Source organism: Ciconia boyciana, chromosome 2 (assembly GCF_034638445.1).
Source record: "Ciconia boyciana chromosome 2, ASM3463844v1, whole genome shotgun sequence".
NCBI classification, from domain to species: domain Eukaryota; kingdom Metazoa; phylum Chordata; class Aves; order Ciconiiformes; family Ciconiidae; genus Ciconia; species Ciconia boyciana.
In genome coordinates, this window is record NC_132935.1 from 26,902,763 (window position 1) to 27,046,941 (window position 144,179).

Here is a 144,179-nt window from a genome sequence, read left to right on the forward strand (position 1 = left end):
ATATGTCATGTTTTACAAGTCTGCTATATGCAAAACTCTGCCCTGCAATGAGGAAGTGAGTGGATAGGGAAAATAATTAAGTTCTGTACTCACTGAGTCATGCACACAGAAGGCAAATGGAGAATACAGAAGTTATGACAACAGCAGTTGTAAAATACTGTCAAAAGCAAATATAATGTGCATACCATTTTGAACACAAGGGAACAGAGTTAAGAGCCTTAAGTTGGAAGACTAAGACCATCTCCCACTCCTCTCTTACCTAGTATTACTGTTAAACAGTTCTGTTGACACATTCATCTATAACAGTTTTAAAGATTTAAAGGTGAACTTGAAGGCTTGTGTTGACTGTCAAGATTCAGCCATCCTTCTGGGTTGAGCCATATAGTTGCAGCTGTGAAATCCTTATTTGGAAAAGTAATCACAGCATCCCCCTTACATATAAACTAGCCCTACTTTCTGCAATGCAAGAAGTTTGGTAGACAATGCAAACAGAACATGTCCTCTGCCTAAGGCAGAAGAGCCGATTCTATTTAGTTTATCATCAATTCATTCTTATGCCATTTTAATCTGCACATAAGTATTTTAGATTGTTTATGAAACATTGTATTACTCTATATAGGGTACAGTCCACAACTTAATGATCTCAAATTACACCACTTTATCTGCAGCACTGCCCCCCAAGGTAGTCATGAGATGATGGGAACCAAGACATGCAGAGCAAGACTGACAAAGATCTGAGCTTTGCTGCCAGGGGGCGGCAGCACCAGCATGCCTGATGCAGGGGTTCAGGCCTCACAGTGGCATTTAAAAGCTCTGAAGTCCAGTTCTCAGTCTGTTTCCATTTATACTTTGCTTTGTTTGGCCATCTGGTCTATTCATAACAGGGACTAGACAACAGAACACATTCTTGAAATACAAGTAATTCATAAGCTTCAGCCCTAGCAGAATAGCTATCACATTCTGTATCAGTCCAATACACATGGATTTCTGCATAATTGATCATTTTATTGGAATCTGTTAAGATGTTTGTTCAGATCACCTGTTCAGCAGGCAGTTATGCTGCTTCTGTTCACTGCATACATACTGAGCAATTCTCCAAGCCATACATAAATATTATTTTGTCTGACCCCATACATGTGCATCTTTACTACAAAAAGCAGCTTTTCCTCAATAAATGTTGTATCCATGGGACCAATGTTCATTTCTTCTAGCTATGACTTGTACCAAATCCATATCAATAATCATAGGTTAAATACATCAATACATGTAATAGAGCTTTAACAGTAAAAAAAGTAAGAAAGTTAAATACTGCAACAGCTTAGATACATACTGCATTTGAATGATAGAACATAAAGTCTATTGACCTAGCTAGTGACACAATCACCAAAACACAACATACAGAAGCAATGTCAACAGCCAGTACTTGTCTAAGCATTTTAAGAGTTCCCTTTTTCCCTTCAAATAAAGAAGGGTTGTGCACATCTTGAATGTGAACTTCGATATCATTAACCTTACTGCAACATTGATCCTGATATTTAAGGTTGGGTAAAGAAACAGACATATTAAAGCTGCAGGCCACTAAGTACACATAGCATTTCTGAGTTTGAGGAGCCAATGCTTACTATAGCACAGGTTCATTGCTCAAACTAACTGTACCCTATGTAACAGTAGCATTAATTGGCAATATTTGTATTTAGTAGAAAATGCCACATTATTCAATTAACCAAAATAAGCTAGGTTTTTAAAGTGTTGATTTAATTAGCTATGATGAAGGCTAGGGAGGTATTTTAACTGAAACATCTTGGTAAAGTGAAATAAGCTGACCTATCGTTGTTCTCTAGAACACAGGAATCAAGTTACATGCATTCTCTCAGTCATCAAGGGCTGGTATTTCAGCCAGTATTTGAGGTTTTTAACCTAAGGGCAGGTTAAAATAAATCAGTATACAATGCAACATACCTAAAATAGATGCAATGATGACCAATAAATTAGTTGTCAGTCCCTACTTTTTACAGTTACAAGCCCAACAGCTTTAGGCACACAAGTTATAGCCAATCTTTTAAGTTCAAATTCAATCATTTGGGCCAGAAAGACCTGTATCAGACTGCTCTGTGACAGCGTTCTGGACTGTAAGGACATGCATACACCAGCTGTCCAGAAATACATACAGAGCTGCTAATAAAGAAGTTGCCAGAAAAAGCCATTAAACATACACATGCATGCCAGTTAGTTTCCCAACTAAAACACTATTTAAGCCATATTTCAATTTTTTGTAATTTGCAGTTTTTAATCCGACTTACAAGTTCAAGTGCAAGACATCCAATATGAGATCATTTGAAACAGCCAAAGTGAAAATGAGTGCAAATTACAAAGCCACAAAGAGGTTAGCAATGATTTCCTGATCTTTTCAGGTGAAAATTTATTTACCAGATAAGCAACACCGAACAGGGTTGGAGTCCATGAAGGACATGACCTTTAGGAAAGCCAACACAGTCTTGACCAACACTGACTTTTTGAAAAGTCTGAAAGTTTCTTCATACTGCAAACTGAAGTCCTCCACAAAGTTATGTGGTATCTTACTGCATGTTGTAATGTATTATTGCCCTACAAGTTGTGCTCCACAGCCAAGAAACTATTAATGCACAAGAAGTTTAGAAGTCACGGTGCATAAGATATGATTAAGCTGTAACAGAATCTCAGGTATTGATTATGGCTTAGACCTGCATTGAAAGTCAACACTTAGACAAATATCCTTAAGTGAATGACATTGTCTATATGAAAGTGAGACAACTTTGTTACACTGAAGACTTACTCGGTTAAAGTGACCATCTGCTTGGGAGAAACAGTAGACAATATATTCACAAATAACCATATCTACTTTGCAAGTATTAGCCCTGTAAGGATTCAACGATACTCCTTGTTACTCATCTTTTAAGATAATGTGCAGATATTTACAGATATTTATAAACAGGCTTTGTTTCTCAAACAGCCAGATCTTAAATAGTTAATTCTTTATGCTCCTTCCCTCCCTCATCCATGTCTGCCAAACTCAAGCCATTGTTCTAGCAGCATTCATGAAATCAATAGTGCAAAGTTGTTACAAAAACCTCTTTTCCCAAGCTGTGACATCCTCTTCAAGTTTGTATTAGGTCAATAGCACTTCCCATGTATTTAGAGCTCTGGGGGAAGGCAGGAACAATAGATATGCTGAATCTAGCAAGCAACCAATTTGTTTGCCAAGGGGTTTTTTGGGTTTTATTGTTGGGTGGTTATTTTTTATTTGCTGCTCATACTGGCCATTGTTACAACTTTGGTAACTAGTTCACTACATTAAATTCACAGTTCCTCATTCTGACATGCACCTATAACATGTGAGTTGAACTGCACCACGATAATTGTAATGTCATCTCTATACATTCGAGCCAGCTCTTCTGGAAGACTAAGCATCTTGGACAGTCGCTCATGATCCACAGTGCCAAACTCATTGTTACCCACTGCATGACGTATCAGGTGAGTCGCTGCATTCTGATCTTCAAATACTGAAGAAATTCTTGCTCTCCTTTCTGTTAAAAGACCATGCATCTGTCCCAAAGTTACCTTATAGCCACCAACAGCTATTGGCTGTTGATGGTGAACACCAGTGAGGTACTCCCCTACAATTCTAGCCACATCTTGCCTGTGCATCGTCTCCCACAGCCCATCTGTGGCCAAAACCAGGAACTTATCCTGCGGCCGTAATTTGTGATGTATGACTTCTGGCTCAGCTGTGAGGTATGGGGGAGTGTGATAGTTTGGAGGAATAAACTTTGTATATTCATTGTCATTCAGCTGATCTGGGCCTGATTCTACTACTCTCTTCTGTAGTTCAATACTCCATTTAAACTTTACATCACCAAAAGCTCTGAAAGGCATCAGGAGACCTAAGAGACGATCTTGTTTCACCAGACTTTTCTCTTCAGACTTTGGATGCTCCATTTTCACACGTTCCACTTCATGTTCATTTTGTGCATTGTGGTCATAGGACAGATTAACTGCAGACCAAGATCCATCTTCTTCCTGAACCCCAAGCATTGCCCTACTATCACCTGTGTTTGCAATGTGCAAATTAACACCATCCACATGGGCCACACAGGCAGTTGCACCAGAAAATGCTACTCGCAGTACCAGGTAGTTGAGAAATGAATTCGGATCGCCTACTTGAGCTTCCAAAGAAATATCATTATCAAGCCTCTTAAAAGCATTAATTAAAGCCTCTTTCACATCAGTAGTCTCTCCACTGTTGAGATCAATGAGCTCCTGCCAGTAAGTTCTTAGACTGTTGAAGTAAAGCTTGGAAGCTTCTTTGCTAAAATAATCGTTGGGATGCTTGTGCCACTGTAAAATGGGCAACAGAGCTCGACCACTTTCCACAGCATTTTCTATTTCAAGTAAAGTCTCATGAGGTAACAAAGAGACAGCAATGTAGTAAAACAGTCTTTCACTGACAGCTTGAGCACAAGCACAACCTGCATGGCCATCAAACACACCCAGAAGCATTCCTCTTGTCTGTAAGCAAGTGGCAGCACTCCTTCGGTCTTCTATCGGAGCATTAGCAGGCAACTGGTTGCTATCAAAGCCAAGGACAGAACTTACATTTTTACCATCAAATTCTGGGACTTTGAAACTGTATTCGTTTGCCTTCAGAATGCTGTTGACCTGTGGAGGAGTGAGGTAAAATCTCTGTGGTGTAGAAGCATAATCCCTCACATGAATAAAGTGATTAAAGTTCTCCTTTGGCCTACAAAGTGCCGCAAATTTCTTCTGAGGTGCATATCTGAAGTGACTGTGAGCAAAATGAGATGATAAACAACACAGATGTTTATGGTGGCAGTAACACACAGTACTGCATATTCTGCTAATCTCACAGTTACGAATCAATGGAAACAGATGAGCTGGCGCTGGCATGGCATCAGACAACAATGGTAGCCTGGAGCTTCGGACTGGAATTGCTGAAAGACAAGAGAACAACTATGCTTAGGGGGACAGCTAACATTTTTTCCCCAGAACTCTGTGTTAAAACATTTACAGCCCCTAACAAAGTTTCTTATTATATGGAGTTCATAGCTTCACAGGTCTTGAGAAAAGGCATTAAGAGGTTCTTGTTTATAGACACTACATTGGGCTGTAACAAAAAAGCTTATACCATACTTAAGACATTTCAGCTCTTATACCCGCTCAGATAGCAGGCAGGAAGTGACCACATCATCCAGACAGACAACGCAGCTTTGAACAGAACTTAAGACAACAGTTAGCATGGAGCACTCTACAGTAATGCCACCTTCTACAAGACTTTTATGGAGATTTGTTTTCCTGCTGGTTTCCCAGCTGACGGAGCCAGATGTGGCACACAGGGAGGAAAACTGTCTTTCTATAAAGCTGAAGAAATAAAGCATCTAACAGTAAGATTCAAGAAACAACTTTGAGATGATGTACAACTGGGTTTAAGATTAAGATGGTTTAGACAATAAAAGCAAGCAGTAGGTCATAGACAGCAGATATTCTTTAGACAATCACAAGCCAGTAGCAGGTTTTGTTTCTTCTCCCCCCTTTCACATGCAAAGCTTCAAACTTGTGTGACACTGTGGTGTATGTATACAAAATAGCCACAGCAGTTTTCTAGCTTATATAAAAATGCAAGAGGTAGAAAGTAGATGCATCTCTCCTATCTACCCCAGTAAATTTTAGGTTTATAATGGCTTTAAAAGCTAGTCAATTGAAAGACTACATGCAAGCTGTGTTTACTTCCATGCCTAGAACAGAGCCCTGCACAAGTCTCAAGCTAGTTCAGTGTTAAGATAACCTATTTAGTATCCAAGAAAAGTATTCTACTACTATTTGCCATATCTAAAAAACTTTCCTTATTTTTCATTCCTCTGAAGAAAGGTTATTCTAACATACTCTTCCTTGTCCCCATTTACATACCAAATCACAAGATTAGTGTGAGTGCCTCTTAAACCCTTATTCACACTATGCCTCATTACCAGGAAGTCTTTTACAATGTTGTATTTGAAAAACATTTCCATAGTGGGGAAAAAAAACTTGAACTGTGGCCTTGTGTGAAGTGCACACAGTTAAGGGGAATTCAATTTTCTCTCTCTCCATCTTTTACGATCAAGTTTCATCATAAAAGCTTCTTCCTAGAAAAGGCCATTACAAATTATCTTATACAAAGCTTACTGCAGTCATAAGCACTAGACTGTCAGCACCACTGTATCTCAGATTTAATTGTTCTACTGAAAAACTGGGTACTGCTGTGTTGTGCAAGGTGCTTCAGTTACTAAACTGATTAATTTTTTTAGCAAAGCAGGCATAACAGTATTTCAGATGAAACACAGCCTAAAATATGCAGTAACCCCCAATATTCAATCCAAAGGATCAGGCAACACAGGAGGAATTGTGTTCTGCAAGCTTTCCATAGATTCTGCCACAGGATTCTGATCACCTAGATTAGCTGAGATGTGTCTGGAAATATATGAAGCTTCACCTCATTCTCTGTGTTGCAACAGAAGGAAGCAAGTCACATTCTTCCCTCCAAGCTTGCTTGTTCTCCTTAAGTAACCAGGAATGGAGCCTGTTTCTCTATTACAAAATACAAAGTGCTGAAAGCAAAGTAGAATTCATGTTTCTACCAGTCCACTGGCTTCCTAGCATCACATCTTCATTCCCCATGAATGAATGACTGTCAGTCTTGACTTACACTGACAAAAATTCTTGTCCATTCACCTCTCTCAGGTCTCTCACTGACAGCTATGAAGACTGAACTAGCCAGTTTTCTGTTGTACAGCTACCAGGAAGAGCTCTGGTTGTAGCCCTGTGGACCACAGCCAGCTCTACAGACACTCAGCAGCAGTGTATTGGCTTGAACTTCCAGATGCATACTAAACCTGTTAGCCATTTGCTTCCCAGAAAGTCTATTTCTCCATCCCAGGCTTCACATGCATACAGCATGACAGAAGTAAACCAACTCCAAATACAGATTTTAAAAATCTCTTTACTGCCTTTAATTATAAGGGAGCTATTTTGGTAACAGTTATGTATATTTCTTCACATGAAATTAAAAGCAAAAATTTTGCTTACAGAATGGGAATCTCAAGGTTCTACAGATGTGCCTGGTCTACAGCAGCACCTCAGATTCAGTACTGGTCTCCCACTCAACTCCAACTGAATCAGGTTCTCCTGACTGCTAAGCATTTGTGTTCAGTGCTGACCCATACGTAGTGCCACAACAACTGTTCTGACAGTTTTGTTGTTGATCCATGATGAAGCAAAAATACAAACATACTGCTGTTATAGTGGCTCTGCAGTGCCACCAGAGGCTATTTTGCTGATTTTTAATCATTAGTTTATCAAATATTACATGAAATCCAAGAAGTAGTAGTAAGAAGTTGGCCCCATTTTCCACAGCCTGTATCATGTACAGTAGATCCACGTCAGCTTAAGATATCAGTGTTTCACATACCAGATTTAATAAGTCCTAGTTGATTAAGTAAAAGAGAAATTCCAAGTTTGCCAACCTGAAGTGAAATTATCCTAAGTCTCTCCCATTTATCCCCACAACATGGATGCCCAAATATTACCGAACACTCCAGCTAGCCCTTAAATAATTAGTTTAAGATCCCAAGTTCATTATGGTTGACCAAGAGATGGCAGAGAAGGAAAAGAAGCTAAGTAGAAACTTTCCAGTCCAGATTTGTCAAGAGATTAGAATCAAGCCAGTATTAAATACCTCTCCAAGCCCAGAACAGGGTACACATGCTACTTTTCAGGCTACAAATAGAATATGGCCAATAACTAGTCAGATGGTCAATAACTAGTCAGATGGTCAATTTATGGGTTTTATAGTACTACACTGATAAAAAGGAAAAAATATTAGCCCTTCCTTTAATAAAGGCTTGTTATAACTGTACTATTAAGGCCCATTGATGCTGCACTGACAGGTTCCCCCAAAACACCTGCCTTAACTGTGCCAAAGACACCCATGGCTTCAGGTAAAAACACTTACCCCAGGTGCCTTTCAGACACTTGACAGACCCGAATGAATTGGCCTGCTGGAGAGGACGGGGAGGAGGGGAGAAGGAACAAGAAACATTCAACACAAGCAGAACCATTAATCCTTTCCTCCGGCCAGGTCGCAGCCCTCGGACGCAGCCCAGCCTGGCAGTCCCTTCCCCGGGTCCCATCCGACCCCCGAGCCCGGCGCTCCAGAGAGTACCGGTGCGAGATACATACCGATCCGCCTGGGCCCAGGACACACACACATTCTCCTGTCACAACAAGAAGCCGCCAACATCCACAAAGCAGAAGCCCGGGGGCGGGGGAGAAGCAAGGCAGAGAGTTTGTTAGAGAAGACTTGAGAGCTCCGACACGGAGGGGGGGACGACAGAGAGGAGACACGCACACACGCAGGCAGTCCGCCTGCGGGCGCCCGGAGCCGCCGCCCGCATTGGGAGCCAGCCAGCCCCGCAGCGGCGCGCCCGGAGCAGCCCGCGGAGAGCTCGGCAACCAGCGCCCACACCCGCCACCCCGCCGAGCACCGACCCCCCGCCGGACCGCTCTCCCTTCCGGCAGAGGCGAGGCTCCGTTCCCGCTCGCCGCGGGCAGGGCCCGCCCGCCAGCGCTGGGCGTCGCCGCCGCGGAGACCGCTACCCCCTCAGGCGCCGTGGGGCCCCGACATGGCCGCCCCTCCCCAGCCAGCCGCCCGCCCTCCTGCACGACCCTCGCCTCCCTCCACCCCGAGCCGCACGGGTACAGACCTAGCCCCCTCCCGGACGGCTCAGCCCGGGCCCCCGGGCGGAACAGGGAAGCAGCTCGAGGGACGGAGCGGCCCGAGACGCAAAAGCGCACCCACCACTCCCCTCACCGCTACCGCAGCCGCCTCGCGGCCGCCGCGCTGCGCGCCGCCTTATAAAGGCACTGCGGCCCGCCCATTGGCTGCCGGGGAGGGCAAGGAGGGCACGTGACTCGGAGGCTCGGCGGCGGCTGAGGGAGCGCGGGGGGGCAGAGGAGGAGGGGGCGCTGCGTGCGTGCGTGCGTATTGCGCAGGGGCGGGAAGGCGCGAACGCGGCGGCGGCACCGGCACCGGCACCGGCACCGGCACCGGCACCGTTCCCTGTTGGCCCAGTGTGTGTGAGAGGAGAGCCCGCCGCCCGTCAGGCCTCGCTGCCCCTCGGTCCAACCTCCGCCGCATCGCCGCGGGAGCGGGCCGAAGCTGCCTCTCCGTGAGGGATCCGCCGGTGGGAGGGCGAGCCCCGCCGCACTCCTGAGGGAGGGCGGGCGGGCGAGGCGCGGCGAGAGCGGGCTGCCCTGCGGCACCCCGCGCTGGGCCGCCCGCCCGGCCCTCGCCGCCTCCTCCTCCTCCTCCTCCTCCTCCTCCTCCTCTTCTTCCTCACCCAGGGGACTGAGGCAAAGTTGAGGGCTGCCGTGCCTGCGGCTGGCAGCTCCTCCCGGAACGCTACGCGGATGTTACAGGTGATTACGGGTGGTTTGCAGATAAAAACCAGACAAGTGCTGTCCCCGGCCTCCTGCTGGCGCCTGGCACGAAGTCGAGGAACTGAAGGGAAAGCCGTGGTCCCTCGTCCCGTTGTCCTGCAAGTGTGGCCGTGCTACATAATCACCGTTGCAGCAACCTGCCCCCCATGCTCCTTTGATCAGGAGTCAGAGTCATTTAACTTCTGCCTGTTAAGGAGACTGAAAATGGGAAAACGTCTAAAAACTTCTGTAGGGCATATTGACTTCTACTCTGAATTGAAGAGTGGGATTTTTTTTTTTCTCTCGCAATGTTCATGAAGTGCCTTTAACAGTCACAAAGCACGGTAACGCTTCACCAGAATGACTCCAAGCGAAGCAGGCTGCCATGGAGTGCAAACAAGCAGGGACCTCTCTGCTCTGTGCTTCTGAGAAAGCCACGTTTGCTGCTGCCGCTGCCAGCAAGGAATGGTTTGAGGGCAATGGCTACCAAGAAGGAACAGTTCTTCCTGAGAAGAGCAGCACCTGTCATCCCTACCAGTGCAGCAGGAGTGGCAGCCTCCCCTCCTTCCTTTCTCTCCACTCTGTTAGATACAATGCTGTCCCCATTCCATATCTCTAGGGCAACGTTCAATTTTGCATATGCTTTTGAGATACTTTGATCCAGCCTTATTCTTCATATAAATTTTTGAACACGGAAAGTATATAAATTTGACAACATTTTGATTTCCTTCATCATCTCTTTCTCTGTTTATAGATGCTCATGCTTTCATGCCTTTCTATTTTCAGGGTGGCTGGGATGCCCACTTTGCTGTGTGTTGTTGGCAGCAGATGTTCGGCTAGCCTGTGGGAGTGTTGCAATTAGCATTCCTTTAGCAGCTGTAACAAAACATAGATTTTGACTATACTTGCATCTTTATCATGTTTACAGCTGTATATTGAAACCAGTAGAGGAAACAAAGGAAAATCTGCACTTAGTGCCCAGAAGACTCAAGAGGTCTACTTGGGATATAAGAGAGTGGAAAGTACTACCCCATGACCCTCCACGTGAAAACCAGCTAGAAAGATAAAAGGATGCCATCCTTAAAAGTGCAAGTCTTCCACAGTAGTAGTTGAAAGCACAAAATATTAAAATGTTCATTTATTGGTGTTCTGGGTGACTTTTGTGACATTTATTTGTTTATCCAGAACAGTACACCATCATCTTCTCTTTGAGGCTTATTTTAGAATAAAATTTTTTAAAAGCATCTGAGACAAACCATTGTACATTAAAGACTTCATTAAATGGCATGGAAGATGAATAATTTACATTCCTTTTTAACGGTAGCACATGGTTAGAAATAGATTGGCAGAGTGTGCTGTAACAACAACCATTTACATAATTTTCTACTTGCAGCAAGAATGACTGTAAAGCACCCAAGTTTAGAAATGTTCTTAAAGACTACGTAAGATGGCACAATTAAGGTGTCCTCTTACCCCATCAGAAGGTAAAAGGCTGTGGGAAGACAGACCTCTGCCTGGGTGTATTTGAGTGATAGCTCTGTGAGCAGATACACAGAAGTGGATTGGGATGAAGTCACCACTGTTCACCTCCTATTTCTGATTGGAAGTACAGGGTTTGTAGAGTGGATTCATATTTGACTTCTGAAGAGAATGTTGCTGTCTAGAGTGGTCTATTGAGAAAAAAAAATCCAGAAAATAATTAGCATTTAGCACTTTTGGTCTTCAGAACATCTTGTGACCATTAGTTCAATTCCCCATAACATGCTGTGAAATTGAAAGGTTAGTGTTACAGCGCCCTGTTTATTTATTTTATTCATCCCTTTTTCTTCCTGATCTAAGGCCAAGAGAGGGGCTACTTTTAGAGCTGGTATTGGAAGCTGTGGCTCCCTGTCTCACGGTATCCTGTTGATACCACATATGTCTTTGAACAAAAGACAGAATTTGAATTTTAAAGTATTGAGTGAGAAGAGAATTTGGCCCTAGCAGCTGCATATAAATCCCACAAATGAAGTGGGAAAGACGAAATACTAAAGCTTGGCTGACATTTTGGTCCTCAGGCTGATGTGAGTTTCCTGGTGTGCCAGAAGGTGGATGTTGCAATCTGACTGGAAATTTAGGTTCTCCTTTTTTTCATCTTGCTGCCGCCAAGACCTTTTTGTGCACTTTGAGCAATGGTCCATTTTTGCTGATTTAAAAGAATAAAAATTATTTCAAAGAATGAAAACATGTTGTTCCATGTTTAACATTTTACATCAAGAATTGATGGAAAAGCAATTATTTGTCTTACTGTTACCCTGGATGGAAGGATTATCATCTGAGTGTAACAAAAGACATCAACTCTTGTCTACTGTGCCTCTTGCCGACAGTGGGTAATTCTGCACTGCAGAACCGATAGGCAGCTATGCATTATCACTGCAGCTAAGGTGCTGCAGTAGTTACCGTGAAGCTTTCTACACACACTTCCAGAGAACCTCCATTACAGATCATCAAAATCCATCTTCATTTTAAATCAGGTGTTTGTAATAACCTAGTTTCAATAAGTTCTTGTGCCTAACGTATAAATATTTTATTGATTCAGTTTTACTGAAAACCGGTTCAGGAACACAGGGTAATACTTCAGTTGATTGTATATCCCCTGACTGCTTAACATTTTTACAATATCTTTGCACACAGTGTTTCAGAAATGCCATTTTGCTCCTGTGCCTGCTGAAAAGAGCAGTCACTCATAAAAGCTGTCTCAAAATTGTGTGCACAGATCAAACACTTCCACCTGGCATGTGGCCATACCAACCTGGAGCAGAAAAAAAAATAGAAGAGTCATACAAGTTTTGAAAGTGGAAACAAAAGCCTGCCAAAGGGGAAAATAAGGGAGAAAAACATGCCATGTACTGGACAAACAGGAAGAATAGGACAAGACTAAACTATCTTCTTTCCTTTCCTGAAAGCGTTATAGAAGCAATGGCAGCAATGTAAGTCTGCTGTTCCACAGAGCAGTAATTTATTTTTAGCAGAAATCGGGAGCATTACACGGCAAAAATAAATGTGTCAGTAGAGCTCAAAGCAGACGGGGTACCTGCAAACAGCGATGGCCTATGATCTTCAGTCTGCTTCAAGGGAAGGTTTTGGCTGTACATTCATGCATTCTGCTGCCCTCTCAGGGAGTGTTTGCTGTGGGTGGTGCATTCGTCCTCCTTTAACACAGCTGGGTTCCCAGGTACGGTGAATGTTTCTGAATTTTAACAATAAGCTGTGATTTTTTAAAAACATCTGTTAAGAGTATCAACCTGAGAGTAAACTGTCAGCGCTAAGCCACATGACTCATCTCTCCCTTGCCCTTTTTAAAGGGGATGCCAATGGGGAATTGCAGAGACAATTGCTTTCAGTGGGTATTTTGCCGTCACTGTGGGACCCAGGGACAGTTTGATTTATTTAGTCCCCCCCGGAGGTCCTTTGTATCTTCACTCTCAGTTCCTTTCTGAAATGAAGCATGGGCTCTGGCTTCATTCAGCAGTTGGCATCCAGCTTCCTAGAATCGCTGAGGTCGGACGGGACCTCTGGAGGTCATATAGCCCAACTCCCTGCTCAAAGCAGGGCCAACTTCAAAGCTAGGTCAGGTTGTTCAGGGACTTGGCCAGTCTCGTTTTGGACGTCTCTGAGGACTGAGGTGCCCTAGCCTGCCTGGGCCCCAGTTTCAGTGCTTCACCACTTTCATTGTGAAGATTTTTTCCTTGTAGTTAATCAGAATTTTCCTTGCTCGGCTTGTATCTGTTGCCTCTTGCCCCTCAGGACTTCTTTGCACCATCCTATGATATTCCTCAAATCTCATTTGCAGAGAACTAAATGCATTTTTTGCATTTGGTAGGAGTTGTGCACTAGCTTGCACTCTTCACCTGGGCTGGGTCTTTCAGAGTGTGGTATCCAGTTTGAGGAATGCAGCATTCTGACAGCTCGATGAAGTAAAGGAAATTCTGTAGTAAAATGTTATTGGAAAAAGACATTTTGGCAAGCTTCAAGAATGATCCTTATGACATTATCAGTGTCTGTGCTATGAGCAAGTAGTTTCAGGATATCAGGAGACTTGCTCCAACAATTATCTTGGCTCTGAAGGGGCTGATCCCATTTCCAGCTGTAGTTCATCGTGTGCATTTTTCAAATGTATTTGTTACAGTCATTTTAGAAAGTAACTACATTTGCAGTTATGGTGGCTGCCGTGCAAAAGATTCGGTAGGCTCCAGGGGAAGCAGTGGAGATTAAAGTTGGGAGGGGAGAGGAATCTGCCTGCATTTTTCCAGAAAGAGAATTGTTTCCACTTTGCAACAGACAAACTATTATTTACCTAATACTGCTGGAAAAAATGATATCCCGGTTTCATTTTATCATATATGATACTTCTGAAATTAAAGATTGTTTAGAGATTGGTAGTTGGATACAGGCTTTTGTCTTTACTTGAGATCACTGCAGTCAAGAGGTGGAAAGCCAACAGATATTCTGTAGAAACAGCTGTCTGATTTGAGATCTTGCTAGGCAAATGTGAATGTTAAAGAATAATAATTTCTCCAGCAATGAGGAAGAGCAACCGGTGCCAATGACTAGAAGTACTGGTGTTATCTTCTTAGCATGAGGGTGTACTTTGAAGTGGAAAGTAGTTACGGAAGATAAAATTAGAAATTTAGATTTAGAACCAAGAGCAGACTCTGAATCAGTCTCTTAGATGTCTTGGGGCCCGGGGTTAGATCAGGTCCCATTTCTGCTTGTAACAAGGAAGTTTAGAAAGAATACCAGACAAAAGTGACCTCCTTCTCACTCCTGTTTACTTTCCTACAGTTTACCCTTGCCTAAATGCTGGGAAAATAAGACCCAGCTGTATCCTTTGGGGTTTGAAATTTGTATTTGATTAAAAAATATAAGCATTTGTTATTTTTTTCTGTAGAAGAAAGATGAGTTAGGTTACTGTTTTCCTTGGTCAACAGAGTTATCTCAAGTGAACTCGCCTACATAAATATTTACTGTTTGCTTTATACTGTATTTTTAGTTTATATTTTTAAACAACAAACCAAAAATGTATTTGTTCTATCCTCTTACCTTCAGTCTGGTTTGTCTGCCCGTCCCTAGACAGTGTGCTTCTCAAAACAAGGAAAATACTTTCCCAGTGGCTTGGGAAGGAGTTAGCTTGGGTCTAGCCACAGACAAATAACTGAGAATGTAGTCTAACTGTATATAACTAATAGAATCATTTAAAAAGATCTGAAGTCTTAGGGACAGATCCAGTGAATTATTCTGTTCTTCCAGGTAGGTGCCCTAAGCAGAAGGTTACAGAGTCCCGGTTGCTGCCCCTGAGCCAAGGAGTGGTGGCTGCTGTGTGAGTCAGGGACCAGTCTTCACTGCAGGGCAAAGGATTGCCATCGCCTCAGCTGACCTACAGCTGGACAGTAACAGTACTCGCCTGGAAAAACAGGCAGTGTGGACTGAAGGTGAAAATTATACCAGTGTTTTCCAGTTACAGGGACTAAGCTTTAGCCACTAGGCTATTACACGGTAAGATAGGAACCAGCAGAAGGATCAACGCTGTCTTACAAGAGAAGCTGGAGCTTTGTTTATGGTGTTCAGGAACTGGGGGTAGACACCTCCCTCTGAGAGATCCTGTCGACCTCAGCAGAACAAATCTGTGCACCTGTGCCAGGCTTTTAATCAAATGAGAAGGCTTGACTGTGACCATTTCCAGCAGGGCTGCTTTAGGGGTGCCCTTCTTGTCCTGGGGAATTTTTTAGAAGGTCATGTAGGGATCCCAACTCTAGTTTTGCCCTGGATTGGCACCTGCGTGCATTCCTTGGCTCTGGATTCCAGCCCAGGGCTGGATCTAGCTTGCAAGTCCAAATAACCTGCATATTCAGTTGCACAGATCAATGACGCCCTGGTGGCACAGGCCAGGGAGGTGGTGCAGGATCACAGGTTTCCTCACAGATGGGCTGTGCCTCTGAGGAACCTCCAGAAAGATCTGGGAGCATCAGGAAGACATTCAGTAAGTGTAAGGTGACTGTGCTTGTCAGGAGCTCACAGTGTACGTTTCCTGTGGATGATTTTGGGCTTGCAAGTTAGCAGTCCAGGCACCTTACTCTTTCCCCAGGGTCATGTTACTCAATGTGTTTCAAATGTCCTGGATCACATCCAGATTACAAGCTAAGTGTTTTAGGGTAGTATTTTGAGAAGAAGGATTATTTCTTCTACCAGCATTGATACTAAACACTGGGGCTAAACACCAGCCACATCAAGCTGTTTCTTTAAAACTTCTTTGAACTTCGGATGCATCTCTGCAGCCCACAGCTTTGTATAACTGCAGAGGTTTGTTCAATTTGGCTGGATGTTATATAATCAGTCTTTTATTTTCCTTTTGCCTGTGATCATGTTATGTAGGCTGCCTTCTTAAATTTCAGCAACCCTAAGGCAGCCTGCGTCAAGTGTATGAGGCTCTTTTTTGCACTGTTGTGTAAGGTAGTGAGTTGCAAAGGTCATGGGAATGAGTTATTTAAAAACTGAAACATGCTGGGCTCTATCCAGCTTAGAATAGATGAGCTCAGAAAGGCATTTACGTATTATATTACAGCTTTGGTTATCAAGGACTGGTTGACTTCAAGTCAGTATTTCTGTTTCCCTAGCAAACTGCACTAGCACACAATATTCCTGCTTCTTTTATATGTGTTGCTGATATAATCATGCATTCACACATGAGACAATGAATAAAATATTTACTTTCAGTCCTCAGAAAACAAATGCATTCATAAATATTGCCATCATAGGCACAGCCTTCCTACTCGTTCGTTTTCAGTGCTCACAGCAATTAATCTCCCTTACCGTTTGTTCTCAATAGAAAACATTGGATTCACGGTCGAAGTGCGTACTTGAGTGCTTTGTTCCACCCAGTGGACAACCGGGCTGCGATGTGTCACTACGCTCTTGTGTAATCTGGCTCAGTCATACCCGTGCCATTCAGGTAAAAGGCACAAGAACAGATAACTGTGGAGGTCCTTAGGGCAGGTCCGTATGCCTCTATTCACGCTGTTGCCTGTCTGGTTTAAGCCATCCAGCTGTACCCTCGTTTATAGGGAGCTCTTTCTTGCTTCCTCCTTCATGTCCCCTCCCAGGCCCTCCAAGTCACCACCCATGCAAGAGTGTGTCCAGCCATACTTTAAAGTGGAAGTGCTCTGAACTACCCCAAAAGCACTTTTAAACTCGGATCATTTCACAGAGCGGTTCAGGGCACTCAGCAGGCAGAGCAGGGCAGGCAGCAGTCTCTGGCAGAACGGAAGGGCATTGCAGCGGGGCTGGGGGAGCAGGAGGAAATACAGAGTCACACCCTCGGAGTGATTTTTGTTCTCTCCATCAGCCTATGCAGCTATCCCAACATCATTTTGGCCATTTGCAAAATCCCACATGTGCAATCGTAATTTACTTCCATTTTCATGCAGCAAAATGTAATCAGCCTGTGATCACATCAACTCTTGTTGAAAATAGCAAGAGAAAGTTATGGGATGAGAAAAAAATACATTGAATTGGTTTGGCATGAGGAAGCAGTTAAATGACTCTGATTACTGAAAACCAAAACAGTACAATCCACCTCCGAAAATATTGCACCAGTATCACAAAATTAAGTAATAGCATGGCCCCTACAGACTGGTAATACAGTGTACTGGTAAATGATACAGACAGAAAGTGGTGAAGCCATGAGTTGTGGAGTCACATATGTACATGTAAGAGAGGAAAAAAACCCCATAAAAAATGAAGGGTAGAAATGAAAAGGGTACAGTTAAAATGAGTTCAAGGACATGACACTGAAAGGAAAGAGAACACTTGGGCAAAGGGCTTCCTGGAAAAGGCTTGAATGTGAGCACAGATGGGCTCTTGCTGTTTGCCTGCCTGCTTTTTGCTGTGTTCAGAAAAACAAGAACTTTGTACATGTCTTTTTTAAAAAAGGAATTGTATAAAGAATAACGCTTGGGTCTATTGCGGTATACCCAGTACCAGCATCATGACTTGAGGTGATTGTCAAACAGGAATGGCTATAAAAGGAGAGCTGGTATAAGGGAGAGCAGGGGCTATGAAGCTGTAAGGGTTTAAAGATGTTAGCAAAAAAAAAGTCCCAGTGATTTTCCTAAATTCAAGCCTTTCTGTTTTGCATTTGCATGTATGAGTGGGTAAAATATGTGAGATTCGAAGGTTTGTGTGTTTCTTGCATGTTAATAGTGTCTTACCCAGAGTCAAAAAGCAATGCCTTAGGTTAATCTGGAAACCACTGCTTGAATCTGCCATCACCTGGAAACTGGCAACAAGCTTGCTATCCTCCACAGGAGAGCTATAAAACCAAGCAAGAGAAATCTGCAAAGAGCAAGTCTGTTCGCTGCTCTAACACTGCTCTTATCCTCTTGAACTATCTCAGGTCGAGCAACTGGAAGACGGCATGTTCTGTAGGCAGACAGCTCCTGGCAGGCAGTCAGTACAGCTGCGAATATGACACTCCATGCCAAACATGAGTCTGTAATTTCTACTACTCTCCAATTGTCCACTTTTTGAGGATACCATTTAGTCATTTCCTGGGAAGACAAAGGGTGCCCATCAGAGCTAATGATACTTTACTTGCACACGCGTTGCCGTGTGGGAGGTTGTTATAACACGCACTTGGAAAATGAGCACGACTGATGCAAAATGATAGCAATGATGTTGATGCAGGAATGTGCTGCCAGGCAGTTCTCAGAGTCCCTGCACCCTCTGTCGAACAAGGAGGAGTTTTCTTCTGACTTACTTTTCTCAGCCATCTAAATAAGAGAGCAAACGCACCTCTGGAGAAATGAGAAGTGTGTTAGTTTTCATTAACTTTTAATTTGAAGCCTGCATAACTGAATGAAACCACTGTAGTAATCTGGAAGGGGTATCTGAAAGCCCTGTTGAATCAGAGATAATTCCTCCCCTCTCTCTGAAAAGTACATATAAAAAAGGTGCTTTGTTCAGAGGCACAGTATCCCCACCAGTGCCAGCAAAGAGTCTGCTCCGACTCGAGCAGTGGGAGCAGCTCTAGAAAGTCATTGCAGGCCGCTGCAACGTTCCCAGGGCTGTAGTAAAGGTCAGTGTGTGGTGTCCTTCAGCTGTGTGGAGTTTTGATTAGCAAATCTGCATCGTTGACAGCTCTGAACTGCTTCCAGACAGTGATATATTAGGCCTCCCGTGTGCAGAAGAAGTGCCCTCCCTGTGCCCAGCTTGTGCTCAAAGGCACGGGACTTGCTGTACAGCGTTTAGACTGTAATGCTTACTGCAGCAAGGCTCACACCCAAACATTCCAGTCATGTCAGGAAAGAAAAGTTTAGAAATGTTGGTTTGCTGCCAGGTCTTCCTCAAAAAAAAAGGAGGCTAGTTTCAAATACTTAAGGATGGCCTATGAGAATAGACAAACCTCTGGGTCTCAAATGCCTCCCTGCATGCTCGTAACCAGTAATGCCAACCCTCTTGTGAACAGGGATTTTGTATATGAAACAAGGAAAATTTGACTAAGGGGAAAGGGACTATAGCGTGACTGAGTCTCTCCCCACGCCGTACCATTTTCCAGGGTCATTCCTTAAGGCCATCTTTACAGCACTCACCGTGCCAGACCCTCGTGTTTTCAGGATTTTAGCATGCCTGCAACAATTGTAATTCTGCCAGGCGCCTTGCCACCTCTACCTTGTGTTTTGTGACTGTGTCCAAGCCTGTTTGGCCTTGCTACCAAGGCCAAATCATCAGGTGTAGTGTGGTGTTGGGAAGCCACATGCCCCTGACCCCGTTAGAGCTTCAGTGATAAGAGTCCTGCCAGAAATCTGCCCATCCCTGTGAACTAGAAATTCGTTCTGTCTTGTGTCCAAGCGCCACTACCCAATCTTGTGTGGCTGAGGATTAGGTTAAGGGTTTGTCAATTATAGCTATGGCGTGGTTGCTTGCATATGGTGCATTGGTATAGTGAATGTCGAAGTAAATACAGGATCTGGGCATTCTTCCACTTCTTTTGGTCCACCAATAAATATCAATTGAAAGCTCATTCACTAGCTGCCTCAGACCAGGCAGCTACATCAAATATATAAAGAGGAAGCACTTGGTTTTGGTGTTTGAAAATTATTTTTGTTTTCCTTTTGCTTTATCCTCGGTCAGCTACAGCCACTTTCTGCACCAGAAAAAAAGTAGAGGAAAATGCTGTTTGAAGCAGAGCTGAATGACAGGCCTGCGCCACGTGCCCAGGGAGCAGCCAGCGCGTGAAGCACCTCTCTGGCAGCCCAGAACGTCAGAGGAGCTGGATGCAGAGAGGAAATGTCACTATATTTGATCCATTACTTCTGTTTTGTTTTGTTTTGTTTTGTTTTCTGTTAATACCACACTATTCCCTTATTGGAGCTCATGTATGGGGAGCACTGGGGACTGTGACAACACAACAAGCCAAGGCTGCTGACACCAACAAAGATGGGAGAGAAAAACATACATTTAAGTGAGAGAAGAATTTGGCTCAGTGTCATCTTTTGCTTTTGTACAATCAAGGAAAACTAAAATACTGTTTCTGATAGTGCCAGCTTTTACCACTAACTGCACAATTACAGAACATTGTATTAGAATGTATGTTAACACTTAATTTTGGATTTCATCTCTTTTTTTTTTCCTTTGTCTGTCATCTTGAAATGTATCTCCCTTAATGGCTGGCTGCTCTGGAAAGACGTGTCCCTGTAGTCAAGAACAGGGAATGCAGAGGTAATGTCAAATGATTTCTGCAAATAGGAACTTCTTAGAAAGTTTAATTTTTGTGAAAGTTCATGACTTTGCAACATTTGTAAGCCAATGATGTAGGTAATTTATTCAGGCTTCCTGAGTGCATTACTTTTCTATACTCTCAGTTAAATGCTGTGAATGAAGGTTTCCATAGTTACAGCTGAGTTCAGAAATTAGCTCTCTTGTATTGTAATTCTAGTTTCTTATCTCACTCCTCTTGCTCTGATACAATGAAAGACACATTTCCATCTCTGTAATTAACCATGATGCGAAAGATCTTGCTCATTCATTTAAAAATGCTTCAGCAAATGTGGGAGGAGGGACATTTTCCATTCTTTTGTTTTCACTAAAGCCAGTGAGCGACATGGTACTTCCTACACCCAGTCTGCATACCTTCTGTGCATAACCTCAGCTTAGTCCTTGAAATTTAGTTTGGCATTTTAATTCATTGCAAAATATACGCCATAAAGTAAACAGCTACGCCCATGACTTCCTTTTATAAAGGATATATTGCATGTAAAGACCTGCATTGCACTGGCATTTATTTTGACCAAAAAAAAGGTCCCAGTGTGACTTGAGTCAGCAGGTCTTAACATTGACTTCTGTGTGGTTTGGATTGGGTCTTAAGATGGTGGCTGGTAAGCAGGAATCGTCAAGGACTTAATGTAGTATCTACTGAAAAGTGAATGCCTTCTCCTCTAGATGAGGAATGACAAGGTGTCTGTCTTACTGTCAGAACGACTTGTCTCCACGAGCTGTTTGCTAACACATCAAAAATGACACATGAATAATTAGTAATGATTCGGGAGTTTTTTCAGGCTCCTGCTTCATTACAAAGCAGACTGGGAGCCGGGTCGTACTGTCCTGCAGGCGAGGAATCGGCACATCTGGGTCTGCCCCGTGCTTACCGGTGAGAGCAACGCCTGCTCCGGGCTGCTGCTGCCCACGGGCCTGAGCAGGGAACGGGGCAGCGGCTTAGCAATACAGCTGCAATAATACATCCTCACCACGCTCCTCCCTTCTGCTACCCGCATTTCTCACCCACAGCCCAGCCCCCTTCCCTGTGCTGGCCGTCATGCTCTGCGGACCCTTTGCCAGGACAACACGGCTCCAGAGCTGGGAATAGAGAACTATTCAGTTTTTCTCATTGCATTAGATACTGCTGGTTCACTGAGTTGAATCCTGCCCAGAGAGGAGCCGAGGGCTGCTGGGCTGGGGTGAGGGGAGCCATTGACTCCTGGGGAGAAGCAAGAGGGAGTGAGGGAAGCAGGTCTGCCTCTCCTCTTGGCTCCGCTCTATCATCAAGCTGTGCCTTTTGAGCTTAAAGGTGTGTGTTACCGTGTGATTTGTTAAAGAATCAGCATCTCTTCCTTAATACAGTAGTGAGAATAAATGTGCTTTATTCTCCTGAGATAGTGGGTGGGAGGGCACGTCTGCAGCGCAAGAGAGGGCAGGGCCAGCCTTCGTTCTGTGAACACTTTCCTGGGATGTTTTTTCCCAGACAGGAATAAGGCATGTGTGTACCTTACAGAAGGGATCCACTGGCCATTTGGGACAAACCACCATAAACTGACAGGAACAGGGCTTTGTTTTGAACACAATGTTCCTTGCAACACCGGTTGAACATTAAGGAAAACCAGCATTTACCGTGCTTTAATATTAAAATCAAGCTCTCGGAGATTATATGCGCATCATATCTACATAGCGGACATAATGAAATATGCATTTCCTACCCGTATTGAAATGAATCTTCAGTTTACTTGCAGCCTGTGAACTGCGATGGCACATGCTTGACTGAGCATTACTGCTGACGGATTGCTGTGCAAGGATGCCTTACGCTGGGGGCTGAGCCGCTTGGTGAGTCACTGGAGTAGAATGCACAGTAGAAAAGCTCATTTCCCCAGTTACTCAGAGGTAAAATATTTTTGGATCCATGCCTGGTTTGTGCTAGGAATATTAAGGATGTTTCTGTTTTTCTGATAAAGTTCAGTTAAGAGAAAGAGAGAGATATCATTGCTGCAGCTAGCACTGAATTCTCTCAGCCTACAGCTGAGTTGTCCTTTCCAAATCAGTTTGCATGGCTCTGTCTGAAACATGCCTTTAAACAGTACCATCGGCTTCTCTGTGGAACACAGAGGACTGCATTTACTCTTTCATCTTTGCTTTATATTTAATCCCCGGTAGCAAACTAGCATTGAGCCCTCATCTGAAACATGGACTGTAGGAAATCTGTAATTCTTCAAGCCTTGATGGAGTAATTAGAAGATGAAAAGTCATATGATAAAAAGAAGATTTTGAAGGAATAAATGCATGTTTAGCTCAGTTAAAGCTATCCAAGTTCTTAAAAATAATGAGTGGAATTAAAATCATGTTTTTAATTAAAACCAAAGCAGTGGAAGGAGTGCCCAAATTTTCCTGCAGTGAAAATCTGAGGAGGCTAAGAGTGAAATAATGCTGGAGCTGAGGCAGTAAAGTGGGACACATTCTGCGCTCAGGTGTCTGTGCATGGTGCTGATCGGCTCTCACAACATCTGGATGTGAGCAGCTGAGCACAGACCTTGCTCTGCCAGCAGCAAACACACCAAAAGCAGACAACCAAAGAGAAAGAGGTGAAGGACTGGTCAGTTGTGTGTCTCCGAGTTCAGTAAGTCCATGTCCGTCAGGGTGGGAAAAGGATGGGCCATTCCCCAAATCAAAGTGTTTGTCTCTCCATTTATTGAATCCTAACCTCTTCTAAACATGTTATTTCTTGTGCCCATTCTGCTTCTGAGGCGGTGGCTACCTGGTTACAGAGGGCAGCAGGTTCATCTGAGCTGCGTATGGTTCTGATGGACCAAAAAAAGGCACCACACTGAACATGATGAGGATTTCTGGCTGTTTCTGCTGGAGGCACAATACTACAACCTTGTTATCAGATGCTTTTAATGCACTAAAGCAACAAGGTCTGGTAATCAAGTAGTGGTAGGGAAGATGGGGTGGTACATCAAGCCAGGATATATTTGGCATAGGAAGGCATCTCATACCCCCTGCTGTAGGCACCAAACCTCAGAGGTGACAAGGAGAAAACTTCTCTCCCCCTCAAGCCCCTCATCTTTCCTCATGTTCTCTTGTCTGTTGTTCCCCATGTCACTTACTCCTTTTACTTTCCGCAAGCAAAAGAAATGAGATGTATTTAGTGCCTTTCCTCAAATCCTGCCAGGGCTATGGGGCACCTTCTCTGCTCTCAGCTTGGGGTCTGCCACCCTTTGCAGCTGGTGCTCCTTTGCTCACGCCTGCATCAGACGATGCTAAACCAGACCTTTGGAGGAACGTGTAGGTGTCTAATATGGTTGTTAATGAGGAATTCAAGCTGGTTCTTATAACTAAGCGGACTTCTAACCACAGGTAGTCAACCAGAAACAGCAACAGAATCACTTTAGAGGAAGGTTGTAAGTGTGTGCCGTGTCCCTTTGGGGGCTGGGAAGTGTGTCTGTCAGAGCAAGGTATCTGCAGTTCTGCAAAATGCCCCTGAATGTCACGTTTAGCATGAGTCCTGCAGACCAGGATTCTCCGAGCTCCGGGTGCTCAGTGCTGGTAAGGCATCTGAACAGCTTGCTGAGGGTAAGGGAATGAGGGCTATGAGCTTGTCACCTTGTACGAAAAGCCCTTGGACCATGCAGAGTAGCCTTTGCTCCCTCCAGCAGTTTTAAAAGACCTGCCCAATTGGACATCTAGTCTTGCCCTGGGTGATGGAAGGAAAGGTCTGCCCAGAAAAAGAGACTATCATAGCCACAGCCGAAGCAGTACGTCTCTTATTCCGCCCTATCTCTGGATCTCATACAGGCAATTTCACTCGGGCATACATAAGAGAAGCAACACCTATTATTACGAGACCTTGGAAGTCATCGGCAAATAGCTCTTATAAACATCAAACACAGGAGAGATAAGCACCTGGATAAAAGGAATAATTGTGTGCCCTCAATACACTGAAGCCAGCACTGAGGGAAATTTATTTTCCCATAAGAAATCCACAGGAAAACCTGTGGTTCCTGCAACTGAGAGGAAGGGATAGAGAGTTACAAACACTGAGCACTCTCCTTTCCCAGCGGTGCGGGGACGAGTGGTGGGTTTGTTCCTCACAGACTACAAAGCATATGTCTGATTTCAAAATGAAGTTTGGATAAACATGTAGACATCTATGAAGCCTGAATGGAAATGATGGGGTTTAGGTTGGTTGTTTAGGGTTTGGTGTTCCTGTAAACCTCCTTTTTTTCCAGGAATTTTCTTTTGTGTTATCCAACTCCTCTTAAATGTGTCTAGGCTCCTTGTTCCCTGAGCATGGGAACCCTAATGTCCTTGGTGTGAGATGGTATCGTCTGGGATGCCAGGCTCTGTCCTGTGCTGCAAGGAGCCAAGCCCTGTTCCTCCTAGGTGTTTCCAGGCTTCCCAGCCCTGGAAAATAAAAAGCCTGAAATGTTAGGAGCCCCCTGGAGCTGCAGATGCAGGAGTCCTGGGAGACTGGGCAGCTCAAGAAACCAGCAAGGAATAAGGCAGGTCCTGAAAAAATCTATTTCTTTTTTCTCAGAAGTTCATTAAAAGCTGCTCTGCTGGTTCAAAGCATGCTGATTTTGATCAACTGGCATTTTCTGATGAAAACCTGTTGTTTTGATGGAAAAACTCCCGCCAGCTGCAGGATGTATGTTACAGCCTGGTGGAGCTGCAATGGCCAGCGTCAGCCAGGCAAGTGAGCCCTAGGCTCCCATGCCTGGGGAGCACGGTCAGGGTCCATGAGCTGCCTTCAAACGAGGCCAGGACAGGAGAGGAGCAGGGTTACAGGCAGGCAGCTCCTCCACATCGCCCGCAGCCGGCTGCTGGAAGGGCCTGGCCCTCCCCTTCTTTGCCTGTTGACGCAGTGGGGCTACTGGGGCTCGTGTATCTCCAGAGCAGTTTCTAATTTGTTTATTGACAATGACAAAAGCCCATTTTTACTTCTGTCAGCAGAGTTGATGTGGCTGTAAACGAGCAGGCTGCTCTGCCTCCTGCATCATCAGCAAAATTGCCAGCTAAGCACTAACTCCTGGACCCTTTTGTGGCTGATGCTCGGCACTGATGTATGGAGCAGAGCAGCAAAACAAGTTGCCTATTTACATTTTGCTGCGCAGGGGGTGGGAAAAATGTGATTTTTAACCACTGAATTCACTGAGTGCATAAACAGGGAATGTATGTGTATGCAGGTGGGTATACGGCCCCAGCATACGATTTCATGGAAGTATATTTCTGATCATAATTGTTCTGAAATAACTGGAGTTTTGATAACGTCTAGCTATTTTGCCTCAATTCATACTTTCTGAGTAAATCTCATAAGATGTAGACGTCAGTGATAAGCTGATGGCCCTGGAGTGATTTGCATGTTGTTCCATATAACAATACTTATATATAACATATACATATAACAGTACGATATAACAGCTTTAACTCAGACTATTGTAGGCATAACATTACAAAACCAACATTAACTTGAGATCATTACAGGAAGATTGTTTTTAATTAGCTCCAGGACCATACTTTCTCCATTGGAAACACCAGTTCTGCTGTTTTGTCCCTTTAACCTCCTCACTTGGCACGGAAAGCAGGGACAGAACGGGGTGGAGTTACAGGCAGCGCAGGAGGACAGAAGAGTAAGACAGAGACAAGAATAAGACACGCCAAAGACACAGCATGGAGCAGGCTGAAGCAAATATACATAAGCGAATTCATGATAACAAATAAAATAGCAAGTATTTAAGGTCACTTCCTGGCAGGAAGAAGCTTTGTAACATAGTATTTTGGAGCATTTAATATATTTTTTTATCTGCCATTCTCTGGCCACACAGATAAATATCTATGTAATCTTTCATGTTTACCTCTCTTCCTTTATGAGATCCTGTTCCATGCATGTTGTTTTGAAGTCCCTTTAAGACACATTTTGTGCTTTTGCAGGACACTTAAAAACCCAACTGGAGTTCAACACAGAGGTTGTCACAAGCAGAAGTGGAAGGCTCTTCCTTTGGCTTCTGCCTCAAAATCATCCCCTCGGCAGCCAGCAGTGGCAGAGTCTGATACGCGGTCGATGGACAGGGTGATTGGAGGAGATCACAGTTTTGTGCACTTTGAAGAAGCCTCAGCACTGAAGCCCAGCTGGCAGCGCTGGGGTTGCCGCTGGAAAGGCAGCGTTTGGGCCAGAGCTTGTCCCTGTGCAAGAGCAGGCTGCAGAGCAGCCTTGGACCAGGGGTCTCCAAGTGCTCGGCGGAGATTTGGTGGCAAAGAGGTAATATAATATTTTGCAAAGTATTTGGGGAGCTTGGAGTGTTTCAGCCGTCATTCTCAGCAGGCACCCCCAACTCGCTATGCTGTGGTGGCATCAAGCGAATTAAATTGCCACACCAGTGCTTTCAGCCTTCAGCCCAGGTATTTTCTTTCGGAAAACAACAGCAAACTTCATCAAGAGGCATTTCTCCTGTGTTCCCACGTGTTTTTACCCTCCTCCCCCCCAGCCCCCTCTATCCCAGGAAACAAAACGAAATCCTGTATCAGTCCTGGATGCAGAATTTCCCTGGGCCAAAGGTGGTCCTGTAGTCGCTTTCTGTCTGAGAAAAAGCCTGGCTTTGTCCGACCTGAATTCTGTCAGCAGCTGCGTGTGGGAGTAACCTCACAGGACGGTGGCAGCCGGAGCTGCCTGGCAGCACCCGTTCCCGGTGGCAGCCCGGTCCCTGTGGAGAGACTGCAGGGCTGGCATCTGTCCTGCTGCGGGATGTGCGGGCAGGGGGACACTTGGTGTTTTGCGGTAGGGTGACAGGCAGGGATGTAATGTTTGGGATAGGCAGGTGCGTAAGGTGGGGAAATGTGCAGGTGCGTAAGGAGAAGATGAAGGAGTGGACTTGTGGGCTTAGGAGGGAAGAGGGGCTTGGGGCGACAGTCAAGCAACCCCCAGCGACATGTCCAAGGGCGGTGTGACAGCTCCTTACCCCTCGGGCGCCAGGCTGGCATGGCAGAGCCTCCCCGGCTCCTCTTCCTGTGGCGGCAAGGAGTTTCCTGCTGAGCAGAGCTCAGCCTGACAGCAGAGCTGCTGCTGCGCAATGGGTTTGATCATAACGTGCTGCTTTGATGCCAGAAGGGCCGTCAGAGGCGGGTGGGCGGCGCAGGGGGGTGGGAGTGCTGCTGCGGCTGCGCTGGGAGCAGCAGCTGGAGAGAGGAAGGGGTGCCAGAAAACACCCTTCCTCCCTCAGCCCCCATAGCTTATAGAAGTGTGTCTTTTGTCCCGCTTTTTTACACGCTCCCGAAGGTGCCGGCCACAGTGAAATCGCCCCTGCCAGCTCTCTGCCGCTTTTTGGGAGTGCTCCCTGACCCAGGAGCCAGCCCAACCCTATAGCAGCGCTCCGGCACTGGCTCAGCCCAGGCAAGGGCCTTCCAAAATCACTTCTCTGAAGCTGTATCTCGTTTAAACCTGCATGCTCAGGCATAGGCAAAAGAGGAATTATCAGCTGCGTTGCTTCATGCTTTTCCAGAGCCCTCCCGTTTTGCCTGCGATGGGCCGGTGCAGCCTTCCAGCAGAATTAATGGGCACAGCTGGCTGCCTGGGGAGCGGGGCTGTGGCGAGCCCAGCACAAACTCCTGCTACTGCTGGGAAAGGGCTTCCCTGAGAGGCCCCCTTTTCTCTCCAGGTTATGAAAGAAATTTAAACTTTTCTAACGGGTCACCAGCAAGACAATATTCTTAAGTCAATACTGCTCGGGGACTGAGCAAACAAGGGGGAGGTTGTTTAAAGCATTTCTGTTCCAGGTTTGGCTCGAGTACAGCCTTCATTACGTGTGTGTAAACCTAGAGAAAAATTACATTTGATTAACAGCGTAATTCATAGGGAGCACGCATACCTTCCTCTGCTCTGAAATTAACCCTGAAAATAAATATTTTGGGAGCAAACCATGCAAGAGCCTGTGCTATGAGGCAGCAAGGGGGAACAGGCCACCGGTGGGGTTTCAGCATGTGCCTGATGGCTTTTTTTGAGAAAAGCATTTACAGGCACCAGCGTCACTAGCCAAAGCAAACAGGGCGATTTCCCCTTTCCTTTAGCTAAAATCAGCCCTTGGCAACAGGGGAGAGAGAGCTGCAGCTTCACAAGACTTTGGACAGGGATGTGAGCTTTGGGGCATTTTTATGATTGCTTACAACCTTCATTTACACTCTTAAGCAATGCCTTGGGGCCAGGAGGGTAACCGGACCCTACTGGCTCTTGGGCTAATGGTTACAAGCACACCGGGGCCCAGGGGAGATGACTTTTAGGCCGCCAGCGTGGCCACCCTGCTGGGAACCGTCAGGTTTGTTTGCAGAGGTGGGTCGGGGGAGGAAAGTGCACTTTGGGGATACCCAGACCTGCTGTCAGGAGCCCTGCGGGAAGGTGCTCTCTGCTCCCCGCCTTGCTACCGGCGTAGGTGCTCCTGCAGAGTTTAATTTGTGTGTTCCAGTGACTCCCAGTGCCCTTACTGGTCCCGGCTGCCTCCCAGCAGGAACTGGCAGGGAAGCAAGGGAGGGGGCTGCTCCCAGGGAGTCTCCGGGAGGGAAAAGGAGCTTTTTTCTCGCAACGGGCAGCCTGTCTTGAGGGATCACGCTCTGTCCCCGGCCATCCCCAGAGTTTCTGACACTTCTGGGAAAATCCCGCAACAGCCGGCCATGCGGAGCGAGGACTTGGCTTGGCCTGAGGCTATGAGGGCACAGGCTGGGGGCTGCCCCCAGCCCCGAGGGGTGACCTGGGCTGAAGCCGTGAAGCTGGGGGGAAGAGACAAGTCCTCGGGATGTCTCAGGGTTGGGTTTTAGGCTCGTCAGTAACAAACCTACCCAGCAGGCTGGGCAGCATTGTGTTATTTAGAAGCACATACCCTCTACTGGCTTCTGTTCTTAAATTAAAATGACATCTTCTCCCAATAAATACGTGTTTCCTTAAACTCTGCTTCAGAGTGCTTGTAACTAAGGAGATTTGGCCTGTTAAGATGTCCCGTGGAGAGGTGGCCGAGTTTCCCTGTTTCTTAGCAGAGCTCCAGATGGTTTTGCTGTTTATCAGGAGAGACCACAGATACACCGTCTTCCCCTCAACCCGACACACGCACACGCTTTCTCTTGCTGTTCACCACATCACGGGAGGCTTTTCACTCTGTCTGTGCAATTCCTGCTGGTTTCAGCCCGAGTGAAAAATTCAGCCTAAATTGCTCGTGAAGCAGATGCTCTCCAGTGTAACCGGCATTCAGCAGAGCAGCTTGGCAGGAGCAACTTGTTCAGAAAAGCGTTATTCCTCATGCAGGAGTAAAACCAGGTGCAGAGTCACAAGTCAGAGTGGTGAGGCACTGGCACAGGTTGCCCAGGGAAGATGTGGATGCTCCATCCCTGGAAGTGTTCACGGTCAGGCTGGACGGGGCTTTGAGCAACCTGCTCTAGTGGAAGTTCTTCCTGCCCATGGGAGGGGGGTTGGACATGTTGATCTTTGAAGGTCCCTTCCAACCCAAACCATTCTATGGTTCTATGATTGCTTGTGAAATGGGAGGGGTGGTGGTTCACCATGGGTCCCTCATTCACTCTGGGGGTGACTGCAGAGACCCCAGGGCTCCCTGGGGAAGCACATCAGGCTGCCTTGGCTGGGCACACACAGGTGCCAAGCACACGGCCGCACACCCAGGAGGGAGCCCAGGGATCAAACAGGAGTATCAGCGGGTCTAGTCTCCAGAAACCAGACCTGCAGGTCCCAGTCACGTATGCACCGTGGGTCTCCTGAGCCTTTGTCACACAGGGAAAAGCCTGAAGATGGCAACATCCAGGACTGTAGGCACCGTTCTCAAGAAATGCCATATTTGCTGGGATAAGGGAATCTGTCTGGTGATTCTTGGGTGAGGTCTGAATACAAAACCATGTGAGAAGGTGCCACCACAGGGCGAGTGTCCCTGCTGCATCGGCTTTGGGTCCCTCACTCTCGTCCCGGCTCAGTGCGCATCAGGCGGGCAGATTGCAGACAGCCAGGGATCGCAGCGGTACCGCGCATTCAGCATTCACATTTACTGCACGCTCTTCTCGCGGCAGAGGGGCTGCAGAGAAGGAGCACATGAGAACAGCCTGCCGTGTATTCCCTGCGCGATGCAAGGAAACAGCCCGAAGAGCTGGTGGGCCTGAGCTGATGCCGTGCTTGCCTCTGGTGCCTCTGGGCCAGGCTGGGCCCCGCTGCCCCGGGTGCCTCTTCCCAGGCCTGGCTCCTCCGCTTGTTCCTCTCCTCACCTGGTGCCACCAGCATTGTCCTGGCCCTGCGGGGCAGCAAACCCTGCCAGGGCTCCTTGCTTACCAACAACCCTCCGAGCCGCTTGCCCATTTAGATCCATTTCAGCGCCGCTGCACAGACGGTGTTAGGGGCCAGGGCTCGTTCCCAGCTGTGAGCTGATTTCTAGGGGTGTTTATTACAGAGCACGTGCACCCGCAGAGCTGGCTCGCTCTCCTTGCAGACTCCTATCATACAGTCCTTGAGCTAAGAGACTGACAAGGGGTGTGAAAAGCAGCTAGGATTTTGCACTCCAGCACAGACACAGGCACAGAATGTGGAAACATCCACCTCCTCTAATTATACACCGTTGTTTCCAGTACAGCTTTTATAACTACCGGTTGCATGACAATGACTTCCCAAATCTCTAACTGCTGCTTTCACCTGCAGCACCCATTTCAAGCTCTCCCAGTTAAAGCAGCTGCAACTGAGCAGTGCTGGAGAGAAAGGGGAAGCTGAGAAAACTAAAAGCCTCAGGAAACAAAAGCTATTCCCCAGAGGGGATCAACTCCTTTCTGTTCCTCTGTCTAGAGACATTTAAATGTGTCTGCTACTTAATTGCATCTTCAAGAGTCCCTGCCCTTCCCCGGTTATGGTTGCTGAGGCTGCAGCCCTTGCCCTCGATGACAAACGATGGGGAATCGGGAGGGCTGGGTCGGAGGAGCCGAGAGCAGCGGGTGGCACCTGCAAGAGAGGCTCCATTACCTCATGGTCTCTTCTGGCTTGACATCTGGTGAGTATGGGCAATGACTGTTATTATTTCCAAGAAGTGTGTCATCGAAGCATTGCTCTGCATTTATTCATTCTGTCAGAAAGAAGCCACTGGGGAGCAGTGCTAGCTCTAAACAGCAAAAGAGGTTGAGGAAATTGCGGTTTGCTCGCAGTATGTGGGGTGAGGAAGCAAAACTTCCCCACTGAGAGCAGCCAACCCTCCATTACACCAACCTGTATAACAGGGGTGTTGCAGCTGCACATCTGTGGCTGCAAACCAGACAGCATGGCTGTGGGCTCCTGCTGTTTCTGTTGCCAGACCAGACGGTCCTGATCCACAGGTCTCAGATCCAGCTCTTCCCCTTCACCATGCTCACAAATCCCTGGGACCCATCACAGCATCTCCAGCCTTCACAGAAATTCAGTATTTTGCCTTCCAAACAGCATATTGCTGGGTGCTCTGCAAATGCAAAGGCAGATGCCATCTAAGAGAAATAACATGCAATAAGATCGGTGTTAGTCAGGAATGAGAGCTGCAGCTGCCTGTGCAAACTGTGCAACCATATTCTCTCTCTTTCCTGTTTTTTGGGGGGAACTGTCATCATGTCCACACGCAGGAATTTGTCAGCCTTTGTCTCCATCCCTATGGAGAGGGATGTCTCCCTATCCCTGCAGGTTTGGGACGCTGCGGGGGGAACCTGGAGTCTCAGCAAGTTCTGCACTGAGTTTGGGTGTCCCATGACACAACTCACCTCTGCATAGCAAGCTCGACAGAAGATTGACCATGCGGTAATATTTTTCAGTGTTTGTAAAGAGAACTACTGCATACCAGGCACAGATGAGTGACTCTGGTGTTTCCAATGGTGAGGCTCAGATCCTTACATCCATTGAAAAAAAAGAAAAAAGAAAATGCTGAAAATGGGAAATGCAGGCTTTTCCTTTCCAGGAAAAAGTGCACTTTTTCTCAAACTGTGAAACAAACAGAAATGGATTTCTGACTGCATGCTTTTAGGAGTAATGAACACTTGAAAAGTCCCTCTCCTGGCATCATCTCGGCTCTGACCTTCCAGTATAATGTAATAAATACTGAGCTCTCAGCACAGCTGTTATTAAACATAAAGATATCAGCATAACTCTGGCATCCCCTTGCCAAGATTTCCATGGGCTTGGCTCTCTGTAGGCCCAGGTGAACCTGGAAACGCAGAGGTGAGAAGGGCCGGTGCAGGCAGGGCAGCAGCCGGGGGCTGTGCCCCAAAGCCAGCTCCTGGATCTGTCCTCTGAGAAGCCAAGGAGGGAGGTGCTGGCCCCCACGGTACGTGCAAAGGATTCCGGGGAAACCATGGGCACGTGAAAGAGCAAAATCCGTTCGTCCCAGCTCAGCTGCCTCCAGTGGGGCACGGATGGGAAAGGGGATGAGGTCAGGCTCCGGGAGATACCGAGCTGTTTGCTTGGGAGGGAGGTTGGTGCAACTCTTCTTGTCCCAGGGATCAGGCAAAGCCAAAAGCAAATATCTCTGTTCAGCATTTGCAGGAAGAACTGGAGACTTGTTTTTTGCCTGGTTTGAAGGGGATTATTTTCCCGCAGTTGTAAACCACAGTGAAAAGGTCATGGAGACCGTGGGGTTACAGGTTGTTTTTTTAATTTCTGTTTCTTCCATACTGCGTGAGCTTTTCTGACACCCTGATGCACAGAGCTGTAAAATGGAGATTCGATAACTGCTGTAATAGCAGGCACTTGTGCAAAGAAAAAAAAAAAGAAACCATCTAGATCTGTCTCTTAATTGTTGTGTGTTTTCTAGGCATAACTGCTTTTGTGCTATGACAAATATGTTTCCTTCTCTCTGCATAGATATAGCCTTTGCTTTTCATACCATAAACACCACAGGTTGTGAGGAGATTGTCTGGTGTGGGCTCAGCTTTCACAGATTAAAAAAGAACAATTCTCAACATTTAAAGGAAAATTCTCAACACCAGCCAATGCGGTGCTGCCTCCTGACTTCTGCAGACCCTCCAAGCCTCAGAGCTGTTCCACAGGTGAGCTTTGAACATCAATTATTTCCTAATTAACCCCAGGGGCTGCCCCACCTCTCCCCAGCTGCCAGGCTTACATCTACTCCTGCTGCGAGCACCAGTAGGTTGGGAAAGCAGCCTGGGGCAGAGAGGGATACAGGTAGGCAGGGCTCTGGACCATCAAGGCTTACTGAAGCGCTACCAGGATAAGATGGAAACGTCCATCTTACAGAGGTGCAAATCCATTGCCCACGGGGTTTCTGGGGAATGTCCCTCAGGCTCTGTGATCCCCAGCCTGAGCTGTGAATCCATGTCGTCCCCATGGGCGCCGGAGCACGGGACCGCCTGCCCGCTCCTGCCCACGGAGGCTGGCAGCAGCCGGGCCGTCCTGCCTGTGGGCTGACACCCACAGCCCCGCTCCCTTGGGCAGCGGGCCAGCGAGGACGGTGGTTTTTCCAAGCCAGCTGGGGCAGGTGTCGGCTGTCTGCTGTGGCATGGCAAGAGTCACACGAGGAAGCTGGGAGTGCTGGGGTGGAGATGGTACGTAGACGACAAAGGAGGCAAAGCGGGAGGACGCCACTGCTCAAAGAGCAGTTTGTTTGGAGGTGTCTTGGTTTCATTTATTCTTCCTTTTAGTTGGGGCTTCACGCTTTTAAAGTGATTTCTAATGCTACGTTTGGATTTTCATTATTCTCACCAAAGAACCTGTGCTGCTACCCTGAGGCACACCTCGGCACGCCATTCATTGCTACCCAGCTTGGCAGCGTTCTCCTGCAAAGGCCACCTCCCCTCCGCCTCTGGCCGGCCGGCTGCGGTCCCCTCCTTTGCCGGGGAAGCGGGGACAGGCAGCGCGCAGCCCTGCTGCCAGACCCGCAGGCAGGATGGCAGGGGCAGGATCTGCCGGTGCGGGGCAAAGTAGGAGGCTGTGGCAGGCACCACCGGGAGGCACCGGCTTGAGGCACAGGAGAGAGGGACAGGGGATCAGTGCTTGTGTGAAAGGTACAGAAGAAAAGCGTGTGATACGGGGAGCCTGGCTAGAGAAAAGGAGACGTAGGGGAAAGCAGAAGTTGTTGAGGGAGACCAGTTTTGAGATGTTTGATAGTTACCTCCTTCCACCATCCCAGTTTACTCGTGATTTTCATGGGAGTATATCACAGCATTGCACTCCCCTGGTCACCGACTGCTCACACGCTCCCTTTCAGACTGACAGCAAACAGAAAACCCCATGAGCTCGGCTTGGATGGCATCGCCGTGCTGCTTACGCTGCAGCAATCTGCTGGGCGGGATGAAATTTTGAGCCTCGTGCCAGTTGCACTTCTCACCTCTGGTACGACTTACCTCAATCACGCACCTGCCCCTACCATTAAAATGAATGCTGCAGTAAAGTACAAATCAATCAAGTCCTCAACAGTAAATGAAACCTGTCAATTTTAAACATATTCTTGAAATGATTGTACCTTGTCTGTATGTGTGAATTATAATTATTTGCAGAATTTACTGTTTTGGCATCTAGTCCCTAAGATACTCGGCCCCTAAGATACTCCTAAGATACTAATGGATCTCATTCCCTTAGTTGTGATTACCCAAAACCGAATCCCTCCATTGCCACACCAACTGCAAAATCCCTTTCTTAGTCCTGACAGAGCTTCTGTGGACTGCAGAGCCACTAGCAGCCTCCTGCCCTTATCTGAAACCTCTCACGTTCACGGAAGGAACAGCGTGTTGTAGGCTTGGGTCAACTGATTTCACAAGTGCAAAAAACCCTCCAGTCCTTGAAAATTTTTTTATTGCTCAGAGACAGATAGGGGAGTTTGAAATGCCATGGGATTAAATAAAACATTTAGAAACTTGAAAGAAACTCATCACATGAACAACACATTGTAGCTGCATATTCATTTCAAAAAAGGAGAAACATTAAGTTGGAAATACAATCACAAGAGCAATTTCTTGAACAAATATCAAGCAATAAGAGAACAAAGCGCAGTCAACCCGTTTCAAGTGTTCACTGGACAGCAAGAATGAAGAAAAACTTCTATGAATTCCTGGAGCTTTTGACTCCTGTAATTATTTCCTAAATCATGTAGAGTGCCTATGTTAGCTATATTAACACTTTAGAGAAATGACCTGGAAAAATAAAACACAACAGAGTAGTGTGTGCACTGAGGAGAAAGAGGGGGCCAAGTGACTGAACTGTTTTGACAGAACATTTTTAGATTACTTTATCATTTATCTGTAACAAGAGTTGCTGTTAGCAGTAGCTCTTGCAAACTGCAAGGTCATTAAAGCTTTCACATGCCCTTCTGAGCAGCAGATAATTAAAGGCATATCTAAAGCAAACTCAAAGCACAATTTTTGCACGGAAAGGTGTACCTGGTTAGCAAAAGCATTGAGAATAGGGTACAGAGTGAGAGCCCACATGCTGAAATGTCTCCATTTCTGCTGGTACCGGACTAACTACATTAAAACTACACGGCTGTGTCTACAGATGGCACAACCACATCTTCATTTTGCTTGCAGACATTCCCTGGTTTACCCAGGTCTCGTTACTACTTTTTAGTTATTCTGACTGAAGTCGGTCATAAATCAGACCATTCTGGAGGAGGTATGTTTGAAGCGTGGTTCTGTTCCCTAGAGTAACTTCATGACTATGGACACATCATCAGAATCTGCACAGAGAAAAAGCTTGTGCCTGTTACCATTGACAATGATGCACACTTACATTGCTGGAAAGGGACAGTAAGGAAAGACCTGTATTAGGGCAATTCATTAGGGTCATACTTGCTCACTTATGGATCACAGCAACTATCTACACCCCTTTAGTCACATTAGTCCTCTTGAATAAATATGGTCACGTGGGAAAGATTATATTTCCTCTTGTACCTTGATATTTCAGTAGGACTTGCAAGACCTGGAAAGTTTAGTTGTTTAGTTAAGCTGTGCTTGCATCATGCAAGCCTAACTTTGCCTTGCAAATGTCCTACTGCAGACCATTTTTCAGATGGCTCCTTAGCCTAGTTGACAGGTTTGGCACTTGGTACATCACTGACAGGCAATACGACAGAAACCTCACAACTAGTGAAGTCATACAGCCATGGTACTCAGTGGAAATAAGATTTTTGGCTGTTTTAATGGATACAGAACCTAATGGGCACTTTAATTACTACATTCACTATAAAGGTAACAACCTTAATTTTATTTATAGTGGACGTTTCACTCTGTGGGAAGTTTTGTATTCAAACCTTTTTTGAGGCATAGTGTGCACCAACAAACTAAGAATTGTGCACTGAAGTAGACTGAAGTAAGGAAAGCATGACATGGAAATACCCATGCTAAACTGCATATTAATAAATGGATGTCTCGCTGAAAATCAACTCTTCAGTTATCTACCTTGTTATCGCCTTACTGGCAGACACACATTCTATCAGTTAATAGCAACTATATTGGACTAGCAAGCTACAGAGGTTTTGCAACACCAAATGCAAATGCATTAGAGCAACAGGACACTGAGATTTATGTCCATGTTACCCTAAGTTTAATATCATGATATGATATGATATGGTATGAACATGAGAACATGTTCCTCTTTATGAAGCCAAGAAACAGCTGAAATACAATGCTGCTTCAACTCAGATAAGCATGTCTGCATTGAAAATCTGCTAGGTCCAATGAATCATGTCCTCAGTCTCTGTTTTGGAATAAAGATACTAAGCTTCACTCAGATTTTTATGGTGTTTTTGCTGGTGAAAATCCCCTGTTGAATCATCTAAAGACAAGTAACAGCTATAAAACCAGAAAACATTATTCATGTTTAATCATTTACTGAAAAATATAATTTGAAAAAAGTAGGGTGACTTTTCAGAGATACAAATGGGAGGTAGACACCTCACTTTAAGGTGTTTTGAAGGCCGTTCATAATCTCCCTTAACACTTAATAAGTGGCACTTGAATAATTATTAACTTGTCTAAATTCCAAAAATACGATGTCAGTAAAATTATTATGGTCTCTGTGTTATATCTGAAGATAATAAAGCCATAAAATTAGAGAGAGAGAGGTACATAAGCATATACAGGCACCTGTGAAAACACTTCTAAAAAGATAAGAACAATTGATTCTATTTCACTTGTGTGGAAACAGCACAGAAGAATTACTGTATTTCCCTGAGCATCTCACATCAGATGACAGAAGATGAGGAACAAACGCCGAATACCTATAAACCTCTCCTCTGCCTGTTCTTCTGCATTGCTGTAACACTACTGTGTCTCAAACACAAGGACACTTTGTCATGTCTAGTCCACACCCAAGAAAAACAATGATAAACTTCAAGAGACAAAAGCATACAATACTATGACACAATAAAGAAAAGTTAAAATTTCAAGTTGGAGTTGCTGTAAATAAGTGATCTTTAAACAGTCCTCTTGAAATATTAATTTAATTCAGAACAAGTCCTGTGCTGCATAAAACTGGAAATATGTTTGCTAAACATTATACCTCAAAATAAATTACCAAAACAAAGAGAATAAGATTTAAGGGATTTTCAGAAAACTTAAGAGTTTACAACCTCTCCTGCCAACTGGAATGCTCAAATTTTTGCCTCAAAGTGAGTGGTCCTAGCAAAAGCCATTAAATACTTTTTATATTATTCTAATAATAACAATAGTAAGTTTACTTCTGTCTTATTCTCATGCATGTTTCCTTTTAACGGCCTATGGCTTAGTGTTCACAAATTAAAAAATATTTGTAAATACACAAAAATAAAGCTTAATAGCACACAATATAAAAAATGATAAATTTCAAAACCATTACATTATTATTATTATTGAAAAGTGCACTACAATTAATCTGTAGGTCAGAGATGCTTTGATCGTGGACATAATTTCCATGACTAACTCCTCAAACAAGTTTTTAATCTTCTTAATTAAATGAGAAATCTTTCATCCACCAAGGTTTTGGATGCCAAATTCTTCTGCCCAAGTGTATTACGAATAAACCTAAATATCTAAGAACATTTCAGAAAAAATGTGTTAACAAAGAAATACTTAAACCAGTATGTTTCAGTACCTAACATAAAATAATAACTTCATATTGTCTTTAAATCATAAATAACATGACTGAATTAGGTGCTTAACTCCCTTTAGCATTTTTGAAATATTTTCCAATATCTTTCCACCCTGAAATATAATAGCGTGATTCATTTCAACAGATATTTGTGTTTTGTATTGGAAGTTATTTGTAGCCTCTTTATTCATGACAGGCATGTGAATAAAATTAATTTCTCACAAGCCTATTTGGCAAAAAAATTAAAGAACTATTTTATAAGCTCTCAGTATAATCTTCTGTCACCGCAAACTGCTAACTTACTGCTTTAATTATCTAGTTAACCATATAAACTTCCATACTAACTCACATTTTTTAAATATTACTTTGTTCTTAAATTAAAATTTACCTCTTGTTGCAAATACGTTAGAATAGCGGCTAAAACAAAACTTTGGGAAGCCAGATCCACAATGGAGAAAAACAGGATATCAAAGATGAGCAGTGTTGTCTCATTGCCGTAATAGAGGACATCACTGAAAGAGTGTCCTTCATCTACAGAAAGAAAATATTTTTTGAAAAATGATTGTTTCTGTGGAGTGCAAGTTTGTGGAGTTCGTCAGTCCACACTGAGAAAGCTGATAAAAAAAATGAAAGTCAGAGCAAGAGCTAGTTTAGGCATTCTATGGCATCATAAGAGCTAGTTATGTCATTCTATTTAAGCAAAGTAATACAAACCTTTTCACTTATAAAATGGCTTAATACTGGCAGAACACAACAGGAAAAGCTGACGTGCCACACGCAACTTTGTTCACTCCTGAAACCTCAATCAGACTATTTAAAAAAGGCTGCTTTGAACAAGAAGCACATGTAAATTCCTTGTCACTGAAATTTTAAGCAAGTGTTAACTCTGGCCCCAGCTCAACAAAATAATAAAACCTAGGCTTAAAGCCTTACTTAGGAGGAGGTTCAGAGCTTAACATTATCTTTGTTCATTGGCTAACAGTTTCCCAGAAAATGGGTCTTTTAAGCTTTATACCTCTTTTATACCTTTTTCATAGCCAAAATAGTCTAGACCACTTATCCACTTCTTTATTTTATCAAAAAGCACCACTTTCAAAAGAGAAAAGAACACTTAAAATAAACAATTACAGAAAATAAGATTCTTTTCCCTCTTTCTACTTTTTCAGAAAAATGTCTAATGCAAGTTTTATTGGAAACAGTGTATTTTCATTACAAATTGTATATGTCCTACTGTCATGAAATCCTGATTTGTATCTAAACTTCTGGGAACCATGGCAGTCTAAACCATCAAACAATATATTTATATCACTGCTTATGATTGTGAACTTTGAAACAATGGCAGTCAAAAGACCAAACCTTTGTTGAATACTGCACAATTTGGAGACATCACATCATGCTTATATGCTTAATTCTAACTCAGACATTGCATACCTGACAATATTTATGGCTGAGTAGACCTGCGGTTTAGAATAGGCTTTTGGAATGACTGATACTGCAAGGTGTGGAATCACAGACTGAGGCTGAAGAAAGTCCTAGTTTATAGTTTTAAGGCAGATACTGGCTATCTGGCAACATTTATTACTAAAGATAGTGCTTCACCATGACAGGGGAGAAGAGCCCAAGCCTTTAATGAATTAGGTGCAGCTCAGATATCTAGACTGAGGAAAAATATCAGACTACAACCACGGCTAGTTTGAAAGCATGTGCTGCGTTCCTGATTATATAGCAAGATTTGAGATTCAAATTAGGCTTCAGCTTTTGCAGCCCCAGTGTCACAGAGCAGGAAAAGTTCTGCACAGCTCAGTGATGTAATCTGCGGATTGCTATTATATAAGAATAATGACATATTTAGGATGTATAATGGTCATCTGGTAATATCTATGGATTGGGTTACGGTTCTGATAAGGTTTAGAGTTTCTAAACAGTGAGGCCGGAGAGCCAAGTACTTGAGGGACTCAAAACGAGGGCTTGCATCATCTTGAATCACTAGTTAATGTTTAGTTTTCATGCAGACGATGGCCATACTTATGGTTAGGGATAGAATCAGGGTCTGAACTAAGGTTTTCAAAGATAATTTTTGATGGATTCTGTACAGCTCAGGGACTGAGGAAGCAGACTGATATCAGGCCTAAGTTCACAGCTCGTATTTCATTGCAGTGTGGATACTGGTCCCCAGACCACATCTGTTAATAGGAGGAGACCAGGACTCAGGGTTTCAGAACCTGGGAAGTGGAGGAAGTGGAGGACCTAACACTGGATGAGGATTCCAGTGATGCAGGTATTGGTCACCTGGCAGTAATTATGAATAGGTTAAGGTTTTTAGAAACTTGGTGTTTCACAGCATCAGTCTTCCAGGGATTCAGTTTTAGGAAACCAGGTTGAAGGTTGAGATATGGTCAAGAACTTTCACTAAATCTATTTTTAACACATGTACTGGTCACTTGGAAATACTTATGGCTAGGTTTAGCACGGGCTTGGGAATCAGGATAATGCTCCAGACTTGGAGAACCCAAGTCTGACTGATTTTGCATAGCTCCAGGGACCAGAATCAGAACTGGTGTCAACCCTGTTTCTGCTGGAATACTCACTTTTGCTATAGGTATTGGCAACGCTTAAAAAGCTTCAAAATAAAACATTCAAGAAACCAAATTACTTAGTGGATTCTGCAAAGATGAGTGGTGTATTAACATCAAGTATTCCACTAAAACATCCTCACTGTGATCAATATCCTCTTTAAAGAAATTGCCTATCTGCACTTTTAGTTGTTTCATAAGAAATTTGGTTCTGTATAAAAAAAATAGCATGGAGCTATTTAAATATTGTGGGTCTTCTTTGCATTTACAAAGTGGATTTGGATCTAGATAGCAAGTCAAAGGAGCACTTCGTAAACATGTGCAAATCTCTACACAGTATCCTTTCAGTTTCCTAAAAGAAAAAACATTGCAGTTGAATGACAAATTATAAATAGGATTTCTGTAACCTGAAGAACATCTCTTAAATACCTCCCTCACAAGCAGTCATTTAATGACCTCTCCTGCTGTGAAGTCCACTTGAGATTGTAAATCCTGGGAAAGAAATCTACACAGGAACCTACATACTTATAATAGTACAAATACCAAGTCACAAATCTTTTTACCATTGTAAAAAATACTTTTCTCTATTGGTTCCATGAACTCCATGCCAAGAATCCGTTCAAGCAGCAACTTATCTTTAACAATATAATCCATTTCTTTATGAACCTACAGGAAAAGGAAAAACAATACTTCTTGTTTTATGATTTCAAACACAAAGTACTTGTTACAAAGTAAAGTACAGCTACTTAGATCTTTATGAATGAAAAAAAGCACTGGTCTATTCCAAGACAAAAATAAGTACATAACAAAAAAGGATTTGTCATTTTTAAGAGCAGGCTGCATTGTTGGACAGTACTCCAATATTTTTTTTTGAATGAAGCACTATTCCAGTTGTCATAAAGTCTTTAACAAGTCCTTAAGTACATATGCTTAAAGAGAAATTACAGGCTTTCAGATTTACAATTTTTAGTTTCTATTTACTATAATTATATTTTCCTTAATATAGTAATGTTGGTATACATACGTGATCAATAAAAGAACTGAGAAATTTGTTCATGGTGTTGTATGCCCTTGTGCTTTGTTCGAAAGTATTTGCAGATGAGTCCAAAAGCCTAGCAGGACCACGTTTCTGAAATATAACATGACCATGATTTCAGCAGAAAAATTACATATTTTAAATAACATTTACAGAATACAAATATCTCACTTACTCTTGTTAGGGTTTCATGAATCCTGTCATAGTGCAGTCGCATTTTTCTTGAAATGGAAATCTGAAATGTCTGGCCATCTGTGTTCGGTAACAAACCTCTCTGACTACACAGATTTTCCTATACAATTAAAGCAATTGTAAATTAACATTATTAATGTCATTCATATACCCAAAAAAGTCAAAAGCTTTTCATTTACTTTCTTTCATGTACATATAGTGTACATGTACATATAGTACTTAATATCTCTAAATATTTGAACCCACTGCACTCTTGGTTCTATTATAGCAAGATTTTCTTAGGACATGAAATCCTGACCCCTGCTGTCACAAAGACATATTCCTCTTTTCACCTGCGTTCAGTTCATTACCTTCTCATACATCTTTTGACATTCATTCTGAAGCCCTTTCTTTTATGTTTATCATTTATTCTATACTTGTCCTGCTTTTTTTGTGCCTTGGATTCCTGACTTTTTCCATACATTTTTCAGGTCACATTTAATACATCTCAAAAACCCCAAGAAAATAGAAAATTTGACATCTCCATAGGGAAAAAACTGCTTTTTCCAAAATTATATTAAAATAAGAAATTAGGAAAAAATTATAGGAACACACAAGTCAAAAGTATTATTAAAAAGATTCCTCTACATTTCAATGTTTGAGATTTAATTTTCACATGGTTATGTTTTTTCTGTCCACTTATCATTGAAATAGCAATATCCTTTGTCTATGGTAGTTTCTTCCTACTTGTCCCTACAAAGATGCAAGATGTCATGAAATTTAGTGCAAAGTGCTCCAATCTTGTATTAAACATTTTACATTTGCCTGATCTTGCAGCAAAGATACAACATATGACAAACTAGAAAAAATACTCATTCAAATTAGTTGCTGTAAAGAATAGGTTATATCACCAGAGGAGAAGAGATGGAATAAAAGAATTTATTGGAAAAGCAGATGTCTCCTTATTAGGAGTTTTTCAGATTTGTCTCTTTATGAAAGCTTCTTGGTACGCATCTTTTTGAATGTGGCCATGAGCTCACCAAACAGCTGGTATCTTTTAAGTATCATAACTTGGTGCAATGTAATGCACAAGTGCAGATCCATAATGCAAAGGTGTGTGGGGTTCTTATAAAATAAATAATTAGAGCAGGTGTAAACTTCACTATTTTTACTTACTGCTTCTCTCTTTAGGTTCATATTCATTTCTTCCATATTGGTATCTGCATGTCCATGCACAGAGCGACCGTGGATGTAATAACCAAAGCAGCTGTGTGACAAGAGAAACACTGAAATCTAAAAGAGATGGGGGAAGAGAAGAATACTTTAATTAAACATTATAATTTTATTTTTGAACGTTTGAATTCACAGTGGAGATCAGCAAGACCAGCCCTTCTACAAACACAAAATAGGCAAGTACCAAAATAAATATGGCAGAAAAATATTTAATAACTCTTTTACTGATTATTTTTATCTATGTTTAACGAGATACACACACCAGCTTCAAGTTTATTTTATCAACAGCAAGAATCACTACTTAATTCCACCGAGCCAAAAATTTAAAGCAAAGTTATTAGCTTTTATTTTGATTCAAAAGTTATTTCTGTGACACATAATATATATGCATGATTCCAGTTGAGCTCCTAGGAGACTGTATTTAATACAATTTCATTCAGTATGATATAATGCTTATATATCACATAAAAACCAAAATTAACTCTCTCTACAACCTGCACACTACACGGGTTTTTCATGGAAGAGGAATAACCAAGGCTGGAAAGGTTGATAAAAGGGGTTAATTTCTACATTTTTAAAAAGTTCTGGCCAAATGAGCTAATCCAACCTGTTCTGACTGCACTCTTCTTCGGTTAAAAAGGAATTCCTGCAGTACAAAGCTTCAAGATGCATATTTAAACTAAAGAAAGGGAAGTAGTTCAGATGTGAGTAAGTGAAAATGCATGAAAAAGGTGATAATTGTCCAGGAGGAACAACCATGAAGTTCAGCGGTTAAGGGACAACCACAAGATAGGAGCAGAAACTGAACATAAACATGTTAAATAAAACCAGGGCAGCTGTGTCTCCAAGACAAAAGTACTAAAATACAAACCAGTAGAAAGAATGGGAGCAAATGGTTCCACACCTAATTTCTGTCATAATTTGTTACTTTTTAATTCTGTATGAGCATATGTAACCAATTTAACTTCAAAAAACAACCTAAAAATCACACGTCTAGGAGAACATATTGATACCTATGATTCCAGAATCTTTTTCCAATTAAAGTTTAACTGAAATCTTCTTGTAGATTGAACCAATAAAGTGAGCTGAAAGAAACATTGACTTTGGCTGTTAGCTAGTAATCTCTGATTAAATTAAATGAATAAATATTATTTAATATTCTTAAAACTATCGTATATATTATTCTATTAAGAATGCCACTGTACAAATGAGACAAAGAAATACTTACATTGCTCATGCAACACAAATCAACAAATTGGCTTATCTTATCTTCAACAAATCTTTCATAAAACACAGAAAAAAATATAATCTGAAATAAATTAACAAAATATTCTTTTATTAGCTCATCAGATTTGACTTTATTAAGCAATTATCTTCACAGTTTAACACCCACAAATTACAGACTTCTGTAGTGGCCACCATTGCATTGGACTCTATGAAATGGGATTGACATCCTTCCTCTAAGAAGTAAATTGTAGCAATAACCCACTTTTCATTTTGAACTTGGAGATGCTTCAAAGTTGTTTAAAACAAAACAAAGTAGTTGCATAAATTCACATCTTTGAGAGGATTAAAATTCTGACTACAAAGTAAAATGTCTCATAGCTCAGAAGATTAATTTTGAGTTCTAAAGGTGTACCATGCTAAAGCAGCTAAAAGTCTAAATCAAGCAAAACAGTTAAGAATGTACCCAATGCTATGATACGTAGTATGGGTGGCCTAGTGATGTATTCCAGCTTCCAAGAACCATCCTGAAAATGATAGTTCAGCACGACATGTATTACACATACCTGTAAGAAGGCAATGGCTAGCCAGAGTGCAGAAGACACACCAAATCTTAAAATGCGGCTCCAAGGAGCTATGTAACTCTCACTGCTTCTTGTAAGACTGGAAGAAGAATCCATTAAAGCCAGGTTTGAAAATCCCACTGCCTGAAGAGATAAGAAGGTCAATATAACAACATGAGGCAATGAATAGTGTTAATTATGACCCTGTTGTTTCCATCATAACAGGAACTAAGAAGAAAAAATTATGAAAAATGGTCCTGGGAATAGTACCATGCTCACTATGATAGAGCCCAATTGTGTGATCCAGTGTTTTTACAGAGAAACATAATTAAAAACATAAACTGTATGTATATGTGTTGATACATAAATTCAAAAATATATGCACCTAAATCTCATGACAAGTCAACATGGACTTTTACTGAAAAACTCCAAAAGATTCTACTGTCAGACTGCATAGGGATATTATTTCTGCCAAATTTCAGTGTTTTGGTCCTATATATTCCAGTGTTAAAGCAATTTTTTTATCTCTTTTTATTGAACAGAAATATATTTCCCTCCACTGTCTTTATGGCTGAATCTATTTTAAACAATCTAGGAAAAGTTCCCGAATAAAAAAGATGAGAGAAACACTATGTCTTGAAACACTTAAGAGGTGAAAATTTTGTGAAAATCATTCAGAACTGAAGCTGCACCAGAAACATTTTTGGGGTGGGTTGACCCCCACCACAGCGGGACGGGGAACAGGAAAAACAAAAGCAATAAGACTTGTGGGTCAAGATAATGACAGTTTAATAAGCAAAGAAAAGGGAAAAAGAAGGTGAAAAAAAAAACCATGACAAGTGATGAAAAGGCAATCACTAACTACCTCCCACAAGTAGACCAATGCCCAGCCAGTCCCCAGAAAATCCCATCCCTTCCCTCCATTTTTATTGCTGAGCATGATGGTATATGGTATGGAATATCCCTTTGGTCAGTTGGGGTCAGCTGTCCTGGTTGTGTTCTCCTCCCAGCTTCTTGCGCAGCCCCAGCCTACTCGCTGGGGGCCTTGACGTTGTGCAAATGCTGTTCAGCAATAGCCAAAACACTGGTGTGTTATCAGCCCTGTTTTAGCCACAAATCCAAAACACAGCACCCTATAGGCTGCTATGAAGAAGATTAACTCCATCCCAGCCAGACCCAGTACAATATTGAAAAGCTCACTTTTGCTGCCAGAGTGCTATCTGCACTAGCCACGTAGTCAACACTGCCACGGTGACCAGTGCCAACCAAGCGACTGCTTTGGTGCCATACGTGAGGCCTGAGGGGAGGGAGACGCTTTCCAACTCCTCCAACTATTAATTTCCTGCCTTGTTTTCTACTACTGTACAGGCTGGCACCATGATTAATGAGAACTGAACAGTCACTTTATCAAAATTGGTAACCCAAGAAAACAGGTTTTGAGCAATACAGAAGTTCCCCCTTGTAGTAAGCAGCTGATTGCCATATCTACCCCGTGCGTTATACTTCTAGGGAAACTACATTCCAAACTCCAGCATGACAATGAAAGTTATAAAGATTAGCTGAGGTTTTCACAAACACCAATTTTATCCTATTTAGGTATCTTTCACGACTTCCTCCACCATCAGTGGCAAGAAAGGGATTCTCCAGAGAGAAACTCATAGCAGGAATTATAGAGCAAGATGTTAATCACTCTCTACTAAGAGTAGCCTCTCCCTTCTAGTAATACCAGGAGCTAGCCTATGAAGAGTAACCTGAGGGGACCAGGTAGTTTTGGGAATACGTGCTCTCTTTTCTGCCATTCCTTCCTCGAAACATGGCACCGAAGTTGTTCCTGGCCAGTATTTACCAACAGCAAAAATACCGATGTAGTGAATGAGGAAAGTTTGGTGGTTTTTACTGTATACAATTTAAAAGAAAAATAGGAAATTTAAAAACAGAAATATAAAAATGAATAAAAGTATTAAAATATGTAAAAGAACCTCACATAAACAACTATATGGTACATGCTTTAAGAATACTTCTCAAAATAAAAGTACTTACCAAACTACAGAAGAAACAACCCAAATGTTTTTGAAAAGCTAAAGCACAATTTCTCACATATCCTTAAGCTGTAACTAAAGGCATACTGCCTTGTGTTATGCCATCAGGAGAAAAACCGCCACATTTCATTTCCTGCTTTATAAAAGGTCACTGTAGCAAATTAGCAGGAAGGAAGCTCAGTTCAGATAAATATGAAACCAGAAATAAAGCTGTAGACTGTGGCAGGAGGGAGCCAGTAGGCAAATAAATAACTGAGTGTGTACACAGATTTATCAGTCTCTTAAGCCATTTAGGGTAACTCACCACCTTAAAAAAAACCAAACAAAACTAACAAAGGTCTCTGAGGCAACTAAAGCTTGGGTTTTGTTTTTTTTTTAAGTCTTCCTTAATGAAATATTGCAATGACCTATACATACATACAAACATATAAATTAAAAAATGTATTAAAATAATTATTTTACTAAGTTACATGTTTTCAAGTGAACTTAAAGGTCATCCACTATTATCACAGAGAATGCAAGAATTAAAAAACCAGACCCTTATGTTACACTCTGATTGTGAATCATAAAAAATTATTAATAATAACAATAATAATTGTAGTAATAATACCTCCAGGAAAAAAAGAACTGCAAGCACTTGAAAGAGGGGATTTATCTTCCTCACTGTCTGAATTTCATTCCATTCATTTGCTATAAAATATGTCCTCCATATGCTCACAGGTGCAGCAGCACTTTTAATAACACCTTCACCTAAAAAGAATACATACCATAAAGCTCTGAAATTTAATACTTGAGAGTAATATCTGAATTTAACTAAAGCTGTTTATAGAAACAAGCATAGTTTGAGTTACCTTCAACTGCTTTAAGAACTTTGCCCTTAGGTCTTTCCCAGTCAATAAAGAAAATATCTATAGTAAGTTGTGAAACCAACAATTGTAAGACTTGCAGAGCCTAAGAAAGAAAAAGGAGAAATACAACAAGTAAGGACAGCAACAGCATATAGACAAATATGCAGTCATTGCACATGTAATTCATTAAACATAACAAATAATATACTTGACTATACTTGAGACTGCAACTTTGTTACCAACTCTTGATACATTTTTTTTTAAATTTAAAAGATTGGCGTAATAATAATGGTAAGAAATAATAATAATTAAGAAATAATTAATAATTAATAATAATAATTAAGAAAATACAGCAAAGTAACAAATTCCGAAAAAATCGACTATTTTCCCATAACGTATTAACCTGTATTATGAATTCCAATTCAATATAATACCCATAATTAGTAAAATACTTGTATGTCCCATGAAGACAGAATACCGATCTCTGAATTCTACAAGTATGTTTGAACATAATTATTTTAGCCTGTCTTCTTTTTATCAGGAACTGACAGCGCTTATATTCTGCTTTAAAAGAAAGCACTTGCTTTCTTGATATGGTGTTATTTTATTTGGGTTTCCTTACACCTTTATCCTTGAAAGAATAATTTTCCATAAATCACCTTCCTTAGACATTTGTTTCCCTATAAAGGCTCCACAAAATAAATGTCTATGGAAAAATGACTTAATTCTTAGAATAAAATAATTGTCTACATCTATACATTAATAAAATGAACTGTACAAGATGTTTAAAAATAAGCCTACTGAAAATATACAGAAGCATATGTTGAAATGTCTTTAATGCCTGAGGAAAAAAATGTTTACCTTTAAACTAAACGCACATGCTATGTATGTAACAAAATCTTCTTCTTGAGATGGAAGTGGTAAAAAGACAGAGACAAACTGCTGAGCCTATAATTGAGAAGTTACATTGAAACAGGGTCGAGGGCATATGTAACAACATATTAAGTACTCAAGAGCGAATAACATTTTCCAGAAAAAGATCAATATTGAATTGCAATCATTTTGAATTTGTAAAATATTTTAAGTGACTATTGAGCAGACTGCAAGTACAACAAATCCTAAGGAAAAGAAACAGATGAACACAAAAATTTAAGCACACAAAACAGAATATGATATAGAACTTGCCTCAATAGTCTGGCCAGAAAGGCAAAAAAAAAAAAAAAAAAAAAGAAAGAAAAAAGAAATAAAGAAAATGAATTTTTGTGTAAAAATATATGGAATATTAATAGGTTTTCATAACACCCAAATCTGGAAAAACACTTACTTTGAAGAACACAAGCCAATAAATCCCTGTGCCCACTGTGATGACAAAGAAAACGTTGGCAAGGTCTCCAGCATAGAACAGTAAGAACTTCAAAACTGTCTGCAATTATAAAAACACAGTGTAGAGATCTGTAAAACTAATTAAGTAATGCATATGTACATTTATATAAAATGTTATGCAGCTCACCCTACAGGAAACTCTGAAAAGTAGCCTCAAACAAATTTTTCTACTATGGTCATATACTTATGGTATATTCAGTATCTGAAACTCCTACATGCTAGTCTTTGTTCAAAGAAGAAATGATCTGAAAACTACGGCCACTCAATTGACCAGAACAGCTCTGTAAATAGCTTTATTTTAGCAAAAATATTTCCTAAATGACAACATCAGAATCCAAAAAAAAATGCAAAAAACCTACTTCCTCAAGTGAGCCTAACTCCAGGTCATAGTTCTATGCAGCTAGGCTAGAAATTATTTCAGTTACCTTAAGAAACATTATAGTTATATCACAGGGAATGATAGCAAAGGTCTCCTTAAAGAGAGGAAGATGTGTCCCTTTTTAGGTTACCAGCTGTTTATACCTGCAAGTCAATTACAGAGCTTCCTGTACGCCTCTTCCAGCCTGCAGTCTTGAGAAGGGACCATAACACTGCAAGCCCACCCAACACGCCCAACGTGATCTGAAGAGAATTAAAAATTATTTGCAGATATTTTTAAAAAACACAAAATAGAAGTAAATCATTATATTGACAAATTAAAGGGCAATACAACTTACATCAGTCTGAATCTGAGCCTCTGACTGATTCATCTCATAATTGACTGAGAAGGACACCTGAATATTAAGATACAGAAAGTAAATATGCATAGAAATTCTGAAATGCTACAACCATTATAGACAGTGGTAGTTACGCATTTTTAATTGGTGGGAATTCCCATCTAGGGCTACTATACAAGTACAAAATATATCTTCTTTTACTGTATACATCTGACCTGGTGTGCTACAGTGCTAGGCTTGGTACTAGCATGTGCTCTGCTACACTTAGTGCAGATTTTACCGACAGTAGTGCTGGGGAAGGATGCCTGCTATCTGCAAGCTGTACCTAATTATAATCCTTTCAAATGTGCATAATTTTTTTCCTTCTGAAAGGAGTCACCAAGGTTTGATGCTTTCCCTTTTATCAGTGTTGATTAAAAGTAACTTTAATGCAATTACAGCAAAGTGAGCTCTTACATAGCTCAGACACCAATTTTTTTTCCAGCTTGAATGAAATAAAAATTGTCATGCAGCATCAAAATTGCTCCCTCTAGCTTAAATATCTATGTAACCTAAGACCTATTTTGGCTTTGGTCTAAAAGATTTGTACAAGGAAGAGAAAACGTTGGTCCTGGTTTTATAACATTCTGGCCTGAAACTTTGTCACTGCAAAGTTAACACAAGTATGATAATGAACAGTATTTTAAATTCAGTTTAAAAAAAAAAGGACAAACCTCCTCAAAACCAATCCCTCCTTCCTCCCACCTTGGCTTCCCAAAACATTTGTTCATGTCAGAGCTCATTCTATCACCTCACTTGGATTTAAGTCTAAATAAGCTCAGTTACTAGAAGCACAGTGTTTATAGGACTTGGAATGAAATTCAATGTATCTCTTTACTTGCATAAAATTTGTTAAATGCAACAAGATATCCAATGGACAACACCTAAGTAGATCAGACATAGATGTAAGGGTGAAATAGTATAACATAAAATACAGAAACTGAAAACAATTGTTCCTGCCATCATCATTTGAATTAATTATTTTCTAAAAACAGTGCTGTTTCTGTGGTTAAATAAAGACATCATTTAGGCAGGGAAGAAGTGTCTGACTCATTTTTCTGTCTTTCTAATTCCCTGTCTCTTCTTTCCTTTCATGCAGCTAATATGGAACACAAGGAATGGTTCTAGCACCAGAAATTTCTAGCTAGATGTATATCTGTACTGGAAGCCTGAACTGTTGAAGGTTAATAAGCAGAAAATGTTAATATTATAATTTTTTTAATAGTGGAATGGTTATTCTACTATATTAAGCTCAACATTTTCACTTTTTAAAGCAGTGTGATCTAACAAGCAAACAAGGCACAGGAATGGGACATCTGAGCTGCTGCCCATAGTGGCAGGCAAAAGGGCAAGTAGGAAATGCCCCTTCTGCATCTGCTACAGCAGAACATGGCGGCTTTCAGTAGAGGAAGATTCCCCAAACTGGTCTCCAACCCCTCTGGCTACAGACTTTTTAATTATTTTACTTTAATTCTTAGAGATGTGCTGTAAAAGAATACACAGCAGACAAAACACTAAAGGGTGTTTTAGATATATTACCAATATTTTAACTTAAACTACAGGTGACCTGATATGTCTGTGTCATAACAACCTCCTCTCAATGCATTGCTTTAAACAAAAATATTCAATCTCTTGCATAAACTGCTGCTTTCAGTGCACTGCATAAAGAGTACTTTTCCTGTTATTTTCTGTGCGTATAATTTTATTTGAACTGTAGCCTAATTTAGCATTATACAACCAATTGTAAAATTCTAAGTATTTTAAGTTTAAAAAGACTCAAGATAAATTAAAAAGAAAACTTTTTACGTTTTAAAAGTTTTAGTGGAAGTTTAGTTGAAGTGAAAGTTAAGTTTTAGTGAAAACTTGCAACTTCAAAACTGAGCAGAAATAGAAACTGCTTATTAGATTTTTACACCCCGCCCCAAATGTTCACTCAACTGGAATTCCAACAGGACTAAAAGTACAATTAACAAATATGTTCAATTAAGATAGCACAAAGATCTCACCATCACACTCTGGGTTTCAGGGTTTTGGACAAGCACATCTGTGTAAGCAATAGTAAGTAGAGGAGGGTAGATAGTTCCTCTCTGAGTATGGGATACCAGACGAATACTGCAGAAATATAAACAGAGTATTATTTTTAATACAGAAGATGGATGAGTTGCTTGGAAAGCATTGATTGAAACTTGTACTAATAAGAAAATACTAAATGAACAGAACAACCTGATCAATAAAATGTGAGTTTCAAACCCAATGACATGGCAATTCACATTTTAAAAGCAACCAGTGTACAAAGGCATGTACACAAATATATAAAAAGAAAAAGCTGGGAAGGATCGCTTATTTGTAAGAGAATACCTGAATCAATCTTTACCTACTGCTCACATTATGATAGCTGCAATTGAAGTAAATTCCAGAAGGTAGCTTTTCTCAAAACATTACAGAATGACCTTTTCTATATTTATTTTGAATTTCTGGCATTATCCTTTTTTCCAAGGGGGGTGGGAGGGGGTTCTCCTAACATACATAAGCTAATCCTTATTTTTTTAAATAATGTAATATGTAATTCTCAGCAAATGGAGTTAGTACATTAAATTAATCTTCAAGATGATTACTTGTATGGCTCAGTACTTAATGCTACTCAGGAATCTTTTTAACTAATAAGTTATGAAGAAGAGCTGAAGGAAAAGGGAGATCTCAAATTTCAGACAGTCATCTCAGAGGAAGACATTACATAAAGAAGGAGAAAAAAAGGTTCTTCCAAAACATATTTCAGTTGAGATGAACTATCAGTAATGACCCTAACAGGTAGTCTCACAATTTCAGTTAAATGACTACAAGCCTATTCTGGATTGTACAACAGAATAGGCAACACTTTGTAAAAATATTGCAAAAAAGAATATGGAGTATGAAGCAGCATCCTTGCATAGTCAGTAACATACACATTGAAAAAGAATTAACAGAGGAGTTTTTAGGTCTTTCCAGATGACACCTGCTTCTAAGAGGTGACTGAATGCCTGCTAACTTGCATTATGCATACTTAGTCTGATCCATCTTACCTAGAAGTAATCACAGTAATTTCAACCCCCACAAGTCAATGTTATGTTTTCTCACTCACTCATCAGAACACCCTATGGAAACACTTGCTATTTCCAAGTATGCAATGGAAAAAGCAGCACAGGACATATTAGAAACAACATAATAAAACAACTTTCTTTTAAGACAATAAAATGCAGACTGCACAACATTGGCTTTATTTTCTATGGACTATATATTATATGTAATTAATCACCTTATTGTTATTTTGCTAGCAATTCGAATTACTCTCGGTAGTTTTCCCAAGTCATTCTCTTTTCCACTTAGTGTATCCACCAAAAAAAATCGACGAGTCAAAAGCCAGTTGTTCATATTACTGCCTTTGAAAAAACATGACAGTCGCATAATATTTAAAAAACTAATTAAACACAAAAAGAATGAAATCTACTAGAAATGATACATAAACTGTATGATACATAGAACTGTATTCAGGATGTAAAATTATTTATTTTCAACTTAAACAAATACATAATGAAATTAGATTCCTTTATTTGTGCATATTATTGATTGGGCCAGTGTATGCAACTAAAGCTTGCGTTTTACACTATCAGAACTTGCCCACAGAATATTAAATACTTAAAACAGAAACAAGTTATGGTGGGTTGTGGTATCTTTAAAGACAACTCAGTAATAGTAATTAATACACATTCTTTCTATTTGAAGTTATTCAGATTATTTAAATTCACAGGAATGTTACTATGACAGTCTTACCTTGATTAACAAACATTTCACTGTATTGAAGATTCAAGTTTAAAACTGGCACAGCCCAAAGATATTGTTGTCCACTGTCACCATTATATTCAAGGAATAGGTCATAAAAAATTGGATTAGCAAAATCCAATAAAATCTTGGAAACTGAAATTTTGCACTACAAGAAAAAAATGTTAAAATAAAAAGATCATTTTAGTCATTTAATGATTTTATCAAGTTGTGGATTCTTCCCCTACAAAATTATTGTGGAATCTGTCCCATTTCTTCGCAAAAGACAAGGCATTCCAGCTATTTGCAAGTAATTACAAAGTACTAATGATTTCATACAAACCTCTTGGAAATGACTGCCATTGACTAGAATGACTAATGTGGAGAATGAAGCTCTGCTAACATTTTTTAACAGATTAGGAAAAAATATCCTAGCAAATTTCACAGACATAAAATTTAAAACAGCATAAACACTAAAGTCAAGAAACGTAAATGCTGAAGTCATGGAGTACTATGCCTGGTTCTGGGCTCACCAGTATAAGAGAGAAGTGGAGCTACTTGATATAGTCCAGTGCAGGCCACCAAGATGACAAAGGGACTAGAGCATCTCTCCTGTGAGGAAAGGCTGAGAGAACTAGGCCTGTTTTGCCTGGAGATGAGAAGGCTCAGGGATGATCTTATCAATGTGTACAAATATCTGAAGGGAGGTGTACAAGAGAGAGCCAGGCTCTTTTCAGTGGTGCCCAGTGACAGGACCAGAGGCAATGCGCACAAGCTGAAATAGGAGGTTCCCTTTGAGCATCAGGAAACACTTTTTCACTGTGAGGGTGACCAAGCACTGGCACAAGTTGCCCAGGGAGGTTGTGGAGTCTCGCTCCTTGGAGATATTCAAAAGCCTCCTGGACATGGTCCTGGGCAACCTGCTCTAGGTGGCCCAGCTTGAGTAGGGGGTTGGACAAGATGACCTGCAGAGGACCCTGCCTACCTCAACCATTCTGTGATTGTGTGAAGAAATGAAATATGAAAGTAGGTAGTTTTTTGCACATCTGAACAACCGTGCAGTCTTTAAATACTCATTTAACATGTCCACCATGTTTTCTCCAAAGCTGTAGGGAAAAAAAAAGTGATGCATATAATCCATGAAAATAATTACATTAAAAATACTCAGTAAGGTAATATTTATTGATATTTGTATTTAAACCCAGCAATATTAACTGTTGTTAAAACTTAACAACAGGTTCTACAGACTCAATATATCAAATACATGAGATTTTAAAAAGTACAAAAAAAAGAATAACCATAGTCAACCAGTTCAATGATCCTAAATAGGAAATAAATTTCCATTCTACTGAAATATGGATTAAACAACAGTAAACAGTATGGAAGAGTAAAAATATTTAACAAAGATTTGTCAAAATTATTTGGTAAACACTTTAGTTTTCAAGGACTAAAGCTTTGACAGCTATGACACTACAAGACTTTCACACCACCCAAATAGCAGCCAGAGTTTATATATTTTTACACTGCAACACATAACGTGGGGAATGGTTTTGAATGTAGACGAGTTAATAAATAATATTAATGGATATATAGGTATTAGATACTGCACACACATATGGAGTTTTATAAAAATAAATATGATATTTCTCCACCCCCCTGCCAAAGAGACTACCACCTCCCCATTTAACATGTAAGTGACAAAAATTAATAAAGCTTTCTTGCTGGCAGAACAGTGTCTGTGGCTGACTGAATTTAGCATCTAAGTATACGCAAGCTCAAGTGCTCTATCCCCTCTCCCTTTCCTAGTGTTTAGTAAGGTGTGAAAACTCCAATAGTTTTTCCCAATAGTTAAGACAGCTAAAGAATCTCTTTCCTCTGAGGAGTCATCTGTTCAATTAAAACTTGCCTTCAATCTCTTTATTGAATTCACTGAAATCAGGGAATACATTAAAGAGTAATGGGGACAACATACAGGCATGGCATGATTGCATATGCCTTCTTTCCATATGAAACCTGGCCAAAGGTGGAGGCAGGAAAATTAGAAGTTACAACGCAAAGTATATGACTGTCAGAATTCAGGCATTGTATTCTTCCACTGATAAGTCAGCAGCCTCACTAATACAAGTGCCAGTTCAATTTATTTTGGTTATCCTATGTAGTAAACAAGTTTTGTGACGTATAGTTAAATAATATTTTAAAAATACATTTATTTCACTCAATAATACAGAAACTAAAATAAGCAGTTTCACAAGAAATAAGTCCATGTTGCAGCTTATGGCTAAACTCCAGACGTCCTTCAATATGCACTGAATAACTGATGACATATAAAGCAACTTAATTCAAAATTCAGAATAGCATTTTATCTCTTACTTACACTTTGTTGGTAAGTTGTTCCAAATGCATAAGCTGCATTCAATTTAGTTTGGGTATCAGGACAAAGCTGAACAAAACATAATTATAATTAGGTTAATTCAAAGGTATAATTTTCTCACATGAAATATTCACAGGTACCCCAAGCAGTTTATGTATTCACAGTTCTCACAAAAGATATTTTGTACTATTTTTTAAGAAGAAAGGGATTGATTTTGAAGAGTAAACATGATTATTTATTGTACTAATATTGGTGTTCTTAAAACACTGTTTTAGCTTATTCATATTTGCATAGTATTTTTCAGTTCCATCACTGAAGTTGAAATCTGAGGACAGCAGCATCCAACCAGACAAGAATAAGCTTTCTGGGGACTGAATGTTCAACGCACTGTGCTGCCTCAAGCTTTATTAGTGGCTTCTGTTAAATCCAAGAATCCCATGAGAAAAGAACTCCATGTTCATATTGCCCCCTTTCTCTTAAGCTAGCATTCTCAGAGGATCAAAGTTATAATGGCAAGTAACAGATTTTTTTTTCCTTTTTCAATGTAACTTTTACATTTTCTGCAAAGAACAAGTCATTCTAAGCAGAACCCAGAAAAACGGGCCAAATTCTAACTAAATGAGCATGGCAGTTAGTGGAGGGCATAGCCATTTTCCCAAAATGAAAATCAAGTCTAAATTCACATAAAACACAATTCTATTAGTGTGCAACTGAAATTCTGGGAATTGCTAAAATTATGCATTGAGGTTGCTTTAGAACTGCGATGTCTTATCATCACACACAATCTATTACATTAAAAGAGGCTCTGAATGGAAAAGCTATTCCTTTCCCATTGATCTTTGATAGCTACTAAAAGCTCTGCATTTAGGAAATTAATGTGTCCCAATAAACTTTAAAATCTATGTCAGAATATCTCATTTTCTGTGCACAGTAATTGGTTTAGTAACCTGTTTTCTCAGACACCAGTTTTCCTTAAAATTTGAGAGGCAGATGCAAGACAGTTCATCCTGAGACAATAACAAAAGAAATAGCAGTCACTATCTAAATTCTGAATGTCAGCTGCTCTTCTGTAGATACTGGAGCATTTGAAGTGATGTGCTCCAAGAGTGACATGAAGAGCCTAGAAAAGGGGATAGACAATTCACAATTGTTCTTGCTATTGTTGCCAGCCTAGGGAATTGCTGAGAGTGCCTAGATCACCACTGAACTGCTAAACAAATTCTACTCTGTAACATGTTTCGCAGCTGCCAATTTCTGCTAACTGCTAGGCTAATTACTATTGCGCTTTCTAGTTGCTTCTTCCTTGTGTTTTTCACAGCCTGTATAACATGGTACTGCTGAAGTAGAATGTGGACATGCCACTGAAATCTAAGGGGAGAGTGTCCAAGGGTGCTGTGAATCCTCTAGCCAGTGTTCCCCAATTCTATATAAAGTTCCAGCAAGTTTTTATAACTTTCTGTTATGAAAAAGCCAGGCAGATGCTGGCCAAAGTGTATATTTTATATTAAAACCAAAAGAAATAAACAAACAAAAAATCCCAAGAGAACTGAATGAAAATGAGGTGGTAGATAGTTTTTCTACCTCTCTTGATAGTGACATAATCACTGATTTGTTTGGCATCCCCATAATGTGTGAAAACAGGTAGCAACATCCAACAGGGACATAACTCCCAGAATTTTCTATATATGTATGTGGACTGAGAACTAAAGAATATACTTTTCTCACCAAGAAAAAGAGGGCTAATAATAAATTACATACATAGTAACTGTATGCTGAATGGAAGAAAGAGATTGTTGGTTCTAAATGACTACTGCTGTTTCTCAGAGCTTTCCGACATTCCACCTTTGTATTGGTCCAAAGGATGAGGGCAATATTGCTGAATTTATACTTTTGCTTTTGTAGAGATCATCGTGAGCAAGAATCAAGGGCTATTTTCCCTAATCTAGCTCTATGGTTATCTTATGAACTGTCAGTACTGTAGTAACCAAACTCTTGGCTTTTGTCTTAATTTGGCTAAAGGCAATCAGAACGTTATGATATCAACAAAAGATAATTAAAATCAAACATACCTGTAAGATGCCTCCTTCCAAATTTTGCCACTTAAGAAAGTTTCCTGCTGCATCAAATGAGGCTGCAATAAATTGCAGCTTTACATCCTGATGATGAAAAAAGATAAAGAAACAATGAAACTGCCATAATGTGGACATACACATTTTAGGGACTGCTGTCTCATAATTTGATGCTTCCCTAAAACTTTCAGCATAATGCTTCATTTTTTCCTTTTGACTTTATGTTTTTAATCTTGGTTTTGTTAATTTACTTTTTTAAAAAAACATACTTTACAATTCTACAGCTTTATTGGTGATGTGGAAAAAGTTCCAAAGGAACTTCTATCCAGGTAGAAATGCCCTAAATTGCTCAGAAACCTAAGCAGATTTCTGCTGTATACCAGACTGGGATCTTGAGGGCTTCCAGGACCTTCAGCGTTAGGAAGAATAATGAGTATTTTAGTTGTTAAAACAGAAGCTGCATTGCAACATTGTGTAATTTAAAACACAACCTTTTAGAATATGGCTGAAACAACCTATTATTTTATTTCTGAGTCAATAAGAAAACTTAAGATAAATTTGGCAGTATAACCGACAAACAGGTTATCACTAGCACTACTTACTTACTTTCTGTGATTAGCTTAACCTGAATAAACTATTCCAGTTATTCCAATTTTACAATGAATCCGCAAAATAAAATGCTTTACTGTTTGATTTACTGCTTGATTCCTTCTTAGAACTGTGGCAGTTAACAAGCTACTTAACAAGTCCATCCCTCCCAGGGATGGATACTTGGCTTTGTTAACATTGAAATGATTGTTTTTCCTCACCTCTTTTTTTTTTTTTCCTAATTCACTGTAAGAACAGGAAAAGGCTGGAGTAATAAACTGAATCCATCGCTCAGGATACAACTCAACTTGTAGAGATTTGTAACAGAGATATTAAGGTTAGTATAAATGAAGTATGGATAGAAATGTGTGTGTAAGCACCAGAAGCAACAGAAGGAAAGGGTTAAACACCAGGTAGCAATAATGAAGAACACTATTCCCGGCAATAAAGCTGAGAAAGGGGTTCTGATAAAACCATGGCACAGACAACTTGTCAGCAAAAGATCATGTACCTTGGCACCAGGAGAATAGCAGCAAAGTTACAGTACATCACGTATACCCCTCTTTTTCCAATTAGCTCACCAGGAAAACTGACAAAAGGATGTATATATATTCAAACAAGGGAAAAAGACAAAGACCAACTTTGCTTCAGATTTATGGAGACTGAAGGAAACAAGACTCTGAAGCAAAGGACAATGCCAAAACAACTATTAACTCCTAAGGGGTATAAAAGATTTGTCTAATTACTAGTTCATCACTGCCAATTCAGAAGAACCTTGAGGATATAATGAGAACTTAATAGCTGGCATCCCTTGTTCCTTGTGTCACACACAATTTATGTGTGGTCAGACCACTCAGGCAAGCACATCCTGGCCTTATGAGAATGTGGGTATGAGAGCGTGAGCAACATAAATGTGTAAGCAAGTGAGTGTAAGTCAGTAAAATCATCTTACCTAGAGATTTTTTACATAAATATCACCTTCCTCTTCCGTAAGATCTCACACTGAGTTTTGTTACACTAACTGCCTAAAAATTATCTTTAGAGGAGCCACATCTGCAATTAATCTAAACCTCTTTATGTGATTATGTCCTCTTCAAAATGTCTGTTTTCCCGTGTCTCCTACTCAACACCTACCTTATCTGTTCCTTTAAAACTGAAGACTGTAGGGAAATTATTTGCCTCAAGCACTTGGGATGCTAATCCTGGTTGATCACCGTAATATAGCCATGGAAGATTATGCCTCCTGAAAACAATTACAATGTTTTCTTTAAAGAAACATAACGTTTTGCATCAAAGAACATTTAGAATAATAATTTCCATAAAACACTATTAAAGACCGAAGTTCTGGAAAAGGCAACTTACCAGAAGGCTATTGAATGAACAATGCCTAGCCTTGCTGTATTGACATAAATATACTGAAATAAACCACAGGCATCAGTACTTGAAGAACTCAATGAGTTCATATTCATCACACACATATTCCCAAGGGCTTGGCATGCTGTTAGATTGGAGTACAACTGCAGTGGAGAAACACAAGAACACAGAAAAGTATTTATTTACCCTTTCTTTTGGTGAGGCAGTCATAAAATTAATGTTATCTTTAATAAGCCACTACTAAACCCTCATTTTTACTTGAAAGTGATTTCATTTTGTCAACACCTAATATTTTCTTCCAGCTATTCAGGTTCCTTATTTTTATAGGTCTGCAGATGGCAGCATGAAATCATTGCTCTCACTTTTTCAGTTTATTTTAGTTGCATCAGCTAGATGGTATGATGTGACAGAAATGTCAAAATCTGCATTTAGAAAATGAAGTAAGAATCAAAATGTTTAACATCACTTAGGCTGTATGACAAAGATGACTCCATCAAAGACCTAAGACTGACAACTATAGTTGCATGTATCGTAAATATCTTATTTTCAGTTTTAGTACTTTTTCTGTTCTGCTGTTCCTAAACTATGTTGTATTTATACCATTGTTCAATTTGGTAAACAAACCACTGCCCTGTGATAGGCAGAAGTGATGCCTGGCATCTGTGTGCAGTGATCACTGCACTAGTATTAACTTGCCAACATCTATTGCCTTTGCGTGGGTCAGATCGGCAGTTGCACGTTACACTCAGGCAGCACCTCTGAAGAGCTGAGCAGGCTGAGGTAGACAAACAGGATAAACTTATGTAAGTGATGAGGATAGTCTCAGTTTGTAAAAAAGAATGGTAAGTAGGAGAATGCATCCCAGAGCTGTGTGTATGAGATGGTGATGGGAGCAGCCACAAAGGTCATCTGGGAAAATACTGAACAGAAGTCTGCTGAAATACTGACAGAGAGAATTGCCTGCCAGCCTGGGAACTGCTAGCCTGGGAACTAGGCTTGGGAATCAGAAACATCCTTGAGAAGTACAGCTGGGTACCTAAACGCCAGAGACCTCCTGAGATACCATGGATAAGCACAAAACCAAGGAGCTGTAACAGCAACTTATCATCTAGAAAGGTGAAAAACAGTCTGGAAAAGAGGGAAAACATTCTAAGAAAGTAGGAATTGGCAACTGCTATTGGCTATTCTAGCTCAAAGAGCAGAAAAACAGTCTGGAAAAATAAAAACTGGTCTGAGAGAATATAAAACATCATCATCTATTGGCTGTTGCAGGTGGTGCTGTCCTACACCCCTTATGCCTCTGTGATATAAAAATGACTGATTTTTTACCCAAAATTGAGAGTGAATCTGTCCCTGTCTGTCTGTCTGTCTCTCTCTCACACACACAGAACTCCCTCTGCACAAACTTTTCTATGAGCTCTCCTAGGCAAGTTATCGGACCATCACTGGGGACGCCTGGCTGACTCCAGACGCCATGATGTGGATCATCTTTGAAGTGAGACTTTGTTGTTGATTTCGAGGCCCCACTCCTGGGAGACGTTTGGTGAGCACAGTACTGGTACTATTTTGAATAATATATATGCATAGGCATGCATATAGATAATTGATCATAACTGTATTTGCTGCTTTACTAGTGATAATTTTGTAGTAACTTGTAATGTTCAAATATATGCTTGCTGCTACCATGGATTGCCATTGTAGTACATATATACTTGCTTTATTAATCATAAGTATACTCACTTTACTAGTAGTAATTTGTAGTAATCTGTAATAAAGAAATGTAAAAAATAAAGACTCCATGTGCTTGTGTGTTATGGAATTCTGCAAACCCACTGTTGTGATCTTTATATACCTGTATGCCCGGTGACCCCTTGGGTCGTGACAGACTGGGATAAAAGGTAGGGCCTGAGAAGTTAAAATCTGATTTTGAGGAGAGGAATATGGAAGGGAAATGAGGATGTGTGATAACAGAGTTAGTTAAAAGGAGGCAGAGGCATATCCCCTTCACAAGTGTGCATGATTCTGCTGCCGCAGCCACTCTTCCACCCATGGTTACTGCTACCCAGACCAATATAATGGTAAATAACACTTGCATACATAAAGCAAAGCAAAGCTAAAAATGATGGTTCTGTGGTTATCCTTCTCCATCACAAAACAGAATGATTAACTGAAAGCCAAATAAGAGGTAAAGCCCAGCTGCCAATCAATACTGAATATGTAAGAAGTTAATTTTCTGAGTGATCCCTTACTGGATATACTCAATAACAGTTCACATACTTACTGACTATTGCAAGATTTTTTGTTTACCACCATTCACCCTGTGAAGATTCCAACCCTGGAGACTTGCATTAACATATCCTTTCTAAACATTCTGTATATATATTTATTTCTTAGCTGCTGTTACCTCAAAATAAGATTCTTTAAAAATAAGCAAGCTAACTCCCAAAACCTAAACTGCCATGCTTTTATAAAGAGTATCACTTCTGCACAAGAAAGCAAACTGCAAACATTAATGAAACTCACCCAACAGGCAGAGGCTGAGGATTGCAGGTTTTTCAGAAACCATGCTGATGTCAGTGTTATACCCTGTAAACAAGGAACTGCTTCACTGTCTTTGTTCAGAACAATTTATCCATAACGTAACAGTCTGCTAAAAGATGCTGCTTATTTTTTGCTAAGAGCTTTCTGTCCTTTGTAAACCTCTAAATCAAACCAGCTCAGTTCAAAACACAACCATAACGCAATAATTTGTTTCACTTCACTAAATGAGACAAAATATACAGAACAAGAGCAGAATTGTTTAACTTTTGGATATGGATTCTGTGACAAAGGAGTTTTCTTTACTGCACAAGGGAAGTACTAATGATTTCAAGGGTAAGGTGTTGACTGGGTGGTAAATTTAGCTCAGGACCAAATTTGCCAAATTAATTATTTCACAACCTGCTTTTTATAACTACTCATATTTGAAACAAACATAGCTTTTGTACATACTGTAAGCAACTGAAAAGACATATTTTCATTAAAATATTATTTTGAAGACTGCATTTTCAGAAAGCAAGACCAATATTTATTTGCTGTCAGGAAACCTGAAGACTGCTTTTTGCTTTCTTTCAAGCAGTAGCCTTCAATTTTAATTCATTTAAGAACACACTACATTTATGGGCCACATAGCATTTCCTGAATTCAGAGCTACATTGAAAATGGTCCTAACTTTGAGCAGATTCCACAACTAATACAAGTTCATTAGCTGAAACAATGAAAACACCTTCATTCTTCTCAGTAGAACATATTATCAGTCATTAGCCAATTCAAGGAGTTCAACAATTTCATACACAATCTCAAATTGTATAGGTGTCCATTTTCTTCTATCAGCTCTAACTGTCTGACAACTAAAAATGTCCTTTCGATCTTTATATCTTCTTTCAAATATTTTATATGAATACCAATTTTACAAACTGAAAAGAAAAAGAAATTTAAAAAGCCCAGAGGCTCTCATGGACTCTTCAGGATGTTTTTGTGATATACGATGCACGTGTGTTTTAAACACATACAATTAACACAATAGACCACATACTATTTGTTTTGATACTAAATTCATGTAAATTACTTCCTTTTTTAGGTTTCCAAGAGGACATGAATTTTGTTAAACATGTTCCATTAGAACAATGCTTGCCTGGTCTACATGTCTACGCTCTATCTTAATGCAAATTACCTTGCAATCACCATGATCAGACAACAAACCACCACCTTTGTTTTTCAGGAATGGAATTTAAAAGACTTACTGAAAGTAAATAATGAGATAGCTTGAAAATGTTTTTGAATAAACACACTTACTAGCTGTCCAAAACGAACAGTTGCAGCTCCCTTTGGGGGTAAGCTGTCACTAGCACTGAAACACAATCCTCCAGTCTGAAAAAAAAAACAAAGCAGAAATAAAAAAAATGGACATCTATACATTTGTCAACATAGCTTTTCTTTTTCTGAGCTTCAATACAATAAGCATTCTCCTACTTACTAAAATGTTTGGGCTGCTGCAGTCACAAGACTTGCTTACGTTGATGAATGTTTGTTCACATCTTACACACCTATGGATCACAAACATGAAGAATGCACTTAAAATGTAGTTAAGTATGAGATTTAGTACTTAGTGAAAGCTGATTACATAGTATGCCTGATAACACTGTCAGCATCTTCACTAGTTTGAACTGAAATCCAAAAGACATTACTGATTTGTTTCTACTGTCAGTGAAGTAGAAAATAAATGAAATAGTTTGTTATCAAAAATAAGAATTCTGTTTCTGCTTCCAATCCAAATCCAGCTTGTAGTCGCACTAAAGCAAAACAAACAAAGCAAGCCGCTGGTCATATAAGGACTTCAGCGAACACAAAACATATTGAGTTTGATATGGAGTTGAGGATTTACAATTCACTGCTTTTAAAACGGTCATCCCAAAGATACAGACTGTTCCTCAAGAATATTCCATTTAAAAACAACATGACACATTCAAATTTATCATCACAAAAGGAAAAGAATACTCACCTATTGCCTGATGCATCTGAAGCAGAGAACGATTGCTCACTTCCATTACAATGTATGCACAATGCTTCATTAAACAAAATGCCATGGATACTTCTTTCCACTAAGTGGAAAAGAAAAGCAACTGTGATTAAATTGCATGATGCACAGTATGTCCCGCAGGTTAAGAAAAGTGTAAAAAAAGAAAGTGTATATGCAGATCTAAAATAAATGCAAATATTTTATTTAAAAAAAATTCAAGAGCACAACTTGCAAATAACATCCAGTATAAATGCACATTTATATATGTACATATGCATTGTTTATAGCTATGCACATGCAGTCTAGTTTTAATGAGAAATACAATATTTCATGTCCAGTTTTGCTGTTCCTTTGTTATTTATTCCGAATCAAATTTCAAACCAAGGCTTCACTGCAAAGCTAGAACTCAAAATATCAAGTTTACAAATTAATGGGAAAAAAAATCTTTAATTTTAATCTGAAATGATTCATGCAAATGTCACAAATTCGAAATTTCAAAACCATGTCTTCCAGCAATTAAATCATTTGGCAAGAGATTTCAAGTCTAATTATTTAAAAAAAAAAAAGAGATACAAAGAGAATCAAAAGAACTATGATACTAATGTTCTTTCTGCACGTTAAGTTACAGAATCAGCTTTGCTCTCAATATTTTACCATAAAGGCTCGGAATGTATTTTGTAACTCTCATAAAGTTTAAGGGAGATGATTTGGTATTCACTCTTTCACAGATTCCTTTTAAATTAGTGATCTGGAAAATGGTGATTCTCCAGTATACTCTGTAAGAAATGTAACCAAAGTGGACATTAGTAATACTTATTCAAAGAATTATAGGCACACGGAAAGTCTTTCCCATCCTGTGTCTTTGAAAATAAGGAAAACTAGATCTCCCAAGAGCTTTTTTGTTTTACATCCTTGATGAAATTTATACTTTGTTCCTAGTTTTTTACTAGGCAAGATAAGCAAAAATATAGTTAACACAGACACTAAAGTTAATATTAAAATTAATTTTTGGTGTCTACTGAAATTCATCTGCAACTATTAGAGAGCATCAAGTAAGAGGCACAAATACAGGGAAGCATGTCACAGGAGACCACAGATACAGGCATGTGTCTCAGAGAGGCATGAAATCTGCTGATATTAATGCGTAGTAGTTTGCTTGGCTTGCTCAGGCTATTCTGTTCCACCTACTCATACATGTATAATTCCTGTACTGTGAAGCACCTACACATTATATCCTTCAAAACATTTGAATGCTTTTTCTAAGTCTATATTGACATTGTTTTTATGCAAATTTTAATGCCTCCACCCAGTGCCAGCCAGCTTAAAGGAAGTGATACACCAGTATTCATTCGTTGAATGTTTGCATAAGACTTTTTGTTGCAATGAACAACGGTACAGATTTATCTGCTGTCTTTCAGGAATGACGTTTAAGATCAAGAGGAATGTTGAAGTTTTACATTAGACATGTAAACATATGTTAAATTTCCTGTCTTATTTAACAGAAGAGTATGTCTTAATAAACTCAAATATCCAAAATAAGCCCTAATATCTCATAATTTGCATATATTGCTTACCTAATATTTCATTATTGAGGCATTTACATTTTCCTTCTGAAGTCAGGCCTTTAGGGCAAGTAATACAATTCCACCCATCTTGAGTAACTCCGCTCTAAAATAAAATGTAAAACTATTATAATTTTCAAAAATATAGACTTCACCAAATATCTGTGAAGAATGCCTGATCCAGATGTTATTTACTAGAAAATGTGGTCAAATATAACAATATCAATAACATTCATGAAGCTTTTAAAGATAAAAAAAGGCTAAACAATCTGGCAAAAGTAACTCCTATGCATACATAGACTAAAAAAAGTGTTCTTAAGTTTTTCTGAACCCATTAGCTAACACCCTTTAGTGAAGATAAGAGTTGATTAAAAGTGGAAGGTTTAAAAAAGATATAGAGGTTCTACACGAAAAAAAAAATGGATAAACATAACTGCATAAATAGACACATGTGCATATAAATATACAGAAGCAATGGAAATAGAGGAGTCTTAAGTCAAGCAGCTTATATAACTGCATGGAATTTTGCACGTACCCAAACAGTTCACATCCACACTTATGTTATACCACGAAGTAGCTGCACTACTAATCAAAACCAATGAGGAAAATGAAGATAACCGCTCATCCTCAGGTGATACAGATGCTATTCCCTTCTCCACTATCATAATTTTATCTTTGCATAAACCTTGCCATAGGATCAAAGATGAATGCCACCATTACAGGAAAGAGAAAGAAACAGCAGAATGATCAAAACACCAATGGATATTTGTCAATGTCTTTGTCTAACGCAGTAAGAAGACGGAAAGAAGAGGGAAATTACTTGCATTACCCATTAGCCATTAAACACCTAACTTACGCAACTAAATTGGTCTCTTGAGAGTTCTTCTACAATTATTGGAGAGAAAGAAGTATTCAGGAAGGCTCACACACTGAAAAGTTGTTTTTTCTGGAGAAAAATTATTTCTCTGTTTACTATAACGGGGAAAAAGCTGGTTAAGCCTGGTGCCTCTGGCTCAATGCTGTGAATATGACTCAAAATTATAGCTTAATTCATCAAGAAAGGTAGAAAGAACTGACCAAACTACAAAGTTATATATAATTAAAGTAACATAATAGCAGCAGCTCAGTTTGAAGTAAAAAGATAAAGTATCAGGGACTACAAAGACACAGCCTAAATAGTACAATAATAGGATTTATATAAATAGTCAAATAAGATACCTCAGAGCTGAAAAGCATCTTTGGCATTCTACAAAACAGTGGTCTCTGGGCAAGGATAACACAATATGAAGCAGAAAAGCAAAGCAGTGGAAGGAAATTAAACATTCAAAATACTCTTACTTTGCCTGTGGGGTCAAATTTATAATGAAAAAATGCCTGCAAAATAACAGTAAAAAACACTTTTAAAGAGAAAAAAATTACTACTTATAAGCATGGTCTTAAAAATTCCCAAGCAAAGACTATTATGCAAAACAATTTTAAATTAATGAAAAATAACTTGCATTCAGGAGGAAATTTAAAATTCAAAAAAGCATTATTATTATGGCAAAGTATGAAAAGTTCAATACTTACCATATTTTCTGGGCATTTTTCACAAATAACAGAGGACCCACCATTACTAGAAACCATCCTGTATCCTGGTTGACATACACATGAACTACCTGAAAAAAAACCAAAACCAAATGCACTTCTAGTCTATAGAAAACTGGTTTTTTTTCCACAGAACACTAAGAACAACTGCTATTGTTCTCAAGAGATCAATATAGATTATTAGACAAATAAAACATCTGAGATGTGCATGAAAATCACCTTGGTTTTTGAAAAATGTTCATGTTACAGTTTGTACAAAGATGTTCTAGGAAAATGTTACTAGGCTGACTGATATACCGGGGGGAACAGGAACCCAGACCTTGTGTTTTTGCGGGATTTTTTAAACTGTATCAGTTGGTCTAATAACAGATATAATCTTTCCCTCTAAATCTTGCAAAACTGCCATTCTTAGCCCATCCTCTTTACACCACCAGCATTATATGTCTGTATACAGTTTGTATCCTTTGAATAGGAAGTCAGTCCTAAAACCAAAACTTGTTTATATGCAAAGGTTTTTCAAAATATAACTGTTGTTTGTAAAGCTATTTAAAACTCAAAGCTTTTAAAATTGTGCATAGGGATCAAGCTTTATATTGAATGGTTTTCAGTGAATAACAGAACATACTTAACATTTAGCATGAAATTAAAGTAAGGACTACTTTCATGGCACATCATAGTGCACATTTGCTAGTGCTCAACAACTTTTTTTTCAGAAACTTTTCCAGTCTCACTATCATGGACCTCTCTCTGTACTTTTAAACACATACTACAAAACAAAATTGATTGTATGTACTAATCAAGTGTATTTATTATTATTTAAGCTTATTGAGCTGTGCATGTAAAAATAATGTAAAATTCTGTGAAAAGTTTTATAACCTTAAAGTACATCCTCATGAGACCAGTTTTACAGAAACAACATTAGTCAAAATGATCAACCATTCATACTCAACTATAAAGAAGAAAAAGCCCAATAGGATTAGATCAATGAAGAGACTTAAGTTGTGACATTCACTGTGATGATACTTAAATTTTTAGACATGCTGCTTGAAAGCAGAACCCACAGTGATGAGCTACCCATGGAGTGCATGGGCAGACTTGTGCAATCCCAAGTGGAATTCAGACAAGATGCAAACAGCAGACTGAGTGGCAGCTACCTACACTGCTCCAGTCAGATACTGCGAAAAAAATTAAATCCTTGACCTCCCCCTAGAATTTATCCCTCCTTGAAGCCCTTGAGTTAGAAGAAGAAGGTTCAAGCCTAAAAGGGAGTTATCGATCTAGACATCCACATTATCAGGGGGTCTGAAAACTTTTACAGTGCATTTTTCTGCAAGTAAAGTATGGGGTTACTTTTTTAAGATACCAGGATGGTGGAGGAAGAGGTGACCAGATTTTACGCAGCAGTTGTGAACACAGCCATCATACCATCACTGCATCTGGCTGAGGTACCAGTTCTGAAGAGAGATGCTGCTGGGTCTTAGTCTCGAATCTGTTTCTGTACACACAACACTGAACCACGTCTCTTGGACTGTATTTATAAGAGATGGACACTACCATAGCATCTTATCTCCTAAAGAAAGTGAACTACCATCTGTATTTTTAATTTAGTACTGTCAAAGTGTGTTGTGTATGCTCCAAGTTCCCGCGTGGGACTTGGATTGGACTTGGATTAGTACGTGCACAGCCTGCAGATCTCAGATACTTAACATCTCAGACATTCAAGTTTTGACAAGGAGTTTCGAGTTATGGAAGTGTTTGAGAAGAGAAATTCAAGGCCCTATGGAATTTTACTGATGAAAATGTGAATACCTATAACCATACAAATGCTCGAGAAAAGAACGATTATAAAAAAAGGTCTAGAGACGCTTCCCTGGGATATATCTCTGAGCACATGTATCAAAGTTGTGCTGTGGCCACTTAATGTCTTTGCGGGATCCTAGCCCTTTCCGCTACCTTTTCAGACTTGCCCCTGAGGACAGCTGCTTTACCGCCAAACGCTGAGCCCAGATTTTGCATCTCCCGATGCTGGGGGCGGATTTCAGCGCGGAGCTGCCTGAGCTCCGCCGGCCCCGCACGGCCCCCGGGCCCGGGCAGCCCCGCCTCCCCCCGCGCGGCAGGGCCGGGTCGCTCACCGCCCGCGCTCTGTCGCTGGTGGGGCCCGCAGGGCCCGCAGGCCAGGCGGGAGATGTCGAAGTAGCGGGCGTGGCCGCAGTCGGCGGGCCGCTGCAGCGGGAGGGAGAAGCCGCGGGCGGGCGGCGGCACCGCCGCCGCCGCCACCGCCAGGAGCAGCGCGACGGCGGCCCAGCGGCCCCGCGTCGCCATGGCTACCCGCGGCCTCCTACGGCACGCCCTCATTGGTCAGTCGCCTCTCGTACGGCAAGCGCGAGGGGCCCGTCGCGGGAGGGAAAGCGCTCGCGGAGCGGGAGGCGGGCGAGGGAGTGGGTGGAGCAGGTGGAGACAGAGAAGTGAGGTTAGGAGGGTGCTCTGTGGCTTGTTCTAGAACATGGGGCTGGATGAAGTCAGCGGGGAAAACAGTCACGAGAAGACAGAGGTCTAGTTTGCACTTCCTGGTACCTCATCTCTAAAAACTGTTCCGCAGTGTGTAACACACACGTGGTAAGTGTGTGTCATTTCCCCCCGAGAGGAAACCGGTAACGGGGCAAACACACAAAATGCCTGGAGGAATGAATGGATGCACAGCCGGAGTTACCCCTTTTGGCTTTTTCGCCTGCCGGGATGACCTTGCTCACATCCCCTCAAAGGTTAGCAAAACTTTGCAGGGCACTTCATGTCCTGGGTTTTAATTATTCCTCCCTGCCCCTTTCCTGTGTGCTAATTGCTTAACTATTACGACTATTTGTATTAGCATTGCTTGCAAGTCTATATGCTTATCGCACCAAATGCTTTATTACTGATCGGATTTCTTCTGCTGGGTTCAACAAGTTTTTAAAGGCTGAGTTACTAGGTGAATCTGCCGTAAATAATACAGATTTTTGTCTATCAAAATGAAGAAGTACAGAATAGGCCTAGAAATAGAGGGGAGACTATGTAAAAGACAGGGAAAGGCAGGTGGGATAAACAGTAGGATAAAATAACAACCTCACCTGCACAAAGTAGTCTGCCTCTCCCCTTCCCTGTACACGGCCTTACACCTTTCCTCCTCCTCTTCCCCCTCCCTCTCTGCCTGCCTTTCCTCCCCAAACCCAGACCTGAGCCAGCCCCGAGTTAGGTGAGAAACCGTGTCCGTAGCCATCGGAAGAGAAGCAGTGGGTGCAAACCCCCTCCTCGGTGCCCGAGGCACCCACAGGCTCAGGCCAGTCAACCCCACTGGACCTGCCTTCCTCCCTGCCCCTCTTCCTCGGCTGGGCAAGCGCTGGGATTAATGGAAATGAGAGACGGAAGACAACGCTTAACATGCCAAAGCAACGGTGATCTAAGTGACGCTGTCCCCTATATAAACCTTTGTTTTACATGGATGCCATAGGGAGCCGCCACAGGGCCCAAGGCGCATGCGCACTAGCGGCAGAGCGGCTCCCCTCACCCCGCTAGCACCGAGCTCGTCTGCGCGCCAAAGGGGCGCGCATGCGTACTGAGATGCACTGGGCGTGAGACTGCGCATGCGCAGGTGCAGAAACGAGGGTTACGGAAGCAGCGTTCCCTCCCCCCGCTCCCGCCGGCGTTCTGGGGAGCCGCGCGCTCGGAGCACGCGCGCGCAGGGTCGCGCTCGGCGCCTGGCCGCGGGGCGCGCGAGGGCCGGAAGGACTCGTGCGGGTTCAACCGTAGGGGCGAAGGGGAGGGGGTCGCGCAGGCGCAGTTCAGCCCCTCCTCAGGGTGTTGTGGGGGGAGCGGCGGAGGACGCCATCTTGGTGGTGCTGTGCCGGGAACTGCGGCGAGCGCGGCTCGGCGCCGAGCCTGTCCTAGTGGCGTCTCCGGTGGGTGGATGGCGTGAGGGAGAGCGCCCAGCTTCCCGGGGCGCTGCGTGTAGCCAAGGGCGCGGGGTTCGCGCCGTGAGCCGGTTATCGGCAGCCCAACCCTTGCGGAACCGCTGCGCGGCGGTTCCCCGGGCCGCGGCCTCTCCATGCCGCCTGGCTGCTCGTCACCCTTCTCTCCCCGGTGCCTCCCTTCAGCCCTGTCCCGGTGCCGTGGGGAGGCCGGGCTTCTCCGCGGGGTCGGATCACAAGCAGTCTCTGGCGGGCCGGAGCGCGTTTGGCGCGGGGCGGCCTCCCCCTCACCGCGTTCCCCTCACTCCCTGTTCCCCATCCCGCCGCCGGCGGCCCTGGGCTTCGGCCCGCTCGCCCCTTCCGGGCTTGTGCTGCGCCGTGTGTGGTCGGAGCGGTGGAAGGGCCGGCGCTGCTGGCGGCGGGGCCCCTCACGGCCCTTCTCCAGCTCGCAGCGCTCGGAAGCGGCCCCGTGCTGAAGCCGGCCGTGCAGCGGGCCCAGCTGCAGAGCTCACCCGCATCTTCCTTCGGCGATGTGAAAACTGTCATTAGCAACAGCTTACTTCGACTGATAGGGCTTATTTTGAAGGAGATTAGAATAAGAAATCGTTCTCTGATCCACCAGTTATTCTCATATTGGTCCAGTTTTATAGGTGGGGTATTTCTGCGGGTCTGCTTTCTAGCATGTGTGCTCACTGCACGCAGGCTGTAACCTCTCAGCGTTGTGGTAAAAATACTAGTCTAGTGCAGGCTTAGTTTCCTACAATGTTTGCAAGTTGGGGGGTTTTTTTAGTGACGTTTTAATGGTATTTGGAATTTGCTGAGGCTGTGGAAGTATAGATATAGTACTGTTTTCTAGTTAAATCAGTTCAAATATAAAATTTCTTAAAACGGTGTGCACGCTTCTGTGCTTTTAAACTGGTGGCATGAAGTTGTCAAACTATTTATTATCTAAATCCTTGTTCTCTAAAGTCCTTGCTCAGTTAATGAATTGGTCTTAGTTTTGTGTGGCACTTTCATCCCAAAGTCACTTTTTGGTCATTCACTTTAAATTGTTGGATGGCTTGTCTACACTTTCTACCAATGATCGATTGTCAGTAAAAGCTTACGATTCGAACTTGCATTTCTGTTTGTGGACTTCTTAAATATCACATTATGATCTGGAATCACTGTGTCTAGTTTTCACCACTGAAAGTTGTATGTTGTATCCATGGTACATCGTGGAGAACTTGCCGTTTATCACCGAAGAAATACTGAGGAGATCTGTTCTGAATGCTGTTTAAAAATTGGGATAAGAATGCAGAGTTGTGAAATTCAGAAATACTACAGATTAAATACATCATGAAGTAGCAGGGCAGCGGATTTGATTTTTCAAGACACGAAGGTCCTATAAGAAAATTCAGCCCTTGAATTCTCCTTGCTTTTTGGCATTGCCGTCACATCTGTTGAGAAGATACATTAAAAAGTGTACTGGGTCTGGCTGGGATGGAGTTAACGTTCTTCATAGCAGCCCATACGGGTCTGTGTTTTGGATTTGTGGCTAAAAGAGTGTTGACAGCACATCAGTGTTTTGGCTATGGCTGAACAGCACTTGCGCAGTGTCAAGCCTTTCTCTTTTCCCCCCACTCTGCCACCCTGGCAAGTATACTGGGAGTAGGCAAGAAGCTGGGAGGGGACACAGCCGGGACAGCTGACCCCCAACTGACCAAAGGGATATTCCATGCCATGTAACATCATGCTCAGCAACAAAATCTGAGGCAGAGGAAGAAGGTTTTTGTTTGATCGTTTTGTTTTTTAGGGAGGATTTTTTTATTGGCTTCCAAGGTGGTGGTTGTTCGGAGGCAGGCTGGGCATCAGTCAGCCTGTGGGAGGTAGTGAGTGATTTCCTTTGTTTCACTTTTTTTCTCTTTTTCTTCACCGATTGAACTGTCTTTATCTTGAACCACAAGTTTTCTTGACTTTGTTCTTCCTATTTTCTTCCCCATCCCGCTGGTGGGAATGAGGAGTGAACAATCAGCTGTGTGGGTGCTTGGCTGCTGGCCGGGGTCAACCCACCACAAAAATAGAGAGAGCAGATGATCTTCAGTGCAGTTATTAAATAGGCAGTTGGTTTTGGTTTGCTGTGTTTACAAAGTGCTGGTATAGAAGTGACGTAGGATCTGTTAGTTACAGAATTCGGGCTTTGCTCTTGTTTGGCTAAGCTCAGGTGGAGTGATAGTTACTGTGATCGATAGAAAACTTGGCATCAGGTTCCTAGTGCTTTATGTTTGTTATTGAGCAAGGGATTTGTACAAAGGATATTCTCAAACACTTGTCATTGGAGCATTGGGCTCTTGTTTTTTAAGGGATGTAGTAATTTGCTACAGAAGCTTGTGTTTGTTCTGAGAGTACTGTGTAATGTATTGTGTGATGTTAGATAATGTTGAAAATCAGGGTGTGTTCAAGTCAGCGTGTTAAAGTGATTCTTGTTCTTATGTTTGAAAGGCAGTAAACATATAGGGAAAATACTGAAGTTTGCTTTGTAAATTGAAGTAGTCCCTGAAGTTTCTCCTTGTTGGATATTTTTGCTCTTTCATTTGATTGTCTTCACTGTGCACACTAAGTGCAGTGCTGGACTGGTGAGTAGCATACTCTTGTGAACTTTGAAAGCAGGTGGATTTCAGAAGAATGGACACGTGCTGTAATCTTGGGATGGACTTGCGCATCTTTCAAGGACTCAATTGAATTGAGAGTTTTTCCCCTTGATTTACTGTCAGTCTGTTTCATTTCAACAGTTCAGTGTGGCACAACTGATGACCAACTAATCTCATCGTGTTTTGATCACTTGCAGAAGTCAACTTAAATTTTGAATTTCTTTTGCTTCTATAATGGAAACACAAAGATGCAGTGCATAGCATCTTGGAACATGGAAGGACTTCTTCATAGTATCCCAAATTGTGGGTTCATTACATGCTTGGCTTTAATATTAGCCACTGCTATGGATGAGCTGCAGCAGTGTAGCACAGAATGTAAAGCGAAGTACAGATGTCAGCCATTAATTATGTTTCGTTTTCTTTCCACAGTTAAGTTGATTTTACAGAATTTATCAGGTCTTCAAAGCAGAAACAGGTAAGCTGCCAAAAGCTTAACACTTCTCACTAAGTATTGTCACAAGATCATACACGGCCTTTTTTTCTCACAGACTTGTGGCTGGGAACTAGGATATGCTCTCCTGAGTGCATGTGGCTGCTGCAGTCATACTCTGACTACATGAAAGAGACAACATTTTTGAACGCTGAGAAAGCATATGTTATTGAACAGAACTGATCACTGGGTAGAGCAACTTGTCAAAGCAGTAAAGTCATCACTGTTGGTGAATTACTTCATTTTCCAGTGACGTAGTTATCCTTTTTCCTTTCTCCTTTTATCATCTAGTATTTCCTGTGTTACGATGACAAGTGTCAAAAGTAAACAGGATTTTTTTTTTTTTGTTCCTTAGAACTGGGCAGAGATCTCTGGCATAGAGTAACTATGCCATGAAAGACTTTAGGTGTTCTTTAGGTATTGTGGATGGTGAGGAGTGACTTAGGTGGATTTTGTTGCCCTTAGGATAGGGAATATTGATAGACTTGTGCACATGTGCTGGTGGAGTAGCTAACTGTTCTGACTAATCAACTTTCAGTGAATCTTGTTTTAATCTTGTTCTTGTGAACTTGTGGGTTTTTTGATACCTTCTCTCTTGATTGAGACAAGGACATTGATTAAAAAGGCTCTAGCTTCTTAAGTGTTAAGATACTGTAATAGCTGAGTACTAAAGACGTGCTATCATGTGTACCTTTTTGTCTGCAGGTGATTTTTGCTGTGGGTTGAGCTCAGCATGGCTGTAGTCATCCGTTTACAGGGGCTTCCTGTTGTTGCGGGTCCTGCAGATATTCGTCGTTTCTTCTTGGGATTGAATATTCCTGATGGAGGTGTGCATATTATTGGAGGAGAGATTGGGGAGGCTTTTATTATATTTGCCACAGATGAAGATGCACGGCGTGCCATGAGCTGTTCAGGAGGGTTTATCAAGGACTCGCGCATAGAGCTCTTTCTCAGCAGCAAGGCAGAAATGCAGAATACCATAGAAATGAGCCGGAAACGATTTGACCGTGGGGGACGAGAAACTATGTCTGGCTCTAGAAGAACAGGTACTAATGGTTCTGGTGCATCAGGTGTTGGAGACATGCCACATTTAGTCACGGCTTTTCCAAAAGGAATAAATAAACCTGGTTACGGTCCACCAAATCATCCGGAGGCTGGTTTCCATACCAATGGCACAAGACGTGGTGATATAGGTATGCCTAAATCAAGCTATCAGTCAAGAAAGGATTCTCATCCATTTAACCCAGATGATCTTTACTTATTTCTACGTGGTATACCTTACTCTGCAACAGAAGATGAAGTACGTGCTTTCCTTTCTGGGATACATGTGGATGGAGTGATTCTGATAAAGCATCGCAATGGTTTAAACAATGGTGATTGCTTGGTAAAATTTGCTACGCCTGGTGATGCCTTAGAAGGACTTAAACGTCATAGACAATACATGGGTCAGAGGTTTATAGAAATAAGCCCGTCTACAGAGGAACGGTGGATTGAATATGGTGGGAGGGTAGACATGCCAAATGAAATGGATCACTTTTTGTGTGAAGACCGTTCTCCAAGAAGTTCAGGCTACATGCATCCAAGGAAGCATTCTCATTCAAGGTCACCAAGGAGACAAAGAACACGTTCTCGTTCACCTCCCAACCAGGAATATTACATACACTTAAGAAATCTATCTACTAATCTGGAGAAGAGAGATCTGAGAGCTTTTTTCCCTGATCTGGATATATGCAGCAAACAAATCAAGCTTCTAACAGATAAGCATCAGAGGAGGACTAGAGATGCCTTTGTGATGTTAAGGAGTGAGAGAGATTATCAGGCTGCTTTGGAATGTCATAGAAAGGTTCTTCTCAATCGTCCCGTTTACATTTTTCCAATTTCAAGAAAGTCAATGTTGAAAATAATTGATTCTTGTGAGAGGAAAAGGTCACAGGATAGAGATCATCCTGGACAGGCCATACCGGAAAAAAGTTATTGGGAAGGTCATTCCGGCCCTAAGATGTGTGTTTATGTAAGGAATTTTCCATTTGATGTGTCAAAAATTGAAGTGCAAAAGTTCTTTGCGAGATTTGATATTGATGAAGATGATATTTACTTGCTCTATGATGACAAAGGAGTTGGGCTGGGCGAAGCATTAGTGAAGTTTAAATCTGAAGAACAAGCCATGAAAGCAGAAAATTTAAATCGTCGAAGATTCTTGGGAACGGAGGTGTTAATAAGACTTATATCTGAAGAGCAGATGCAGAAGTTTGGTGTAACTGTGCCATTGTCTGCACCAAATGAAATGCAGAGTCATTCACATCCATATGACAGAGGTGAGCTTTCCCGTCCAGTTGGTTCACCATCTGGGCCACCACAAGGGCCAGCCATGCATTCATTTGGTCCCCCTGGGAACTTTAGGCATCCTTCTGAATTTAGGCACCCCCCTGAGGACTTCATGTGCCCTCCTAAGGATTTTAGAGGTCCGCCACCCCTCATGGATTTTGGTGGTGACAGTGAACCTTTTGGCAGAATGGAGTTTGGGAATAATAAAATGGGAAGTTTTCCTGAAGGAAGATTTATGCCGGATCCAAATTTCAGTGGTGGTTCTGAACGTGTTGTTCCTATTAGATTGAAAAATTTACCTTTTAAAGCTACTCCTAATGAGATTCTGGATTTTTTCTATGGCTACAGAGTCATACCAGAGTCAGTTTCTGTACAGTATAACGAACAAGGATTACCTTCGGGTGATGCCATCGTTGCAATGACAAACTATGAGGAAGCTATGGCTGCTATTAATGAACTGAATGATAGGCCAATTGGTCCACGGAAAGTTAAGTTGAGCTTACTGTAAAGGAGGAAAAGATGCTCTAGAATAAAACATTCTAGATTTGACAGTATTGACAGTTATTTTCACTTTTCTAATTACTGGAAGATGCAGAAGAAACTGTTTCCATCAACGGTTGTAAATAATACCTAGTTCAGTTGTTTAGCTCTTGGTTGAAAGATCTGTATGGTTAAGATATGAGGACTGTATTGTGCTTACTTCTTGTGGCAGAGAAGAGCCCAGAAATTCTGGAGGACATTGAATGCCTTACATCAAGGTATAAAGGCATGGAGTTGTAATGCTTTGGGTTTTTTTTCAGTTTGCTTTAATTCCATGTCTCATGACTTTGCATCGAATAGAAATGTAAGTGCTGGCTGACTGACCACACAGACGGTTCAAAAAGAACTTCAGTGCTACTGTATTAGTAGATAACGCTTCTTACTGAGGTTAGCTTAATAAAATTTTAAAATTACTGATTTTTTTTTTTTTGTGTAAACTGTTCAGGTTTTGTTCAGTTTCATGTGGTTGCAGGCATTCCTATTAAAAGAAGAAAAAAGAGCTTCCTGTTCACATTAGCTGGCTTTGCAACTTTTTTTTTTAAATAAAAAGAAATTGCCATTGAATGTGTGTCTTATATTTAAAACTTGTATAGTTAATGATCTCAACTATTGCGCGTAGCATACATGAGTCTTGGTGAGAATGATGCTGGCTGCTTCCTCTGGAAAGAGTGAACTTACTACAGTTTGTCAACACAGTAATGAATACATAGTTTACAAAGACTGCAAAATCTGTATTAATCAGTTGGATAGGCTTTCTGGTTCTCATGCGCTGTAGTACCTTGAGGCAGAAAATGAACCTTGGAATTAGATCAAGAATTCTGACTTCAGCCTGAGCTTTCGGAGTGGTCTTTGTTTTATCTCCACATGCCTGTAATATGAATATTAACTTGCTAATGATGTCTGGATGCATTCCAGGTCAATCTCTGATTAGTTTTAACTGACATCTGTCACTGGCAACCAAGCTGACAAGCAACTATGTTATTTTCTTATGTAAGAAAGAAATGTCACTATTTAGAATGCTTTGATTGGTTTAGGAAGAAAGTTTTAGGAAGAAATAAAAGCTAGCCTGTTTGAGGAAAAACTGCATCTTCAACATTCAGGCTTAGTGGGATACTTTGTGTGGATAAGGACTTTGTACCATTGTTGACATTGCAACTGTACAAGATAGTACTTGGAGTACTAAAGAATTCTATGAAGTTTTAGTCCCCTCTCAAACTAAGACAACAAAGTTGAAACTTGGTGATGAAAACTTGTTTTAACCTTTGCTTGGGCAGTACAAAAAAATCATAGATTCATAGAGTAGTTAAGGCTGGAAGGGACCTGGAGGTCTCTGGTCCAACCCCCTTCTCAGAGCAGTTTCAACTAGAACAGGTTATTCAAGGCCTTGTCCGTTGGATTTGGAATATCTCTAAGGATAGAGACTCCACAGCCTCTCTGGGCAGCCTGTTCAGTGACTCATCACCCTCACCGGTGGTCAAACCTTAATTACTTTGTTTATGTAAAGTCATCATCATTATTAAACTTCCATGTAAACTCTTCTAAGTAGAAGCAAACCAAATCAAGATAAAAATTTTTTTTTGTTCTATAATTTTTAAAAGGCCAGTGTAGCTTCATTTCTTCTGCATATTATTTGTCCTCTGTTTTAAGTGCTAGGAAAAAAGCTTTTTGAATGAGAAGGATAATGCCAAGTCTGTATATGTAGATTCCTCTGAGCAAAGAAACTTAAATGTGGCCAAATTTTCAAATTCTGAATGCTTACATACGTTTTTTTGCTGTCTGGTAGGAATTAGTTTCAGAAGCGTACTGTTCTGAATCCCCCTCTGAATTTAAATGGAATTAAAATTTAAAAAATCCACAACAAATTAATTGGTGCTTTTATTTCATAGTTGCTATAAAAGAGATCAAGGAGCCAGCAGACTTGCAGGGAAAATAAAGGTGTGTTACAAGAATCCTCAAAATAACTTGTCTGACCTAATCATGCTGTTGAAAACTTCATCGTGATTATTTTTGTAAGCTGACATCATCTTTACTACTAATTCTTGCCTCGTTATTATCAGTTGTTTTGTAAATGTGAATGCAAGTAACTTTTCCAGTTAATCAGCTTTAGATGGTTTGTTGGTTTTAAAGCTCTTCTAGCGACTACACAACAGGAGCTTTCAAACACTGAAAATAAATTGGTAAACTTTTTACCATGCTTCCAGAGTAGTGTTTGGTACACACACACGAGTTCTTGTCATTAAAAAAGGATTTGGAGGCTGGAAGGATAGGGGAATTTAGTAGGTATTTTGCTGGTTAAGTGTGAGATTATCTTTTAGAGAAAGCATTATCTGTTCTCAGGAAAGTTTGAGTAATTGCTGATAAGGTACCATTAATTTTGGGGATGGTAAACTTCCCCCCCACCCCCCAGTGAATGCGTAAAAAGAGTCACAAAGCTTATAATGGCAGAGGTCATAACTGAGGCATTTAAAAATGGTGGTTTGTTGTGTTGTTTTGTTTTTTTTTTTCCCCTACAGCTAATTTGTCTTTAAAGCCAGATTAGAGTTCATGACTACTCTAGGTTACTCTATGAAATGTTTGATTGATAAGCCAAAAAAGTGGGGTTTTTTAAAGGTCTATAAGGTCTATAAAGACAAAAGCTGTACTTCAAAGTATGTATAGATGATCTGAAGCAGAGGGAAATTGGGAAAGGATGCCGGTACATCGGTTAAATAAGAAGAAGGTTAACAGGAGAGTTGATTCTCAGTTTATAGCTGTTATCTTGCTAGTATGTTTTGGTTGGTGTTTTGGTTTTTTTGTCCCCCCAACTGGGATGTGTAAGTGTACAGGCATTATATTCTGATTCTGGCTGAAGAAGTGGTACAGGTGCATGGTGTCGTGACAGCACTTCCTGATACTAAGGGTCTTTTACCTTTAGATATTTAATGGTTTGGAGGCACTGTACTTTCAGTATAAAGGACACATCACAGACAGTCTATAATTGCATGGCTTGAATCATTGCTCTTCCTTTTTAAGTACCATCCATATAGTGAAAGAATAACAAAGGAAATGCTGCAGTTTGTGGTGTTGATACAGAATATAGCTAGTTTCCTTAGTTACGCTTACTCTGAGGTTGCTTTTGCTACCATTGTCCAAAAATCATGATTTAAAGGAGAAGTCTCCGTCATCAAAAACTAGTAATAGTGATCACATACAGGAGCAGCTTGAGGCATTCAGGAAAGCCGTAACACATGACAATCTAATGAGTACAAGAAGATAATCCTTAGTCCCAAAGGGATGGGCCAGCACGTTCAATGGAGTGGCAAAATACTCTTAGGAAGAATGGATACAAGCCTGCATCATCTACATGCCAGTGGCCAAAAACATGTGTGAACAAATAGAGTACTGTCGGTCTTGGAGTCAGCACTTAATGTCATGACAAAAATCTTTGCAGAATTATCTTCAGGTAATAGTTAATTCTGTAATTACATTCTAAGTTCTTCTTCTGGCTTTAAAATACATTAATTAGTGACTTTTTCATCTATAGTTTTGAGGTCACACAATTTCTGTCCAATATGCAAACTTAAGACATCATATAGGCAGGACAAAGTTGCCCAAGACCGTATTTCTCCCTTTCTGTAAGTTTTCCTGTAATTGCTAAAGTCAACTTTTTTTGTGAGGTAGGGGAGGAGAAGGAATTTGAAGCTGCTGAGGATAAAAAAATTCTCTTTCCATACCCTAGCTACTAATCTTTTAGTGGGAATCAATCTAAGCACTGCTTCCTTTTATATTCAGAATTCCTTTTTCAAGGCACAGTACAGAAATAATTGCTATTTGCATATATCTGTATTATATGAAAACCTGGTATAGTCATGAAGTTAACCATCTGTTTTGGATTCCATGACTTCCCTGAATATGAAATGGTAAAGCGGTGATCATCGTAATTCCAATGTTGTGATGCTAACATTTGTTGAAGTGCCCTACTCACTGAAATAGATGGGAATTAGTTACCTAGATACTTCCTAAGTTTTGGTCAGTAGTATTCTACTCCTTGTCAACAGTAGTTCAATGTCAACAGTACGTAATTCTGGTGTAAAGCCCTTTTCTGGGTTTAAAACAGAACCCTGTATTGTGACATTTTCACTTACATTTTCATCACATTAATTTTTGGCAAAACCTGTTTTTTCACCTGTCAAAACAAGTATGCATTGTATACTTTGCATCAGTGGACAAAGGCAGCATCAAAATTAAAAATGCACTTCCTGGTTTATTTCCTTAACTGAAAGACTACTTGGTTAATAACTTAAGGTTGTTTTCCCAGTTAGAAGTTTAAATTCTAGATTTATACATCTGTTCTTTCTACATTTAGCAGATACTAAAGCTGGAGATAAATAGTACAGTAGCAGCTTTCTGGCAGACAGTTGTATGCTATTCAAAAATGAATGTACATAGCCACCGTCTCCAAACAGGATAAGAAATTACACTCAAAATGTGTAATTTCTTGTATGTTTGATGGGATCAGCAACTGAATCAACCAGTTAAACACATGAAACTTGAACTATATATAGCATGTCAACTAACATAATAAATGTCAACTATATAACATATCAACTAGTTTTATTATGAAGGCACTTTTATTTAAAAGCAAAGCAGCATTAAAAGTAGATACTGGGCTAGGTCCTTATTTGTTAATGTTCATTCTTTATGGGTAAAGGAATCAAAAGTCATCTTAGTCAAGCTTGAGGAAAATGAGAATGAGAAAACAATACACCTCACCCTGCCTTTGGCCATCCAAGCTGGGTAACAAAATGAGATGTAACAGGATTGTTGCTGTAATCAGTTTCTTGAGTACTACAGTTACCTTAGGATGTATAAAACCGATTATGACAGGTATAGCTAGAGGACTTACTAAATCCAAGAGGTGTGTAGCTAGAGAATAAGGTAATATATTGGCAAAGTAACAAGCAAGCCCTTACGTTCATAGCTGCCTGTCAGCGTAGTGCAGTTTTTGGACACTGTTCACCATGTAAGTTTAAGCAAATGTGACTGCAATATAACATCTATGCAAATACAATACAGGATTCTATTTAAATATTTCATTTTCTAGCTAGTGAAATTGTCCATTTTCAGCAGATTCTGTTCCATTCTTTGAAACTGATCATTTGTTTCTGGCACTCTACTATTAGTGCCAATTCTTGCTCCTGTTGGAATTTTAAAAATACAGCCTCAGTGAAGTTTTTTATGAACACATGAAAGCCTTTACATAAAGGGAAGTCTTTTTTTTTCCCCAATCAAAAAACAAAGACTCTTAGAACAGTTTTGTTATCTCACTTCCTTAGTAGCATCTAATTCTTCCTCCTCCTCCTCTTCCTCATCTTCATCATCCTCCTCCTCTTCTTCTTCATCTTTTCTTAGCATACTGCTGGAAATCTGCTAAAACAAAAATCCAACAAAAGTGAATCAAGCGTTTGTTCTCCTGAAAGAAAAACAATTCTCTGTTGGCATTTCCAGTCTAAGTACTTGTAGGTTTTTCGTTTGGGGGAGGGGGGAAGCTGTTTATCCCTTAACCCTTCAACTTCTAGTAACATGCACAGTGCCAACAGAAAGCTATATGGCACAGAATATAAATACAGTAATGATTTTTAAAAGCTATAAACATCCCCACAGTCCTGAGAACTATTATAGGATAGGGAAAACTATGCATTGATTGGATTAATGTTAAAAATCAACAGGATGCAAGTCAGATTTTTTCTGGGTTGGCTGTTGAGACAGCAGGCTGAAGATGAGTATTAAGGCATAACCTTATGTTGAAGACATCAAACCTCTTCAGTTAAATGAGAAACTCAACACTATGCTGCTTTAAGCTGTTTTTGAGAATAAATTAGACAAACTTTACTAGAAGAATCTTGATTCACATACAAACTTCTTTCCCTGCCCATCAGCGCTTGCCCTTCAGAATGATACTGTAGTCCTTTTTTGGTTCATCAAATGTTCAAAACAAGTGCCAGCTGTCAAGCTTTCATCTCATCTGACAGATTCTGCTATCTATACTTTTTTCTAATGAGGGCTCAATCTAATTCCTATTGAAGATAGATTCTTCACAGAAGATGCAACATTTAAAGTAGAATACTTTTTTTTATTAATGTTTTTGAAATATGATTTTAGGTTCAGCAGTTCTCTAAGGGCATCTGCAGCTCTAATTTTGGTTATATTTTCTGAGTTTTCTCACAAGTGATACAATAAAACTTCAGTATTGAAGACAAAACTTGCCCTTTTTTTTTTTTTTTTTAAACAACCCCCTATTTTAAAAGCCCTTAAATGCTGGTTATTAAATTGACTTCTGAGGTTTTGTAATCCATACAGCTATGTATGTAACATAACATAAGTTTTTTGTGTGTGCATAAAGCAAACTGCAATCACTGAGCTAATGAAAGCATGTGCTGGTTTTGGCTGGGATAGAGTTAATTTTCTCCATAGTAGCTAGTATGGGGCTATGTTTTGGATTTGTGCTGCAAACAGTGTTGATAACACAGGGATGTTTTCGTTACTGCTGAGCAGTGCTTACACAGAGTCAAGGCCTTTTCTGCTTCTCACCCCACCCCACCAGCGAGTAGGCTGGGGGTGCACAAGAAGTTGGGAGCGGACACAGCTGGGACAGCTGACCCCAACTGACCAAAGGGCTATTCCAGACCATATGGCGTCATGCTCAGCATATAAAGCTGGGGGAAGAAGAAGGAAGGGGGGACGTTTGGAGTGATGGCGTTTGTCTTCCCAAGTCACTGTTAATGCGTGATGGAGCCCTGCTTTCCTGGAGATGGCTGAACACCTGCCTGCCGATGGGAAGTAGTGAATGAATTCCTTGTTTTGCTTTGCTTGCGTGCACGGCTTTTGCTTTACCTGTTAAACTGTCTTTATCTCAGCCCATGAGTTTTCTCACTTTTACTCTTCCGATTGTCTCCCCCATCCCACTGAGGGGGAGTGAGTGAGCAGCTGTGTGGGGCTTAGTTGCTGGCTGGGGTTAAACCACAACAAAGCAAAATAATCCTTAGCTTGTTGATGTTTACAAAGTACATAATTTAGCTTAAAGCAAATGCTTGCTTACAAATCTCTGAACATAACAGAAAATGGAGTTAATCATTGGATGAAGCTGGGTTAACTTGAGTCTAAATGCCTAAAAGAGCAATCTTTCATTCTGTGAAAGAAGAAAAAGACAATGACACTGATTTGTAATGGGAGATTAAGGAGTGCTGCAGATTCAGCCTGTTAAGGTAGCTTAATTTCAATGGATAGACTAATTTTCCAAGTTTTTTTCTCGTTAAGAGCATCTGAAATTCTTAAGCAGAACTTTAATCATATTTCTCAATAAAAGCTCCCCCTTCCCCGAAATAAGAGGTGCTGTTTTGGCTTTAAGGCTTTTTTCTGCTCACTACTCAAGTGCCTCTGACCATGCTGTAATTAAATAGTAAGTTAAATATTATTACTGGTGGTGGTGAGGTGCTGGTAAGATGGCTAACCTAAGAGCCAAACTGGATCACAGTAAGGAAAGTGAGAAAGGAAATCAGGCAGTTTAAATCCATGTTATTTTGCCATAAAGCTAGAACATACCAGTACGTGAAAATTTTATTTTTGATTACTTAATGCTGAAAAAATAATTTAAAAAATTTAATGGAATTGGATAATTTGTTGCTCATCATAAACAATTTTATGTGAAAATGAATTCTCTAAGTTTGCACATAGGTGATGACTGTCCTTGCTTAAGCTGTTAAGCTGCGTGTTTCACTGCATGTACTACTACAGAAAGCATGGCAATTCTCTCCTCATATCTTAGACAGCGGGCAGTGTTGGAACACCTGGATGCAGACATTGTCAACCATGGTTAAAATTATACTTTGCTGTCTTAGAGGGCAGATGCAAAACAGTTAGCTATATTAAATGCATGTGGATAAAACTCATGTAGTTAAGTTTGATTTAAAATATCTGGAAAAGGTCATTCTCTTCTGCTATAGTTCCATCTAAAATATGGCATACCAACCTGAATTGGTAAAATGAAATGCTGAAGATAAATTGCCAAGTAAAGTGCAAAACGAAGGGATCTGGATTTACAAAGGACTGTCATGAAAACTTAGATAGCCTTTTCAGAACTTGTGTAAAACTTAGTATCTGCAATAGTCATGTTTAAAAAAAGCCCTGAACCCCTGAAGGGGTTTTCTCATAATGGGGAGTCATCCTATGAAAAACAGCTTTCCTGGTGCATAGGAGTTTTCTCTCCTGATCATATTAATTGCATATAAATGAAAAAATGCAAGTCTTACTGTTGTACTGCCAGTGCAGCTTGGGGCATTAATTCTAACAGGATTGCCCATTGCATACTGTCTGCTAAATGAAGTCTGGCAGGTAGGATGGAGAAACTAGCATCTCAATTGCTTCAGCTGGCCCGAGCGTGAGTTGAAAACAACTATGAAAGTCAAGGGGGGAAAGCGTTGAGGGACAAAAGCATTCAGATGTATGCAAAAATATCAGTGGTCTTAGCAAATTCCTGCTTTTGATAATTTAGCATACAGTAGTTCTTCCAGAATACTCACTCCAGGAGTGACAGGACACACTTAGATTGTTATGTTGCTTGACAAAGCAACATGACATCACGTTAAGGCACCAGAATTTTAAAAGCAGGTAGCTCTTTGTGAACAAATGAATCAAGCTCAAGGAGTACTTTAGATTTTTGATATGGAAGTAACACAGAAAGGTAGTCCAAAGAACCAGAAATAAATTCAAGGATGGAATGTGCTAAATCCTCTGAAAGACAAGTATTCTGTTACCAGCACAGTTTATCCTATCTGGTATGCAGTGACTTCCTGCCCTGCACCCCACCTACAGGTTAGTGTTTGTGTCCTCCCCGCCTCTCCGCCCTGTAGTCTTAATGCGTATGATTCTGTGAACTGCTTACCATATTATTTATACTGCTTTAAACTGAAAATTCCCAAGTACTGCATTATGGTCAGTAAATGATTATTATGTAGCATGAAACCAGACCTGTGAAAACTTTGGGAGTGAAAGATCCACAGAAATGTAAAACAAGTCTCCTGAAGGTTTTTCTGAATGCAGCAGAAAACCAGCATTTTTTGCTAGCGAGATATTTGGTGGGTTCCAGAGATTAGTGCCGTTAGTGTAATTGAAGGTATTGATCCTGATGCAACATACTATTTGCAGAATCAGAAAGGGCAGCATGGGGGGTGTGCTGAACAGGATGTCCGCCTCTTCTTTACTGCCCTATGGTGACTGCATTAGTAGGGTGTTCCACCCCTTTTTTTCTGCCATGTGATCCTCTGCAGATACACTGCATCGCCTGGTAAAATGACATTATTTTGAAATGTACTGCAGTTTCCCTCTAGGTCTAGATGACTTCCTGTTCTTTTCAGATACTCCAGTGAGAGGTTATGAGAACATTAACATCTGAAGTTATAGCTAAAAGAGAGGTCTAGGAGAAGAGTAAGGTAAACTTGCAAGTTAGTCAAAATGGAGTTCCTCTCCATCTCTGAGAGAAATCACAGTGTACATGCATTCAGTTTTCTGGTTTTGGTTGGGGTTTTTTTTGGGGGTAAACATTTTCTGAAGTAGCTTGAACGTGCAATTTGCTTGTCTGATAGAGAGGACAGGCAACTTATTCAAAGTAAAGACTGGTCTTCATGCACTGAATCACTGGGTTCTTTTATCTTTTCAGATGGCATGACTCATACTTGCAACAACAGAATAACTGAAATGTAGTAATTGATCCTTTCTGTGTTGAGAGCAGAGAAGGGGTAATGGTGTGTATGAAGTCAAGAAAACTTTTTAGTACTACAGTATCAATGCATGATTCTATCCAAAGAAGAAAAGTGCGATGTGTACATTTTAAATTTGGCCATCTTTGTCTCTAACTGAAACACTGGTAAGAATCTTAATTACAGGATTAAGGCTGCAATAAAGAAAAAATAATTTAGCCATTTTGCAATGTCTGCAAGTTTACTGCTGCAAACAAGCGTCAAAGATTTCTGCAAGGTAGCTGGTTCAAAAGCAGTGGCACTTTTCTCCATCAGTTTCACTTATTTTTATCATCCTCCTTTTCCTCACCTGCTCTGAATTTTCAGAGTATAAAAGGAAAGTCTGTTGGTCATGGGTTTACTCTGCTGCTAGGAGGTATCACTAGTCTGAGTTAGGATCTGGTAGAGAATCCACACTCTAGGATCTGGATACTGAGACTAAGAATATGCAAGTGTTATTTAAAGAATGTCACTTCTGTTTCCAACAAGCTCCTAGATCTTTTCTCTGCAAGATGCCACAGTTTGTTGATGAAATAGTATCACTGGAAATGGCATTTTTCAAAAGTAAACAATGCAGCTTTAAAAGCTGATTTTGTTTTTTCCTCAAATAAAAATGATATTTAGGAGCTCCATTATTAATATGATCTTTATGCCCTTGGAAGTCTCTTTACCTTTGTAACTGTCCTGAACTGAGTAAAGACAGTGGATCCATGTACATTAGCTAAGGCTCTACTTAAGACATTCTTTTAATACAGTGATCTAGCATTTAGTTTTTCTTTCTTACCTGTACTGTCCTCAATGAAGATTTTAAGGAGCCAGTTCTTTGCAGGGGGGACTTTGAATTTGCACGAACTATGTCTAAGCGAGATTGATAGTCTGGTGGATAAAGCGAGCTCCGAAAAACCTGTTCAAATGCAGAAAGCTGTGATGTGGGTGCCATGATTCAGCTTGCAAGCTAACAATCACCAAGACTGAAGCTAAGAAAAATGCAGCATTGGACAATTCAACCTGCTCTAGAGATACACATCAACTGTAGTTTGGATCGATCACTTTAACCTGAAACAACATCATTGCTCAACCTGAGACATACCAACACACTTACGTGGTCAAAGTAAACATTTTTCAGAGATCTGAGAGGATTTACAAGTAGAAAACTGCAATGGTTTCCAACCAACATATGTAGCTGAGTTTCAGGCTAACCTAGAGATATGAACCCCAGCAACTCCCTTCAGGCTCTCCATTTCGTGGAGAGAAACTCTTAGCCCCTTCACAAGCAAATCCTTGCTGCCAGTCACAGCTGCACCAGAGAAATTTTATCTGAAATGTTCAGATGTACAGGTCAAGAAAAATTTGGGAAAACCCTCAGAATACAGGGGAGACTGTAATATCCATTGTATTTACAAGTTCTTTCCAATAGCCCAAAAGAGTAAATTATAAGACTAACAGCCTGATATTAAAAATAATGAAGCTATTAATGAAGTCTTGCACAAATAAAGTCAAGGAAGATGGTAGAATGATGGTCTGTCAATATTTTTATGGAAAGTAAATATTGCCCAATTAACAGGAAATTTAAAATGAGATTAGAAATTTGGTTGTGAAAAACAAAGTATTGACTTAAAGGATATTTTTGAATTGGTGCCACATGACATTTTAATTGTGAAACTAGAATAGTACAAAATTGCCATGGCATAGTTTAAATGAAGTAAAAATACCACGTAGTCTCAAATGTGACTGTCACTGAAGAATCATGATTTTTTATATCTTACGCTAACTGAATACTGCCATCCTTGGTCCTGAGCTATGTCATGAAAAAGTACAATTAGGACTGAGAACATTTACAAAAAAAGACTAAAATGATCCAGCTTTCTTGACAAGCTGAACACATATACACAACATACGTTTCAATGACAGTAAGTTTAAAGGCCCAACATCCAGAAGAACTGCAAGAACGAATAAAGGAGTGAAAAACATGTCTTGGGAAAGAGAGACTATAACTCAAAGAGAACAGAAAGGGTGACTTGAAAGGAAGCTATAACTGCCACAAGGCAAAAAAGGCAATTTGGTAACAAATGTCTCTTAATTCTAGAACGGCCTAATAAAAAACAATGACTGAAAGATGAAAACAAGCAAACAAAACTCAGAATAGAAAGAAGAGATTTTTAATGAAGTAATTAGTCTTTAGAACATCTTATCAGAGCAGCTTAAGATTTTTCTCTTACTGTGCATCTTTGCAGCAAGATTCACTGCAGAGGTGTTCTTTAAGAACTACAATTAGCTAAGCCTGGAGTGGCAGTTAATTTAGGAAAAGTCTCTTATCTGTATTTTGTTGAAAAGATTAGATTGCCGCTGCAGTTCTTCTCTGTTTTTAAAATCTCTGAGATTAAAAACGTGCATGCTCTCGCTGGAGAAGTGCAAAAAAGGGCTCAGTATGCATAAGAAGTTTGTTCTGGGAACCTGAAACATATATTGCATTTTCTGCCTGGGACATGTATAGCTCCAAAGTGTGAAAACTGTTTTTATGTAGTAAGTAAACTGAAAAGCAAATCTTAATCACTCTTACCTCTAAATCTTCGTTTTCATCAATATTTTGGATATTTTGGTAGGCAGCAGTATATATCTCTAAAGCTTTCCCATGGAATAACATTTCAATAGTTATAAATTCAGAAAATATGTTCTAAAAGCAAATGAAAACAAAGGTTTTCTTAATGCAGTAAAGTACATTCCACTACAAGAAATTACTGAATTCTGTACTTGGTATTTATATGATACAAATAACTGCACGATACCGAGTACTTTTAAGTAGTCGGACCTGAATTTTAGAAATTAAACATAAATGCTGGCTGGGCTGTCACTTACGCAGTGGTCATTTCATACTAAATTCTAAGTCAACGCTTGAAAAGCAGAGAGAAGACTCATTAGGAATAAATAAAATGTCAGGCTGAAAACTCGCTTGATATTGCCTGATACATATTCGCAAGACTTAGTCAGTGGATCTTTGCTTTATTGATGGCAATCTTTCTTAACAGGTTGGGGGTAAATCATCTGTAAATTCTATACATACCTATAATTTACAGATAATTATTTTATATAATAAAATATTCTTTATATATAAAAAACCACTTAATGATGACATCTTCAGAACTCACACAATCTTTTTCATATTACTCTAACATCAAGTACTGGTTGGTTTGGTTGGGTTTTTCAACCATCTTTCATTCTTTCCTATTTAGTCTGTCTTCCTCCTGCCTCCCCCCAGTAAAAAAGTATCTCACTTCAGCAATTTTATAATTAAATTTGAGATCACATAATGCAAGTGTTTCTCAGTCACTGTAGTCTTTGGGATTTAAGCCACTTAATGTTTGACATTAAGAGAGAAATGAAAGCTTTGATTACTTGCAGTCACTGAACGTTTTGTGCTTTCTGCATCAGTAAAACTTTTAACTGCAGTAACCTACACAAATTTCAGCATTGATAGATATATTTTTTACTTATCACTATTTCTGTTAATTTTGCCGATATTAATCCACATATATCATTCCACTAACAAATGCAGCTACCAGTGAGGTAGAATACAGCAACTGTTGGAAGGTGCAGACGCTAAATAATCGGATACAGGAAAATTCTGAATTCAATAAACTGTAAGAGTAATTAACTGATTTTTTAATTGCAAAGTTAATGATATTTGGATTATGAAATATTAATGAATACCACAAGATTTATATTTATGTAGGCTTAAAGTAATACTAAATGTTGCTAATCTTGCCAAAGAGTAACTATAGTAATTTTATTATGCAAGATAAAATATGATGTCATATACTGAAACGTGAGCACACATACTTTTATGTCCTTTATTTTCTGTTTCTCAAAATTATCAATGGTTTCCTCTAATTGCCGAGTTGTTCGAGTTGCATCCAGTGAAGCTCTCTGCAATTCACTTTCAGCCTGGTAAAGCAACACAAAGACGAAATTAGTCCTGTATTTGATACAAAGGTATTTGCTTTAATTGCCATGAAAACATTTAAGTCTGGCTTTTCAAAATACTACACATCTGTGTTACTGTATTTGTAAATTTGTGTGTAGCTTAATAAACAAGTAACAATGCCTTCTACACCATTGTGACTTAGATCTGAAACATGTAAAATGACTAGCTGCAGCCAGTCGGGAAAGTCCCACTGCCCTGATCCATTTTCTGTTATAATCATCTAATTGCACTGAGCCAGCCCTGACGCTCCGCTGACGATACAGTGACTGGGTTCAGGGAATTAACCCAGCACAAGCGTTTACCCTTTGGAAAAGTTAAGGTTTGTTTTAAGCTGGTGTAAAGGAGAGGGCAAGAGTGCACAGGCCAGAGTGGTGGATGAGTGGAAAAGATCACCCTTTATTTTCAAGTGCAGATCAACCTGCTGGGTCTAGAACGAATCTTTTCCAGTGTCATGTGCTGAACTTCATCTTACTAAGTTTTTATAAATTATTTAAATAGACAATAAAGGAGCAGCTGGAACTAATGCGCTTCTCCCATCAGTATCTCAATCAACAGACTAGTTATTGTTTTTAGATCCAAAAGCATTTCAGGTATTTTATATTTTTAGTATATTATTAAAATATTTTATAAAAAACATCTTCAACAGGGCACTGGGAAGGGGACATACTACCAATCCCTAATGCATAAATACAAAGTTTTTCTTATTTGTTACTACAAAAAGCATTTTAGATATGTATTTTAATTAGATACAACTATGAACTGCACACTACTATTTTAAAAAATGCACACTACCATTTAAATAAAGATACTGAAGCTATTCTGGTTAAGTAAAGTCTGAGAACTGTGTACTATTACAAAATAATGATGTAAAGATGTAAGAGCTTGCACTTGAAAACTGCAAAATTTGGGTCTAAACTTATTTTATTTTCCATACATTACTGGTCAAACATCATAGACTAGTCAAGACAGTATTTATTTACAGGCCCTGTCAGTGAGTACCATCAGGAATCTATTCTGTCCTGGGATTTGGAAATAGTATATGGATCAAGTAATTGTATCCTATGATCAAGACATAGGATTCTTCCCATTTCTACAACACTGCAACTTAAGAGAGGAACAAACTTTTTTTTTAGAAATGGAAATAGACACCACAGGCCCAGTTCCCATGATCTAGGTTTTAGTGTTACATGTATATGGAAACCTAAGGCATAAGGCATGCTCTGTCACTTCTTTTTCTTTGATTAAAATCTTGTAACCTTGTATTACAGGATTATCAATTTGAAACAATCTTCTTACAAAAATGGCTTAAAGTCATAGACGCAATTCTGCCATTACTGGGCAAACAAAATTGGTAATGATCTTTAATAGTACATAAGGTCACATGTTCACCTCCCTTTCTTGATTTTGCCCAAAACACAGGAGGGAAACAGAGTAAGAAAAGACATTTTGTGTATTCTCAATTATTACAGTCAGTCAGTCTCTCTAGATGAAGGCAGCTGTTATGCATAAGCAGCCATTAAACATACAAGTACAGTACGTTATTTCTATGACAATCAAATATATCTTCTTGATCCATCTTAAATAGACCGGCCAGATTTTGTGTGCAGATGCACTGGGAAAGGAATTTTGTTTGTTGTAGAGTGAAATGTCTAAACTTGCAGAACGTGCACAGTTTGCACAACAGCAGTTTGATATTTTCTCTTCTGAAACGTTCACCTGTGACTGGAAATATTAGTAAAGGAAAAAATGGCAAAATAACAATCAATATTCATAAAAGTATCTGTTTTCACTTCTACTTTTAATATATTGTGAAATATTTACCTCAGATATTTCAAAACTTCTGTATACTCGGAGGGTGCTATTATTATGTTGTCTGAAGCTTCCTGCTGTAAGACATTACTTACAGTTTGTTATAGATTTGCTGGAATTCAAGTATCGAGGCCAAAATATTTCAGGACAGCTGTTTGTCTTGGACTGAGGATTTGGTTATTTATTTAAAAAAAAAACAAACAGACAACAAAATCTGGTAAGGTTTTCTTTTCAAAGTTGTACTACTCCCACATTTTATAAGATGGACTTGAAATCTGGGAGCGAGTACAGATTCTTTGCTATCTGTGGCCAAAGTTGTTAGCTGATGAAACATCACAGTTGCTCAAGAATAAGAGAACCATTGCTGGAGCCTAAAAGCTATCCTAACAAACATGGTGAAGCCTCTCTCAGACCTAAAAGCTGACCTGCATACATCCTCAAAAGCAAATGAACATATTCCTGCTCCCAATACTTTCTATGTATTTTGCGTTGATCACTTTAAAATGCAAATACGTAGCATTTGGTGCCTTTGGCCATATGCAAAACCAGACTGTACTGAGATTTAATAACTCTTCAGACAAAGTCTTAAGTACAGAAAACACACGTGTTACAAGAAGCTAAGCCACAGAAGGATATTTGGGAGTAGCTTAGCAAAGAGACAAGAAGAAACAAGTTAGGTGCCAGCCATATACCCATGAAATCAACTGGGAATTAGCACAAGAGGGAGAAAAATGGGACCGGTCCCCCTTTGGGGAGAATGGCTTACTGTTATCATTTACTCCCTTAATTCTAATGGAAGAGAACTCTGCACCACAACTCAAGTTCTAACCCTATGGCTGACATCCATGTGTCTTTATTACATGAGGAACTCTAATTAGTCATCACTTGATTTAACTGATTTGATTAATATTAAATGGGAATTCTTTGGCAAAGACAAAAAAAAAGTAATTCTCCTGGGTGGCATTTGACCGTCACAAATAATTTTTGCTCCTTCTGCAGTCCCATGCCCCAGTCACTAGAAAAATCCTGATTTCTGAAATAAAGTTGGTGAAGTCCTACAAAGAATAGGACTGCTTCACTCCTGAGTCCAACACCAGAGTGTAAAAAAAAACCCACAACAGCACATCATCATTAACTTAAATGCTGTATCATAATACATAGGCATAAAGGGCCTGAAGTAGGATCGCCTTGATCCCCTTTATTTTGGCATTTCCTAGATTCTGATTGCTTCAGAATTTGAAACTTCAATGAGATTTTAATGGAAGTTCTGTGGAGGCTTAATTTTTCCCTCTGTCATACAGAATAGTATACTGGGGAGGGTCACCGGTCTTTTGAAAGGAAGAGTAGCCTGGTTGACTATTCTACTAACAGAATAACAACTTTTCCTTTCACACTTCATCTCACAGCTGGAGGAAACTCATATCCCATCTAGGTACAAGGAAGCACAACTACCACCAAAATGGCAGGGAGAAAAATAATAAAAAAATCCACGGAAGTAAAAAAGGAGTTGTCTGATTACACTTACTTTCAAAAACCTCCAAATTCCTAGATGCAATCTATGCCTACATCTCTTGCATAAACATATCAAATACTTCGTAGTTTCTTTTCAATCAAAAAGGGAGTGAGTAACAAAGCAGCTATTACAAGCTGTAACTCATCATAACATTTAAGAAAAGATTCAACATCAACATAGGAAACAGTCCCTCTAAAGAGCATACTTCTCTTATTACTTTCTAAACACAATAGTTTAATTCCTGAGAAATTTTAAAAATATTTCTTATAGCCACTAGAAATACAGGATACAATAATGTGTCGATCTGATGGATTCCGCTGACGTGTCTTTTCCAGTTGAGATAATTGCTTGGCTTCTCGGTTCTTTGCTGTTAAAGTTGCCTTAAGATCATCCTGGAAATAAAATGTTTTAGACATGTATGAAATAGATCTAAGATAATACAAAATGTACTTTTCTTCATACATGCATTGCCTAGAAAACATGAACAAGATTTCTGCTTTAAGCAAAACCAGATTTTACTGATCTTATCCTGTTAAATGATCCCCTGAAAGAGAAGTCAACAGGGACCAAGAGAGTTTAGCACCTTGCACAACTCTCTGTAGCACACACTACAATTTAAAACATGGGGGAAAAAAAAGAAAAAGATATTTAGGGCATTTCATGAAAAGTACAGTAGATGGTCAAAAGCTGACATCCCCAAAGCAGTAGGAAGACAGGCCCGTTCCAGGCTTAGAGATGGAATAAAGGTGGCATTTAGAAAGAAAAAGTGGCATCACATAAATCAGTAAGAAAAAAAACAAAACAGGCAGCAGTCAGTACCAATCAGAAGTTATGAAGAACACAAAACTGCTTCACAGAGCTTAAGATGCCATAGAAAATCCACGGCTGAAAGGGTTAAACTGCATATTTATATATGCGGATAGTAAGGTGTTTAAATACATTTGGAACAAAATACATCCTAGTAATGATGTAGCTGGGGAAGACAAAACTTACTGATCTAGAAAAGGCAGAAACTGTTGATAAATATTTTTGCTCCTCATTTCCAAAGGAGAAATAGGATATACTTCCAGGAAGATCTGTGACAATTTAAGAATTTTAACATACCACTCTCAAATTCATGTTCATGCTATAAAACTGTGTTTTGCAATTACTTTGGCATACATGGAATCTAAAATTGTCAGTCAGGTATTTATCACTCCATTGACCCTGGTATGGGAAATGACATTAATTTTGATGGCTCTAATTTAAAGGAGCAGTACCTTAGAACAAGCAGAAATGCAGCCCTAAGGAATCAGTCTAACAAAATCTGAGGCAGGAGTTGAGCATGCATTTCAAACCATCATTTCCTCTAAAAAGACCAGTTCCCATTTATCTACCACTCCAGAACAGACTGGATTAAAGCTATTAAAAACTATAATCTCGGGAAGTTGTCTGTGCTCCTCCCCTGGATTTCAGAATTTTAACATGGTTGTAGGTCTCCTTCACCCAGAGAGACATGCAACCAAGAATGTGCCTGTTACAAAAAGTTCTGTGATCCTGTGACCAGATCACTAGTCAATGACAAGCACAAGCATGCCAAGTTTCCGAGCGTTGTTTCTTCAATGAGTCTGTACAGGAGGTCAGGACCAAAACACACAGTTTCTTCCTTGTTTCTATCCTTACTGTATGTCCTGTTTGTATGTCCTGTTTGTATGTCCTTGTGTATGACTGTCATTTTGCTTCATCTTTAGGGACACAAAGCTGGTTTCTGCTAATAAAAACAACTGCATCTTTAGCCCATCAAAACTAATTTTGCTGCTGTTCTTTCAAAAGGGAATTTACACCACCTTTAAGGCCATCTGAAAGATTGCTGGAAAGGGCTTTCTCCTTTATGAAAACCAAGTGGCTGCAAAAAAAGCAGTAATAGAAAAAAAATTTTTATTGCTTTACATTTTAAATTTTAAATTAAACGTAGAGAAAAAGAAGATAAAAACATTTATTTTTGCTATAGAACAAAGCAGTTTTGCATCTAATGGTCACAGCTGCATGTTTAGTGTTACTTAATGACTGGGCCCTGTTAACAGCACTGACTTTCTAGGCCCATTTAAAACAGTCAATCAGATTTAACACTGTGGCTGAAAGGGTTCGGACTTTCATGCAAAGTATACCTGAGAATGCTAAGGAAACCACTAGAGTTACCATTATAAAATTCAGTATTTTCTTCCTAGCACATAGTGACTTTGGAAATACCTACAGGGACTGCACTGTTCCCTTCTCTACCTCTGTTCTCTGTAGCAGCAACAGCCATCAAACATACTTCTCTGCTAGCCAAAGCCTGACAAAGATTTGGTGCTACTGTGGCTATAGTGGTGGAGCTATATTCAAGTTTTGGATATACAAAGATAGGGCACAGTTACATACACATTTTGTCTAGGATGTTGAAAAACTGAAAAGGGTGCAGGAAAAAACCATTAAAAAATATTCAAAAGCTGGGGAAAATGCCATTATCGTGAAAGAATTAAGGTCTACATTATAAGCTAACTGAAAAGAATGAAAAATGGGGTTTACTAGTGTCTAAATACCTTAATCCAGAAAGAAACAGAGCATCACAGAGCTCTTTAATCTCAGTGGAAAATATAACAAGAGCCAAAGATTAGGTGAAGTCTTTCATTTAAAACAAAACACCACGAACATCAACTAACCACTAACTACCACAGTCCTATATTCCCCTCCAGTGTCTTCAGACCAAGATTTGATCTGTTTTTGGAAAATATGCTTTAATTACACCCAAGGAGAAATGGAATGGAATGTAGTAGCCAGTGAGATAAAGGACAGGTATAGAGAATATAAAATTATTCATAGTACCTCTGGCTTTAAACTCAAGTTTCACACGTTCAAGTCACACATAAGAACTCTGGTCAGCCATCTAATTTCAAATCATACAGAAGTACAGCTACAGTCCATCCACCAGACAATGAGCTGGCAGATCCTCATCACTGTACTGTTACCTGCTTTAGTCACTGAAGTTATTAAAGCAAACCAATCCTTTCTTCTGCAGGTGGATCACCTTGGTTTTATGATGTCCTGTTTTATATGAAGAAAAGGAACCAGGAATGGAGTTGCCAAAAAGCAGAAAAGTGAAGATTGATATATAGAACAATGAAACAGAAAGAAATCCTAAAATCCTACATTTAAGCTCATTACAGGACAAGAATATTACACTAGCTTCCACTGAAGCTGCCAAATCCTGCTGCAGAGAGCTACTCAGCATAGTAAACCAGGACATGTGAATGAAACAATTTTATTGCCTTAGCAGTTAAAGGACAACACTATTCTGATTGACGTAGGCCTCTTCAAAGCATTTACTATCATAGGACATTGATGTCTTACCCCACAGAAATAGCAACAGTTCTTTTTAGATACAGCACAAAAATAGTTTGTGTCCACCCTGGAACAGATCCAATAAGTAGCAGTGAGAACATCCCCTTTATAAAAAGTGCTATAATGACATATTCTGCCTGGTTTTATTTAATCAGCTAATGTAGTTACAGGTAAAGCAGTCCTACTGCTAGCACCCTGTGCTAGCTTTACATGAGTGACAAAACTTCCTTTTTCACTAAAAATGTCCCAGTGTTCAGAGATAATAACTGAAGACCAGACAGTCAAAGTTTTAACCAAGGTTTATAGTAACGGGGAGGGGGGGAAAAAAAAAATTAATGGCCTATGTCTTTAGTAAAGTTTCTCTTAGTTCAAAGGTACATTGATAAAATAGTTAATCCCATCTACAGTTTAAGAATGTTCTTGTACTCCTCACTGGAGCTAAGATAAACTGTGTAATGCTTTCTGGCATTCTGAAAGGCAAAGACAACAGGAAATGCTATTCACTGTTGCAAGGGTTGACCTGGCTTCAGTTGCTTCTGTCCTCAGCATTTACTGGCTATCAGTGGCAATGCGCCTCAAGACAGTATCTTCAATGCTTCGGAAGTCCCGAGCACTGCTGTGGCGCTCTGTGTCTCCTCAGCAACGCCTCTGCCACATACATATGAAACTTGTCTTCCACCCTCAACATTTATAACCTACAGAATACCCAGTCTGTTCTAGGTCTCAAACTGGGTTTCAGAGCGACTATTAAGATACCAAATTCTAGGATACAGGCTCTATAGTCTACAACTCTGCTAAGGACTACCACACATAGTATCACTCAAGTGGAGGATGCATTTCCTTCATAATTGTTTCTCTAACAACCAAGTGAGATAGCTGTGCAGTAAGTTCCAAACAGTGTACTCGGTTCTTCACTGTATTGAAAAGATACAAGAACAAAAACATATGAAAAATGCTAGTTTGAGATGCACTGCCACAGTGTACTCAAATTAACCATGATGAACACACTGTAAGATTTTTGCATGTAAAATATCATCAAATAATGATCATTTTACCTTTTGATTTATATAGATTGTGATATGGATATATGCATCAATTACAGATTTGAGTTTACAGGATGAAGATATCCTCTATGTAATATACCAGTATTAAGAAGAACTACTTTCATCCTATAAACTAGTATCTGCTTATTAAAATTGACTTGCTCAAACTTATCCCTCCTGGAGGAAAGAAATTTATAGATATTTTGTGGGAATATTTCAAACCCCTATATACACTGTTTCCAGAATATAGTGAATGAAGAGACCTCAGTTTTTTGTGCATCTTCAGGTCATCCTGATGACTTTGCAGGACAGAGAGGGATTCAGGCCACTACCTATTTATCAGTTTCAAAAACTGTCTTTGACATTATGAATTTCAATGTAGAACGCAAGTCTAAGTTAGAAAAGCTGTTAAAGGCAGCACATAGATGACTAAGAGCCAAAAGCATTACATGTCTTCACAACGAAGCTTTTTCCTCCAACATATATATAGCTTCAATTCAGATGTATTACTATATAATTTAGTTAGACTGATTACTGCAATATGAAAAATCAGAACCACTCCCCCCCCCGTAAAGTAGAAGTTTTCAAGTGAGTGGCCAGAACACCAAAATGTACCTTGTGAGAAAACAGACATTTAACCTACCCTTTTAAGTTTCACTATGGTCCCGTAACTTTTCAGAGGTTCAACAACCTTGGCTTCAAGCCTGTCAACCTACAAAAGAAATCACAAGGTCACTAAAATCATCTACACCTATAGTGTGCAGAAACAGAAAACCATTCATTTACTAGTGACTCATCTTATTAGGAATTTAGTCCATATATGCTGAAAATACAGTGGGATGGAGGTTTTAAAAATATTGCAAAAACCAAAGCCAGTTAAATTAACCAGTAAATAATTTGTATTTTGAGGAGCTCAACCTGATTTCTAGTGGAATTCCTTTTTCTTCATTGGCAACACATCAAGATAAATAAAACATGGAGATTCTAACAACTGAGTACTAAATACATCAAACACTCCATCTTGGAGATTTGTAGCTTTCTATCTAAAGTTAAAGATCAGTGTATTTGCTCTACACTTGTTGATAGATTATGGACTAAGCCAAATTTGCTATCAAACCTACTGTACGAAATGCAACACTTCTGTTCTTAAAAATAATGGAAACAACATTGTAGGTACTGAAAATATTAAAAATACCAACAACAGGTTGTGTAAAATGCATGAATTCTCTCACAGATGAGTGCATCTGAATTTTTGTTTCAGTTCTCCTAGTTAGAAAAACAGCTACATATGGTCAGACAGGCAATAGGATAAGACCTGCCTGCTTGTCAAAATTGACAATATGCCTGAGTGGCCCCAGCGTAAGCTGCTGATGACTTTGGACCAGTGAGTCATCTGGCCCATCACTGTTATGTCCAAATTAGGACAAGGTGCATACCTCTACTGGGAAGGGACAGACATTACATTCCCCTCTAAACTGGCAGTCACCAGTCAGCCAAAATCTATGCCAACTGAGCAAACATTTCTCCTTTACTAAACTCTACCAGTGCACTGTGAAACAATTTCACGTAAACTACCAATAGAATAGAATGGAATAGAGCAGTAAGGCTCTAAATGGAGCACATGATATAGACATACCAAATAACCTGCCTGTCTTGCTTACTTACCCTTCCACATATTGTAGAAATACCTCACACCTCAGCATTTATATATCTAGCACTGCAGCTGAAGACCAGAAATTGATAACCCTTATAAGCTAATTTTCTCTTGCCCACATTGTCAATATATATGAAAACTGTTAATTAACCTGATGCCTGAAAGAAATAAAACTGACATAATCTATTTGGTTTTCATGAGCAAAGGAGAACTTGATTTAAATCTAAAAGCTTCTCTTTTCTTTTGCTGCTTCTGCCTTTTCTCCTTCAAAAGGCAGTGGTGGTTTGGGGACAGGCATGGTAGGAGAATGTAGGCCAAATGTCAGGTTTTAAAAACACACTTAAAAACTGAAAGAAACAAAATTCAAGTTCTTACATAGGTACCTCGAAATTACAGATTCATAGTTTAAAGGTGAAAACGGACAGAGAGATTGTGCAGTCTGACTTCACGTACACCTTTGGCCATAATATAAATTTACCCTATTAACAGAGGGATAAATTGCTGTTACATCAATTGAAGCATAAGGAGCTATGTGTAGCTCAGCGGGAGCCAGATGCATAAGAGCTTACAGAAGGAAAAAAAAAAAAAAAAAAAAAAAATCGCACTATCCACACCCTTGGATTTCTTGTTCTTAAAAATCTGGCGTTAAATACATTGTTAAAGATCCATGCACATTTCTTGTTTTTCAAACCCTCTACTTAGTAGACTAGATACCACCTCATAGATTAACTTATTTTAAAAGGTTCTCTTTTTCTACTTTGTTAATATAGAAAGATGACTTGCAATGCTTTTTTTTTTAAAAAAAAGAAAAGTCTTACCTGAAAACATCAAGAATGTCAACTACTTCAGTCTCTTTTTAAAATTATAATGGTTCTTAGCTTTTCAAAACTATAAATGGGAATTTTCTATGCCCTACTGAAAGAATAGATATGTACTCCAAAAACTAGTTTGAGTACATGTGAATGAACTTATTTTTTCTTAAGTCTCAGCATTTGGAATTCTGGATCATAAGTTACAGTTTGACTGGCCCCGCACATAGATGTGTAAGTGGCATAAACACCTTTCTTTACACTCTCACTTATCTAGCAGAAACGTGACTATATTGTCACACGTGGTCCAAATCAAGTTTGTACTTTTAGTGTTGAACTACAGACTTACAAAATCTACAATGGTCCCTGACAGCACCTCAGAGAAGCTGCCAGTGCCCAGTGAAGGATTCCAGTTAGTATTTTCTTCCATACTGCTTCTAATAACAGACTCAGCAAAAGGAAAATGACTGATTTTACCTCAGCTGTTGCTAGACAACTCAAGTCACAAAACTAAAAGAACACTTTATTAACCATAAATCACAATCCAAAGTCTAAGACCAATAAAAGACTTGCTCTGTCTCAAATTCTGTGAGTGCTCATATGGATAGTTTCACTGACTTCAACAGGACTAATCACAGGCAGTTTTCACTGAAGTTATCTGTAGAGTAAACGATGAATGCTTTGGCAGCCTACTCTGCTCTGCCACTAATATATTTAAGTGCTTTCTGCTATGTTTCTCTCACAATTGCAGAGTATATCTTTTCCCTTTTAATCACAGATAAGTAACTGAAAAGTTCAGATGGCAAACACAACATGTACAGCTTTAATTTTGTACCTCTGCCTGGCGATAATCCTGAAGTCTGGAAAATTCATCTGCAAAGTTTTTCAGTCCAACTTTTAAGTTTGGTGTCTCTGTGGCTGCATATGCATATATTTCATTTACTAGAAGATCTGCTTTGTCTCGTAGTCTGGCAGTTTTACGTACATATCCAGCAAATATTTGGCACAATTCACCAAAATGTTTTTCCACATTTGAAACAGCATCTTGTATTTGTCTAGTCTGATTGTCCCTGGATACCAAAGAAAAATAAGTGAAAAACTAAGAAGGGGACAAATGTTTACAACACATACAGAAGAAAAATGATATAATTATACTATTAACAATTTATACATGATTTGGACATCTCATTTCAGTGCAAAACAGAAATCTATTCTTAAAAAGATAATGTTGTAACAGTCTGATGTAATATGTGCTTATTTATGAATGAATAACAAACAAACAAAGCAGGATTTATACTTAAAGATCCAGTAGAGGAAAACCCAAATCACAAAAATCAGCTCAGAAGTTTTCCTCCTGCGGTTAGGCAAAAGCTCACCATTACCGTTGGTATTAATTACTAACATAGTGGTAACACCTGCAGGTCTCAAACAAGACAGGGTCATACAGCTTCCTGCAAGAGTCTGCAATCTAAACAGGCAAGTCAATGGCTGGAGAAATTAGGCAGTAGAGGGCAAACCTGTAAAGGTATTAAATGTTCTTTAAATTGTGAACAGGTACCAAACTGCTCCTGGCCAGCACTACAGATGATAAATATCCCTAAGCATTAGAGAAGAAAAGTGAATGGACACAAGTACAGAGGTGAAAACTCTAAAAACACAGAAAGGACATTCATCACACCAACAAACTATTTTCTTTTAAATTATATTAATTCATTTTTTAATTTGAACCAAATGCCTGTATGTTTCATTATTAATGATCTAGGTAAATAATTCTGAATTTTTAATTCATATATTTCACTTGATATTTTGCTTTCCTATTCCTACATCATTTGATGGTCTTGGTTTAGTTATGCTTCAGTGATACTATTAAACCAAATCAGTGTCAGTGAATTCATGCCAGTTGTTGTTGATCTGACTGAATCAACTACAGGACAATGTAGCTAACAGTAAGTGCCAGATACTGGGTCCTAAGAAGTCTTCATGGTCTACATGAGGTGATTCATGTGAAGTGCTGGAATTCTCAGCAAGAGAATTCACTTGTACCACTGTCTTGGTGAGGGGCAGAAATGAAAACTTCCTTCATATCCTTAAGCTATCCAAACTCCAAATGCTGACCAATATTTAAACATTGACTTAATATCACAACACATGAAAATCAGAAAAATTGGAAGAAATGTAATACTTTAAGATTAAACAACAATGCAGTCAATTCAAATGAAGAACCCTTTTCTTCAGGAACTCTTCAGGAAAAATATTTCAGGCCAAAGTTCTGCTACAGGCAAAAACCCAGTTGTATTGTTTCATGGCAAGCAGTCTAGAAGACTGTTCAAAAGAGATTTTGTTCAAAGGAAAAAAAAAATTCCAAGTAAGTTGTTCAGTCCTCCAGGACATGCTTGAGCACAGAACCATTTGAATAGGAAAGGTTTCACCCAGCGAGTGGGAAAGTAAGAGTCTCATTAAGTATTAATAAAGTTGTTTTGCAAAATTAATACTATCTGATAAAATCTTCAGTAAAGGTACATCTTTCCTATTTTATTGGAAGGTCTTCGTGCCAGAAAGTGTTCCTCTCCCAGGCAGGAGCCTTAAGCACGCTTCCCCACCCACTTTACAATTTTGATCTCACAGTACTCCCATGCAAATATTTAATTTTGGGACATGAAACACTACCTTTCCTTAGATGGGGGTGTGAATATTTTTTTTTTCCCTCCTAATTATTTGTGACCGCTTAGAGGCGGCCACAAAATTATCAGCGAGAGGCCTGATTAAATCCGCAAGTCTTTACTTCACCTCTGCATAGCACACTAAGCCTAGAAAAGTTTTGCGGCCTTTACCTGAGGAAAACAGAGGCGGGTCCCCCACCCCTAGGGATGTTAGCTGCCGTAAGGGGGACTTGGGCCCGCACCGCCCCCAGGCCTCCACTCCCTGGGTACCCTGACTGAAATGGGGCCTCGTCCCCTGCCCGGCAAGGCCAGGCGACGCAGCCAGCCCCCGCCACACAAGCCCCCAGGAGCAGCCCTCCGGGGAACGGGCAGAGACCCGCAACAGGCACCGAAGCGGCGGCACCCCGGGGCCTACCCCGCCCCTCACCGCCCCGTTACCTGGCGTCCAGCCCGCGGCCCAGCAGCATCATGGCGGCGGCGGCGGCCCGGCGGGAAGGAGGGCGGTGCTCCGCGTGCGCTCGGTTTCCATGGACACCACCCGCCGCCCGCCCTCCCTGGGCCCCGCCCCGGCCCCGCCGGCCGTGGGGCGAGCTCCGGCCTCTCCTGCCCCGGGGGCACCGGGGAGGGTGGGTGGCTTCGTGAGGGGAGGCGTCCGAGTGCGCCTGGCGGCCCTCGGGACGGGCGGGCCGTCGGGGACCGGCTCCCGCCCGCGGGACACCCTGTCCTTCTCGGCGGCCGGAGGGCAGGGGCTGAGGCCTCCCGTTTCCGAGCTGGCTGTCCCCAGAAGTGCAGCGCCAAGGCCCGGACCGGCGCAGGAGCAGAAAGCGGGAAGGCTCGAGCCTGTCTCATTAAAAAAACCCAAAACCACAAAAAAATCCCCACCAACTCATTGTTTGGTAAATACTCGTTTTTTGGACATCCACGCTTGGCAAGTGAGAAGCAGGACCAGGGGAAGCGGCCCACCGGTCTGCCACCGCTGAGGGAGAGCTGCTGAGGTTGGGCAGCCATGGGAGGAGCCATGAGGTGGAGAACTAGGCAAGGTCTTTAAAAAAAGGAAAAAAAACCTCACTTTAAAAAACCCCCAAATCCCCTCTCTGTAAAGATAATGTACTGGGAATATGACTTAGGGACTGTGTGGGCATCATCCTGTCTCAGCGCTGAAGAAAGAGGCTGCTGGCAAAGTCCCAGTATGTGTTGTGCAAGACAAATGCAGAAAAGGCTCTTAAAGGAGGGAAGGTAGGAATTGTGCCATGTCCAATACAAACCCATTCGAAAATACAGCAATGCACGAGAGCTGAGTACTTAGACAAGTGTTGGCATGCATGAGAAAATTTTATAGGCTGGCCTGAGCATGGGAATAGAAACTGATTTAGTTAAGGTTTTTAACTTTTCATCATTTTTTCTGTTAAAAGTAGATTATTTAGATCACGTAAACTGAAGCTTTAATTCACCTAAAGCAAACTACTCTTCAAATAGTGAGGATCTATTTAGATCTATTTAGTGGTTTGCACCAACTAAGCTAAAACAAAATGGTGCCATTTTTCCTTAAGGACAGTTGGTGAAATCAGTGGTAAAACTCACCCCTAAGGTTTGCAGCCCTTAAGGACTTGGCAGACTAACACATCTAATCCCAAAATCTCCTTCAGAGGATGCAGGGGTGAGAGGTCAGCTGTTACCTGAAGGTCTTCACTTCTTTCAACTGCAGGCTTGAGATGAGAGGCTATAATGTTTATTGTTAAATCAACCCACTATTAATAATCTAATAAATCAGTTAATGACCTAGCTAATAATGACATCACAATTATTAATGTGCAATTCTGTAATTCCTCACACTGCTGCAAGATCTGAGTTTATCACTCTTAAGTCTTATTCATTACACACAACTGCCACTGAATTACAGCTCTATCCACCGTCTCTCTACCATGTCACACTGCTTGTTATCGGGGTGCAATGTGATCTGTCTCTGGATGTCTCCCCAGATTCCCCTTCAATTATCTAGTCATACCCTCTGCATATTGTTTACCTTGCACACTTTCTGAGACATACCATTCCATTTTAGTCTTGATTCCTCTACCTAGCTCCAATTAAGTCTAAGCACTTTATCCTATCTGCAAACAATTGGCATACCAGAGCAAGGCTTATCCTGTCAAACATTTTTTTTCCACTGTTTTTCCACATAGCATCCTGCTCTTAAGTGCTTAATTACAAATCATTGCCCTTGGCATGTTCTTTGGACAATCTCCTGGTCTCTTGCAGTGGTCTTGTCTTTTCATGAGGCCCTGTACTCCAGCAGGACCTCTAGCTCACAAATTGTAACCCATTTCTGTAGTGTTAAGAGCTCTGAAAGTTGAAAACGTCTATTCTGCTACTTAGAGCATGTTTAGACCCAGGAAAGCTCAAGTAAAGCAAGTACCAGAATACCCAGAAATTCTTAATAAACAGCAGAATGGTGTTGTATGAGGTGCTATATAAACATGGTAAGAACAAGTACAAAGTTATTTGCTTCAAATTACGGGCCAATGAAAAACAGAGACTGACACTTAATGAGAGGGTAAAAGACACTGAAAATAAAGAAAAGTTACTTGTGATTTAATCAAAGAAGCAGTTGTCACTGGAACAAGACACAAAACAGGAATGACAGCTCAACTTCAGCTATTGCAAACTAAATCTACTTCAGTCCTGAAGTACAGGACTTGGCAGAGACATTAAAAAACTTAATTTGTATATGCTGATTTTGCATATGACTTGACTTAATAGTTCTTGATATGATGCTGCAGATAGTCCTGGAATGTATGGCCCACCAGCTCCAGCTGCACATAGAAAGTTGAAAATAATGACATGAGGGCCTGTTGAAATTTTGAGTCATCAGAGAGTGCACAAGAGCACAAGCTGCATAAATCAAGGAGTGGAAAAATATTTTTGTACTAGGATTTAGAAATAATTATGGAGAATGATGTTGAAAGTAATGCCAAATTTCCTGCTCATTACCTCTAAGTAAGTTTCCAGAATAACATACTAAAGATGATGACATCTTATAAATGACAAATTCTGAAGATAAGAAAGCTCTGAAATATCCAATTGACAGTGTTTTCCAATATTCCTCCAGGGTATAAGCAACAGAGTCCTCCTGACTTAAATGAACTTGAGTAAATTCTCTGCACTGTTGTATTGAACAACAGTATAAAACTCCAGCAGTTTTCAGCAGCAGTGAAGAATTGCCTGTCATTGCTGGGTAGAAAAAACAGGGTATGCGTGAGTCTGTGAAAACTTCAAGAACAAAAATTGGCATAGAATTTCTTCTGTAATATTTAGGGGATGCTTTAGCCATTGGTCAATGAGTTTGTCCTAGGTATACATGTAAAATACCAACAGAATATTAAGTTACTTTCATTTAAGTTAACTGATGTTAATTTATATGGTATAGTAATTACAAACTGATCCATATAGGTCCAGAGGTTCATCCATGCACTACAGTTTATGTGATTATGTCTCTGTATGTCATTGATGAGCTGCCTATATGTTCGTGTGACTACTTCTTTTCTCCTAGTGTGTTTTGTAACTTTAGAATATTTTTTACAATCTTTAAACTTTTTAAATAATTTTCCATTTTCACATCCACCTATGCTATCAAATCCTATTATATGTATAGAAAGGCAATCACTGTAGACCTTGGATGTCAAAAAACATTAATTTTAGCTTATGAGTTTAGCTCATGGTGGATTGAGGATTGTTCTTTGAAATTTAATAATTTCAAGTGTTTTCTTCTGCTTCAACAGTTCCTCTCTTCCTGCTATTTCACTTCTTTGCATCTGCAGTTCCCTTATTTAATGCAGGAACTAGACCACCTCTTACTCCTAGCTCTGTGTTTTCTCAAGACCAAGAGGCAGCTTGTGGGAACTGTCCTTCCCTGATGCACAAGTCTCCAATACCAAGTTCCAGACATCTTAATTAAAAATCAGTTAGTTTGTTAGAGAAAAAATTGACAACATAATTAGAAAAACAGTAAAACATTGTTTCCTCAGGCTAATACCCGTTGGCCGGTATAACCTTCTGTCATCCATTGTGTCAGTATTGGTTAGAGTGTAGAAGCCTCCTGATGATTTATGCATTTGCCTGTTGTGTTCTTAGTTCTTTGAAACAGCTTTGGCCACTATCAGAGGTAGGATGCTGGGCTAGCAGGATCTTTGACCTTGTTCAGTACAGGCACTTATGCTTTTATGGTGTTACGTTTTTTACAAACTAAGAGGAATTTTTTTGTTTGCTTCCTTGCTTACCTTTGGGTAAGTATTTCTGCTCCTGTGCTTCTCTTTACGCAAACTGAGTTCAAAGGTGAAATGCAAAATATGTCTGGCACATGCTGGTATACAAGTTTTTTTGATGTCTCTTGTTTTCAGATATCTGTCAGAAAGTAAGGTTTTGTTTCAGTCTTACTGACAATTTTTTATACCATGTACACTTTCAGACTTGTTTCTCCCAGATTCTCATTTATGTAGTAGGACCCTGTCTCCTTGAGTTGTTTCCCCAGTCTAGTTATTCCACGTTGTTTCTGGTTTATCATTAAGACCTGCTGCTCAGATATCGACAGATGAAGATGTTCTGTGTTGACACTGTTCTGTGACGTTTGATACTCTATTTAAGGTAATCACTTTTGTTGTGATGCAGACCATGATCTCAGTTACGTGTAGTGAGCACTGATTCATATGCCAGGGAAGGCGTTGGAAAACATCTGTTTCCTGGATCTGTGGTCTAGATCATTCTGAATGTTCTTATTCATTAGTGTCAACAAATGGTGCTCCAGTTATTGTTGTTGGTAGCACCGCAGAAATCCTAGATTAGGCTGTCAGAGTGCTTTACTGAAGCCTGCTCAAGGTTCCTGATCCGTGTAGGCACCTTGTGAACATTATTGAAGACACAGAGCCTATGCCAGTCTGCTTGTGTTGCTGGAAAGACAGGGCAGAGGGGACTCTTGGAAGGAGACTATTATTGCACCTCTCCATAGGAATCTTTAGGAAGAAGCAAAAGATTTATTTGAAATTAGGGCATAGACGGTGAGGAAAAGAAGCTTTGGAGAGTGGGCTTGCTACTCGTTCTCATCAGCACCGTCCCTCATTCCTTCAGTGGCAGTAGCACTGAAGCAGCTCGCTCGGCTCTCTGGGGCTCTGGGTGATGAAGGTAGGCAGTGAAGCCAGGCTGTTTTGCCATTCCCCTCAGGCTGTTGCCAGAAGCAATCTAATCTGCCTTTTGTTTTCAGATAACTGTGATAATACACACATTAATTAGGTAGACACTTGTATTATTAACATAGTACATAATTTTAATTAGTAAATAGTTATTTTCCAGACATATTTTATTATTGAAATGAATATGCATCAACAAGAACAAGCAAGTCAGAATTATTCTTTTTCAATTTCATATTTATTAAAATACAAAACTGGTGGCAAGTCACTTTGCTGCCTGAGAAGCAGATCGGAGAGTAGAGAGTTCTTTGTTGCCCAATTCAGCAGGTAGGGAATTTCTCCTAGATCCTTCACAGCTGAAGTGAGTGAGGTTGGAAGAGTGGTGAGATAGATGGAGCTCATGTGTTTGGACCAGGTGTCTGCAACACATACTACCAGGTGCAATACCTTTGATGGAAGTGTCTTCATGTCTTCTATGGCAGGCTCGTGCTGGTAGTTGTGGCAGGATTCCTGAAGGATGTCTATACTGCTCTTCAAGAATAAGATTGTAGACAGGACATAGTTCTAAATTGCTTCTCATATAAGCAACTGCTTCCCAGAGATCCCAACACCAAGTGACAGGGGTTGTCTTACGCCCTCACTGTAATTACTAGCTCAGTACTGGTAGTAGAGCAGGTTGGCTGCATCTGTACTGTATGCCTGGATGTCTCCTCTGGGTCTCTTGTGGCGCCGCTGTGGCTGAAATAATGCAAAGGCATGAAATAGCCCTCCTGAGTGTTTTTATAGCATGGAACTGAGGCTATCTATGTCCTGGGATTTATGAGAAGTTTGAGGGGCAAAATTTGCTGCAATCATGTTGAAGGATGGTAGAGAACGGAGGGAGTCAATTGCAGAATGGGCGCAGCAAACCTGGTGCAGTTTCAACCAACTGACTTTTGTGATCATTCTCTGGAGTAAATTGTTCCCAGCACTGTGCCTGTACTTTCTATGAGAGAGAACAATTTGGAACTGCCAAGAGTAGGGGAGTGATAAAACAATTCAACAATACTTGGTTTTGTCTTATGGCCCTATAACATTTAGCAGTGTAGATATACTCAAATAATCAGTTATACTCAGAGGCTCTCTTCCAGGTGCACCTAGGGGCTCTCTTACAGGTTTGCTGTCTACATGAACTGCAGATCTGGTCTTTCGAGCAACCTTGGATTTGCTCTCAGAAGGCTTTATATAAATAAGTTTTATTTATTATAATATTATTTATTACCATAATATTATTTATTATAAATAATACATAAATATTATTTATAATATATAAATAATATTCTTTATATAAATAAAGAATGCTTTATATAAAGTATTTTATAAGGCTTCAAAAGGAAGTTGATATTGGTTTCATTTAAGTCCGTGACAGTTCTGTCATTAGCAGTAGGAATCAAATTTTATCCTTAGCAAATTGTTTTCCTCTTTTTACAATAGTAGTATTCTGTTCCCAACAACTGCTGTACCAGGAATATTTTCTGCAGCTGAAGTGGCAGCCTAAAGTGAGGTCGTGCTGAAGACACTGGTATGTGATAACAGCTACCACTTGGTGGCATCCACTCCATGCTTTATTTAGCTGAAAACTCCACAGCCAGCAAGCTGAGAAAACTTTCTGAGTTCCTGGTTTGACATTCTTTAAAGGTATTTAAAATAGTTAACCTTACGCTAGTCTTGATTGATATGCTCAGGGCTTGACATGTGCATGACCCACCTTCTGCTTGTATTTTAGTGTGGGAGTATACACATTTACTGACCTTGCAGTTGACTCAAATAATCAAAGTAAGGTGATTAAAGTCTATCTTTGTCCTGTTGTTTGGAAGACTGTACAACTATTTTTTATTCATGGAAAACCTGCTTAAACTCTTGGACTCTTGGTCTTGACCTTGCCGTGTACCTCTGTTTAAAATAAGCTTTGATTTTAGATAAGTCAATTAGAAGCAAAAATAGCATAGATCTGGTTAGGAGGAGAGTGTACTTGAAGTGAGTTCTTGAATCTTTGATTTGCACTTTTCAAAGGAAAAGTATTCAGACTCCTTCTGGAAAGTGTGTAACATTAGCATTACTAATAAATTAAGGTTTATTAGGAGATGTAAACAGCTACAGATCCACTTTACCTAACTTTTGACATTTAAATTAGACATCAGAAATATATTTCACCAACCAAAATCTTAATTTGGAGGTCTCTATCTGTCTCTAAAATGATATATGGCACAACAATCTCATTCAGTTTCATTCTCATGAGTACCTAACTTCAGATTTAAAGTTGCAAGCCCATCCTCCTTGTATTTGTTGTAAAAGTACTGTGAAAAGAAGCAAGACAAGATTTTTTTAAATGGCTGGTAAATATGAACACATAATATTTTTGGTAGCTTAGTACAGATATCCCTAAGTGGGTGGTTTTTCTGATAGTATTAGTCTGATGTAAGGAGAATCAAGAACTTTTCAGCTGTTCAAGACTTGGTCTGCAAGTCCTTGGTCACTTTGGGGAACATAATGTAGTAAAGAGCATGGTGTGAGATCTAAATAAATGGCATTTGCAGTTTGTGGAATGGTACTAGAACAATGTTTCTACTTTTGAATATTTCACCCATAAACTCCACTTGCGATGGTAGTGAAATAAAAAAACCCCAAAAAACTAAGAAACCTGTATACTCGTCATCTAACTGCATTATGCAATGATAATTGAATGGTAGACGACATTTGAATCTTATCCATTGCTTTCACACCTAGATTCTTTGATTCTGTTTGGAGCCGATGTTAGAAAGTTTGAGGGTTGCCTTCTTTTTAAAATTTAAAGGAAATTTCTTTAGCCATTCCTAGGTCATTGAAGAGTTGGTGGAAACCAGACACTTCCCAGCACTTTTTAGACTTTTTTTTCCTACTAATGAAACCAAAATAAAATTGAACAAAAATTTCCAAAAACTTGATAAGCAAATAGTCGTTATTAATAAAGGAGATCGCTACTACTTTTGGAGGCAATACAAAAATTAACTATTAAAACATTACACATAATTGAAACTTGCTGACTTATTTTATGATTTTTTCAGCATAACCTAATGAATCTCCCATTCCTCTCTGCGGCCTGTATCAGTGTAGTGAGGGCTGTGCTTTCAGAAATGCAGTCATGATCCTCTTTTGCTAATTTTCAGTTTTATTAAACAAGGTAAAGAAATAATGTTCGTTAGTTTCTTCTGGGAATAAATTAACTCTGTTTGATAATCCCAGGAGCAATACATGACACCATTCCATGTTTCCACCAGAATAATCAGCCATGTTATCAAATGACTGTGAATTCAGAGAACACTTCAAAATTCTCAGTACCTCGTAGTTCATCACATCTCTCTAGTCCTTCGACATTGCTCTGCATTGTTGTTACATACATTTTTAAAAATTACAGCTAGGAACAGGCCTGTATGGAAGAAAACCAAAGTATATATGCCAGTCTGCTTCTAGAGGGCAGCAAATGACTGTGTTTTAGCCACAAAATACAAAATTCACATACAGTTCTGCCAGCGAACCAAAGGCACAATCCAGGATCTTGTAGTTAATGGCAAACTTCCCATTTTCTTTGATGGGAACAGGATCAGGCCCCTGTTGCTTTCCTTACTGTCTTCCTACCCCCACTTTTTAAGTGGATAAGTAGTGTGCATAAATTACATTGGACTCCTGTTATCAGTCATCATTGTTTTAAACAGAGTGAACTACGGATGCAAACATTATGGTTTTTATTAACATTCTGAGGCTACAATTCATCTGATATAAAAAAGTATATGACATAATTGCAATAGTATTTATCTAAATATTAGCTCACTGTTTTTTTTAATCTGTTTTGTTTTGTGGTATTTAAAGGAATGTGAATGATTTTCTTCTCTGCCCACACATGGTAGAGAATGGTGGGGGGTGCCCCCTCTTTTGGAAAAAAACCTACTGATAAGTTCACAAGTGTTGCTTAATGCACTCAAAAGAAAGAAAGATGGTAAGTAAAAGTTTTATTTTAAATGTCATTCACTTTTATTTATGCATAGGTTTTTCTATAGCCCTCCTTACCATAGCACTGGTATATTCACATGTAAGCTTACACCAGTAGTGTAATATAAATGGTGATAAATTGCCTAAACATCTCATAACCATTATATTTTTCTTGGTCAGTGGTCTGTCTCTATAGAAGTTTTTCTAACTTTGTAGCCCCTGTGATACCTTCAGCTAGACTTCCTCTTCCTTTTCTCTGAGAAAAAATACACAATTTCTTCTCAAAATTACATTAGTTGAATTTGTGCAGAGCTAGAGGAATAGGAACTGGTCAGATAGCAACTTCTTTACAGAGTATGTCTTGACTCTTTATCTCTTTGGCCCTTTGCTTAGGGAGAACTTAAGTTTTGTGCTCCACATACCTAGGGAACAATCTGGCTGCAGATATAAGCTGATGAAATTGTAGAAGTTCTTTCATGTATGATTTATTCCTCATGGCTACCTATGAATGTAGAAGACTGAAAACAGCCACAGTTCAGTACATTCTGATAATGCAAAATCTGCATTGTTGGCTGGGAACATGGCTCATATATCCTCTGGCCTAGAGGGCATTTTTACCAAGTATCAGAGTATCAGAAATAACAGTTAGTGTAACAGAATCAGGCTCTGACTGTCATAATTAGGAATTAGGAAATTATATTGGATATTAGGAAATTTTACTTCACTGAAAGGGTTATTAAGCATTGGAACAGGCTGCCCAGGGAAGTGGTGGAGTCACCATCCCTGGAGGTATTTAAAAGACGTTTGGATGAGGTGCTAGGGACATGGTGTAGTGGTGGTCTCGGTAGTGTTAGGTTTACAGTTGGACTCAATGATCTTAAAGGTCTTTTCCAACCTATATGATTCTGTGATTCTGTAATGTCAATGCTATGCAGGTCAAGAAATGGGATTGTTCAAATACAGACTGAAGAACTCTCTTTTAGCTGAGAAACATCCCAGAGCATCAGATCGGGTGCTTCTGGTTGAGGGAGAGCCACTGTGGATCATGTTCACAGCACCCTTGCCAATGGTGGCCTTTCCTGGAGGAGTCCATTCCTTTGACAGTGCTCTGAGTCCAGAGCTGCTGGGAAGAGGATGCGCCCTGTAAACTGTGGCTCTTCTGGAGTCTAATGAAGCCTACAGCTATTTTCTTTGTCTCAGAGATAGCCCTTACCTCTTTCACCAGTGAATGATTCCAGTGGCAACCCTGGTGCAAATCAGATCTCATTTCAACTGCATTTTTAAAAATTGTACTGGAATTAGCTTTTCCAGGTCTGCATTAGTTCTTACTCTGTTTTCAGTGCTGGTCCTGGGTATCTGTGTCTGAAACCATTTACAGTTCTGATTAAATTTTCTTACAGAGACAAGTCTAAAGAGTGACTCTCACCATAGTTTCAATTTTTCTTTTCAATGGTTATGAATAAAACATAATGTAAGGGGGGGGGGGGGAAGCTTTTGTTGTCTACTTCTGAAGTGTACAAAGGGGACATAGAATATTCTGTGTGACTTAGTGCCTGAAAAAATCACAGCAAGGCTTCTAGAAAAGTCAAAGGGTGAAATACTTTAGCTAGATATGATATCTTTGAGATGTCTCAAACGGGGAAATACTGTAGAATTTTGCACCCATTAAAAGAGAGTTTTTGTTCCTCTCCAAGGTTTATGTTTAGTTTTTGGCATTCTGTGTATCTAGAAATGATGATGTTTGCAGTGGCATAGTTGTTTCTCGGAATAATTATTCATTACTCATTTCAGAAATATTTGCACAGATACTGGCCCATAGCATGCTGTAGTTTCGGCTACTAAGTGTATTACTTCTTGGCTGCTGACGTTTTCAGCATATGGTGCTTTATTGTGTTGGCCACAGAAATGTTCTATACTCTTGCAGTAGCATTGAGTGTGGTTCTGTGGCTTTCAACTTTAATTATGCTTAATAACATGATACATATACAGCAAATAACATTTCCCATATTTAAAGTGTGGTTCTACTCTAAAATGTGATGATTTTAAGATGATAGTAACTAATTCAACAAATAAGTTCCTTGTGCTAGTCAAATAATAACTGACTACTAACAAAAATAAATTTCTCTATCTGCCCTTCTCTTAGCAAGGTAGAACCAGGAGTCAGTGCCTGTGCTGGTACTTTTCTCTTCAACCTCTGTGCAGGAAATATATTTGGTGTATTCAGGGGTGAATATACTGTCCTATGGCAGCCCTTCTCTTATTAAGAAGCTACCTCTTAGGATGTCTGCCTCTACCTAGCCGAGTTTTTTATACAGTTATTATTTGTTAAACTATCAGTGAAGTTTTGAACATATCTCAGTAAACAAACTCAATCTTTTATTCACATTTCAGCAATGACATCAACATGAGCCAATAAGGATAATTTAAAAATCTGGGAATTGCTGTCACTTTTTTCTTTCTCAAGCTGTAGAGAGACAGTTATGCTGAGGTAGGGGGTTATTTTTGGTTTTTCTTTCTTTCATTCAGTTTACAGGATTTTATTGTCAGCCCTTTTTAACTAGCCATGCTTTCATTTTGATACAGGAGAAGATGAGTAAACCAGCTTGACAGGCACAAGCTCAAACGCAAAGCAATCGGGAAGTTAAGGACCGAGATAACCAAGGAAAATTTGAGACTGAATTTAGAAGTGTCAATACCTTCCCAGTTTATAGCTGTATAAGGGCATAACTATGCTGTGGGCACAAGAGACAGCTTTGCTGTGTGCTGCCTTTGGAGATGGAAGTGCAGAGGACGGCGCTGGCTCCGAGAGCCGGCCCGGTTAGGTGTGTGCTGGCTGTGGCGGCTGATGGATGTGAGCTGGTGTCTCTTCACAGCAGCACATTGTGCACGGGGCAGCTCACCTGGAGGTCTCTGCAACAGGCTTCTTTCTTTGGACAGGAGATAGCTTCATTTTCTTACAGAGAAATGGTTATGATCCATTCCCAGTTTATTGCACAAAACTGAAAACAAGCAGGAAGTTGGTCCTTCTACTTTAATAAAACTGGCCATCTTTACAAGCCAATTAAAAAAACCCTCCTCAGATTGACAGGAGTGAAATAAGTGAAATTAGCCTTTGTTGCTGCTTTGAATTTCCTAAAAAATCCATCCAATATCTCACTCAGAGCACATGTGGAGGCAGTCTTGTTGTACTATAACATGAACTGCAATAAATTCATCCCAGTTTGTCCATGATGTACAAACTATCCATGTGTATATGCTGGAGTTTCATGCACACATACACATATAAAACTTTAAAATTCAATTCAAGCAGAAACTTACTAAAAATAGAGATTTTTGCTTAATTACATTGAAAATAACTTTGTTTTATACAGTCTACAAGTTTTTGTTTCAAATTCTCCTAGAGACACTGCTATCAGATGAAGAAGTCATGCTACACTATCTTTTTCTACAGGTTCCTTACTTTAACATACTCTGATTTGTTATATGAGTAAGGTAAAAGTTGACTCAGTCAAACAAACCTTTAAAAAGTGGCACTAAGCAGTGGAACTGTTGCTTAAACCTTGTTTTCAGTGATCAACGCAGCCCAAAGAAACCAAATCTTTTGACAAAACGAAACTCAAAGCTAAGAAGAAAATGCCATACCCTAAAAATAACGTAATAAAAGATTTTCCTTGTGTCTCTAGCTAAGGTTGCAATAAAGTTAACACAAAAAAGATGAATGGTTGTTCATTTTTGCCCTTTAAAAGATTGTATTAACCCTGACCTCTCTGCTTTTTTTAACAGGTAGAGAACAGACACTCAAGAAAAATACCCCTGGAAAGGTATGCTAATGGCTGTGTGAATAGGGACAAGATATATTTGCTGCAGAGGTTCAGCTAGTGCTTGCCATAAGGCTTGGAAATGTGGTGCCAAGGGTTGTTTTGTCTGGGCCTGGCTGTCTCGAGATGGAGCTCTTCCTGGAGAGTTTGTCCTCCCGGCTGTACAGCTGCCACCCAAGGAGCACCTGGTTGTGTCACCTTCTTGCTGTGATACCGAACGCTCAACCCTTACACTTTCTAGGGGGAAACGAGAAATGAGCAGCTTGGTTCAGTGAAGACAGTAATGGAGCACGTCACTTCAGACTTGCTGTAGTTTATGTAGAAGTTTCTCAGTTAATTGTAGCAGACTGCCGAATGTGAGGTGAAAGCAGGTCTTAAAAGTTTGAGCATGGCTTCAAATAACATGCACGGAACTTTTCCTTGTTAAAGGCTGTAAAAATAAAATCACAAGGTTATTGCTTAAGAGTTGACAAAAAATGCACAATAGTACTTATAGTCACCTGCAGAGCTTGTGTGATAATGTTGACAAATTAGTGTTGTTTTCTAAGATTATCTTAGCTAAAATGATAAATATTGGTACAGCAGATACTCAGTATATTAATAATATATTAGAACCTTTTTTCAATTGAGAAAATGAAGACTTTTGAAATGGGCATGTTTTTCATTTTGGACTTGAATCATGGAAATATCAAAGTGTTTCCTATAATTGTTTTTAACTACACAGTTTAATGCAGAATCATCCGCCATATGCATAATTATTTTCAAGACATTAATAATACCCCATTAGTAGTGTCTCCAACTCTAAGAGGTATACTCCAGCTTTGAACTTTGATAATGTATCATCATGATAGTGTATCATTTGTAACAGATAATGCTGAAGTAAAGTGTATACAGATTAATGGAAAATTGGAAAGTTATTTGTTTTCAACTGTTTAGTTCATGTACTACATAATACATGAATACATGTGATAGCTACATTATTATTTATTCTTGAGGTTGTGTAATTTAAGTTTTCGTATACTGCACTGCGTCTGTCAAAGAGTTTAAGAGTTACAAGGGAGATTTAATTTTGTCAGCCTTGAAGATGAGGAAATAATGAAGCACGTCCCCACAAGGTGGTTAATTCTATATTGCGCTGTTGAAAGAAGCTTAAAATGTTTTGTAGCTCATATAAATTACTGTTAGGTATGGACTGCACAACTGCAATTTTATATTCTTCCAGGAAAATGAAAATAAGGAAAAAGCAGAGATACTTCCAGTGGCAGTTTACTACTTATATTTCTTTCAAAATGTGCTAAAAGATTTCTATGGATACACTTTTAAAATTAAAACAGTTTGTTTTTGTGTGTGCTGAAGCTTAAGACATAATTTGTGAATTGAACGGTGAATTACAACAAAAAGCTTGTGACAATTTTTGGCCATAGGCATTCCAACATAAAGCACACTTAATGGAAAAAGAGAAAAAAATGGAAAGTGATAGTGAAAAAAATGCTGGTATTTTAGTAAATTATAAGCATGATTGGAAAAAATAATGGGTTCTGAGAGATTTAGTTGAGTGTGTGTGCTTGTTTTGGGAGTCAGAAAGTCCTTTCTTATCTGTAGTATGGCAACAGGAGGATACGTTCCTAGTGCAAACATACTTGGACAGTTTACAGAAATCTGCTAAAGACTGATTCTGCTAAAGCTGAGCTTCAATTAAGTTAATTTTGGTTGTATACATAAGAATTGATTAGAAAACCAAAAGAGAGTGAAATATATTACAACTATATACATTTAAATAATAAATTGATGCTTGTGGCAATTTAACCTTATATTTGATAGTAACAGGAATGCATACTTAACAGGAAAGTGCATGATATACTAAAAATAAATAATATTTTTCTAAAATGTCCTTTAGAATGAAGCATTGTTCCTTATTTTATAAATGAGATACTACTGTTTCTTTTTTTGATGATCTCAGCTCACAAGTTCTTGATTTTCCTTTTTTAAAAATTCAAGAACTTTTATTGGGGTAACTCCAAATAAAAATAGAGAGGATTCTTCCCAGAATAATTAAATGATAGTAAATGGCATTTGATGCACTGGGTCTACTCGACTGCTAGAGAAAATGTAGATGGAACTACACAGGATTTTTTCTCCTTTCAAACTTGTGCTCTCTGAGTAGGAGCTTGAAGTCCCGTTGATATTTTCACTCAGGTTTTGAATTACACTAATTGCCTGTTTCATCAATATGCTTAGTTTGTTGGGGGTGTTGTATTTTATTTTCAAATTGCAGCTATATGACCACTTGCTGATATTTGTCTTTGTGGATGGAAAGCAACTTCCATGACCACAGGGAAAGTACAATGAGATGCTGGTGAGTTTGGCTGTAAAGGAGCAAGGGGCTTGGATGGGAAAGAGAGGTTAAAAAGTCTTGGTTGGATGTAGAGGTCTGGAGGCATCAGAGAGCTCCAGGAGGTAGCTTGCTCCTCGGTGAGCCACGTCCTGTGCAAGGCTGGGGAACTTCTGATGGGATCCTATCAGTTGCCCTTCTGCTGAGGAGTCACCTGATACTCCTTTTTTTCTTCTGCTCCGGACCCAAACAGTCATCAGATTTCTGAGAAAGATCGTTGAGAAGCCTCCCATGGGCTTTGCCTTTCAAGGCTGATAGGCACAAGGCTGCAGCCCCAGCTGGCCGTGGAGTGCAGCGGGAGAGCTGCCTCCAGCAGCTTGTGGGAGCTCCTCTTGGTTCCTTTGAGGTCCCTAGCTAGGCCTTGAGAGTTTTACATCTGCTGAGCGTTGGCTTTGTGCATACATGTCTTTTCAGAGGAAAGGCATGCCTGTGAGTATTTACCTCACTAGTTTTGAGTTGTTCGGGCTGGCAAGGCAGCCCGCAGGCTCTTGAAGGCAAGACCTAACAGGCAGCCAGCCAGCTTTCCATCAGCTGAGTGCAGTACAGGGAAGGCATGCTGGGTAGCAAAAGAAGGCTGATGGTTGAAATTACTGCTGAAAGCAGTCAGGGAAATACATCCAACTCCTGAGAAATCTTTTGAAGGCAACAGGGCGAAGGATAACTTTGAAAATGAAAGTTGAGATTTTGCTCTTCATTGAGTTTCTGGTCTATAACTAGTATTGGTCACAGTTTTGCAGCAGTGGGAAGGTATGACTAGAGACCCCACACCTGAGCTTGGCTCCCTGAGAGATCGGTGATCCTACTGAGGCACGCAGATCCTCTGAGATGCAGGCTCTGTAGCAAGACTTTTAAGTTTGCAGGAAACTCCCACGGCTTTTCTGAGATGCAGGTAGAGCAGCAAGCCTGGTTGCTACTAGTGGCAGAATCAGGCCTTTATGTGGTTAATAACGTGCTATGCGCAGCTTTAGCAATCAGTTGAGAGAAATTTTGGCTTCTTTTGAAAAATCCAAGTGATCATTAACTTACACTGAGCTGACACCAGAAATGAGTCAGAAGGGATCTTGATCTGAAAGCTTCCCTGTAGGGCATGTACATGCATCCTCAAGCCTTTCTCTTCTTTCCCTGGGAGGGCTTGCCCTCGTCCAGTTCATAACACTTTGACTTTCTGCCTGATGTTGGTAATTTTTGAAAAGTTGCCAAGAGGCAGAATTATCTGATTTGCAGGAACCTCTGCACATTCTCAAAAAAAAAAAAGTTATATTTCTCAATAAGAAGGATTTTTGTGAAATTTCTTAGTAGAGTGATCATCATTTCCTGCTCAGGCCATGGGGAAAGAGTCAATTTAAGCACTTAGCTGATGTATGATCATGATTTGTTGTCCTGTTTGGAATCTTTTATTGAAGTGGATGAATGGAGCAATACTGAATAAACAAAAATTTGAAGATGGGGCTTTCCAAAGTGGATTGCTCTTGTTATGTTCCCACTTCATAGGCTTTAACTGATATGCTAGGCCAATATTTGCCTCCCCATGTTTTCCTCAGGACTGCTGTATGGACTAAAAAACCCAGGCAGAGGGCCGAAAAAATTATGAAGCAGTTTTGCAGAGGAAATAATTTTGCTGCAATGACTTCTAACAAGAAGGAGAGGCACTGAAATAGGAGAGCAAAATGAATCAAATAAACTGCTGGTTTCTCCCAGAAGCTCCAGAGTGTTACTTCTTGTAACATCATCAGGAGCTGTAAGGAACAAAATTTACATTTAAAGGCCCTCCTTGGTTTCCAGAATAAGCACTGCGGCATGAGGAGAGGGATAGTGCAAACTTAATGCTCCTCTCCATACTTGACCTGTGAAATATTTGAGTGAAAAATGAACTTTGCAGACAATATGAAAGTAATTAAAGGGAAAGCAGGACTTTGCCTTTATTTTTGGCATGTATCGAGTCTTTAGTTTGATAACTGCTAGAATCAGATCCTTGATTCTTCCTCTGTAAACGGCCTCTCATCTTCCTGAGAAATCACATTCTGCAGTTCACCGTCTCATTTTCCACTTGGAAGGAAGAACTTAAGTCATCTCACTGCGTGAGAGCCTTTCTCTTCATGACATCCTGGTCGTCACTATCTGTGAGCAGATGTCAGATTCTCTCCCCAGGGTGGGCAGGCTTACCTCTCCTATCCTTTCACAAGAGGATACATTCTAAAACTGGTTTTCTGCATTGTGTGTGTGCGTGCCTTCTCTCTGAACTCTCTCAACAGCTATTTGAAAGCAGTTAAACAAAGTTCTCCAGCTGAGACCAAACAGGTCTGTTGCTGAACAGAATTCCTCTACCACAGCATCACTTTTAGAGAGAGAGAGAGAGAGAGAGGGGGGGGGGGCAAGTTCAGGGCAGATACCGAGAGCGGCAACCTGGCAGACTGACAAAATCCATAGTCCTTAAGCTAAAAATATCCACCTTGTTTTGAATCTTTTGTACCTTCTTGTAATCTTTCATGGGAGACTTTTTTTTCCTCACTATCTAGTTTCTGGAATTTTGGAGGTTTAATGTTTGCTGAGGTGTCTTTATGAGACCAGTACCCCCAGCAGAAACTTCTGTTTGGTTGTTAAACTTGTTATGACAGAGAAATGGGTCAAGGTGCTAGGCTGTCCCCGGCTGAGGAAGGTGGTTGCTCTCAGGAACTGTTCAAGTAAATCTGCACAATCTTGAAGAGAGGGCAATTCTTAATAAGTCACTGCACATTAAATCCTCCTGCAGCAACCCACTACTCCCTTTCTTCTGGTTCTGGTCTTCAATTTCTGATGTAAATTTATTCATGGCCATTTGTGTTGGTGTTTTGCTTTGATTTATATAGCTCTTTCCAGCCCTGATGTTACCCCTTTTATATCCCTAGAGAGTAATCATATGTCAGCTGAGACTTTGTTTTGCTGGGTTAATAATCAGGGCTCTTTGACTCTTTATTTTCTTTCCCAATTGTTCTTTTAGACCGTCCCAGCATCTTTTCCAATTTTTGTGAAAACGGGTACAAAGCTGACGCATAGCATTCCAAATCAGGATTTACCATTGGCAGTAGTGCCAATCCTCTTTTTGCATTATCTGATTAATCCTAAATTGCATGATTTGTCATACCAAAATCACCTCCAGGGTTGACACCTTTGATTAGGATCAACCATATAATCAGTTGAAAAACCCTCATTTTTTTCTGTCCTTCTGGGATTAGTAAACTAACTGGTAACAAAAATTCTTGTTATTAGCGCCAAAGTGCAGTAATTCACACTTCATACTATACCTGCTACTCTCATTCCTGCTATATCAGGCCTGAAGGATGCTCAAGGTTATCATGGGCACTTCACAATAACAAAGAAGACACGTTAATTGTCATGAGGAACTTGTAAACTTATCCAAAACACGACACTATTTGATGGTATCAAGACTGAGGTGGAGATAAATCAATAAGCTTACAGTATAGCTCAGAAAGACTACTACATAGCATGATTGGATTAATAATTTTTTGTTTACTGACTAAACCCAATAATTTTATTTATTTATTGGATTGATGTGCAGCAGCAAAAATAGCTGACAATGTTGGAAATCATGAGAAAGGGTATTCAGAATAAGGCACGCGATGTTATTTTATCACTATATAATACTTTGTAGCATCCACATCTTGGGTTCTGAATGCCATTCTGGTCTCTGCATATCAAGGACAAAGTGGAGAAGATACAAAGATGACAGCTAAGATGATTAAGAGGATGGAGTAGGTGCCTTATGAGGAGAAACTATAAAGGCTGAGACTTCAAACAAGAGACAAGAAAGCTGTGGGGGTGTGATTAAGCTTTAGGAAACTGTGGAGATGTTGGATAAGCAGAATGCAGAACCGCTTTTTAGCAAATTCCTCAGTATTATAAATACAGGGAGCTTGGTGAGGCCTGTAGGATGCTGGTTTAAAACAGATGAAACAATACTTTTTTTTACTTCGAAGACAGGGAACTGCTGGATTTACTTGTTACAGAAGTCTGTGGAGACAGTATCAGCAGGTTCAAAATAGATAAGACAAATTTGTGGGCATCAGGTCCAATTAGATCAGATTACTCAGAGCCACATCCAGTCAAATTTTGAACTGCTCCAAAGATGGAGGACCCATAACCTCTCAGGGCAACCTGGTCCAGTGTTTGACCACCCTTGTATTGGAAGAGGTTTTCCTAATCTTTAATGGGAATATTGTATATTCCAGCTTGTGTCTGTTGCCTCTGGTTGCATCACTGTTCACCTGTGAGAAGAGACTGGCTCCATCTTCTCTGTACTCTTCCATCAGGTAGCTGAAGATAGCAGTAAGATGCCCCACTGAGCTGCCTTTTCTCCAGGTAGAACAAAGCCAGGTTTCTCATCCTCCCCTCATACCTCTCGCTCTCCAGCCCCTGACCATATTGCTGGCCCTTCACTGGCCTTTCTGCAGTATGTCCATGTGTTTCCATTGTTTATTGCAATGAAATATGTTAATTTGAAACCATAGTATTTTGAACTGATGTCTTCCTTTTCACATTTGTTATCTCAATGAGTTTGTAAATCTGGAGAGACAATAATATCATACTTATTCCCAGCACTGAAGTATATGACATCTGGTCACTAATATTGCTGATTCTACAATTTGGGTTTTCAACTTGAGAGCGCTATAACTCCCCAAATATTCAAAGTGACAATTGCAAAAATATTCTTCTTCCACCTTCTAGAAATAATGTCATAAACATTGTCAAAATTCATTAAATTTAAAGGGCAGCAAGGTCTAATCTCTGCATAAGGGACAGGATGAAAGCCACATGCTCCAGAATTTTAATGAGAATTCCACAGTTGACTTAAGATGGCTGTTCCAGTGATGGAAAAAATCCAGGTATTATATGCATCCCCTGTACATACTTTCCTCTTTTTACCTCTCAGGTAGAAATCCATTGTGTAGCTTGAACAATGAAGCTGCTGGTACTTCTGGGATTAAGGCTGTTACAACGATGGTCCAGTCGGTCCACTGAAGTCAGCAGAGAAAACATAGTTAATTGTGCCATGAAATCTAAGAGCAAAATGTAGTTCCTAAGGTGCATATCTGTATTGTACATACCTAAAAGAATGTAGCAACTTACAGGTTTTCTTCCCCCAAAAACCAGCAAAAAAAGTCAGATATCTGCTATGTATTGATTTACTCCGCTGCTCCTAGACTGAATTGGGTAATAGCTTGCCATTAGCTCGCAGTTCATCATCTGGTGGCATCTAATCAATAGATCAAGTGGTAGTTGCAGTTAATCTTATTTCTACATATCAATGTACAGATCAGCAGAGAGTTTAGTTTGTTTCTCTTCAGCTTCTTCAAGACTGATCCAAGAATTCCCATTCTTGATGACAGGATTCATCCAAAAACCTACTGCATACCCTCCTTCCTCTTCTGCGATTTCCCCATAACCACATCCAGACTTGAGCAATTCACATTACATTCTCAGTTCAATTTTAATCTTAATCCAAACTCAATCTTCTCTTTCTTCCATCCCTTCCTTCTTTTCCCATTTCAGACACACCATCAGCTCTTTCTGTACCTGACTGGCACATTAGGGAATTTCTGCACCTGCTTTTCATCAGGTACCACCTGGGTTCCTCTGCCCAACTCTTTTGTGGATCCCCCTTTCCAGTCCCCTCTCTGATGGTTTCCCACAAACCTCTGCTTGAGCAGTTTTTTGTCCTTCCTTTCACAAAAACAGCAGGCTTTCTCTTATAAGCATTTTTGTTCTGGACTGCTATGTAGCATTCCTGACTTTCTCATTGAGCTACCTGTACAAGACTTAATTCATCTCATACGGTTCAATAATTTGGTTTATTTTTCTAATGCTGTGTATAAACTAATTGGTGCATGTGGTACAGCAGTACCCCTGCAGTCATAGTCCCCTGAAGGTTCAGGTCACGGGTAGATCTGACTTATGTATTCTGGCTTTCACTTCAGGGAAGACAGGGGATGTCAGGGTGAAGGAGCTGCTCTGTGTGCCTGCTTTTTGCCCAAGTCCAAATTTCTGGAGTGCATATTCCAGCCCGAGGGAGCTGGAAGCGCTCCAAGGTGCCCCAGCTTGGACACAGCCTAAAAGACCAGAACACCCAGGATTTTGTTATTTTGCTTTTGTTACTTGTCTGTATTTGGACCCAAGTTAGACAAAATAGAAGGAAAACACAAGGCTGCATTTGTGTTTCCTGCTTTGCAAGTCACTGCTTTTAGTAACAGTACATTCAGATGTATTACACAAAGCAAAGAAATAATGTTCCTAGAAATAACTGTATGGACTCTCATAGAGAATACCAATAAAATTAGAAACAAATCAAAACTAAAACAAAGACATATCTGATCTAAATTTGATATTTACAAATTATGAACTTCAGATTTATGTTTGACAGGTCTGTATTGATCCAGCAGAAAAAAAAAAGTCTTTCACTGTGGAGCAACTGAGATAAAAAGTCTTAGAAGAAAACATATGAGTCACAGAAAATGACATTTGGACCCACAAATGAGTAGTGTGGGCAAATTAACGGAGGACACAAGCAGCACAAGTTTTGAAATGACAGCAACAAAAAAAGAAAGATGAGATGAGAGGGGTGCAGTGAAAAGAAGGAACTGAACGGCAATGATTGTGCTTGCTTTGGAACAGGCTGCTAGCTAGTGGGAAAAATAATGGATGCAGCTGGATAAATTACTGAGTTTTGGATGAATTTTTGCAGCTGGGATGGTGACATAAACCACTTGTCGCCAGGACTCTTTTCCTTGATTTATAACCTGGTCATCCATCCATCTCCAAACATCACTTTCTCTATAGCGTACACTTCTGAAATTGTGCCCCTCAAAACTGGGGAAGTCATTGGAACAATAAAGAAAAATATAGAGTTCTTTCAAGAGCTAATAGTTTTGTTATCTTGTGTGAGTCAGCTTGTGTGGGAGTTGAAGAGCTTTGTAGCACATTTGTTAACTCTGTGCAGCTCGTGAAGTTTAGTGTTTAAATGAATGCCTGTGAAAGTTGTCTCATCCAACTAAATCAATTTATTTTAAGTCTTTGCAACAAATCTGTTCTTACAATCTCTTTGGTATTGGGTTAAATTCCTCCGTGTAAAATGAATTGCTTATCAGATTTTGCACATTATGAAAGCTGTACCCACAATGTTTCCAGGCTTGAGTCTATTAATTGGTGGAATTTAAAGATGAATACAGATGGTAAGCCTATTAATAAATGATGGGTAGGGAAGTACACACCGATTCTTAGAAAAATATTATATGTGGACTGTACTGTGTAGTTTAAGATAAGACTGATTTTCATCCCCAAGGAATTTTTATATATACTTGCAAATTAGACCTAATGTATGTATGTAAAAGAAAAGGACAACTCTGCAGCAGGATGAAATTGCTCACTTTTAGTGTCAAATAGAAATAGTCTCATTAAGACAGAATATTAAACAAAAGAGAGAGTAAGCATCTCTTGGCTGAGGATAAGGAAAAAATATTTAAATCAAATACAACATCTCTCTATCCAGTGTAACACACTGTGAAGAGGCAGTCCTGTAACACCCAAACGTGCATTTTCAGAGCTTGGCGCAGATGTGCACATGCTTTGCGGGGGTTTACAGGCTGTGGCAGAGACAGCACAACGTTTTAGGAGAATACCGCGAGCACCAGGACCACTGACCGACCGCGTGATGCTGCCGCAGTCCTTCCTGGGGTTGACCTTGCCCCAGCTGGGGTGCGTGTGGGTGAGTGGGGCTGTCAGAAGCAAAATGGCACTGAAAGAAGCCTACTTTGGAGTAGGATATGGATACATAGCCTAGGGAAAGTAAAAAGCCGCTGTGTTACCGAGGTGGTGCAGAGCAGATGATATTACATGCTGAACTCTGAAGGTCTTTTCGAGGTCTATGTTACAAAGAAAGAAGGATAAGCTCAGATCGGTTCCTTTTCAGCTGATGGGGAGGTAGGAGTGTGGAGATCTTGCAGGACAGTCCTGTAAAAGAGTTTAAACAGAAGGCTTAATCACCCAGTTCTCACCTTCTTACTTCAGCAAGCTTGCTTCGAATATGTGCAGAGCCTTCTGGCTCTACACCACAGTCTGGAGGGAAGAGTACCTTGTGGATAACCTGGGGTAGGATCCGACCCATATTGCTCTCCACACAGTACAGGCGACTCTAAGACATACGCAGTGACTTTTACTTCTGTGATGCAGACAACAAGGACTTGAGTTTAGACACTTAAAAAGAAGCCTTTCCTTACTGAAATGTCCTGCACAAGTTAATCTGGGAGATAAAATGAATACATTCAAGCTAGTCAAATAGAAGTTTTATAAAAGTGATTCTAAACCCCACAAAATGTAATAGGCAGTGATATTACCAGTGAAAAAAATCTACAGGATTGGCTAAACTGTCTATAGACCATGCTCTATTTAACTGCACCACTGTTACTCTAGTAGGAAAAAACTGCAGATGGAAATAAATACTAATCTGTTATGAATAATAAATGGTTGTATCCTAGCCTGTCCCAAGTATCTTGCTAGTATTTCATTTAGCCTGGGAAATGATATCTGCTCCTTTAATTGCAGTCTCTGTTCTGGAACTGCTGTTGTCTGAACTAACTTCAGCAGGCTTTGTCTTAGCCTGATGGTCAAAGATGTTTTTAGCTGAGCACAGAGTGAAGTTACAGCTTTGTAAACAGCTTAACTAATGACTGTACTTACTTTAATTGGCTGACAGACAAAGTGTTATGTTGTGTGTCAGTCTAATTCATTTCTGAGAAACCAATGGAAATTGCTATTTTAATTATCAATCCTTTTACTCACTAAACACCCTGCTAACTTCCCAGACTTACACTGTTGCCCATAGGTGATAAGGATTAAGATAAAGTGGCTAGGTATGCCTGTACAGTAACAGTATTATCATTCATATTTTTATAAGCATTTGGAATATGGTAGGCACCTTACAAAACAAGAATGTGTCCTTGTCCTGAGTTGCATTCGCGATGACACAGATGTCCATCATATGCTAGGAAGCTAGATAACAGGGAATGCACAAGAAGAAAGAGAAGGATAATAACACAGCAACATGGATATGCACCGAGGTACAAATACAGCAGTGCAACTTCTTTTCATTACCTCTCTTGCCCTAGACTTCTCAAAGGAAAAATAATGGAATTGAACTTTTGGTGTTGACTTGAGTAGGAGGGAGCTGATGGATTGAGGGAATGTTGGAGGAAGAACACCCTTCATGCTATGAAATTACAGAAAAGCAGATAAATATGTTAAAGTTGCATATGTACTGCTTTCATCCTGAATGCCAATGTGCAAATTTCACTGTATATTATAAATGTAGAACAAAGTTCTTACAACACTTAAGTTACCAAGCTCCCATTGGCATAACTGCAGCCTAAATTTTACTCATTTTCTTCACTGGTTTAAAACCTCTTGATCAAATCCAAATTGCCTTTTTAAGACTCTGGGATAATCCTTCAGGAATACCTTCAGTAGTTCAGGGCTTTAGTTTGTGCTGCTTTATGATCAGTCTTTTGTATTTCCTGTACCTAATTATGCATTTTAATGAAGCTTGCCTCTATAACTTTCATCTCCCAAAGAGATGATAATTTTCACTTAGAATAATTTTAGAATTCTTTTAGATGATTAGTATTCTTTAGAATATATAATTTTTCTACTCTGGCAGTCAGAAAGATGATACTAGCAATTTATGCCTGTTCTACCCTCAAAACCTACATGAGTTTAACCAAGCCAATTTCAAGTCACACTGTTAGATAATCTCTGGAAATCTATTTGTAAATATCCTTTTATATTGACTATATTTTGGTTTGGATTGATAGATATCAGTACAAACAAAGAAGATGCAAGCTAGGTTTAAGTGGATGCGACAGCGTTCGCAATACACATTTGCAGTGATTCCCCTGTATCAGTTTTTACATCAGTTTAAGTTTTACTGCTGAAATGTGCTTCAAGACCTTCAGCTTTTTTCGTTTTACACACAGAAGGTAACCTTTCAGCCCTGTGCCAGCAGTAGGTCTCTTTTGTATGGATGTCACCACTCACGGTCTCCATTGACCGAGGTGGATGGTCCCAAGGTACCAGCAGCAAAAAGGTCAAGGCAGTGAGCAGGCGGTGGGGAAGATGTGGCGGTGGCTGGGCATGATGGGCTGCTTATTTGCACAGGCACAGAAAAGACTGGAAATTACTGAGTGAAAACAGAGCTGAGCAAGCTTAAAGAGCCTCCCATGAATTTTTGACTTAGAGTTGTCAATGTTGCCAACTATTTTTAATGCTTGCCTCATGGGCACAGCTAGAAGTATGAGTTTGATAGCAGGCACAGGTGGTGCCGTGGCCTATCCCATATTGTCCTAGGTCATGGGGCAGAGGAGGATATTACTGCCTGGAGTCCTCTCCAGCTAGGTGGGGAGCTGGAAGTGGGGGTGATTGCAATGAACGCTGAGTAATTGCGAGCAGCGACTGCGTGTGTTTGTTGGGGAGGGCTGGAACAGCTGGAAGTGCTGACACAGACCCTTTGTAATCCTGCTGGGATCGTCATCCCTTAAATGGATTTTCATAATTGGAAGAGTATGAATAACATAAATAAAAGGTGGTTATTTACCTTGCTTTTCTTCTTGTTGATTCCTGGAGTTTTATAGCATAGTTGTGTGCAGTCTCTGTTAGTAGGTGGTGGGTAGTCTGCTCGTATGAAATGTTAATAATTGCTCCTAAATTATTGTTTTGTTGAAAATAATCTTCTCTAATGAAAGCGCAGAGGATGAGTGTTATTCATTGGACTTTTTTTGTGTGTTTCTGTGAAGGTATTTTTATTTTGCTTGCTTAAGGAAATGAGATTTATGTACTAACAGGCATATACGTGTGTGCGTGCGCCTGTGTATGTATTATGTTTGTGAAGGCATATGAATACGTGTGCCTTAGTGCCTTAATGCTTGTCTGCCCAATTAATTTTTCAATCTAGTGACCAATTTCTACCAAATTTAATAAAGGGATAGACATCTTACAGTCACTATTTTCTTATACCTTCTGTAAAAAAATAGAAATCCTTCCAGAGGCAAGAAACCCTCTTAGGGACCTCACCAAAGGGGAGGCTCCTGTCCTTAAAAGACATGAAACAATTCCCACAGAAGGTTTCCCCCTTGAGATATATAAATCAGTAGGGAGTCATGAGCTCCACTGCAGAGAAAACTACTTGCTTACTCTATTTGGATAACTTCTGTCCCTTCTTCATGTCAGGAGACAATTGATTTGCTAATTGTAATGCCAACTTTAAAGGGACCATTGAGGAAGTGGAAAGCTATTTTTTTGTTTGTGGACAATGTATAAGTGTGAGTATAAATGGGAAATCTACTTTTTTCCCTTCAGAACTGTAGCTGAATTAACAAGGATTTGTATTAATATAATTTATTTGGGGGAAAAAAACCAACTTGTGTAAATATTATTAGGAGCTGCCTGGTGTCTCTCTCTGTCTCCTCTCAAAAGTGACCATAAAAACAGAGGGAGAATGGATGCAACAAAAGAGTCAATGATGTTCTCAATTGCCAAAGTGGAAATTCAGAGTAACTCAGGAATCATGCTGTGGGGCCTGAGAGGAAAATTTCAAAAGATGAGAGGAGATCTGAATGAGATCTGAACTGTGGGAAGGAGAACTCCTAAAACTATGTCGCTATCCCACTACCCTCCTGCTACCAGTCACTAGTAATGGGAGAGGATGCAGGCTAAGCATAAATATCAGCTAGGAAATATAATTGCTTTGGAGAAGACATACCTGAGCCATCTTTAGTTTAGGTACAACATATTTAGGGACTATATATAACAAACAGTTGCTGAGAAGCACTCAGCTTCTGACTCAGAGAAGTCACCTGCTTCTCAGAAGCTATTGAATCTTATTAATGGGGTGCAGCATCTCAGCCCTTCCAGTTCCTTTCTAGCACAGCTGCCATTGCAAAAGATTTCACGTTACAGGAATGGCAGTCATTTGGGAGCTTTGGACTGCAAAGGAAGATCTTGGAGAAAGTCAAAACAGTCTGGGACTTACCAGGATGGATGTATAATATTTACAGATCGAGGTTGGCATGAAGGCTTGAAGGAGGTCCAATTAGCTCAAGTTACTCAGGACCACAACCAGTCAAGTTTTGAACAACTCCAAAGATGGAGGATCCACAACCTCTCGGGAAAATCTGGTCCATTATTTAACTGCCTTTGTAGTGAAAAAGGTTTTCCTAATCTGTAATGGGAATTTTGCATGTTCCAGCTTATGTCTGCTGCCTCTGGTTGCATCACTGTTCACTTCTGTATCCTCCCATCAGGTAGCTGAAGATAGCAGTAAGATGCCCCACTGAGCCTTCTTTTCTCTAGGCAGAACAAAGCCAGGTTTCTTATCCTCTCCTCATACGTCTTGTGCTCCAGCCATCACCATATCAATGGCCCTTCACTGGCCTTGCTGCAGTAAGTCTATGTTTTTCTTTTACTGGGAACCCCTACTGGACTCAGTCCTTCAGATGTGATTTCAGTAGTGCCAAACAGAGGAAGAATCACTTGATTCAACCTCCTGGCTACATTCCTGCTAGAACAGACTAGCATGTGTTGGCCTTCTTTGCTGCAAGGCCATGCTGCTGATGGTGTTCAGTGTACTGCTCACCAAGACACCTAGGTCCTTTTTGGCAAAGCTGCTTTTTTCCAGTTTTTTCTCAGCTTGTACTGTTGCATGGGATTGTTTCATCTCCATTGGAAGATTTGGCATTTGGCTTCTTTGAACTTTATAAGATTCCTGCCAGCCCTTTTCTCAAACCTGTCAAAGTCTCTCTGCATAGCAGCTCTACCTGCAGCACATCAACCGCTCCACTCAGTTTGATCTTGTCTGTGAGTTTACTGAGAGGTCTTTTCTAGGTCTTTAATATATATATCAAACAGTATTGGCCCCAGTATCGATCCCTAAGGGATGCCACTAGTAACCAGCTGCCAGCTGGGCTTTGTGCCACTGATCACAACCCTTTGAGCCTGGTGGTATAGACAATTTTCTGTCCACCATCCACTTATCCAGCCAATATATCACCAACTTGGCCATAGAAGACCATGACAAAGGCCTTGCTAAAGTCAACGTATAAATTATCCTCCTGCTTTCTCCTCGCCCAGTGTGCCAATCATTTCATCATACAAAGCTATGATGTTAGTCAGGCAGAATTTGCCTGTGGTAAATCCATGCCAGCTCTTCCTAGTCATGTTCTTGTTCTGCATGTTTTTGAACATGTGTTTACATATTTGAAGTGTTTCCTTGTGTTGTCTGAGTACATACTAATTAAAGACTCATTTTTTTTCCCTAATTAAATGGGATATGGTGAATCACTCTCCAGAGGCATTAGCACAAACAACAAGAAATCTTTAAGTATATTAGGAACAGCAAACCTATAAAGGAAGTGATGGCTTTTACCAGCTTTCAAAGAATTTAAACAAATGGATATGACAGATGAACAGGCTGGCAAAAACCTGAATAATTTCTTTGTATAGGTCCTCCCTTCAGAAGATGTCAGGGAGTTAGTTCACTACATTGATCTTACTCATGTCAAATAAAGATGGAATACTGTCAGGGAACAATTTTTCAAAGGAAGAGGTAAAAAAAATCCAGGACTGTGTGAGAGAACACCCAGGAATTGCAAAGAAACCCAGTAATGAGGATATTGCTTAAAGCTTCCAGCATTGACACATGACTCGGACTGAAACTGCCACTGATGAAAACCACTACACAAAGGAAGAGAATAATAGCAAATTTGGGGATGATCCTAGGAAAGTCAATAAAACTTATATTAGATGAACTGGATGAAATGCTAGCTAGAAATAGTTATAAAGCATCCAGATGACATGATATGACAGAACATGAGTGATGCTTACGTAAAGGAAAATCTTGCATCTGTAGAGCAGGAATCCTTTAAAGACTTCAACAGAAAAACAGATACACAGAATTCATAGCCACAATTTGCTTGGATTTTAAAAGCTATTGATATCTATTGAAGTACTGATGAAGTAAAGAATTATTAGTGATGACTTAGTGTGACTAGATTTGAACAATTAAAAACTAAATTTAAATTAATCTGTAATTTATTTTAAGGCTGTAGGCTGTAGGCCAAGTAGCCTGTAGCTGGCATAAGCAACAGCTAACATAATTTATGGTTGAACCTTCCTCCCCCTCTCCTAATGAAGAAGAGTAGCTGTTGCCATTGGGTTATCTAAGACTCCCTAAGCAAAACAGAAAGAGATCAGGAAAACCAAAAAAAGCCTCCTTGGAAAGATAAAGAAAGGAATGCAATAGCTGAGGGAGGAAAAGTGACTGCTGAGGTAAGCGGAGGCATTACCAGCTTTAAACAAAGAACTGGAAAAAAATTATAAAAGGTGACCGGAACAGAGAACTTGTGAATGCTTTGAACTTGTGAATGCTTTGAACTTAAAGGAGTTGAATCTGCGTGATCTCTGCTGTAGACCATCTCCAGATTCTCAAGACTCACAGGACATCTGGCCAACAGACTGGTGAGATTTTATTAACAGAGGCTACATATCAGTGCTTAGCTCGGCATAGTTGTGTATATTCCAGTAAAGCTTGTCCGTTAGAGGATGGACTTTTTTATCTCAGCTGTTGACTGCCCACTACCCACATTTATCACTTTGGCAACGGATTTGGCATTTCTGGGTGGGCTTGAAGCTTAAGTGAACTGAGAGAGATAACCTTCCAGGTCCAGAGGTTTGAAGGATTGCAATTTCCTTCTCTGAATGTAAGGAAGGTGCAAGTGCAAAGATAACTTTGTTTTGAAATAGGAGCAGTTATCTCCTCATACATTACTATAAAAGAGATTGGAAATAACTGGAAGTTAGCAATTCATGCTTCAAACGTATATCCCTCCCATCTGATCACCTATGGCATATCAGGAGGCATAGCTGTGGTGTACCTGGTGATGCATCTGATGTCAGGAAAGGCTAATGAGGGTCATGCATCAAAACCTGGGCTAACCAAGTGGTCACTGTCTCTGCTGAACAAAGGGGTCACAATAGGAGGTCAGGATCTGTCTCTGTCTCAGTCTTTGATTTGGTAATGGATGAAGCAAAAGCAATGGAAGACCATGAGTGCTTCCTACCCAAACCAAAACCCCAGAAACCACTCTTTTTGGATGGAACTGTTAAAGTGACAGAGCCAAAAAAACAGAGGGTACATTGGTTGGTCTGTAGGTGAGCCAGATTACTATGGAGGAGGAGCACCTCACATGCGGTATGTGATGGTGAGTGTAAGTACTAGCAAAATGATCAAGGGAAAGTTGCTGTCACTTTATGCTTAGGCTGACAGGTAGCAGCATTAAAGACACACTGGTGGATCAGGCACTGCCAGGATCCTGTTTCAGATCGTGTAGTGAGGAACCAGCTCTTGATCTGATAGAAAAGGGCATGCAGTCAGCAGACAGTCCACCTCCTTTAGCTTCAGCATGCAAGGCCAAAAAGTCTTTAAGACATGGCCTGATCCATCATCTCAAGTAAGAAGGACAGAGAGCTTAGACAAGATAGTATTGCAAGCACAAGATCTAACCCTCTCTGATTTAGTGGAAGAAGGGGAAAGTTTGAGATGGAAAGTGGTAGGGTGTCACAAGTCTATAGACTTATATAAAAGCTGAACAGTGCCTGAACACGCACAGACCAGGTTGACAGCATGAGCTCATCCTCAGGGAAATTCAGGAATAAACAAAGCCTTGACAAGATTACAGAGTGGTGCATGATGGTCTAAGATAAGAGAAGATGTAGAGATGTGTGTTAGGAAGAGTATACCTTACATGACCAGCAGTCCACATACAAAAGTAACAAACTCACTAGAGGATTTCTGGACTATGGAGCAGGTTGTGAAATAAACCCTCCTTATTCCAAACTTACGATAGTTTCACCAATTGACAGAAGTATTTCCAACTTACAGCAACAGAGCCAGCACAGCTGCTCGGGCACCAATAGGACAGATGTTTCTCTGACAGAAACTGGCTATGACTTGGGCCTGTATGTCACAGGAAAAATTATAAACGATTGCATCTGGCATTAGGGTTTGCACAAAGGCTTCGCACTGCTGGATGTCCCCAGGGAGCACTGCTGAATGGCTCTGGCTCTGAGATGGCTCTGAGAAGTTGTAAAGCAGCAAGGGAAAGCCTGAGATATGAATCTCCCAATAATCCTAATGTTGGAATGAGGAACTGCTGCATCTCCTGGAATAGAAGAGACTTGAGGATGCTCCATTTGCGATTAGGAGTGTGGCTGCCAAATAAATTACAACCATATGGTCCAACAGACAGATGGATTCAAGGCATGTTAAAGACAGTGTCAGCTACACACCACCAGGTAGCCAGGCGTACATTAGAAGCAAATGTTCAAAAGATGGATAAAGTAGCATGCTTGTTGCACCTGGTAGAATTAAATATTGGAGACTGAGTAACAGAGAGCCAAAGGAAAAAAACACATGCTGAGACTTCAGAGGATAGGACCTCTTAGAAATATCAAGTAGGCCAGCCCCACCATCTAAAAGTGAGAAGGGGAAGAAAGACTAGAAAAAAATGTTCAATTTGTCAAATTTAAATGCATGGAAAAGATATTAATGAAGCTGAGGATGTGATTTTTATTTTGCAGAAAAATGAAAATGGAGCCTGACTGGGACTGAGAAAATGATAAAATTCACAGCATCTCTGGCCTTGTTTGAGTAGAAGTACTTTCAAATGTGTGGTTTCAGGGTTTTGTTTGGTTGCTGGTAGATGTATAGCACTGAGTATAGGATGCACCTGACTGAACTTACACACCTGTGAGAAGTTTAAAGGGAAAGGTAATAGTTCCCAGTTGAAAAGACACTCTGACAAAGGAGTCAGTCCAGCACATATTTAAATAAAAGGCAGATAAAGAGTGGCATAGATTGGTCAAGGTATGAAACCCACATGAAAAAATATTTGAAATATGAAAATAAAATCCAAAAAAAGCTTAAACTTGTCCAATGTTCAACACTCAGGCTACACGACACATCTTTTCTGTCTACCCTAGACACAGGATAGCTGACCTGGCTTCACAACTGCTTCATATATGAAGTCTGATATATATGAAGGCTGATCCTACTTGCTGGCCATGGTATTGAGAGGATCAGGAACTGGGGAACTCAGGCAAGTCAGTAGCATGAATGCTGGAGCCTTGCCAATTATCTGGAGGCTGCAGTGTTGTACAAGATCTCTGAGTCCTCCTAACTGAGCAATAGCCAAGCTATAGTACTGGAACAGTGGTTGGTAGGAGATGTGTTGTCTGTCTGGAAAAAAAGAAAGGAAAAGATCAAGTGCTACTGAAAGTATTAGAAATTAAAAAAAAAAAAAAAATGCTCCCTTGTTCTTGGTTGCATACGGCACTTGCAGCAGATGCACTGAGGTGGAGACAGAGTCCTCCCCACTGAGATCAGAAGGATTGTGTTGGATTCAGCTATGGATAAAGAGTGGCAAGTACAGACTTGATGGAAACTATTCACTTTTATCCAGGATCAAGTCCTCAGTTAAGTGATTGCCTGGTGTGTCATTTTAAGATCACTCTGCAGACGTATAAGAAAACAGCATTAGCTTATGTATGAAAAGGATATGTGTGTTTCAGAACAATGTGTGAATACGATTTAATTAATGACATTTCCAATCAAACTGTGTTTACTCCAGTGTAGCTGTTATTGGATGCTGTCTTTTTTTGTATATACCACCTGTGTTTTCTACTTGATTACTTGTTAAATACTGTAGCTGGTATCAAAATAAAACCCCAAACACAACTGATAGGAAATTGTCTCATGTAAAAGAAATATTAGAACATGCAAATTTTCAATAACTATTAGAAATGCTATGGAAGCAGCTAGAATGGCCTTGATAATTGTATATCACAGTGGCAGATACTGGAATGAATTGAAAGAAGGAAGGGTATCACTGGTGGGGTTTTCTTTGGGTGGTCACCCACAGCTGCTGGAATCTTAAAAGCATCATTGTAGGATCTCATTGTGGTCCTGCTAACAGTGCTTAGTGCTAATGATGCTAATAATGCTAATAATGTGTCTACTGATGTAAAAATGGCTCATTACTGCTTGAGGCAAGCAAAGCACCAAAGTGGCAGCCTGTTGCATGGACCAAGACTGGATAGGTGCCTCCTGTCTGAGTCAAAGACAAGGCCTCTGTCTTGGCCACCAAGAAATGTTGGCTCCATTACTGGCCACCACCCAGTAAGCCTTAAATGGCACAGACACGTGCCGTGCCAGGCCTTGATGTTGATAATGGTCTCATTTATTACAAGAAGGCCTTCAAAGAAGGTGTGACAAACAGGTAGTAGCTGACATGGGCTATAGTTAGCATAACTTTTTCTTGAGCATTTTTCTCTTGCAAAGTCAAGCATAGGTGCTGGCATGTGCTGTTATGTGACACAGGGAACAGAACAGGAAATCTGGGGAAAATGTCCTTAGAAAGATAAAGTAACGTAACAGCTGAGAGAGGAAAAGCAACTGCTGAAGTGAGCCTCAAAGAAAGAACTGGGAAGAAAGTTAAAGGGTGTCCAGAAGAAAGAAGCAGTGAACACTTTGAACTTAAAGGAGCTGAATCCACATGGGTCCCTGCAGATCACCATTGCCCGGCCCCCCAAGACTCCCAGGATGTTTGAGTAAGAGATTGGTGAGATCTGCTACAAAACAGTGCTTGGCTTTGTATAGTTGTGCATGTATCTTGTGAAATTAGTCTGTCTCTTGTGAAATTAATCTGTCTCTATCTGAGGTGTGAAGTGGCCACTACACAGATTTACCACTTTAGCAACAAAGGCTGATTTTGCTTTCAAAACCACTTGAGTCTGTGGAAAAATAAAAAGCCAAAACAGAGTAAGTCATATCAGAACCTGTGCTGCATCAGCTCTACTAACTTTTGGGAAATAAAGAGGATATTGAAAGTGGCATGAGTTTTCAGCACAGAATGCGTTTATTTCAATTGACGTACTGGGGGAATGGACAGTTTATACCAATAAAGTACTTGTTAACTTATTGGATGTACAAATTAATTATTGCACTCTCTTGTATTTAATTGTTTTCTGTCTGCTATCAGTTTTACAGTCTTTGATTTACTCTTGGGATTATGTCCCTTCTCAAATACATTTGATATTATATCCATTACTATGTATTTTTCTATTTCTTCAACTCATTAACTTTCTCTTTTGCCTTTTAGACCAGTTTCTTCCTGGGATTGTTCCAGCATGGGCTTTCTGCAGGTTGCATCTTTGAAAAGTAATTTAGGGCTTTCATAGTGAAAATTCAGTTTCATTGCTTAAAAAAGGCCTTGTTATATAAGAACAATAAATGACTGATATGCTAACCTTTTTTTTCCCCCACTTTGGTTATTAAACAAGTCTTCTGGGGGTTATATAAGTTCAGAGATTCTTGAACTTCTGCCAGAACTGTGGTACACTTCCAGTGGGTATATATAACTCTTTAATGCCTAGAATGCAGCTGGATATGTTGGGTTTACATATACCCAGAGTCTAATGCATGTTGTCTGGTCCAAAACCGATTCGCTCTTTTGATTCGCTCTTTTGCCATAACTCTTACTAGATTGTGATACAATAAAGAGCCAGGTGCCAACAATCTTAGCAATGATGCCCCAGCTAAATCTGCTTTAGATGAAAGTGCACCTGCCAGAAGTATTTCCCAGGACATGCAATCATTTAGTCTACAAATTCATATAATGCTTATTCTCTTGGTTAAATTACACCTAGAAGTCTAGTCAGATACATAACGAAAACTTGGTAGATATGCCAAAAAATGAATAAATTGGAGTCTCTGATTACTGATACAGATTTTACAGCCGTGGAGCTCCATGAATTCCAGTGGAGTTACTTCAAATTTATACCATTTAAGCATGAAAAGGCTTGGAATCACTTGTAAGGATTTTCTGTTATTCTCTGGAAAAATATTTACAAAGGTGCGTTCTCCTGCAATTTTATTGAATAATGTGCAGTAGTAACTGGTATGTGGCTTCTGTGCCTGCCCTGAACCCTAGTTTTCAGATTTTGTGGCTGGATAACTTTCTAACCATGGACCGTTTCAAAGCTCACCAAGTGAAAGGCTGCATGCACTGCAGGGGGAATTTATTGCCTTTAATGGACGCAGAATTTCCCCACTGACTTCGCTGTGTAACAATGCAGGGTACCAAGTCACCAAGGGTAGTCTACGTTTTGTTAGAGCTTTTGGTGAATAGTTACAGCTTAGGCCTGGAATATAGCATTCAAAGCCTAAATGCTTCTTTCTGTAAACTGGTATAAACCAAACATGATTCCTCAGAAATCACCCTCTTGAAAAGCCTGTTTACCTCCACTGAATATAATAGGAGTTAATCTGAATTTAGGTGGTGAAAGTACACACTGTGTTAAAATGGGCTGGGAGAGTAGGTGCCTTACAGAATTAAGGAGTACAGAGAACCTTGTTTGCAGATCTGTTCAAATCCAGATTCTGGATGACTGAAAGTTATTGTTGTCACATAGCCACGAAACATTAGATCATCTTATGTCATTTCCTGCACAGGCTTATGCTAACCAGAGCTGCCTAATTAGGACTCCTGCTGGGATGTCCAGGAGAAGGGAAGGACTGGCTGGCAGACAGGCTGGTTTAACTTCTCAAGCCTTATTGCCATCATGATGGCTGTGATTAAAAGTATATTTGTAGACTAATATGGGGAACCCTTCTCTGCCTTTGCCCACACTGTAGAGGAAGGCTGTGCCCCTCTCACAGGACGGTCCTTTTCTATGTGAATTTGACAGTTTTGCTTTTCAGCTGAAAGCCAGTTTTTTGCTGTGTGCACAGTAGGTGATAATAGGTCTTCTTGAATGGTCTTAAGTTATTTAATGGCATAATTAGGAATTCTAAATTCAGAGATTATCCCAGTTCAAACTTCAGATAATTTTAACATTTCATTTTTCAAACCATTACAGAGTCTTCAAAAGTTTCTGCTTGCTTTATTACAAGTGAAACTTCTGTGTGAGGATGAAGTAACGACATATTTTCAGAAGTTGTGAACACAGCTTCTGAATAAGGGATAATATAGGTATAATAGTAAATGTTTCCATGATCATAAAGAACTAATTAAAATGAATGAATAAATGGGTTTACTCACATAATTTTAAGTAAGTGTAGTGTTGCTTGCTGTAATAGCCAGCAGTGGCTGTGCTCTAGATACATGCAGACTCTTCTGCTGAGGAGTCAGACCAGTCCAGCTTCTAACTAGTCTTATCCTGGGTTCTTCTTTGCTTCCAACATCTGCTTGAGTGAAACACAACTGTTGATTTTCATCTTCAGACAAAAGAATGAAAAGTAATTAGTCCAATGGTTCCTACCCCATGGCTCAGGGACTCCAGACCATGTTTAGTATCTCTGATACACAGAAATGAGTTGAATGGTGAAAACTGTGGACACCCTCATGGTCTCTGAATAGCTTTGAGGGGTGACCGTGCTCCTTGGATCCCAAAGGGTGGAAGCTACTGCACTAGCTCATGTCTGTACAACATTGGTGAGTGATTTCTCCTTTCAGCTATCCTCTGCGACCTATCTGATGGGCTACCTTTACAGCCAGAGGAGAGCTTGGGGTCCTTGACTAGCAGATGTTCCCTTAGGTCTTAGGCCAGCAAATATAAAATCTGAGTGGCTCTAAGTGTCTTTTAACAGAGCTGGAACTGAGAGCGGGGTAGAAATAGATCCAGAGTCAGGGGGTCAAAACCGATTTCTTTGCAGCAGCTTGTCCTTAGCTGTACCCAGCAGATCCTGGGCACAGCTGAGAATGTAAAAAGCTATAAACATGTTAATGCTGGTAATATTGCCTGTTCTTTTGGTACTTAGCTTCCCTCTTGGAGGAAAGCCAGCTCATCTTTTGATTTTTTTTATGTTAGAGATTCTCCTGAGATGCTACATACTTCAGGTCAGGCTTTGTGATTTGTGTTGAAGTGGTGTAACTGAGAGTAAATCTATTAATTTATTTCAATGTAGCAAGTAAGAATCGGAACCCTTACTGCTATTGCTGAATCATTAAACAGAGGTTAATAAATTGTGCCACTCTGTAAATTTATTTTCTTCAGACAGGAACCCAGGAAAAACTTAAAGGTACTTGCATGACATTAAGTATGAGTGAATTCAATGTAATTTTAAACTTGCAGTCTTTCAGGTAACAGTGTGGAAGAAAACAGATATTATAGGGGTTTTTATTATAATTCTGAAGCTGGGGACTTGAAGCTATTTTTGAGTGACTAAGTTTTGTTGTGAAAACCAACATTTATCAACTGCAGATTAGGGTGATTTTGAAAAACAAGCTTAGCAACTGTACAAAGGTTATATCTGAAAGAGTTATAAAAAGTACATCATCTATAGGAGACCAGAAGTGAAGCATCATGAAGGTGAGAAAGAAAATGACTAAGCCAGGAATGAAAAAGGATATAGTTTGACTGGAAAGTAGGTATTGAATGGTCTAGGCATCTGCACAGTGCAGATGGGACTGATGTGTTTCAAGCTATTGTACATCTTGAGAAATATTTAAGATTACAAAGGTTGCTGCTATATAATTTTTTTCTGGAAATACTGTTAGAAAATGAAAATTCACAGCTGGATTGGAGAGAGAAGTGTATTTGTTCAGAGAGATAGATGTGTGAATGATGGTGGGCTGCAAATTGTCTCGGTAAGGAAAAAACTGGGAGGAGAGCGAGCTTACCGAGTGGCATAGCGTTGCAAGAGACACTAATAGTTGGAAGGGTGTCAGTGACCAAGAGTTAAAAGAAAGAAGCTAAACACAGTATAACTTTTTTTTTGGCAAAACCTGTGGTGCCACCAATCCAGATCTAAGCCTGGGAGATTTCAGCACTGTAGATCAGAACAAGTGCTGGTTAACAGATCCTGCCTTCCACCAATGTGAGCAATGTAGAATTCACCCATTTCTTGTTGCCTGAGCCCGAACACCAAACAGATGACTGCAGTGATTTTTGTTATTAGCTGTTTCAGTTGGTACAGGATATAGATGGTAGTTCTGGTGCACATGATGAGTCCTGACAAGGGTCATATGTAAAAGAGAGGTGATGGGAGCAAGCAGCTGGGTATTATTATTATACAAACAACCATCTTTCCTCATAAAATAAAGCTGATATGAATGCGATCTATTCGACTGATGACGTTATCTGAGTCTTGTTGTACAATTTGACTTAGAGAGCAGAAAAGGAAGCAGAAATTAAACAGGAAGAGAAAAAATTAAAGGGGAAGGAGCATGAACAATTCAAGATGTGGATCTAGCATTTTTACTGCAAAATGAAGCAAATGAAATGTCAGTCTGGCTTTCTGAAGTGTTTCAGAGACTCCTAGAAGTTACAGAAAGGCAGGCTTTTGATTAAGGTAATGGGATTCATTATGGTGTGGTTGTTGGGAAGCATTGCTGACTTTGCTTAAGTGCAGAATAGATAGAGAGGATGAATATAAGAGCTAAAAGAGATCAATATTCAAGCAGGGACATCGGAGGGGTATTTGGCTATCAAAATTTGTTAGGATTGTCCAGCATTTCCAAATGCTATCTGTGACAAAAAGGAAAACAAAGTGGAAAAATGTTTTACATCTAGTTTTATGCAGATACCAGACTCTTTATTAGTAAGATCACTGAAACTAGAAGCATCTGTTTGGAATGGGAAATACATTTGGAATGACAGAGTTGTGTTTTATTAAGATGTCAGCTGGAAGGTAGAATTATGGCTGAGAGTTAGGAAGAGGAAAGTCAAAACAAAGGGAAGGAAGGGTGGCAATTCTACATCAATATGGTTGAATGAAATTGCAATAGGGCGTTATTTAAATTAAAAAAGAAAAACCAAACAACCCACAGGTCGCGTTCTGATCTTGGCTTATTTCAGAATTCTGTTACCAAACCCAGAATTTGGTCTTGTCTTTGGGCTACCATTTTTAATTCCAGTCCATAGGCAAGCAAACAAAAGAACTTAAGTTAATGACTCACTTGTCCAAAGTAGAACGCAACTGCAACAACTAACTTAAATGCAGCCAAAAAGGGGACTTTGTTATGCAGGAACATAATTTATATTTATTTATTTGCTACTAATAACTTAAG

At 40.2% G+C, this 144,179-nt stretch overlaps 4 protein-coding genes across 9 annotated transcripts; 1 reads left to right on the forward strand and 3 right to left on the reverse strand.

The window, feature by feature from the left end:
* Positions 1-361: 361 nt before the first annotated feature.
* On the reverse strand, positions 362-8,912 carry PDP1 (pyruvate dehydrogenase phosphatase catalytic subunit 1). 2 transcript variants are annotated; one of them, XM_072852205.1, is made up of 3 exons: positions 8,793-8,906; positions 8,269-8,303; positions 362-4,988 (listed from the first exon to the last, which is right to left on the reverse strand). In XM_072852205.1, the coding sequence occupies exons 2-3, from the start codon at positions 8,297-8,299 to the stop codon at positions 3,337-3,339; spliced, it is 1,683 nt and encodes a 560-aa protein (XP_072708306.1). In that variant the 5' UTR covers positions 8,300-8,303; positions 8,793-8,906; the 3' UTR covers positions 362-3,336. The 2 variants fall into 2 exon arrangements, with proteins under 2 accessions (XP_072708306.1, XP_072708307.1); XM_072852206.1 differs by lacking the exon at positions 8,269-8,303 and having other exon boundaries at positions 363-4,988; positions 8,793-8,912.
* Positions 8,913-35,086: 26,174 nt separating this feature from the next.
* Positions 35,087-71,224, reverse strand: TMEM67 (transmembrane protein 67). 3 transcript variants are annotated; one of them, XM_072852209.1, is made up of 28 exons: positions 71,199-71,224; positions 68,077-68,165; positions 66,520-66,613; positions 64,928-65,027; positions 64,403-64,472; positions 64,222-64,296; positions 62,911-62,973; positions 60,376-60,530; positions 60,148-60,256; positions 58,426-58,512; positions 56,360-56,425; positions 53,998-54,154; positions 53,483-53,606; positions 52,197-52,302; positions 50,152-50,208; positions 49,958-50,056; positions 49,377-49,475; positions 48,914-49,000; positions 48,056-48,155; positions 47,815-47,954; positions 45,169-45,309; positions 44,607-44,687; positions 43,322-43,438; positions 42,150-42,266; positions 41,963-42,067; positions 41,502-41,604; positions 38,754-38,896; positions 35,087-38,306 (listed from the first exon to the last, which is right to left on the reverse strand). In XM_072852209.1, exons 2-28 carry the CDS (start codon positions 68,131-68,133, stop codon positions 38,226-38,228), a joined length of 2,733 nt encoding a protein of 910 aa, XP_072708310.1. In that variant the 5' UTR covers positions 68,134-68,165; positions 71,199-71,224; the 3' UTR covers positions 35,087-38,225. The 3 variants fall into 3 exon arrangements, with proteins under 3 accessions (XP_072708310.1, XP_072708308.1, XP_072708309.1); XM_072852207.1 differs by lacking the exon at positions 71,199-71,224 and adding an exon at positions 70,227-70,449; XM_072852208.1 differs by lacking the exon at positions 71,199-71,224 and adding an exon at positions 70,048-70,196.
* RBM12B (RNA binding motif protein 12B) lies at positions 70,557-78,584 on the forward strand. 3 transcript variants are annotated; one of them, XM_072852212.1, is made up of 3 exons: positions 70,557-70,856; positions 75,095-75,140; positions 75,861-78,584. In XM_072852212.1, exon 3 carries the CDS (start codon positions 75,889-75,891, stop codon positions 77,986-77,988), a length of 2,100 nt encoding a protein of 699 aa, XP_072708313.1. In that variant the 5' UTR covers positions 70,557-70,856; positions 75,095-75,140; positions 75,861-75,888; the 3' UTR covers positions 77,989-78,584. The 3 variants fall into 3 exon arrangements, with proteins under 3 accessions (XP_072708313.1, XP_072708311.1, XP_072708314.1); XM_072852210.1 differs by lacking the exon at positions 70,557-70,856 and adding an exon at positions 71,719-72,026; XM_072852213.1 differs by lacking the exons at positions 70,557-70,856; positions 75,095-75,140 and adding an exon at positions 71,959-72,026.
* Positions 78,585-80,023: 1,439 nt separating this feature from the next.
* On the reverse strand, positions 80,024-105,167 carry CIBAR1 (CBY1 interacting BAR domain containing 1). Its single transcript, XM_072852214.1, is given in 10 exon segments — positions 80,024-83,426; positions 88,578-88,697; positions 90,354-90,467; positions 91,631-91,735; positions 93,492-93,497; positions 95,388-95,489; positions 100,144-100,212; positions 102,799-103,033; positions 105,062-105,123; positions 105,126-105,167. Coding segments are annotated over 10 exon segments (948 nt in total). The 5' UTR covers positions 105,153-105,167; the 3' UTR covers positions 80,024-83,318.
* Positions 105,168-144,179: the final 39,012 nt, after the last annotated feature.

Coding starts and splice junctions, on each gene's coding strand:
- TMEM67 (XM_072852207.1), bottom strand. CDS start 70,449: ATGAGGGCGTGCCGTAGGAGGCCGCGGGTAGCCATGGCGACGCGGGGC. Junction 54,155..56,359: donor GAACAACTTACCAACAAAGT/GTAAGTAAGAGA, acceptor TTTTTCTTGTAG/TGCAAAATTTCAGTTTCCAA. Junction 42,068..42,149: donor TTCATGAAACCCTAACAAGA/GTAAGTGAGATA, acceptor GTTATATTTCAG/AAACGTGGTCCTGCTAGGCT.
- RBM12B (XM_072852212.1), top strand. CDS start 75,889: ATGGCTGTAGTCATCCGTTTACAGGGGCTTCCTGTTGTTGCGGGTCCT.
- PDP1 (XM_072852205.1), bottom strand. CDS start 8,299: ATGTGTGTGTGTCCTGGGCCCAGGCGGATCG. Junction 4,989..8,268: donor TCCTGGGCCCAGGCGGATCG/GTATGTATCTCG, acceptor CTTGTCTTTCAG/CAATTCCAGTCCGAAGCTCC.